Genomic DNA, 144,179 nt, shown 5'->3' with positions numbered 1-144,179 from the left:
AACTCAATCGATACCCTGTTCTGGCACCCTGCCGGACGGGGGAACCCTCACCGGTGGCCATCTTCATCATCCCGGCACTCTCCATGACGAGGAGGGAGTAGTTCACCCTCGGGGCTGAGGGTATGTACCAGTAGCTATGTGTTTGATCTCTCTCTCTCTCTCGTGTTCTTGATTTGGCACGATCTTGATGTATCGTGAGCTTTGCTATTATAGTTGGATCTTATGATGCTTCTCCCCCTCTACTCTCTTGTAATGGATTGAGTTTCCCCTTTGAAGTTATCTTATCGGATTGAGTCTTTAAAGATTTGAGAACACTTGATGTATGTCTTGCCGTGCGTATCTGTGGTGACAATGGGATATCACGTGATTCACTTGATGTATGTTTTGGTGATCAACTTGCGGGTTCCGCCCATGAACCTATGCATAGGGGTTGGCACACGTTTTCGTCGTGATTCTCCGGTAGAAACTTTGGGGCACTCTTTGAGGTTCTATGTGTTGGTTGAATAGATGAATCTGAGATTTTGTGATGCATATCGTATAATCATACCCACGGATACTTGAGGTGACATTGGAGTATCTAGGTGATATTAGGGTTTTGGTTGATTTGTATCTTAAGGTGTTATTCTAGTACGAACTCTAGGGCTGTTTGTGACACTTATAGGAATAGCCCAATGGATTGATTGGAAAGAATAACTTTGAGGTGGTTTCGTACCCTACCACGGTCTCTTCGTTTGTTCTCCGCTATTAGTGACTTTGGAGTGACTCTTTATTGCATGTTGAGGGATAGTTATATGATCCAATTATGTTATTATTATCGAGAGAACTTGCACTAGTGAAAGTATGAACCATGGGCCTTGTTTCCTAGCATTGCAATACCGTTTATGCTCACTTTTATCGCTTGCTACCTTGCTGTTTTTATATTTTCAGATTACAAAAACCTATATCTACCATCATATTGCACTTGTATCACCATCTCTTCACCGAACTAGTGCACCTATACAATTTACCATTTTATTGGGTGTGTTGGGGACACAAGAGACTCTTTGTTATTTGGTTGCAGGGTTGTTGGAGAGAGGCCATCTTCATCCTACGCCTCCCATCGATTGATAAACCTTAGGTCATCCACTTGAGGGAAACTTGCTACTGTCCTACGAACCTCTGCACTTGGAGGCCCAACAACGTCTACAAGAAGAAGGTTGTATAGTAGACATCAAGCTCTTTTCTGGCGCCGTTGCCGGGGAGGTGAGTGCTTGAAGGTATATCTTTAGATCTTTTAATCGAATCTTTTTGTTTCTTGTTTTAGCACTAGTTTATTTTATAAAAGAAAACTACAAAAAATGGAATTGAGTTTACCTCATACACTTCATCTTTTTAATATCTTTCGTGAGTATGATGGAAAGGAAAATTGTGTCAAAGTGTTATAAGAAGAATGCATTAAAATGTTTGGCACTAAATCTTTGAATTATGAGCATGATTGCAATGTTGTTAGTATGAACTCCTTGAATATCCATGGTACTAATGATGATTGCACTAGTTATGATGAAAATGTCTCCTATAAACATGTCAATTTTTGTGGAGTGCATTGAGTTTGCAAGTACACACCAAATAGGAAAGATAGATATTGCAAGAGGCATGAGTACTTAGAAACTAAATTGTTGCAAGAGAGTCTAGATGATTGCGCTGAAAGATTCAGTATTTATCGTGCCCCTTGTGAACTTTGTAATGAACATGGTCATTTAAAGCTCCAATGCTATTTGTTTCATGATCAAGCCGTGTCCAAAAATTGTGATAACTTGATTACTCTTGAGCATTATAAAGATCTTAGTCTTCTTTGGGGTTATGAAGAAATGAAACATATAACTGAGGGTATTCCAAAGTTTAATCTTGATAGATTTCTTGATTTTGATCTAGAGAAGATTTATATGCATTGTGCGGTGAATTGCATTGAAAATCCTTATATTGCCAATTACATAAAGAAAAGAAAACAAATAGAGGATGAAGATAATACTAATGAAAGGGAAGAGACTTCCCAATATCCTCCTATTATTTCTTATGATGAATCAGGTAATGAGGAGGAGCCTTCTATTCAACCAATCTCATCAATAAGGATCTCCAAAAAGAAGATTTAACCCACACATGATATGGTGAAGAAGAAGAAAAGGAAAAGGAAGAGAGGTAAAAAGGTATCTCTCCCAAATAATGTTGCTCCTATTATTGTTGTGCCTCATGAAAATGAATCAAAAATAATTGTGGAAGATGATGCACTTGATGATGATCTCGTTATGCCTATTGCTTCTTGTGATGATTATGATTGGGAAGATAATGATACTCCTTATGATCTTGAAAATCTTTTTGGCACTTGCTTGGAAGAATATGATAATTGCTATACTATTGGTGTTATCCATACTATTAATGATGAGAGTGATTATGCTTATGATATGAAAAGGCCCAAGCTTGGGGAAGCTATGTTTGATGATGATGACATATTTGAGAATATATTTGCTGAAATTAATGTTTTTCCCAAGCTTGGGGATGCTATGTTTAATAATGATAATATTTTTAGCCTCCCAAGTTTTGATATGCAAAGTTATTATGATGATAGCATGCCTTCTACCTATGATGATTATATTGATGAAAGTGGGTTTGGAAGAGTGTCAACTTTAGAAAGTAATGATCCCACTATTTTGGAGGATGTTGAATCTTATAATATTTATGAAAGTGGATTTGGAAAGGTCATGACTTTATTTAGTGATGAATCCACTATTTCGGAAGAGGTTTCAATCGATTATGATGAGAACAAAGTTGCTACTTATGATGATTATTGTGATAAAACTTATGCTATAAAGAGTAGTAATGATTATATTTATAAAACTTGTCATGATTATGAGTACCCTTTCTCTGAACATTACTCTTTTAATGTGGAAACAATTTATAGTATTCAAGTCTCTTATGATACTCCCACTATTCCGAATGAGAAGAATTTTGCTTATGTGAAGAGTAATAAAATTTCTATGCTAGTAGATCATGAAAAGAATGCTTTAGGTGCTGGTTATATTGTTGAATTCATTCATGATGCTACTGAAAATTATTATGAGGGAGGAATATATGCTTGTAGGAATTGCAATAATATCAAGTTTCCTCTCTATGTGCTCAAAATTTTGAAGTTATGCTTATTTTACCTTCCTATGCAAGTTGATTCTTGTTCCCATAAGTTGTTTTCTCACAAAATCCCTATGCATAGGAAGTGTATTAGACTTAAATGTGCTTGTCATGTGTTTCATGATGCTCTCTTTATGTTTCAATTCTTATCTTTTATGTGAGCCTCATTGAAATCATCATGCCTAGCTATGGGCGTTAAACGTTAGCGCTTGTTGGGAGGCAACCCAATATTATTTTAGTTTTTTGCTTTTTGGTTCTGCTTAGTAATAAATAATTCATCTAGCCTCTGGTTAGATGTGGTTTTATGTTTTTAACTAGTGTTTGTGCCAAGTAAGACCTATAGGATCTTCTTGGATGATAGTTATTAGATCTTGCTGAAAATTCCAGAAACTTTCTGTTCACAAAAACAATTGTTTAAAATCACCAGAACGTGATAAAATACTGATTCCAATTGCAGCATATCAATAATCAAATTATCTAGGTCGTCCTATTTTGGTAGAATTGTTTTACTTCCAGAAGTTTGCGTTAGTTACAGATTACTACAGACTGTTCTGTTTTTGACAGATTCTGTTTTTCGTGTGTTGTTTGCTTATTTTGATGACTCTGTGGCTAGTAAAATAGTTTATAAACCATAGAGAAGTTGGAATATAGTAAGTTTAACACCAATATAAATAAAGAATGATTTCATTACAGTACCTTTAAGTGGTGTTTTGTTTTCTTTCGCTAACGGAGCTTACGAGTTTTCTGTTGAGTTTTGTGTTGTGAAGTTTTCAAGTTTTGGGTAAAGATTTGATGGACTATGGAATAAGGAGTGGCAAAAGACTAAGCTTGGGGATGCCCAAGGCACCCCAAGGTAATATTCAAGGACAACCTGTTGGGGAACGTAGTAATTTCAAAAAAAATCCTACGCACACGCAAGATCATGGTGATGCATAGCAACGAGAGGGGAGAGTGTTGTCCACGTACCCTCGTAGACCGAAAGTGGAAGCGTTAGCACAACGCGGTTGATGTAGTCGTACGTCTTCACGATCCGACCGATCAAGTACCGAATGCACGGCACCTCCGAGTTCAGCACACGTTCGGCCTGATGACGTCCCTCGAACTCCGATCCAGCCGAGTGTTGAGGGAGAGTTTCGTCAGCACGATGGCGTGGTGACAATGTTGATGTTCTACCGATGCAGGGCTTCGCCTAAGCACAACTACAGTATTATTGAGGTGGACTATGGTGGAGGGAGGCACCGCACACGGCTAAAAGATCAACTTGATCAATTGTTGTATCTCTGGGGTGCCCCCCTGCCCCCATATATAAAGGAGCAAGGGGGGTGCGGCCGGCCATAGGAGGAGGCACGCCGGAGGAGTCCTACTCCCATCGGGAGTAGGACTCCCCCCCCTTTCCTAGTTGGATTAGGACTTGGGAGGGGGGAAGGAGTGGAGGAGAAGGAAGGAAGGGGGGCGCCGCTCCACTCTCCTTGTCCTATTCGGACTAGGGGGGAGGGGCGCACGGCCAGCCCTTGCCTCCTCTCCTCTCTTCCACCTAGGCCCACTAAGGCCCATTAAGTTCCCGGGGGGTTCCGGTAACCTCCCGGTACTCCGGTAAAATCCCGATTTCACCCGGAACACTTCCGATATCCAAACATAGGCTTCCAATATATCAATCTTCATGTCTCGACCATTTCGAGACTCCTCGTCATGTCCGTGATCGCATCCGGGACTCCGAACAACCTTCGGTACATCAAAACATATAAACTCATAATATAACTGTCATCGAAACGTTAAGCGTGCGGACCCTACGGGTTCGAGAACTATGTAGACATGACCAAGACACGTCTCCGGTCAATAACCAATAGCGGAACCTGGATGCTCATATTGGCTCCTACATATTCTACGAAGATCTTTGTCGGTCAGACAGCATAACAACATACGTCGTTCCCTTTGTCATCGGTATGTTACTTGCCCGAGATTGAATCGTCGGTATCTCAATACCTAGTTCAATCTCGTTACCGACAAGTCTCTTTACTCGTTCTGTAATACATCATCCCGCAACTAACTCATTAGTTGCAATGCTTGCAAGGCTTAAGTGATGTGCATTACCGAGAGGGCCCAGAGATACCTCTCCAACAATCAGAGTGACAAATCCTAATCTCGAAATACACCAACCCAACATGTACCTTTGGAGACACCTGTAGAGCTCCTTTATAATTACCCAGTTACGTTGTGACGTTTGGTAGCACACAAAGTGTTCCTCCGGAAAATGGGAGTTGCATAATCTCATAGTCATAGGAACATGTATAAGTCATGAAGAAAGCAATAGCAACATACTAAACGATCGGGTGCTAAGCAAACGGAATGGGTCATGTCAATCACATCATTCTCCTAATGATGTGATCCCGTTAATCAAATGACAACTCATGTCTATGGCTAGGAAACATAACCATCTTTGATCAACAAGCTAGTCAAGTAGAGGCATACTAGTGACACTTTTTTTGTCTATGTATTCACACATGTATTATGTTTCCGGTTAATACAATTCTAGCATAAATAATAAACATTTATCATGATATAAGGAAATAAATAATAACTTTATTATTGCCTCTAGGGAATATTTCCTTCAGTCTCCCACTTGCACTAGAGTCAATAATCTAGATTACACAGTGATGATTCTAACACCCATGGAACCTTGGTGCTGATCATGTTTTGCTCGTGGAAGAGGCTTAGTCAACGGGTCTGCAACATTCAGATCCGTATGTATCTTGCAAATCTCTATGTCTCCCACCTGGACTAGATCCCGGATGGAATTGAAGCGTCTCTTGATGTGCTTGGTTCTCTTGTGAATCTGGATTCCTTCGCCAAGGCTATTGCTCCAGTATTGTCACAAAAGATTTTTGTTGGACCCGATGCACTAGGTATGGCACCTAGATCGGATATGAACTCCTTCATCCAGACTCCTTCATTTGCTGCTTCCGAAGCAGCTATGTAGTCCGCTTCACACGTAGATCCCGCCACGACGCTTTGTTTAGAACTGCACCAACTGACAGCTCCACCGTTTAATGTAAACACGTATCCGGTTTGCGATTTAGAATCGCCCGGATCAGTGTCAAAGCTTGCATCAACGTAACCATTTACGATGAGCTCTTTGTCACCTCCATATACGAGAAACATATCCTTAGTCCTTTTCAGGTATTTCAGGATGTTCTTGACCGATGTCCAGTGATCCACTCCTGGATTACTTTGGTACCTCCCTGCTAGACTTATAGCAAGACACACATCAGGTCTGGTACACAGCATTGCATACATGATAGAGCCTATGGCTGAAGCATAGGGAACATCTTTCATTTTCTCTCTATCTTCTGCAGTGGTCGGGCATTGAGTCTTACTCAACTTCACACCTTGTAACACAGGCAAGAATCCTTTCTTAGCCTGATCCATTTTGAACTTTTTCAAAACTTTGTCAAGGTATGTGCTTTGTGAAAGTCCAATTAAGCGTCTTGATCTATCTCTATAGATCTTAATGCCCAATATGTAAGCAGCTTCACCGAGATCTTTCATTGAAAAACTATTACTCAAGTATCCCTTTATGCTATCCAGAAATTCTATATCATTTCCGATTAGTAATATGTCATCCACATATAATATCAGAAATGCTACAGAGCTCCCACTCACTTTCTTCTAAATACAGGCTTCTCCAAAAATCTGTACAAACCCAAATGCTTTGATCACACTATCAAAGCGTTTATTCCAACTCCGGGAGGCTTGCACCAGTCCATAAATGGATCGCTGGAGCTTGCACACTTTGTTAGCTCCCTTTGGATCGACAAAACCTTCCGGTTTCATCATATACAACTCTTCTTCCAGAAATCCATTCAGGAATGCAGTTTTGACATCCATTTGCCAAATTTCATAATCATAAAATGCGGCAATTGCTAACATGATTCGGACAGACTTAAGCATCGCTACGGGTGAGAAGGTCTCATCGTAGTCAATCCCTTGAACTTGTCGAAAACCTTTCGCAACAAGTCGAGCTTTGTAGACATTAACATTACCGTCAGCGTCAGTCTTCTTCTTGAAGATCCATTTATTCTCAATTGCTTGCTGATCAACGGGCAAGTCAACCAAAGTCCATACTTTGTTCTCATACATGGATCCCATCTCAGATTTCATGGCATCAAGCCATTTTGCGGAATCTGGGCTCACCATCGCTTCTTCATAGTTTGTAGGTTCATCATGATCTAGTAGCATGACTTCTAGAACAGGATTACTGTACCACTCTGGTGCGGATCTTACTCTGGTTGATCTACGAGGCTCAATAGTAACTTGATCTGAAGTTTCATGATCATCATCATTAACTTCCTCACTGATTGGTGTAGGTGTCACAGAAACCGGTTTCTGTGATGAACTACTTTCCAATAAGGGAGCAGGTACAGTTACCTCATCAAGTTCTACTTTCCTCCCACTCACTTATTTCGAGAGAAACTCCTTCTCTAGAAAGTTTCCAAATTTAGCAACAAAAGTCTTGCCTTCGGATCTGTGATAGAAGGTGTACCCAATAGTCTCCTTTGGGTATCCTATGAAGACACGTTTCTCCGATTTGGGTTCGAGCTTATCAGGTTGAAGCTTTTTCACATAAGCATCGCAGCCCCAAACTTTCAGAAACGACAACTTTCGTTTCTTGCCAAACCACAGTTCATAAGGCGTCGTCTCAACGGATTTCGATGGTGCCCTATTTAACGTGAATGCGGCCGTCTCTAAAGCATAACCCCAAAATGATAGCGGTAAATCAGTAAGAGACATCATAGATCGCACCATATCTAGTAAAGTACGATTACGACGTTTGGACACACCATTACGTTGTGGTGTTCCGGGTGGCGTGAGTTGCGAAACTATTCCGCATTGTTTCAAATGTACACCAAACTCGTAACTCAAATATTCTCCTCCACGATCAGATCGTAGAAAATTTATTTTCTTGTTACGATGATTTTCAGCTTCACTCTAAAATTCTTTGAACTTTTCAAATGTTTCAGACGTATGTTTCATTAAGTAGATATACCCATATCTGCTTAAGTCATCTGTGAAGGTGAGAAAACAACGATATCCGCCACGAGCCTCAACATTCATTGGACCACATACATCTGTATGTATGATTTCCAACAAATCTGTTGCTCTCTCCATAGTACTGGAGAACGGCGTTTTAGTCATCTTGCCCATGAGGCATGGTTCGCAAGTACCAAGTGATTCATAATCAAGTGGTTCCAAAAGTCCATTAGTATGGAGTTTCTTCATGCGCTTTACACCGATATGACCTAAATGGCAGTGCCACAAATAAGTTGCACTATCATTATCAACTCTGCATCTTTTGGCTTCAACATTATGAATATGTGTGTCACTACTATCAAGATTCAATAAGAATAGACCACTCTTCAAGGGTGCATGACCATAACAGATATTACTCATATAAATAGAACAAACATTATTCTCTGATTTAAATGAATAACCATCTCGCATCAAACAAGATCCAGATATAATGTTCATGCTTAACGCTGGCACCAAATAACAATTATTTAGGTATAATACTAATCCCGAAGGTAGATGTAGAGGTAGCGTGCCGACCGCGATCACATCAACTTTGGAACCATTTCCCACGCGCATCGTCACCTCGTGCTTAGCCAATCTTCGCTTAATCCGTAGCCCCTGTTTCGAGTTGCAAATATTAGCAACAGAACCAGTATCAAATACCCAGGTGCTACTGCAAGCATTAGTAAGGTACACATCAATAACATGTATATCACATATACCTTTGTTCACCTTGCCATCCTTCTTATCCGCCAAATACTTGGGGCAATTCCGCTTCCAGTGACCAGTTTGCTTGCAGTAGAAGCACTCAATTTCAGGCTTAGGTCCAGACTTGGGTTTCTTCTCTTGAGCAGCAACTTGCTTGCTGTTCTTCTTGAAGTTCCCCTTCTTCTTCCCTTTGCCCTTTTTCTTGAAACTAGTGGTCTTGTTGACCATCAACACTTGATGCTCCTTCTTGATTTCTACCTCCGCAGCCTTTAGCATTGCGAAGAGCTCGGGAATTGTCTTATCCATCCCTTGCATGTTATAGTTCATCACGAAGCTCTTGTAGCTTGGTGGCAGTGATTGGAGAATCCTGTCAATGACACTATCATCCGGAATATTAACTCCCAGTTGAATCAAGTGATTATTATACCCAGACATCTTGAGTATATGCTCACTGACAGAACTATTCTCCTCCATCTTGCAGCTATAGAACTTATTGGAGACTTCATATCTCTCAATCCGGGCATTTGCTTGAAATATTAACTTCAACTCCTGGAACATCTCATATGCTCCATGACGTTCAAAACGTCGTTGAAGACCCGGTTCTAAGCCGTAAAGCATGGCACACTGAACTATCGAGTAGTCATCAGCTTTGCTCTGCCAGACGTTCATAACATCTGGTGTTGCTCCTGCAGCAGGCCTGGCACCCAGCGGTGCTTCCAGGACGCAATTCTTCTGTGCAGCAATGAGGATAATCCTCAAGTTACGGACCCAGTCCGTGTAATTGCTACCATCATCTTTCAACTTTGCTTTCTCAAGGAACGCATTAAAATTTAACGGAACAACATCACGGGCCATCTATCTACAATCAACATAGACAAGCAAGATACTATCAGGTACTAAGTTCATGATAAATTTAAGTTAAATTAATCATATTACTTAAGAACTCCCACTTAGATAGACATCCCTCTAATCCTCTAAGTGATCACGTGATCCAAATCAACTAAACCATGTCCGATCATCACGTGAGATGGAGTAGTTTCAATGGTGAACATCACTATGTTGATCATATCTACTATATGATTCACGCTCGACCTTTCGGTCTCCGTGTTCCGAGGCCATATCTGTTATATGCTAGGCTCGTCAAGTTTAACCTGAGTATTCCGCGTGTGCAACTGTTTTGCACCCGTTGTATTTGAATGTAGAGCCTATCACACCCGATCATCACGTGGTGTCTCAGCATGAAGAACTTTCGCAGCGGTGCATACTCAGGGAGAACACTTATACTTTGATAATTTAGTGAGGGATCATCTTATAATGCTACCGTCAATCAAAGCAATATAAGATGCATAAAAGATAAACATCACATGCAATCAATATAAGTGATATGATATGGCCATCATCATCTTGTGCTTGTGATCTCCATCTCCGAAGCACCTCCATGATCACCATCGTCACCGGCGCGACACCTTGATCTCCATCGTAGCATCGTTGTCGTCTCGTCAATCTTATGCTTCTACGACTATCGCTACCGCTTAGTGATAAAGTAAAGCATTACAAGGCGATTGCATTGCATACAATAAAGCGACAACCATATGGCTCCTGCCAGTTGCCGATAACTCGGTTACAAAACATGATCATCTCATACAATAAAATTTAGCATCATGTCTTGACCATATCACAACACAACATGCCCTGCAAAAACAAGTTAGATGTCTTCTACTTTGTTGTTGCAAGTTTTACGTGGCTGCTACGGGCTTAGCAAGAACCATTCTTACCTACGCTTCAAAAACCACAACGATAGTTTGTCAAGTTGGTGCTGTTTTAACCTTCGCAAGGACCGGGCGTAGCCACACTCGGTTCAACTAAACTTGGAGAAACTGACACCCGCCACCCACCTGTGTGCAAAGCACGTCGGTAGAACCAGTCTCGCGTAAGCGCATGCGTAATGTCGGTCCGGGCCGCTTCATCCAACAATACCGCCGAACCAAAGTATGACATGCTGCTAAGCAGTATGACTTATATCGCCCACAACTGACTTGTGTTCTACTCGTGCATATGACATCTACGCATAAAACCTGGCTCGGATGCCACTGTTGGGGAACGTAGTAATTTCAAAAGATTTCCTATGCACACACAAGATCATGGTGATGCATAGCAACGAGAGGGGAGAGTTTTGTCCACGTACCCTCGTACACCGAAAGCGGAAGCGTTAGCACAGCGCGATTGATGTAGTCGTATGTCTTCACGATCCGACCGATCAAGTACCGAACGCACGGCACCTCCGACTTCAGCACACGTTCAGCCCGATGACGTCCCTCGAACTCCGATCCAGCCGAGTGTTGAGGGAGAGTTTCGTCAGCGACGGCGTGGTGACAATGTTGATGTTCTACCGACGCAGGGCTTCGCCTAAGCACCGCTACAGTATTATCAAGGTGGACTATGGTGGAGGGGGGCACCGCACACGGCTAAAAGATCAACTTGATCAATTGTTGTATCTCGGGGGTGCCCCCTGCCCCCGTATATAAAGGAGCAAGGGGGTGCGGCCGGCCATAGGAGGAGGCGCGCCGGAGGAGTCCTACTCCCACCAGGAGTAGGACTCCCCCCTCCCCCCCCCCCCCCCGCCGCCCTTTCCTAGTTGGATTAGGACTAGGGAGGGAGAAGGAGTGGAGGAGAAGGAAGGAAGGGGGGCGCCGCCCCCCTCTCCTTGTCCTATTCGGACTAGGGGGAGGGGCGCGCGGCCAGCCCTTGCCTCCTCTCCTATCTTCCACCTAGGCCCACTAAGGCCCATTAAGTTCCCGGGGGGGTTCCGGTAACCTCCCGGTACTCCGGTAAAATCTCGATTTCACCCGGAACACTTCCGATATCCAAACATAGGCTTCCAATATATCAATCTTCATGTCTCGACCATTTCGAGACTCCTCGTCATGTCCGTGATCACATCCGGGACTCCGAACAACCTTCGGTACATCAAAAGATATAAACTCATAATATAACTGTCATCGAAACGTTAAGCGTGCGGACCCTACGGGTTCGAGAACTATGTAGACATGACCGAGACACGTCTCCGGTCAATAACCAATAGCGGAACCTGGATGCTCATATTGGCTCCTACATATTCTACGAAGATCTTTATCGGTCAGACCGCATAACAACATACGTCATTCCCTTTGTCATCGGTATGTTACTTGCCCGAGATTCGATCGTCGGTATCTCAATACCTAGTTCAATCTCGTTACCGGCAAGTCTCTTTACTCATCCGTAATACATCATCCCGCAACTTACTCATTAGTTGCAATGCTTAAGTGATGTGCATTACCGAGAGGGCCCAGAGATACCTCTCCGACAATCGGAGTGACAAATCCTAATCTCGAAATACGCCAACCCAACATGTACCTTTGGAGACACCTATAGATCTCCTTTGTAATCACCCAGTTACGTTGTGACGTTTGGTAGCACACAAAGTGTTCCTCCAGCAAACAGGAGTTGCATAATCTCATAGTCATAGGAACATGTATAAGTCATGAAGAAAGCAATAGCAACATACTAAACGATCGGGTGCTAAGCTAACGGAATGGGTCATGTCAATCACATCATTCTCCTAATGATGTGATCCCGTTAATCAAATGATAACTCATGTCTATGACTAGGAAACATAACCATCTTTGATCAATAAGCTAGTCAAGTAGAGGCATACTAGTGACACTTTGTTTGTCTATGTATTCACACATGTATTATGTTTCCGGTTAATACAATTCTAGCATAAATAATGAACATTTATCATGATATAAGGAAATAGATAATAACTTTATTATTGCCTCTAGGGCATATTTCCCTCACAACCAAGAGCCTAAGCTTGGGGATGCCCCGGATGGCATCCCCTCTTTCGTCTTCGTTCATCGGTAACTTTACTTGAAGCTATATTTTTATTCACCACATGATATGTGTTTTGCTTGGAGCGTCATTTTATTTTCTTTAGCTTTGCTTGCTGTTTGAATCAAATACCAAGATCTGAAATTATTAAATGGGAGAGTCTTCACTTAGTTGTATAATTATTTAACTACTCATTGATCTTCACTCATATCTTTTTGGAGTAGTTTGTCGTTTGACCTAGTGCTTCACTTATATCTTTTAGAGCACAATGGTGGTTTTATTTTGAAGAAATAGATGAACTCTCATGCTTAACTTATATTATTTTGAGTCTTAAATAGCATGGTGATTTGCTTAATCCTAATATGCTAGGTATTCAAGATTAGTAAAAACTTTCTTATGAGTGTGTTGAATACTAAGAGAAGTTTGATGATTGATGATTGTTTTGAGATATGAAGATGGTGATATTAGAGTCATGCTAGTTGAGTAGTTGTGAATTTGAGAAATACTTGTGTTAAAGTTTGTGATTCCCATAGCATGCACGTATGGTGAACCATTATGTCATGAAGTCGGAGCATGATTTATTTATTGATTGTCTTCCTTATGAGTGGCGGTCGGGGACGAGCGATGGTCTTTTCCTACCAATCTATCCCCCTAGGAGCATGCGCGTAATACTTTGCTTTGATAAATTGTATATTTTCACAATAAGTATATGAGTTCTTTATGACTAATGTTGAGTCCATGGATTATACGCACTTTCTTCCTTCCACCATTGCTAGCCTCTCTAATACCGCGCACTTTTCGCCGGTATCATACACCCACCATATCCTTCCTCAAAACAGCCACCATACCTACCTATCATGGCATTTCCATAGCCATTCCGAGATATATTGCCATGCAATTTTCCACCATTCCGTTTATTATGACACGCTCCATCATTGTCATATTGCTTTGCATGATCGTGTAGTTGACATTGTATTTGTGGCAAAGCCACCGTTCATAATTCTTTCATACATGTCACTCTTGATTCATTGCACATCCCGGTACACCGCCGGAGGCATTCATATAGAGTCATATTTTGTTCTAAGAATTGAGTTGTAATCCATGAGTTGTAAGTAAATAAAAGTGTGATGATCTTCATTTTTAGAGCATTGTCCCAGTGAGGAAAGGATGATGGAGACTATGATTCCCCCACAAGTCGGGATGAGACTCCGGACTAAAAAAAGAGGCCATAAAAAAAGAGAAAAGGCCCAAATAAAAAAATAAAAAATAATGAAAAAAATGAGAGAAGGGACAATGCTATTATCCTTTTACCACACTTGTGCTTCAAAGTAGCACCGTGATCTTCATAATAGAGAGTCTCTCATTTTGTCACTTTCATATACTAATGGAAATTTTTCATTATAGAACTTGGCTTGTATATTCTAATGATGTGCTTCCTCAAATGCCCTAGGTCTTCGTGAGCAAGCAAGTTGGATGCACACCCGCTTAGTTTCTTTTGTTGAGCTTTCATATACTTATAGCTCTAAGTGCATCTGTTGCATGGCAATCCCTACTCACTCACATTGATATCTATTGATGGGCATTTCCATAACCCGTTCATACGCCTTGTTGATGTGAGACTATCTTCCCCTCTTTTTGTCTTCTCCACAACCACCATTCTATTCCACATATAGTGCTATATCCATGGCTCACGCTCATGTATTGCGTGAAGATTGAAAAAGTTTTGAAAATGTCAAAAGTATGAAACAATTGCTTGGCTTGTCATCGGGGTTGTGCATGATTTAAATACTTTGTGTGGTGAAAATAGAGCATAGTCAGACTATATGATTTTGTAGGGATAACTTTCTTTGGCCATGTTATTTTGAGAAGACATAATTGCTTTGTTAGTATGCTTGAAGTATTATTATTTTATGTCAATATGAACTTTTGTCTTGAATCTTTCAGATCTGAATATTCATACCACAGTTAAGAAGAATTACATTGAAATTATGCCAACTAGCATTCCACATCAAAAATTCTTTCTTTTATAATTTACCTACTCGAGGACGAGCAGGAATTAAGCTTGGGGATGCTGATACATCTCCAACGTATCTATAATTTTTGATTGTTCCATGTTATTATATTATATGTTTTGGATGTTTATGGGCTTTATTTTACACTTTTATATTACTTTTGGGACTAACCTATTGACCCAGAGCCCAGTGCCAGTTCCTGTTTTTCCCTTGTTTCAGTGTTTCGAAGAAAAGGAATACCAAACGGAGTCAGAATGGAATGAAACCAACTGGAGAAGTTATTTTGGAAGGAAAGCTACAGGAAAAACTTGGAGTGCACGTCAGGAAAGAAACGAGGGAGCCACGAGGCAGGGGGCGCGCCCTCCACCCTCGTGGGCCCCTCGTGGATCCCCTGACGTACTTCTTTCACCTATATATACCCATATACCCTAAAATGATCGGGGAACAGAATAGATCGGGAGTTCCGCCGCCGCAAGCCTCTGTAGCCACCAAAACTCAATCGGGACCCTGTTCCGGCACCCTGCCGGAGGGGGGAACCCTCACCGGTGGCCATCTTCATCATCCCTGCGCTCTCCGTGACGAGGAGGGAGTAGTTCACCCTCGGGGCTGAGGGTATGTACCAGTAGCTGTGTGTTTGATCTCTCTCTCTCTCTCCCGTGTTCTTGATTTGGCATGATCTTGATGTACCGCGAGCTTTGCTATTATAGTTGGATCTTATGATGCTTCTCCCCCTCTACTCTCTTGTAATAGATTGAGTTTCCCCTTTGAAGTTATCTTATCGGATTGAGTCTTTAAAGATTTGAGAACACTTGATGTATGTCTTGCCGTGCGTATCTGTGATGACAATGGGATATCACGTGATCCACTTGATGTATGTTTTGGTGATCAACTTGCGGGTTCCGCCCATGAACCTATGAATAGGGGTTGGCACACGTTTTCGTCGTGATTCTCCGATAGAAACTTTGGGGCACTCTTTGAGGTTCTATGTGTTGGTTGAATAGATGAATCTGAGATTTTGTGGTGCATATCGTATAATCATACCCACGGATACTTGAGGTGACATTAGAGTATCTAGGTGACATTAGGGTTTTGGTTGATTTGTATCTTAAGGTGTTATTCTAGTACGAACTCTAGGGCTGTTTGTGACACTTATAGGAATTGCCCAATGGATTGATTGGAAAGAATAACTTTGAGGTGGTTTCGTACCCTACCATAGTCTCTTCGTTTGTTCTCCGCTATTAGTGACATTGGAGTGACTCTTTGTTGCATGTTGAGGGATAGTTATATGATCCAATTATGTTATTATTGTCGAGAGAACTTGCACTAGTGAAAGTATGAACCCTGGGCCTTGTTTCCTAGCACTGAATACCGTTTACGCTCACTTTTATCGCTTGCTACCTTGCTGTTTTATATTTTCAGATTACAAAAACCTATATCTACCATCCATATTGCACTTGTATCACCATCTCTTCGCCAAACTAGTGCACCTATACAATTTACCATTGTATTGGGTGTGTTGGGGACACAAGAGACTCTTTGTTATTTGGTTGCAGGGTTGTTTGAGAGAGACCATCTTCATCCTACGCCTCCCACGGATTGATAAACCTTAGGTCATCCACTTGAGGGAAACTTGCTACTGTCCTACGAACCACTGCACTTGGAGGCCCAACAACGTCTACAAGAAGAAGGTTGTGTAGTAGACATCAGTAGGACAACAACAATCATACCATAGGCTAGCTTCTAGGGTTTAGACTCTACGATCTCGTGGTAGATCAACTCTTGTAATACTCATATCATCAAGATCAATCAAGCAGGAAGTAGGGTATTACCTCCATCGAGAGGGCCCGAACCTGGGTAAACATCGTGTCCCCCACCTCCTATTACCATCCGCCTTAGACGCATAGTTCGGGACCCCCTACCCGAGATCCGCCGGTTTTGACACCGATAAAGGGTACGTGGACACACTCTCCCCTCTCGTTGCTATGCATCACCATGATCCTGTGTGTGCGTAGGAAAATTTTGAAATTACTACGTTCCCCAACAGTGGCATCCGAGCCAGGTTTTATGAGTAGATGTTATATGCACGAGTAGAACACAAGTGAGTTGTGGGCGATACAAGTCATACTACTTACCAGCATGTCATACTTTGGTTCGGCGGTATTGTTGGATGAAGCGGCCCGGACCGACATTACGCGTACGCTTATGCGAGACTGGTTCTACCGACGTGCTTTGCACACAGGTGGTTGGCGGGTGTCATTTTCTCCAACTTTAGTTGAACCGAGTGTGGCTACGCCCAGTCCTTGAGAATGTTAAAACAACACTAACTTGACGAACTATCGTTGTGGTTTTGATGCGTAGGTAAGAACGGTTCTTGCTCAGCCCGTAGCAGCCACGTAAAACTTACAACAACAAAGTAGAGGACGTCTAACTTGTTTTTGCAGGGCATGTTGTGATGTGATATGGTCAAGGCATGATGCTATATTTTATTGTATGAGATGACCATGTTTTGTAACCGAGTTATCGGCAACTGGCAGGAGCCATATGGTTGTCGCTTTATTGTATGCAATGCAATCGCCCTGTAATTGCTTTACTTTATCACTAAGCGGTAGCGATAGTCGTAGAAGCAATAGTTGGTGAGACGACAATGATGCTACGATGGAGATCAAGGTGTCGCGCCGGTGACGATGGTGATCATGACGGTGCTTCGGAGATGGAGATCACAAGCACAAGATGATGATGGCCATATCATATCACTTATATTGATTGCATGTGATGTTTATCCTTTATGCATCTTATTTTGCTTTGATTGACAGTAGCATTATAAGATGATCTCTCACTAAATTTCAAGATAAAAAGTGTTCTCCTTGAGTATGCACCGTTGCCAAAGTTCGTCGTGCTGAGACACCACGTGATGATCGGGTGTGATAAGCTCTACGTTCATCTACAACGGATGCAAGCCAGTTTTGCACACGCAGAATACTCGGGTTAAACTTGACGAGCCTAGCATATGCAGATATGGCCTCGGAACACTGGAGACCGAAAGGTCGAGTGTGAATCATATAGTAGATATGATCAACATAGTGATGTTCACCATTGAAAACTACTCCATCTCATGTGATGATTGAACATGGTTTAGTTGATATGGTTCACGTGATCACTTAGATGATTAGAGGGATGTCTATCTAAGTGGGAATTCTTAAGTAATATGATTAATTGAACTTTAAATTTATCATGAACTTAGTCCTGGTAGTATTAGCATATCTATGTTGTAGATCAATGGCTCGCGTTTAGCTCCCCTATTTTATTTTTGATATGTTCCTAGAGAAAACTAAGTTGAAAGATGTTAGTAGCAATGATGCGGATTGGATCCGTGATCTGAGGATTATCCTCATTGCTGCACAGAAGAATTATATCCTTGATGCACCGCTAGGTGACGAACCTATTGCAGGAGCAGATGCAGACGTTATGAACGTTTGGCAAAGCTCGGTATGATGACTACTTGATAGTTTAGTGCACCATGCTTTACGGCTTAGAACCGGGACTTCAAAAATGTTTTGAACGTCACGGAGCATATAAGATGTTCCAAGAGTTGAAATTGGTATTTCATACTCATGCCCGTGTCGAGAGGTATGAGACCTCTGACATTACTTTTCCTACAAGATGGAGGAGAATAGCACAACCAGTGAGCATGTGCTCAGATTGTCTGAGTACTACAATCACTTGAATCAAGTGGGAGTTAATCTTCCAGATAAGATAGTGATTGACAGAGTTCTCTAGTCACTATCACCAAGTTACTAGAACTTCGTGATGAACTATAATATGCAAGGGATAATGGAAACAATTCCCAAGCTCTTCGTGATGCTGAAATCGACGAAGGTAGAAATCAAGAAAAGCATCAAGTGTTGATGGTTGACAAGACCACTAGTTTCAAGAAAAGGGCAAAGGGAAGAAGGGGAACTTCAAGAAGAACAGCAAGCAAGTTCCTGCTCAGGTGAAGAAGCCCAAGTTGGACCTAAGCCTGAGACTAAGTGCTTCTACTGCAAAGGGACTGGTCACTGGAAGCGGAATTGCCCCAAGTATTTGGCGGATAAGAAGGATGGCAAAGTGAACAAAAGTATATTTGATATACATGTTATTGATGTGTACTTTACTAGTGTTTATAGCAACCCCTCGGTATTTGATACTGGTTCAGTTGCTAAGAGTAGTAACTCAAAACGGGAGTTCTAGGATGAACAGAAACTAGTTAAGAGTGAGGTGACGATGTGTGTTGGAAGTAGTTCCAAGATTGATATGATCATCATCGCACACTCCCTATACTTTCGGGATTAGTGTTGAACCTAAATAAGTGTTATTTGGTGTTTGCGTTAAGCATGAATATGATTTGATCATGTTTATTGCAATACGGTTATTCATTTAAGTTAGAGAATAATTGTTGTTCTGTTTACATGAATAAAACCTTATATGGTCATACACCCAATGAAAATGGTTTGTTGGATCTCGATCGTGGTGATACACATTTTCATAATATTGAAGCCAAAAGATGCAAAATTAATAATGATAGTGCAAATTATTTGTGGCACTGCCGTTTAGATCATATTGGTGTAAAGCGCATGAAGAAACTCCATGCTAATGGAATTTTGGAATCACTTGATGCTTGCGAACCATGCCTCATGGGCAAGATGACTAAGACTCCGTTCTCCGGAACAATGGAGCAAGCAACAGATTTGTTGGAAATCATACATATTGATGTATGTGGTCCGATGAATATTGAGGCTCGCGGCGGGTATCATTATTTTCTGATCTTCACAAATGATTTGCGTAGATATGGGTATATCTACTTGATGAAACACAAGTCTGAAACATTTGAAAAGTTCAAAGAATTTCAGAGTGAAGTGGAGAATCATCGTAACAAAAATAAAAGTTTCTACAATATGATCGCAGAGGTAAAATATTTGAGTTACGAGTTTGGCCTTCAGTTAAAACAATGTGAAATAGTTTCACTACTCACGCCACCTGGAACACCACAGTGTAATGGTGTGTCCGAATGTCGTAATCGTACTTTATTAGATATGGTGCGATCTATGATGTCTCTTACTGATTTACCGCTATCGTTTTGGGGTTATGCACTAGAGACAGCTGCATTCACGTTAAATAGGGCACCATCTAAATCCGTTGAGACAACACCATATGAACTATGGTTTGGCAAGAAACCAAAGTTGTCGTTTCTTAAAAGTTTGGGGTTGTGATGCTTAGGTGAAAAAGCTTCATCCTGATAAGCTCAAACCCAAATCGGAGAAATGTATCTTCATAGGGTACCCAAAGGAGACAGTTGGGTACACCTTCTATCACAGATCCGAAGGCAAGACATTCCTTGCTAAAGATGGATCCTTTCTAGAGAAGGAGTTTCTCTCGAAAGAAGTGAGTGGGAGGAAAGTAGAACTTGATGAGGTAACTATACCTGCTCCCTTATTGGAAAGTAGTTCATCACAGAAATCTGTTCATGTGACTCCTACACCAATTAGTGAGGAAGCTAATGATGATGATCATGTAACTTTATATCAAGTTACTACCGAACCTCGTAGGTCAACCAGAGTGAGATCCGCACCAGAGTGGTACGGTAATCCTATTCTAGAGGTCATGTTACTTGACCATGACAAACCCACGAACTATGAGGAAGCGATGATGAGCCCAGATTCCGCGAAATGGCTTGAGGCCATGAAATCTGAGATGGGATCCATGTATGAGAACAAAGTGTGGACTTTGGTTGACTTGCCCGATGATCGGCAAGCCATAGAAAATAAATGGATCTTCAAGAGGAAGACAGACGATGATAGTAGTGTTGCTATCTACAAAGCTAGACTTGTCGAAAAAGGTTTTTGACAAAGCTCAAGGGGTTGACTACGATGAGATCTTCTCACTCGTAGCAATGCTTAAGTCTGTCTGAATCATGTTAGCAAATTGCAACATTTTATGAAACCTAGCAAATGGATGTAAAGACTACATTCCTGAATGGATTTCTAGAAGAAGAGTTGTATATGATGCAACCTGAAGGTTTTATCGATCCAAAGGATGCTAACAAAGTGTGCAAGCTCCAGTGATCCATCTATGGACTGGTGCAAGCATCTCGGAGTTGGAATATACGCTTTGATAAGTTGATCAAAACATATAGTTTTATACAGACTTGCGGTGAAGCCTGTATTTACAAGAAAGTGAGTGGGAGCACTACAGCATTTCTGATAAATATATGTGAATGACATATTGTTGATCAGAAATAATGTAGAATTTTCTGGAAAGCATACAGGAGTATTTAAAAGGAGATTTTCAAAGAAAGACCTCGGTGAAGCTGCTTACATATTGAGCATCAAGATCTATAGAGATAGATCAAGCCGCTTGATAAGTTTTTTCAATGAGTACATACCTTGACAAGATTTTGAAGTAGTTCAAAATGGAACAGTCAAAGAAAGAGTTCTTGCCTGTGTTACAAGGTGTGAAATTGAGTAAGACTCAAAGCCCGTCCACGACAGAAGATATAAAGAGAATGAAAGTCATTCCCTATGCCTCAGCCATAGGTTCTATAAAGTATGTCATGCTGTGTACCAGATCTATTGTATACCCTACACTGATTTTGGCAAGGGAGTACAATAGTGATCTAGGAGTAGATCACTGGACAGCGGTCAAAATTATCCTTAGTGGAATAAGGAAATATTTCTCGGTTATAGAGGTGATAAAGAGTTCATCGTAAAGAGTTACGTTGATACAAGCTTTGACACCGATCTGGATGACTCTAAGTCTCGATCTAGATACATATTGAAAGTGGGAGCCATTAGCTATAGTAGCTCCATGCAGAGCATTGTAGACATAGAAATTTGCAAAATACTTACGGATCTGAATGTGATAGACCCGTTGACTAAAATCATCTCACAAGCAAGACATGATCACACCTTAGTACTCTTTGGGTGTTAATCACATAGCGATGTGAACTAGATTACTGATTCTAGTAAACCCTTTGGGTGTTGGTCACATGTCGATGTGAACTATGGGTGTTAACCACATAAAGATGTGAACTATTGATGTTAAATCACATGGCGATGTGAACTAGATTATTGACTCTAGTGCAAGTGGGAGACTGAAGGAAATAAGTCCTAGAGGCAATAATAAAGTTATTATTTATTTCCTTATTTCATGATAAATGTTTATTATTCATGCTAGAATTGTATTAACCGGAAACTTGATACATGTGTGAATACATAGACAAAACAATGTGTCCCTAGTATGCCTCTACTTGACTAGCTTATTCATCAAAGATGGTTATGTTTCCTAGCCATAGACATGTGTTGTCATTTGATGAACGGGATCACATCATTAGGAGAATGATGTGATGGACGAGACCCATTTCGTTAGCTTAGCACTTGATCGTTTAGTTTACTGCTATTGCTTTCTCCATGACTTATACATGTTCCCATGACTATGAGATTATGCAACTCCCGAATACCGGAGGAACACTTTGTGTGCTACCAAACGTCACAACGTAACTGGGTGATTATAAAGGTGCTCTACAGGTGTCTCCGATGGTGTTCGTTGAGTTGGCATAGATCGAGAATAGGATTTGTCACTCCGATTGTCGGAGAGGTATCTCTGGGCCCTCTCGGTAATGCACATCATTATAAGCCTTGCAAGCAATGTGACTAATGAGTTAGTTACGGGATGATGCACTACAGAACGAGTAAAGAGACTTGCCGGTAACGAGATTGAGCTAGGTATTGAGATACCGACGATCGAATCTCGGGCAAGTAACATACCGATGACAAAGGGATCAACGTATGTTGTTATGCGGTTTGACCGATAAAGATCTTCGTAGAATATGTGGGAGCCAATATGAGCATCCAGGTTCCGCTATTGGTTATTGACCGGAGACGTGTCTCGGTCATGTCTACATAGTTCTCGAACCCGTAGGGTCCGCACGCTTAACGTTGGGTGACGATTTGTATTATGAGTTTATGTGTTTTGATGCACCGAAGGCAGTTCGGAGACCCAGATGAGATCGGGGACATGACGAGGAGTCTCGAAATGGCCGAGACGTAAAGATCGATATATTGGACGACTATATTCGGACATCGGAAAGGTTCCGAGTGGTTCGGGTATTTTTCGGAGTACAGGAGAGTTACGGGAATTCGCCGGGGAGTATATGGGCCTTATTGGGCTTTAGGGGAAAGAGAGAGGAGAGGCTGCGCCCCCCCCCCAAGGCTTAGTCCGAATTGGACTAGGGAGAGGGGCGGCGCCCCCTCCTTCCTTCTCTTCTCTTTTCCCTTTCCTTCTCTCCTACTCCTATAAGGGCTCCTAGTTCTACTAGGAAAAGGGGAATCCTACTCCCGGTGGGAGGGAGTAGGACTCCCCTAGGACGCGCCATAGAGAGGGCCGGCCCTCCCCCTCCTCCACTCCTTTATATACGGGGAGGGGGGCACCCCTTGGACACACAACAATTGATCTCTTGATCTCTTAGCCGTGTGCGGTGCTCCCCTCCACCATAATCCACCTCGATCATATCGTAGCGGTGCTTAGGGGAAGCCCTGCGTCGGTAGCAACATCATCACCGTCATCACGCTGTCGTGCTGACGGAACTCTCCCGTGAAGCTCTGCTGGATCGGAGTTCGCGGGACGTCATCGAGCTGAACGTGTGCTGAACTCGGAGGTGCCGTACGTTCGGTACTTGGATCGGTCGGATCGTGAAGACGCACGACTACATCAACCGCGTTGTGCTAACGCTTCCGCTTTCGGTCTACGAGGGTACGTGGACACACTCTCCCCTCTCGTTGCTATGCATCACCATGATCCTGTGTGTGCGTAGGAAAATTTTAAAATTACTACGTTCCCCAACATCGTTATGCATAGTATGTACTTAATTATTTGACTATCTTTCACTGTAGATACATCTTAGATGCAAGAGAGCTCCCTGTCATGTCAGTGTGGGACAAAATTAGATCACAATTAATGCACAGGCTTTATTCAAAGAGAAAGCTATACAAAAATGGTCGGGAAAGATAGCTCCTAAAGCTAGAGAAAAATTGAGGAAAAACACTGAATTTGCTGCCAACTGTCAAGTTGAAACATCAGGCATGGGTGTTTTTGGAGTACTTTCCAATGAGAGGAATTATGTGGTGGAGCTAAACCTTAGAGCATGTACTTGCAGAAGACGGCAGCTCATAGGTATCCTATGTAGCCATGCAATAGCTTGTTGCAGAAGTGAAAGGATTCCACCCGAGAGCTTGGTCTCGAGCTGCTACTCACTTGAAACATATATGGAAGCATACGGAGGTCCAATCTTTCCTTTGAGAGATAAAGATGATTGGACCTATGTAGATGCAACTCCAATTATACCACCTCTGTATGAAAAAGTTGCTGGAAGAAGGAAGAAGAATTGAAGGAAGCAACCAGAGGAGAGTGCAGATGGCACTAGACTGAGTAAACATGGAGCTATAATGCATTGTGGGTATTGCAGAGTAGCAGGGCATAACAGAGGTGGTTGTGCTCAGCTGAAAGCAGCTATACTTAGTGAAAATGGAGTGGCAAGGGAGCATGGTGCAGACTGCAGAGCATCATGCAACACAGCAGCATGAAGCAGAAGAAGCAGCAGAGCAACATGTAGGAGAGGAGGATGCGGCAGTAGAGGAGCATGGTGCAGAGCAACATGCAGCAGAGCACCATATAGGAGAGGAGCATGCAGCAGCAAAGGAACATGCAGTAGCACAAAAAGGTCAGCTGAAAAATATTGTAGATAAATGAAGTTCACTTTATATAACTGAAATTCACTGTATTTATAACTGAATTTCACTGCATATAGCTGAATATCACTATATATAACTGAATATTTATGAATATTTTTAAGGCAAAAGCTTCAGGGGGAGGAAAATAAAACCTAGCACCAAAGTAAAGGAGCAGGTTGAGCAGCTTATGGAGATGGCCAAAAGGAAAAAAAAATCAAAGAGTGTGATTGATGAAAACGGTGATGTTGATTACCCTGTTATACTCACTGTAAGTTCACTCAAATGTGCTATAAATAAATATAATTTATTTGATTAGTTCTCTGACATGCCATTTGTTCACTATGTAGCACATTTAGAACAGACTAATTAGGCCACAACTAGACCCTGAAAATCAGAAGGATTGCCTGGTTCACATTCTCCATAGAGAGGTACAACTTGGAGGTCATACTTTCCTGCATTTTCTTGAGCACATTGAGTTTTCCTACAATTAAAATGTTCTTATGTTACATAGGGGCCAGCAAGGGGTATTCCTGTGACGGTGCATCCAATTCCAGAAAAAAATGCCTTTGTTGCACGGCATAGAGCAACCATGCCTGCACCAAGGTGTCTAGTTGTCAAACACAGCATGGAGAGCTCTAGGCAGAGGAGGTTGTTGTCTGGCGTCATGGTGACGTCGATGGCTGAGTGGCCAGACAAGGTAGAAGCCTCAATATGACCTGAAGACGGACTTGTGGAAGATGGCGGCGACGACACACGAGTGTGTCTGACCGGATTGTGTCCCAGACCCGGTATGTGGCTCGGCTGGGGCTTCCGAATATGTTTCGGCTTCCGGCTTTTGATGTTAGGCTTAGGTGAGTGGTTTGGGTAGTGGCCCAGCTAGCACCCCTTCATCATTTTGAATAGGAGTAGCGGCATGTGTTGCCAAGATGGTGGATTCAGGCACATTGTTGTAATACATTGTAAGATCCTCGAGAATAATTAATAAAGTGGCCGTATGCATCTCCCAGATGCAGAGGCCGGGGGTCATCCTCCTTTTCTAAAAAAATTAAAAAAAAAGGCAGAGGTGGGGCAGCTAGGGGGAGAGGAAGACGTGGAGCAGCAACGAGAACCAGGGCAGCAACGAGAACACAGCAGCCTGTCATCCAGTTGCGACTCCTGGTTGCATTGCCTACGAGGTATGAGAAATTAATCACAATTTATGCTTACCAGCAGTTAAACAAGTCATGCCACCAAGATACCTGAACTTTGGGTCTTTGTTGTTGCAGATGAAAACGGCGGCACAGGGTCATGGAACTGCTTGTGCCTCTCCGACAAGGCCCTTCAGGAAGAAGAACATGCTGTGGTGCACAGCGGGAGTTGCTTCACTTCCTGTAACTGCACATCTGGTACATAGAATTCTTTTCTATTGATTCAGACATACATACTATGGATACTGAAATGTGTTGTGGTTATGTCTGACTGTCTGACTGTCTGAATTCTGCCTGCTTCAACCTTGCAGGAAGTTCTGAACAAGGGAGGAAGCATTTCTCCAGCAAAACAGTCATTGCAACTGTCCTGGTATGTGTGGTTCTCACCACTGTTGCTTTCGTCGGCACCCCAAAGACGCTCTCTCGCAGCGTTTCCGGATGCACTCTTTCGACAAGTACGCCAGCTGGAGCAGCAGATCGAACCTCGTCTTCCCCAACTGAAACCCAAACCAGGCTCAGTGTCATCAAAGGCAAGGAGAACATCTTGTATCATTTGTCTGAATTGCTTCAGAATTGTATTCAGGAAGGAGACCTGGTTCTTGTTTCAACTCTGATTTTATTTTGTCACGGCGCAGGGTTTTTGTGCAGCTGCCCACTCATCTGCCGGAGCGAAGACTCGTCCTACGCATAGTTGGAACAAGCGACCGGAAAATTCTCCAACGAACAACTCATTGGCGTCGGCGGGACGAGCAAGGTTTACCGAGACCAGCTCATGGACAGCAAAGTCATCGCCGTGAAGAAGCTTCGGGCCCTCGGAAGTGCGGAAGAAGACTATGAGTTCCTGTCAGAGGTATCGCAAATCATGCTCTGTTTTACTCTGTCAAGTCTGAACTCTGAACTTTTGCAAAAATAAAAAGTCCGAACTCTGAAAAAGAGAACATCCATGCTCCATGACCATTGATTTCAGTTGCTGTTGCGGCTGAACCACTGCCACGTGGTGCCGCTGCTGTGGTACTGCTCGGAGCGGCAGGGACGGGCGGACGGCAGCTGGTGTTCGAGTGCATGACCAACGGCAATAGGAAGCCCATGGACCGGGCGAGGGGCCTCAAGTACCTTCACCGAGACATCAAGTCCACCAACATCACGGACCGGTTCAGGGCCAGGATCACGGACCTTGGCATGGCCAAGTGCCTGATGAACGACGGCGTGACGAGCTGCTCCAAGTCCGACGTGTTCAGCTTCGGCGTGGTGGTCCTGGAGCTCATCACGGGCCGGCAGCCGGTGCACAAGAGGGGCGGCTCCGGCGCCGGCGGCGTGGGCGCGGACGAGAGCCTGGTGATGTGGGCGACGTCGCGGCTGCGGGACAGCAGACTGCTGGTGGCGGAGCTGCCGGAGCCGGCGCTGAAGGGCGTGTTCCCGCCCGAGGAGATGCAGATCATGGCGCACCTGGCAAGGGAGTGCCTGCAGTGGGACCCCGAGGCCAAGCCCACCATGACCGAGGTCGTCCGCCGCCGCCTCAGCTGGCTTCGTCCCGGGGTTCCGTGCCGAGAGGCCACAGGAATGCTCGGTGTGGCAGGGCGGCGACCACCTGCACGGAGGGGGCGCCTTCGTATCGGGCGAGGTCGCGGTCAACATCGGCATGCCGGTGACGATGGGACGGAGCTGGCGGTCGGCGGAGCCGCGGCTGGAGACGTCCACGCAGCCGACGACGGCGACGAGCCTCTACAGGTGAAAGGTGGTAGAAGAGTTAGAGGCCAAGCAGGTGACCGAGCCCATGGGAGCGCCCTGGCCGACCCGTGCTCGCGGCGGTGCGCCGTGGAGGTGCGACCCGTGCTCATGCACGCCGCCGGCAAGGCTCCGGTGCAGCTGTCATGCATGCACGCTAGGTACTCTGACATAATGCGTGAGAGAGACTAGTGAGAGGGAGAGAAAGACTAGTCAACCTGTACACGTGGCTTGCTTTCTTCGCCAAGTCAGCCTGACAGGTGGGTCCCACCCATTAGTTTAGCTGTTAGACACAGCCCAACTTCGAAGCAGTGTGATTTGTCACACACTTGCCGTGGAAGCGATGGTTTTTTATGATTTTCGGCAAAAGAGGTGATTTTGGAGTACCCTATCCATAAATAAATGTGGTGATTTTCAGCAATTTGCTCTACGGCTTATCCCATGGAACATGGGAGCCAGTGTTGAAGAAAAAAAAGTTCTCATCTACCCAAGACGATTGGCTATACGGAGACAATCCCCTCTTGGTATCAAAAACCATTTATAACGGGCGAAACCATGACACCCAACTGGTTCTCAGAATCATACGTTGGACTGTCTATTCCTTTTTTCTATGATGACACCAATAAAAGATGTGTGCGTAGACTGAATCATGGCCTTCCCTTAAAAGGAAGCGCTTGGTTCGGTGATGCCAAGACTTGACTAAGCCAATGAAGAGTTTATTAATTCATGTTTAATACGTTTGCAAGCCGAGGATCGAGATGTGTTAGTGTAGCGCAACCACCATCCGAGAACCACAGCCCTTCTCACAAATTGGCGTAATGGATGGGCTGCAAGGGAATGAGGTGTCATAAGCACATGAATAACAACCTAGCAATATGGGGCATAAATGAAAATATGCAGCAACGAATCCAAAAAGGCATACAAAAAACATATGGCTTATTCATGTCGGCAAACGATGGAAGTTGTGGCTTGCGTTGAGCTCTAGTTTTCTCCAGGAACAAGTGTGGTTGTCTCACGGAACGGATTCACGGGAAGGATCTTCTTTGAATGGAAGAGCTATATGAAGAAGAATGACATGGTGCCCTTTTTCAGGACGTGGAATTATTATGAAGGTGAGAGCATTGGAAGGGGCTCTTCGAATGAAGATCGTGGGCTTTGGAATCACGTGGATCGGAGTTGTGAGCAAATAGTTATAGAGGTTTTCGTTGACGGTTTTTTTTTGTCCACAAAAAGAATAAAATGATTCGCGTGCAGGGCCGTATTGGTTTTTTTTTTTTTGAGGTGAAGCCGTATTGGTAGGAAAGCGGCGAGGCGCAGGCGCTGCTGGGCCGCGAGTGCTGGGACGGCCCAACTGCGCTGCAGGCGACCGACGAAGGCGAACCCCCTTGAGTACGCTTTCCCTCGGGGAAGGCGAACCCACGGGAGGTACGTTTTCCCGCGGGTTTGAGCAAGGCGTCGTCTGCCTCGCGCCGGACGGCGGAGGCGACGCCGACGACGATTGCCGACGATTGCAGGCACCAAAAGGGACGACCAGAACACCGGCGTGTTCAGGGGAGACATCCGCGTCAGATGGGTGTGGATTTGGTCCTCAGAGAGCTCGAGATCGAGCGGAGCTTCGGCGGCGACGGCGATGATGGATATGGCGGCACGCCTGTGGTTTGGAGGTCTTCTCCTCCTCCTGCAGCTCCTCCTCCTCCTGCAGCCGCCTGTGGTTTGGAGGTCTTCTCCTCCTCCTCCTGCAGCTCCTCCTTGTGATCCTCCTCCGAGGACGGCGATGAGTCCATGGACGTCCCACGGCTTCTTGTTCCAGCTGACAGAGGTGGACTACTGCTGCTGTCCTGCTCCTTCTGCTCCAGCTTCTTGGCTACGGCCTCCAATCCTATCTCTGCGGCTTGCAAGCCGAGGTCAGCTACCCTGTCCCCGACGGTGCCCGCTGCGCGCCGCCGAGCACGCCCTGGAAAGTTAAGGTCGTTAGCATCATAAACAACATAAATTGTACATCATAAACAACTATTGCAGAAGTGTCATTACTGTCTTTGCGGCGCTTCCGGACCCACACGAGAGCATCAGCCACCGCTGCGGAGGACACGAAAACAACAGCCTCAAGTGGGCCATGAGACAGAACCCACCGCAGAACCGACCAAACGATCTGCACATACGCCGGCAGCTCATTCTTCAGAGCAGGAGCAGGCGGCGAAGGTGACAATGGCGCTGGAGGCGGGAGAGAACCAGCAGCAGAGGGCAGCACAAAGGCTCCATCATCCTACCCCTGGGGTTCTGAATTCAACAGTGTATCACATGGTTATATTCTGAATTCAAGGCTGCTGGGAACCTAAGTTGAAGACAGTGCGAGCAGAGCTGCAAATAAAGGAGTTTGATGCTTACATACCGTCTCTATGTGAGAAGCACCTGGGCAGAGGGTGGAGTCCTCCACACCTCCTGTGAAGGAGGTGTGCGTCCTTCCTCGAGATCGGGGAAAGTTCGACCTTAAGTTCCTGCAGGAAGCTGCAGAAGCACCTGCGGCTCTCTGCAGCGGCTAGGAATGGAGTACAGCACGACGGCGTCACCTTGACTTCCTCACCGTCCAAAGAATTGACACAGTTGACAGCGACATCCCACGCGAGCTTGCTCGCATCACAGGATCCTAATATTTCATATGGTAAGTAACGTTTTTTCGTTCATGTGAAACTCTGAAATCAAATCGCAATAAAGGCAGTGCGTTGATCAAAGTACCAGCAACTTCTTTCTGGATGCGGCGATGAGATGCGGAGCCAGCTTGGGGGATGGTGGTCTGGGTAATGTGTGCTTCCTGGCCTGCAAACATCATTTTGAAAGATAAACAACATCTCAATTAGCCATCTACGATAATGTGGTTGTACTAATGTTGTTACAAGTGTATCCTGGAAGCAGAACTTGTGCACTATTGCAAATTCAGAAATCTGCATGCACATCACAAACAAGGGACAGGCATGACATCCCATCCTTGCGCTCCTGTTTGGATGGGATGTGTGGCATCGCAATTGCAAACGGGCGTGTGGCCAGAACAGAGGCATTAATTCAACCCCCGTCGTCGGAATCTATCTACCGAAACAGCCTTTGCTGCAATATACCAATAAATTAGCAGAGTACGTCTGGGCATTCAGAAACTACTGTGAAATGCGCTTCAGATGAACAACACAACTACACAAGCATCAATTACGATCAAACACGCGGGGCTCATCGAGGAACTAACAATATGCATCGGTACAGAACGGCGGCCAATTGAAGAACCATCAATTACAATCAAACACGCGACCCTCAGTGAATTAATAATATGCACACCTGACTGAATTCGACCATTCGAACAGGTCGTCGGCCGCGGGATGGGATGGGACTCACAGAGGGCGTGCAGGTCGTCGGCCGCGGGAAGCTGGCCGCCGCAGTCGCGTACAGCTGCAGCAGTCCCCCTCCATGTAGCCTGCGCGCTGGAGGTCGGGGTCGTGCACCGCCGCGCACAGGCAGGGCAGCGCGTCGTCCCGCGGGACGGATCCCAGCAGTGCGTTGCAGCAGCCTGCCGTCGGAAGCAAGGGATCGCAGGAGAGAAGCACATGCGCTGCGACGAACGATGCCGGGCAGCTGGGCTCGAGCGCGAGCCCCCACGCTGCAGCGGCAGGGAGCGGCGGGGGTGGGGAGGCGACGGCGGTCCCGGAGAGCGGAGCTCCTACTGCGGAGGGGGCGCGGGGAGCGTCTACGGCGAGGGGCGCAAGGGCGGTGGCGAGGAGGAGAGCCATGGCGTCGCCATTTGCTGGTGGTGGTGGGGTGGGCGCGGCTGGAGAGGGGAGGGGAGGGGATTTGGGGAAATTTCTGGATTTGGGTGGGGGTCGGGGGTGGGGGAGGGGAGTGATTTGAGTTTGAATATTACGCGGACCAAGAGCGGTGGGATAAAACCCCCACGACCCTTTTGGGCATCCTCATCTCTCTCTCTCCCTCTCTCTGTCGATTCCTTCTTGATTTGCACGATTTTCGTCCGAATAGCCACTAAATACCATATAACCGAGCCCTAGGCGGTAATAGCATTCAAATTCGGTCATGTGATAGACTAAATCCTACCACATCGCGGCTTCGAGTGGAGATGCCTTCCGGCCTGCCGTTGACGGTCGTCGTTTCCCCAAATTTCAGGTGGAGGAGGGGCGGAGTGAGCAACTGGTGTAAGAAAGGGAGGATCGGGCGTGAGGCGGCAATGCTATGACATGCCATGTTCATTGGGGCAAGCTCCATTCCACGACCATAGAAGACGGCGGATCGAAGCCGGTAACACACGCATCAACTCTTCGGCCAACCTCGGGCGAAGATCATCTCTTTGGTTTTCTCTCTATTCTTCCCCCCTCTGTCGATTCCTCCCTAATTTGCGCGACTTCAGGCTGAATAGCCACCAAATACCACATATCCAACCTAGGAGGCAATAACATCCAGACCCGACCATATGATGACTAAATCCTACCGCATCGCAGCTTGGAGTGGAGGCGCCTTCCGGCCTGCTATTGACGGTCATTGGAGGTTGGTTTTCCTATATTTTGTTGAATGAGGTAGTGGAAGGAAGGGAGACTAGGGCGTGGGGTGGCGTACAACTTGCTACGGTGGGCCATGGACTTCGTTCGTCGGGGCAAGCTTCATTCTGCAAGCATAGAAGACAGCGGATCGAAGCCCGCAACGCATGCATCAAGGGTATACCGTTACCTCTTTTAAAATATCTATTGATTAGGGTTTAGTCCATATTATTAGTAGTTAGGGTTTGATTAGCATGTGTCACCAGTTAGTAGTTAGGCTTTGAGTCGTGTAGTTATGGTCTGATTAGTTTATATATTGGTCACCAGTTCAGTTAAGTGTGCGGTATGCAGTAGATGCAACAAATGCAGCAGTGATAGATAAATTGGAGTGTAGAGTACTTAAATTATTGGTTCAGTGTGATCGATGGCAATGTGGAATTGTTTGGCATGTGAAAAGTTTGCGATGATTTTGATTGTGTACTATGGCCCTGGTAATGTCCGATACAATGAGTTGGGGGTTGATCAGAGTTAGATAAATGTTGCCAGTTGAGACTACCAAAGCTAGAAAGAGTGGACATTAGGCAGTTGTAATACTGGTTGACAACAAGTTTTGGGTTGGATCCTAATGAGTCCTCTGTCAGTATTTAGTGGGCCAGACGATGTAAAAATGAGGAGAATATGGTTGGCCTGCTTAAGGAATTGCAGAGAATGGATGATTCACACCTATGCATTAGTTATTCTTGTCGTGAAGGAGGAGAATATGCTAGAAGGCAACAAGGGTATGAATCCGGCCATGGCAGTCAACCGACTAATGAGATTGATCCATTTGAGTCACAACCAGTGGATATTAGTCATTCCGAGGAAGAATCAGATTACATGTCACATATTTTTAGTGTTCATGAAGCAGGGCAGATCGGTTGACAATATTTGTTGGTAGTGGTTTGACTGACAGGGATGAGGAGGGGGAGGAGATGGAGAGGTTGATGAAAGAGGGGGCGAGGATGGATTAGCGGATGATCTAAATTCAGATAATTTTGAGGAAGATGAAGGTGAATCTGAGGACGACGTGGAGGTGTTGATTCCTTCTTCATGGAATGAGAACATATCCAACGGCCTGACATTGAACGATGGCCATGATTTGCATGGCAGTATTATCAGAACCAAGTCTAGATAGGGGCTATGTATGCTAGAAAGAGGAAGAAAAATTGAAAAATATGGTGACGCAGTGAACTATATCCATTGATGAGTGACATTTTTACACTCATTCACCCATGTTTAAACTGAGATATTTCATTTAAAAAGAAATATTTGCTCCGATATTGCTACTAATGACTAATGAATGCAAAGGATTCCACAAATTCTCTTTTTTTTTAGGGAATTGATAGTAGGAGAGAACTATACAAGGTTACAAACTCAAGGGAAACCACCCACTGGCCTCACCACCAGAGGGGGTGTGAAAACTCAACACCTACTCAAATTTTTTGGGATGATGTGTTCACGTAGAACCGTGTTTACAAGAGGGGAGACTATAGTAAGCAAAGCCAAAACCCGCGTGGTCAGATCAAAATGTGGCCCAGTATGTGAGGAAGGCCACCCTATGAGCAGCTTTGATCCTATGTTGTAGTAGTCCCAAATCCTCTTTGAAGCGTGCGCGCCAGGACCCAAAAGTGGGATTGATCCCTCTAAAGTGCTTGTTGTTTCTTTATTTCCACAAACTCCATGCAGCCGTCAAGAAAACTTCAATGAAGAAAGGGTTAGGCCAGGTTGTTCGTGCATTTTGTAGAGCATTCAATCTGTCATCAAAGCCCGGCCACTGAATATGCAGTGTGTCCCAACATCTCTTGCTGAACTGGCACGTAAACACCATGTGATCCACAGTTTCAATGTTCTGTCCGCAGAGGAGACAAGTGAAGTCATTATCGATGTTGTAGTGCCTTCTACGGAGCATGTTACGTGTGTTGAGCCTGTCATGGAACAGCAACCATCCGAAAACTTTGATGTTCATAGTACAGCTGGATTTCCAGAGATGCCGAAAAGCAGGGTGTGTGTTTGCATCACGGAAATAGTTGGTGTAGTAATCTTTAGGTCGGAACTCAGCCGCACCCCAGATGTACTGCCATATATCAGTGAGAGACGCGGAGGGGGGAAGCCTGGCTGATTCCTCCTGTATATCTCGTATCTCTTGAAGAGCCTGAGGGGAAACTAGGAGTTGAAAGGTTTCATGCAGAGCTGTGGAGGCCCAGCAGTCAGCGACAGTCATATCTTCATGTGTGGCAAAGGAGAAGGCACGAGGATGCGAGGTTTCCAGTACATCATGGGACCAGAGATCTTTCCAGAGCAGCACAGTCGAGCCGTCCACAAGTTGCACCTTCGAGATCCCTCTATAGATTGGTGTAAGCTTGAGAATGTCTCTCCACCAGAAGGAGCCCACCGAATCCGCAGCATGTGGCACTTGATCAGTATAGTGAGTATCCCAGGTCATGTTAACCCAAGGCACGTCTCGTTTGTTGAAAAAATTATGCAGAAACTTCATGAGAAGGGTCTCATTATGAATTTTGATATTAATCACCCCGAGACCACCCTTGTTTTTTGGTCGACACACCAAATCCCAAGCTGCCATGGAATTACACTTGTCTCCTTGCTCGGTTTTCTTCGTCCAAAGGCAATGACGTCTTATTCTATCCAGGATCTCAATAAGTTTCGGAGGGAACTTTAGGGTGCACATGGAAAATATCAGAAGAGAGGTGACAGATGCATTAAGCCACGAAAGCCTACCCCCGTAAGACATCATGGCGATGGTGGAGGAGAGACGACGCTCCAATCTGTAGACCAAGGGCATGAATTCCTAGATAGTTGGTCGAGAAGTGCCAAGGGGGAGACCGAGATAAGTGAACAGAATCGATCCAACAGTACAACCAAAAATGCTGGCTAACATTGCAGTGGCATTGGCATCAAGATTAATGGGAATAAGGGTGGACTTATGAAAATTGATCTTGAGGCCGATGGAAGCGGCATAATCAGAGAGGATCTGTTTAACCCTAGCAGCTTGAATAGGGCAGGCCGGCAAAACAAGGAGGGTATCGTCCGCATATTGAATAACTGGATAATCAGTTTGCCCATTGCAAGGAAAAGGTAAGAGCAACTCCCCTTGTCTGAATGTTGCATTAACTGCTGCTTGAAGAAGCTCGGCAGCAAGAACGAAAATGAGTGGGGACAGGGGGTCCCCTTGTCGCACCCCACACAGGCACTGAAATTGTCGGCCGGGTACGCCGTTGAGAAGCATTGAGGATCGACCAGGGGAAAAGAGGCATCGGATCCAAGAGATCCATCTGTCAGGGAACCCCATATGTTGCATGATGTTTATCATTGGTTCGTGCGCTATGGTATCAAATGCCTTGGCGAAGTCAAGTTTGAGGAGGATGATCTCTCTGCCCGAACTCTGGCAATGATGAAGGTATTGATATGTCCAAGCAAGACAGTCCTGTATGGTCCGGCCTTTTATGAACCCATATTGGTTGCGATGGACTAAGTTCAGAATGGTACCTTGTAACCGATCGGCCAATAACTTGGTGAGCAGTTTCAGACAGCAGTTTAGCAAAGTAATGGGTCTGTAATCATTGACCGACTCTGGGGCATTAATTTTTGGTATGAGTGTAATCAGCCCATCATTGATGCTGGTGATATCCAGTGTACCTTCATAAAACTGTGAGCAAAGAGCATAGAAGTCATGACGAATAATAGGCCGACAAGCTTTTAGAAAATCCCCACTAAAGCCGTCAGGACCAGGAGCACGATCAGACGGCATGTCTTTGACTACACGATCAATTTCATCATGAGTGAAAGGGGCAGTCAGATGCTCAAGGTTGGTGGATTGTGGGATAAGAGCTGCTAAGTCAAATTTCATGTCAGAAGGAGAAACTGTCCCTAGGCGGGTCTTGTAAGTGTGGAATAGAAGGGCCTCTTTAGCAGGGTGATCCTCAACTAACATGCCATCTTCAGAACGGAAGGAAGCAATATTATTCTTGTGGTATCTTTCTATGGCCACAGCTTGGAAAAACTTGGTGTTTTCATCACCGAACTTAATCCTACGGATAGTACAGCGCTTTTTCCAATATAGTTTCTGATATTTGAGAAGTCGTTTCAGGTGTAGTTAATCGTCGTTTATTTTCAAGCTCATCCAGTTTGCTTCAGGTGTAGTTAATCGTCGTTTATTTTCAAGCTCATCCAGTTTAGCTAGAACCGCGTTGCAGTTGGTGATAGCGATAGAAAGGGGTGAGATATGTTTACTCCAGGATTTGAGAGCATGCCTAAGAGCTTTAAACTTGCGGCAAAGGATGGTGGCTGCATTGGTAGATTGGATTGGCCGATCCCAAACTTGCTGCACTACATCTGCGAAACCTGGGTGAAGGATCCAATATGGTTCAAAATGGAAGAGTTTGCTCTTTGGAATTTTTGTCTCAATTGAGACAACACAGGGGATGTGGTCAGAGACTGGCTTGCCAAGCGGTTTAACAAGAGTTTTGGGGTATATATTGGTCCAATGGAGTGAAGTAAAAAACCAGTCAATCTGTTCAAGTAGAGGATCAAGCTGCATGTTACTCCAGGTGTATGTTCTACCTTGCACAGGGATCTCAATGAGTTGTTGTTTATGAATGATATCGTTGAACGTAAGCATGTCCTGTATGTTACCCCCTGGCTTATTACGATTATCAGGGGCGCGCATGTAGTTAAAATCCCCGAGAAGAAGCCAGTCGTGCCCGCTGGAAATGTTAACATCATAAAGCCATTGCGTGAACACCTGTCGATCATCCCCAGCACACGGCCCATAAATATTTGCTAGCGTCCATTTTTGAGAGGATTGCGTGCTGACGAAGTTAATAACTAGCGCAAAGGGATCAGACGAGACAATGGTGCCCGAGAAAACATCGCTTTTCCAAATCGTGAGCAACCCACCCGAGGAACCACGCAAAGGGACAAAAGCAAAGCGATCGAATTGTCTAGGGCAACAAGTTTTAATAAACGCAAAAGAGACCTCCGACATTTTAGTCTCCTGAAGACAAACGACAGCACAACCACTAGTTTTAATCGCATTATTAAGAGCCAGCTGCTTCTTCTCTGAATTGAGTCCTCAGGTGTTCCATGAAAGCACATTCCAGCAGCTTAGGTGCGGCATGACGATTAGGCCGCGTCTTGAGGGAGGGCATCACCCTGATTCTCCATGGAGGGATCAATAACAGGAGATGCAGGCAGGACAGTAGGTTCAGCAGACAGAGCTTCAGTAGAGACCTCAGAAGAAGGTATGGCACACCTGTTGATCCCAATTGACTGCAGAGTAGTAATAGGAGTTGGGGGCGGAATGTCACCTGTGGAAGGAGCTGCAGCACTAGTGGATCCAACAGAGGGAAAAATCCAAGGCTTCACTTTGGATTTAGTCTTGCGAGTATCAGTGGGGAGGGGGACTTTGAATCCATCATATTTGTTTGAACGGAGACTGCGACGAACTTCATTGTGGAGACAGGAGCAGCAGATCTAGTCCGTTTGGTGCGAGTCCCATTAGTGACAGTAGGAGCCACGGTCCCAGTCAGAGAAGATCTAGAGGCAGTGTTGTCTGTAAGGATCATAGACACATGCAGAGCATTCCCAGGTACAGTGTTAACATTAGGAGGCACATCTACAGACAGAACATTCCCAGGATCAGTGTTGACAGTAGGAGTCACAACTTCAGTCAGAACATGTCCCGGATCAGCATTGACAGTGGGGGCCACAGGTACAAGTAGAGCAGCCTCAGGTTTAGGTTCAGGTTCAGAAGTGTCGCCCTGAGTAGCATCATCAGAAATCTCCTCTATTATCACTGAAGATGGTGCCGACTGGGAGTGAATGCTTGACTGGTGAGAGAAGTTGAAACCAGCAGAGTCATGCGTGACCAAAACTGAGAGATGCACAGAATTGCTACGCAGGCCCAATCCATCTCTCCAAGGTCCAAACGAAGCAAGAAGCGGGATGACAGCTTGGAAGATGTACATGTTCAGGTTCTGCCTGGGGATTGGGTCATGCAGTAGTCTGGACAAAACTTCATTACCTTGAGCAGATAGGCCAAATCTAATACCTTGGTCATGCACCTCCAGAGAGATCGCCAAAGCTTCGGAGCTCATAGAGGTGTCAATCACAGCCATCTTTAGGTCAGGAAGAGAGTGATGATCAGACTGAGTGGAGCTTGAACTGTCAGATGCAGTGATTGAGTCGTTCCAGGCCTGAAATGCATTGTCAGTGATGTTATCTTCAGGAACCAAACCATGTTGCATGGTCAAACCTTGAGCAGCCAACCAGGCTTGATAATTGATAAGGTGTGGTGGCATCTGCGGAAGGGGAGGGACAGCAGGTGCAGGCCATGCTCCCCAAGCCGCATTGGCATTGCCCAAATGTTCAGGAGCTCCATTAGCTGCATCTCCATTGTTGCCAGCGACCGGGGCACCATTCTGAACCAGCTAGTTGTGCACTTGTTGCTGATAGAGCTGCTCAGCTGTAAGTTCAGGGCCAAATTGGGGTGAGGGTTACCATCAGGAGGCGGCCGCTCCTCGCAGGACGCAGGAACCTTAGGGAGTAATCCGTTCCAATCATTGCTGCGGAGAATGGTGATCTGAACTGTCCAGTAGTCACGGGCGCCTCCCAATTGCCAAACAACGAAACTCTTGGGGATTAAACGGAGACGGATAACTCTGGCTTTGAGGAGAATAAAACGACGATCTTGACGCGGATTGTACCAAGAAACTAAAGAACCATACCCAACCAGAGCTAAAAAGGGAAGAAATGGAAAGGGAGGAGAATGTAGGAAGAAGGAATCAATAGGAGGCGTTTCTACGAAAAAAAGCAAACGACGGCATTCTTTACGGGCGTACGCGCCTGTATGAGTGCCCTGGAAACCGAGGTAGATCGTCCACCTGAACAACTTTTATAAAGGAACCCCCTCGAAATGTCAACAGAGGAGGCCAGAACAAAACGTCGACAGCAGCCACATCATCATCTTCATCCACAAACCCTAGCCGCCACCATTTTTTCATCTCCATAGCCACCATCACCACCATAGTGCTTCCTCATATAGTTCATACTTGTAATCATGCATCACACAACGCATCCATTGTAAGACATATTTGCAATCAATCAATTTTCGAGATGTGTTCTTCAATGTTTTCTTATCGCGATCTGATCTCCATGTGTGAGTAGTTCGGTAAGGTATGGGTTAAGGCATGATACATGCAACCCTCTATATTTGTTGTGGGGATCAATGGAAGGGCTTTGAATTGACGTCCCGTATGTGTGAAATAAAATTGCTCTGTAGATGTCTCTTGTCCTGTCCGGGATCTTCATCCCTGCAGGTACCCAGGATCATGGAGATCGAGCACCGGTGAGGCTAGGATCAAGGAGACCGTGAAGTGTTATACCGAACACCGGTGATAGTAAGGTTCAGTGGGGTAACATGGATCATATCCTTGGGGATACATGAGGTGTAGTCATTAAACGCCCAAAGCTCTTGTCTGATTCCATTATCTAAATTATCGAGGCAACCCCGCACGCCGGATAGGCCCTGCGGTAGGACAACTGATTCTTGATGCACGACTCATGCCGGTCAAGATGTTATTTGGACACGTCCCTGAAGGAAATATGCCCTAGAGGCAATAATAAAATTGTTATTTATATTTCCTTATATCATGAGAAATGTTTATTATTCATGCTAGAATTGTATTAACCGGAAACTTGATACATGTGTGAATACATAGACAACACAGAATGTCCCTAGTATGCCTCTACTTGACTAGCTCGTTAATCAAAGATGGTTAAGTTTCCTAACCATGCACATGTGTTGTCATTTGATGAATGGGATCACATCATTAGGAGAATGATGTGATGGACAAGACCCATCCGTTAGCTTAGCATAATGACCGTTAAGTTTTATTGCTATTGCTTTCTTCATGACTTATACATATTTGTCTGACTATGAGATTATGCAACTCCCGAATACCAGAGGAACACCTTGTGTGCTATCAAATGTCACAACGTAACTGGGTGATTATAAAGATGCTCTACAGGTGTCTCCGAAGGTGTTTGTTGGGTTGGCATAGATCGAGATTAGGATTTGTCACTCCGAGTTTCGGAGAGGTATCTCTGGGCCCTCTCGGTAATACACATCACTATAAGCCTTGCAAGCAATGTGACTAATGATACGTCTCCAACGTATCTATAATTTTTGATTGTTTCATGCTGTTATATTATCAATCTTGGATGTTTTATAATCATTTTATAGTCATTTTATATCATTTTTTGGTACTAACCTATTGACATAGTGCCAACTGCCAGTTGCTGTTTTCTGCATGTTTTTTACATCGCAGGAAATCAATATCAGATGGAGTCCAAATGCAACGAAACTTCACGGAGATTTTTTGGACCAGAAGACACATATTGGGCCCTGGCTGCGCCTGGGGGTGCTCCGAGGAGAGCACAACCCACCAGGGCGTGCCAGGAGGCCCAGGCGCGCCCTGGTGGGTTGTGCCCACCTCGGGTGCCCCCCGGACCGCCTCTTTCCTCTATAAATACCCCAATATTCCCAAAACCCTAGGGGAGTCGACGAAATATTGATCCAGCCGCCGCAGAGTCCAGAACCACCAGATCCAATCTAGACACCATCACGGATGGGGTTCACCACCTCCATTGGTGCCCCTTCGATGATGCGTGAGTAGTTCTTTGTAGACCTTTGGGTCCGTAGTTAGTAGTTAGATGGCTTCCTCTCTCTCGTTTAATTCTCAATACAATGGTTGAGAGAGTCCTGGATTATGTGTTCCCCGGGCATGCGGGCTATGTAACATGGGTCGGATTGATGGGCCATGAAGATACGAGGTAGAAGGCCTTCCCCTGTGTCCGGATGGGACCCTCCTTTGCATGGATGGCAAGATTGGCATCCGGACGTGTAGTTTCCTTCCTCTGTAAACCGACTTCGTACAACCCTAGCCCCCTCCGGTGTCTATATAAACCGAAGGGTTTAGTCCGTAGAGGCTATCACAAATCATATAGACTAGACATCTAGGGTTTAGTCTTTACGATCTCGAGGTAGATCAACTCTTGTAACCCCCTATACTCATCAAAGTCAATCATGACCAAACTATATGATTTTGTAGGGATGAACTTTCTTTGGCCATGTTATTTTGAGAAGACATAATTGCTTAGTTAGTATGCTTGAAGTATTATTACTTTTATGTCAATATTAAGCTTTTATCTTGAATCTTTCGGATCTGAATATTCATACCACAAATAAAAGAATTACATTGAAAATTATGCCAAGTAGCATCCCACATCAAAAATTCTGTTTTTATCATTTACCTACTCGAGGACGAGCAGGAATTAAGCTTGGGGATGCTTGATACGCCTCCAACATATCTATAATTTTTTATTGTTCCATGCTATTATATATTCTGTTTTGGATGTTTAATGGGCTTCTTTATACACTTTTATATTATTTTTGGGACTAACCTATTAAGCGGAGGCCCAGCCCAAATTGCTGTTTTTTTGCCTATTTCAGTGTTTCGCAAAAAAGGATATCAAACGGAGTCCAAACGGAATGAAACCTTCGGGAACATGATTTTCGGAACAAACGTGATCCAGAGGACTTGGAGTGGACGTCAAGTGATGACCCAAAAGTATAGGGGATCTATCATAGTCCTTTCGATAAGTAAGAGTGTCGAACCCAACGAGGAGCAAAAGGAAATGATAAGCGGTTTTCAGCAAGGTATTCTCTTCAAGCACTGAAATTATTGGTAACAGATAGTTTTGTGATAAGGTAATTTGTAACGAGCAACAAGTAACAAAAGTAAATAAACTGCAGCAAGATGGACCAGTCCTTTTTGTAGCAAAGGACAAGCCTGGACAAACTCTTATATAGAGAAAAGCGCTCCCGAGGACACATGGGAATTATCGTCAAGCTAGTTTTCATCACGTTCATATGATTCGCGTTCGGTACTTTGATAATTTGATATGTGGGTGGACCGGTGCTTGGGTGTTGTCCTTACTTGGACAAGCATGCCACTTATGATTAACCCCTATTGCAAGCATCCGCAAATACAAAAGAAGTATTGAGGTAAACCTAACCATAGCATGAAACATATGGATCCAAATCAGCCCCTTACGAAGCAACTCATAAACTAGGGTTTAAGCTTCTGTCACTCTAGCAACCCATCATCTACTTATTACTTCCCAATGGCTTCCTCTAGGCCCAAATGATGGTGAAGTGTCATGTAGTCGACGTTCACATAACACCACTAGAGGAGAGACAACATACATATCATCGAAATATCGAACGAATACCAAATTCACATGACTACTAATAGCAAGACTTCTCTCATGTCCTCAGGAACAAACGTAACTACTCACAAAGCATATTCATGTTCATAATCAGAGGGGTATTAATATGCATAATGGATCTGAACATATGATCTTCCACCAAATAAACCAACTAGCATCAACTAAAAGGAGTAATCAACACTACTAGCAACCTACAGGTACCAATCTCAGACTTAGAGACAAGAATTGGATACAAGAGATGAACTAGGGTTTGAGTGGAGATGGTGCTGGTGAAGATGTTGATGGAGATTGGCCCCCTTCCGATGAGAGGAGCATTGGTGACGATGATGGCGATGATTTCCCCCTCTCGGAGGGAAGTGTCCCCAACAGAACAGCTCCGCCAGAGCCCTAGATTGGTTCCGCCACGTGGCGGCGGAGTCTCGTCCCGAAAGCTTGCTTATGATTTTTTTTTCTTGGACGAAAGACTTCATATAGCAGAAGATGGGCACCGGAGGGCCACCAGGGGGCCCACGAGGCAGGGGCGCACCCAGGGGGGTAGGGAGCGCCCCCCACCCCCGTTCCCAGGGTGTGGGTCCCCTCTGGTATTTTCTTCGCTCAGTATTTTTTATTATTTCCAAAAATAACTTCCGTGGAGTTTCAGGACTTTTGGAGTTGTGCAGAATAGGTCTCTAATATTTGCTCCTTTTCCAGCCTAGAATTCCAGCTGCCGGCATTCTCCCCCTTTATGTAAACCTTGTAAAATAAGAGAGAATAGGCATAAGTATTGTGACATAATGTGTAATAACAGCCCATAATGCAATAAATATCGACATAAAAGCATGATGCAAAATGGACGTATCAACTCCCCCAAGCTTAGACCTCGCTTGTCCTCAAGCGGAAGCCGATAACGATAAATATGTCCACATGTTTAGAGGTAGAGGTGTCGATAAAATAAAATACGGACATGAGAGCATCATGATTATTCTTATAACAGCAACATATATGGATATTTTCATATGATTTCTTATGCTCAAGTAATAATCTATTCACAATGTCAAGTATGAATCAGAAACTTCATTGAGAACCAACAAACTATAATCTCAGTCATGCAAATCACGGTACCCACATTATCAAAAGATAGCATACGCGGTCTTCATGGCATCCCGGAAATTACGACACTACTTTCAAGAGTGTTCAATTACGGTGGCCTCTGAAGTACCACTCAACGACATAATAAATAACCGCGATGCTACGGGTCGGATTGCTAAATGGGCTATTGAGCTCCTCCCGTTCGACATAACATACAAACCACGGAGAGCCATTAAGTCACAAATACTAGCTGATTTCGTCGCCGAATGGACAGAAGCCGAACTCCCTAAAGAGTACGGCGTGTACTCCAATTGGATCATGCACTTTGACGGCTCTAAAATGCTGGCTGGTCTGGGGGCAGGCGTCGTCCTGACATTCCCCACCGGAGATACAGTCCAATACGTACTCCAAATATTATACACAGACTCCAACAACGTAGCAGAATATGAGGGCCTGTTACATGGTCTCCGGATGGCAGTCTCCATGGGCATTCAACGCCTAGAGGTGTGTGGGGATTCGAACCTCGCAATATCTCAAATAAATGGAGACTTCGACGCCAAGGATCCGAAAATGGTGGCTTACCGCAACGCCGTCCTTGATGAGCCACAAGTATAGGGGATCTATCGTAGTCCTTTCAATAAGTAAGAGTGTCGAACCCAACGAGGAGCAGAAGGAAATGATAAGCGGTTTTCAGCAAGGTATTCTCTGCAAGTACTGAAATAAGTGGTAACAGATAGTTTTGTGATAAGATAATTTGTAACGAGCAACAAGTAACAAAAGTAAATAAAGTGCAGCAAGGTGGCCCAATCCTTTTGTAGCAAAGGACAAGCTTGGACAAACTCTTATATGGAGAAAAGCGCTCCCGAGGACACATGGGAATATCGTCAAGCTAGTTTTCATCATGTTCATCTGATTCGCGTTCGGTACTTTGATAATTTGATATGTGGGTGGACCGGTGCTTGGGTGTTGTTCTTACTTGAACAAGCATCCCACTTATGATTAACCTCTATTGCAAGCATCCGCAACTACAACAAAAGTATTAATGTAGACCTAACCATAGCATGAAACATATGGATCCAAATCAGCCCCTTACGAAGCAACGCATAAACTAGGGTTTAAGCTTCTGTCACTCTAGCAACCCATCATCTACTTATTACTTCCCAATGCCTTCCTCTAGGCCCAAATAATGGTGAAGTGTTATGTAGTCGACATTCACATAACACCACTAGAGGCTAAACAACATACATCTCATCAAAATATCAAACGAATACCAAATTCACATGACTACTAATAGCAAGACTTCTCCCATGTCCTCAGGAACAAACGTAACTACTCACAAAGCATATTCATGTTCATAATCAGAGGGGTATTAATATGCATAAAGGATCTGAACATATGATCTTCCACCAAATAAACCAACTAGCATCAACTACAAGGAGTAATCAACACTACTAGCAGCCTACCAGTACCAATCCCGGACTTGGAGACAAGAATTGGATACAAGAGATGAACTAGGGTTTCGAGAGGAGATGGTGCTGGTGAAGATGTTGATGGAGATTGTTGTAACGCCCCGGATATAACTTTCCCAATTTGTACTCCAACTCTTGCCGTTTCCGGCGTTAAGTTATATTTATTTCTCGGGTTCGGGTCTTTGTCTCCATGTGTTGTTTTCGTTGTCATGCATCTCATATCATGTCATCATGTGCATTGCATTCGCATACGTGTTCATCTCATGCATTTCAGCATTTTCCCCGTTGTCCGTTTTGCATTCCGGCGCTTCGTTCTCCTCCAGTGGTCATTTTTAGCTTTCTTTCGTGTGTGGATATTAAACATTTCCGGATTGGACCGAGACTTGCCATGCGGCCTTGGTTTACTACCGGTAGACCGCCTATCAAGTTTCGTGTCATTTGGACTCCGTTTGATACTCCAACGGTTAACCGAGGGACCGAAAAGGCCTCGTGTGTGTTGCAGCCCAACACCCCTCCAATTTGGCCCAAAACCCACCAAACTCTGCTCCATCACCTAGAGCGTTCGATCACGATCGTGTGGCCGAAAACCGCACCACATTTGGACTCTCCTAGCTCCACTTATGTCTATAAATAGACCCCTCCATGTTCGGATCTCTCTCCCCCTCTCAAAACCCTAATTCTCCAGATCCGCCGCACCTCCCGCCGACGGACACGTCCGATTCGGGCCGGACGTGTCCGCCCCGCCGCCTCCAGCCTCCCACGCCCCGCCACGTGGCAGCCGGCCACCGCCGCCGCCGCGGCCCGCCCAGGCCCGAGGCGGGCCCTCGCCCGAGCCGCCACCGGGGCACTCCGCCGCCGCCCGCCGCCTGTCTCTTCCCCGACGCCGGTGCCGGATCCGCCTCCGCCGCCCGCCGTCCACCTCGCCGGTCGCCGCCGCGTCATCGGGCGACCTCGTCGCCGACCGCCGCCCGAGCCGGCCCCGCTCTCCCCGCCGCCTCCGCCGGAGCCGGGCTCCGCCCCGGCCTCTCCCTCCTCGTCTCCGAGCTCCGGCGAGCCGCCGGCCTCCTAGCCCGTCGATTTCGGCGAACTGCTACAGTAACTACGGCGTGCTCCGAAATCCGTGCAGATCTGGATCTGAGATCCGCGGTTGACTTTTATCCCCGAAACCCTAATTTTTGTGCATACTTTGACCTGTCATATCTCCGCATCCGTAGCTCCGTTTTGGACATATAGTATATCAAAATGTTCGCCTCGACGAGTACATCATTTCATTCCATTGCATCATTTTCATTTGAGTTTATCTTGATGCCCGAAATGCTGCTAGAAGGAGGCTTCATGAGTTATTTGTCAGATCTGCTAGTTCATCTTAGACTTTTGTCATTTTTGCCATGATTGTTGTGTGCATGATATGCCTGTGAGTCCTTCATATGTTTTGTTAAGCATCTTGTTATCTTTCCAGAGGTGCAACCCATGCATTTTTAGGATGTGTTTGGTGACTTGTGCAAGCTTGCAAAGTGAGGCACCCGGTAACTCTGTTTTCAGGGACTTAGTAGTTTTCACTAAGTCTGGGATTGTTTAGTTCATGATGCCATATGTTCATGCTGTTTCCTAGTGATCTGTGCCTCTTTTGAGGATGATCAGTAAAGGAGTTTTGTTAATCTTGTTATGCTCTATCCATCCATGCCTTTGTTTGCAATTATGGAGCACCCTATCTTGAGTCAATCGAGCTCTACTTTTGCTTCGTTGTGAATCTGGGCAGATCGTCAACTTGTTTGCGATTTTGCCGATGCTATTATAGTTGATCCGTGCATGCTATGCCTTTGTTCTTGCCATGTCTAGCTAGCATTTTGTGCCTTCTTAATGGATGTATGCTTGCCTTGCCATGACTTGCACCGTAGTGAGTGCATCGAGCTCGTTTACATGCCTTCGTGAGTTATATTTCAGCATGTCTCAGTTTTCACTAAGTCTGAAAACTGATTGTGTTTTAGCTATGTTCGTGTGCTTGTTAGTGTATTTTTTCATCCATTTTGGCCCCAGGTCACTTAGGGTCTTTTGTTAAGCTTGTTGAGTAGCTCCATGCCATGTTCTTATTTATCTTAATCAGGTCCTGTAGCATGTTGTTTTCTTACTCCGAAGAGGGCTTCATGATCTGAAATTTCAGACAAGTGTTAGTTTCACTAAGTCTGAAATCTGTTTTGCATTTGCGTTTTTGCCATGCTTGTTTGAACCTCATAATGGATGAATTGGCCGTGGCTCAGTGCTAGTATTTTGTTAAGCATCTTGAATGCTTCCCTGCCATGTATTTTGTTGTCATGTTTGAGTGTTGTAGCATGTTCATTTCATTGCATTTAAAGGCCTACTTGCTGTAAATCGTAGACCGGTGTCATTCTTAAATCGCTTGCCATTTCCAAACCGTAACTCCGATTCCGGCGTTCTTTATATCGTTTTCAAGCGATTTCATCCCATCTTTCCAGTGGCACACTTGGTTTTCCAAGTTGAGGCCAGGTCCATGCATTTCCTGTCATATCTTGCATTTTGCATCCCGCATCGCATCCCGCATAGCATACCATCATCGCATCTTATTGTTTGAGCTTGCACGTGGTTGATTGTATCCTTGTTGCTTGTTTGTCTTGTTTGGGTAGAGCCGGGAGACGAGTTCGCTAACGAGGAGCCCGTTGAGTTTGCTTTTGAGGATCCATTCAACTCTGACAGCTTTGCAGGCAAGATGATCATACCCTCGAAATCACTACTATCTTTGCTATGCTAGTTTGCTCGCTCTTTTGCTATGCCAATGCTACGATGCCTACCTTTTGCTTGTCAGCCTCCCAATTGCCATGTTGAACCTCTAACCCACCATGTCCTAGCAAACCGTTGATTGGCTATGTTACCGCTTTGCTCAGCCCCTCTTATAGCGTTGCTAGTTGCAGGTGAAGATTGGAGGCGTTCCTTGTTGGAACATTTATTTACTTGTTGGGATATCATTATATTGCTATGTTATCTTAATGCACCTATATACTTGGTAAAGGGTGGAAGGCTCGGCCTCTCGCCTAGTGTTTTGTTCCACTCTTGCCGCCCTAGTTTCCGTCATATCGGTGTTATGTTCCCGGATTTTGTGTTCCTCACGCGGTTGGGTTATAATGGGAACCCCTTGATAGTTCGCCTTGATTAAAGCTTTTCCAGCAATGCCCAACCTTGGTTTTACCATTTGCCACCTAGCCTTTTTCTTCCCTTGGGTTCTGCAGACTCAAGGGTCATCATTATTTAACCCCCCCGGGCCAGTGCTCCTCTGAGTGTTGGTCCAAACTGTCAGCCGCCGGTGGCTACCAGGGGCAACTCTGGGCTGGCCTACCGGAAGTTTAGACAATCTGAGTGTGCCCTGAGAAAGAGATATGTGCAGCTCCTATCAGGATTTGTCGGCACATTCGGGCGGTGTTGCTGGTCTTGTTTTATCCTGTCGAAGTGTCTTGTTGTACCGGGATACCGAGTCTGATCGGAATGTCTCGGGTGGAGGTATATTCCTTCGTTGACCGTGAGAGCTTGTCATGGGCTAAGTTGGGACTCCCCTGCAGGGATTGAACTTTCGAAAGCCGTGCCCGTGGTTATGGGCAGATGGGAATTTGTTAATGTCCGGTTGTAGATAACTTGAACATAAACTTAATTAAAATGAATCAACCGTGTGTGTTACCGTGATGGCCCCTTCTCGGCGGAGTCCGGGAAGTGGACACGGTGTTGGAGTAATGCTTGCGCAGGTTGTTCCTCTAGATTCTCGCTCGCGCTTTGCCTCCTCTTCTCGCTCTCTTTTGCGAATAAGTTAGCCACCATATATGCTAGTCGCTTGCTGCAGCTCCACATATATTTGCCTTACCCCTTCCTATAAGCTTAAATAGTCTTGATCGCGAGGGTGCGAAATTGCTGAGTCCCTGTGGCTCACAGATTCCTACTATACCAGATGCAGGTCCAGGTGATTCCGCTCCAGGTGACGCCTACGAGCTCAAGTGGGAGTTCGACGAGGACTCTCAGCGTTACTATGTGTCTTTTCCTGATGATCAGTAGTGGTGCCCAGTTGGGGTTTGATCGGGACCGTGTCGCATGTCGGATTTTCTTCTATTTTGGCGCCGTAGTCGCGCCATGAGTGTTTGGATGATGTATGTTATTTATGTACTTTGATGTGACGTGGCGAGTGTAAGCCAACTATGTACCTCCCCTTTTATTTTGTATATTACATGGGATGTTGTGATGATTGCCTAACTTGCGACATTGCTTTCAATGCGGTTATGTCTCTAAGTCGTGCCTCGACACGTGGGAGCTATAGCCGCATCAAGGGTGTTACAATTACCCTCTCCCGATGAGAGGAGCGTTGGTGATGATGATGGCGATGATTTCCCCCTCCCGGAGGGAAGTGTCCCCGGCAGAACAGCTCTGCCGGAGCCCTAGATTGGTTCCGCCAAGGTTCCGCCTCGTGGCGGCGGAGTTTCGTCCTGAAAGGTTGCCTATGATTTTTTCCTCGACGAAAGACCTCATATAGCAGAAGATGGCCATCGGAGAGCCAACAGGGGGCCCACAAGGCAGTGGGGTGCGCCCTGGGGGGTAGGGCGCGCCCCCCACCCTCGTGGACAGGTGGGTCCCCCTCTGACGTACTTCTTCCGCTCAATATTTTTTATTATTTCCAAAAATGACTTTCGTGGAGTTTCGGGACTTTTGGAGTGGTTATCGAAGGTTGTTCGGAGTCCCGGATGAGATCCCGGACGTGACGAGGAACTCCGGAGTGGTCCGGAGGTGAAGATCGATATATTGGACGAAGGGTATTGGAGTCCGGAATTGTTCTAGGAGTACCAGGTGATGACCAGCGTGACCGAAAGGTGTTTCGGAGGCCCCGACAAGCGTTGGGGGGCCTTATGGGCCAAGGGGAGGGGGCACACCCGCCCACTAAGGGGCTGTGTGCCCCTCCCAACCCCTCTCATATAACCTGGAGAGGTGGGGGCGCCGCCCCTCCCGGCTTGGGGGGCAAGTTTCCTAGGGGTGGGGCGCCCAAACCCATCTAGGGTTTCCCCTGTGGCCGCCGCCCCTCCCCTAGGGAACCCTAGGGCGCCTCCTCCACCCCCTTCCCCCTATATATAGTGAGGGAGAGAGAGGGCAGTTGCACCCCTTCTCCTAGCGCAGCCCCTCCCTCCTCCAACTCTTCCTTCTCCTCCGTAGAGCTTGGCGAAGCCCTGCAGGAATACCACAAGCTCCACCACCACGCCGTCGTGCTGCCGGAGTCCTCCCTCAACTTCTCCTCTCCCCTTGCTGGATCAAGAAGGAGGAGACGTCCCCGGGCTGTACGTGTGTTGAATGCGGAGGCGCCGTCCGTTCGGCGCTAGATCGGATCTTCCGCGATTTGAATCGCCGCGAGTACGACTCCATCAACCGCGTTCTTGTAACGCTTCCGCTTAGCGATCTTCAAGGGTATGAAGATGCACTCCTTCTCTCTCGTTGCTAGCATCTCCTAGATTGATCTTGGTGACACGTAGGAAATTTTTGATTTATTACTACGTTCCCCAACAGAGGAGATCCTCACCGCTCTTGGCCACCTGCCGGAGTACCCAACATGCTCTAAGGCTATGTGTTGGCATGGTATCCATTGTACTGTGAATTTTGCATGGCCCATTAAGCCATCCCTCCATTACGGTTCCACGCCCTGTAGTGGGCTTTTGCTTCTTTGTAATTGCGTCGGGTGACTTACGAGAGTACACCCTTTTAGTTCGGACGGGGGGTTTTGTGAGAGCCGGAGGATCCCAAAATTTTGTTTGGGTTTTCCAGGCGCTTTCCATCGCACAATACTTCCGTACTATGGACGTCAAGTCAGCGAAGTGTGCTATGTCACGGCGACTTATGGCGTTGAGGATTCCCATGTCCGTGCAATTTTTGCAAAAGAATGAAATTGCGTCTTCCTCGCGACAGTCCTTAACCTTGCTCATTACAAGGAGGAATCTGGCCCAATAGTGGTGTACTGTCTCTTGGAGCTCTTGTCTAATGTGTGAAAGATCACTTATATCTGGGTGGGTGGGTAGATTTAGGTCCGAATCCTGACCCGATCTGAGACCCGAGCGCGGAGGAGTTTCCGATCTTGGAAGTTCGGGCTCTGGGATGTTGCCCGCTAGGTCTGGCCTGCTGTCTGATTCTAGGTTCAAGGCTTGGGCCATGTCCTCCCGTAGACGGGTATCCGGCTCAGAGAGCTCAGGGATCTGGACATAGTTCGTCCTCAAGATAGAGGAAGAATCGCTGAGTTGCTCCTCCACCACCGCTATCTGATGGGTGACCGGCGGAGAGTTAATCTCCCTTTGGTCGGGTTTAAGCCCAATCCGATCATAGTCCGTAGTGACTCCCAAAGCGGCAATGCGATCCAAGAGCTCGTTCAAGGAGGAGAGCTCCATTGGATCCATCTGCTCGGCGAATCCCGAGCCGACGTGGAGGCGGTTTTTGATGAACAGAGAGGTCATCGTCGGCGCAGAGGCCGAACGGGCGGTCATGATGAAGTCGCCTAGTCGGAGAGTTTGGCCTACAGCCAGGGCTCCCCAGGAGGTGATGTTGTCCTTGACAACGAGACGAGCCATCAAGCCTTATGGTGACGACACAGTGGAACTCTCAATGAAAGCACCAATGTCGGTGTCAAAACCGGCGAATCTCGGGTAGGGGGTCCCGAACTGTGCGTCTAAGGTGGATGGTAACAGGAGGCGGGGGACACGATGTTTACCTAGGTTCGGGCCCTCTCGATGGAGGTAATACCCTACTTCCTGCTTGATTGATCTTGATCATATGAGTATTACAAAAGTTGCTCTACCACGAGATCGTAGAGGCTAAACCCTAGAAGCTAGCCTATGGTATGATTGTTGTTGTCCTACGGACTAAACCCTCCGGTTTATATAGACACCGGAGGGGGCTAGGGTTACACAGAGTCGGTTACAAGGGAGGAGATCTACATATCCATATTGCCAAGCTTGCCTTCCACGCCAAGGAGAGTCCCATCCGGACACGGGACGAAGTCTTCAATCTTGTATCTTCATAGTCCAACAGTCCGGCTAAAGTATATAGTTCGGCTGTCTGAGGACCCCTAATCCAGGACTCCCTCATGAGGGAAAACCTAGATAGTAAAAAGAACATTGGGGACAGTGATACCGATGTTGAGGATGATATCTTGCTTACCAATGGGCTAGGAAAATCTGTTCCTGTTAATCTGACTTGGCTTGACCAAGATGAAACTGTCTATGACCAAAAATCCTCTGGTAAACAGAAGAAAAAAAGATCTAAAAAGAAATCTGCGGTTAAGCTCTCGAGGCCTGTGACTAGGAGCCAGAAAAAAGGCAGTGTCTCAGGATTTGTGTTGTAGTCCTGCATTGCGTCCTGGCAGGACTACTTGATCTCATTTTCACAAAAAACGTTCCAAATGAGAGGGCTCATTTGGAACTGTAGAGAGGTAGGCAAGAAAGGAATGGCCACCTGCCTCTCAGACATGATTAGTGATCATTCCCTTGATTTCATTGGTTTGCAAGAAACTATGAAGAAAAACTTTACTCCTAAATGCATTAGAAGAATTGACCCTTTTGGTTTATTCCATTGGGAATGGATACCATCTGTTGGAAAATCTGGTGGCATCCTTGGGGGTGTGAGGCAGGATACAATAGAGATCACTTCCTGTACCAAGAGGAAATATGCTTTACAGCTAACCCTGCATGACAAGAAGAAAAATGTTGACTGGGGCCTGCTGGTGGTCTATGGGGCAGCCCATGAGGAGTTTAAGGAGGAGTTTCTGGTAGAGCTCGCTGCTAGTTGTAGTAGCATGACTATTCCCTACATTATAGGGGGTGATTTTAATATCCTGTGGCGTGGTGATGAGAAAAATAAAAAGATGCAGAATAATAGAGCAACTGATATCTTCAATTCCATCATCAATGCTTTGGCCCTTAGAGAAATCTATATTAGTGGGGGGAAATACACTTGGACTAACAACCAAGCTCATCCTACCCTAGAAAAATTGGATCGTATCTTGATGTCTGAAGGGTGGGAGGAACTTTTTCCTATGGTCTCAGTCAGGAAATTGGTTCGGGAAATTTCAGATCACAACCCTTTGCTTCTCTCTGGTGGGGAAGAGGGGTGTGAAGCTCCTAAACCTCGAGAGTTTCGCTTCAATTTGGCCTGGATTAAGGATAAAGATTTCCTTCCTACTGTTAGTAGGATCTGGTCGAGGAAGGTGCATTTCTTGGACCCTATTGATATCCTAAATATAAAATTTAAAAGGTTTAAGAACTATTTTAAAGGGTGGGGGTCAAATAGATATGGCCATGACAAAAGAAGGAAAGAAGAGCTCGGATTGGAGCTAGGTATGCTGGAGGAAATAGAATAGAGTGGTCCCCTGTCCCCTGAGATGTATAGCATCAAAGTCGATATTAGTGCGGAGTTGCATGAACTTTTGGTGAACGAAGAGATATTTTGGTTGCAGGAATCTCATGAAAGATGGCTGCTAAAAGGAGATCTTAATACTAATTACTATCATAAGATTGCGAACGGGCGCAAGAGGAAAAATACGATTCATTCCCTGAAAGTTGGTGATGTGGAAATAGAAGGGACTGATAATCTGATTACCCATGCGACAGAATTCTACAAAACCCTTTTCGGTCCTACGCCTGGTAATGAGTTCCATATGGATCCCGATACTTGGGCCACAAATGAAAAACTAGATGAAAAAGATAATGCGGATCTGTGTCGGGCTTTTACGGAGGTAGAAGTCAAAGAAGCCCTGTTCGCTATGGCACATAATAGAGCGCCTGGACCAGACAACATTCCTGTAGAATTCTATCAGGTGTGCTGGGATATCGTGAAGGATGATATTATGCTCCTATTTAAACACTTTCATAAAGGGGATCTAGATGTCCAGCGCCTGAATTATGGTGTGATTACCCTCCTTCCAAAAATTGCGGGTGCAAACAAGATACAGCAGTTCCGACCAATTTGCCTCTTGAGGTGTCCGTACAAGCTTATTACTAAGGTCCTAGATAGGCGAGTTGAAAAATATGCTGATAAGCTCATTAGTAGGGCCCAAAATGCTTTCGTGAAAGGGAGGAACATCATGGACGGTGTGATGTCTCTGCATGAGATTCTTAACTACACTCATGTAAAAAAGAGGGTGGGTGTAGTTCTGAAACTCGATTTCGAGAATGCTTATGATAAAGTAAATTGGGATTTTATTCTAGATTGCCATAAACTGCGAGGCTTTAATGATACATGGTGCGGGTGGATTAGGAATATCCTGCATAATGGGACTGTGAGCATCAAATTGAATAATCAAGTAGGCCCCTACTTCCAAAGTGCGAAGGGGGTTCGCCAAGGCGATCCCCATTCCCCATTCCTTTTCAATCTAGCTGTGGATTGTTTGGCTAAAATGATTACAAATGCCCAAAAAGTGGTCTGTTAGTGGGTCTTGCTTTTGACCTGATACCTAATGGGGTGTCAGTTCTTCAATACGCTAACGATACTATTATCTGCCTAGAACATGACATTGACAAAGCAGTCAACTTGAAGATGCTTCTTTACATGTTTGAATTGATGTCGGGGCTTAAGGTGAATTTTCAAAAAAGTGAGATTCTTACTGTGGGGGTGATGGAAATGTGGTGAATATGTATGCAGACCTATTTAACTATGAGGTGGGCAGGTTCCCTATTAAGTACTTGAGGATGCCTATTAGCTACACCAATCTCAGAAACTCAGACTGGGAATTTATCATTATCAAGTATCTGAAAAGATTTGAAGCGTGGATCGGTAGTGCAGCCTCGATGGGGGGGAGGCTGACCTTGCGAGATTCGGTAGTCACCCAAATATCCTTGTACCATATGTCTATGTGGCTTATGAACAAAACTTTCATTGAGCGCCTCGACAAACATAGACGAAAGTTCTTTTGGCAAGGGTGAAATAAGAAGAGGAGGTATCATCTTGTTAGATGGAACAGGATCTGCAGATCCAGAGATAAAGGTGGTTTGGGGGTTAAGGACCTCCACAAACAGAATGTTAGTTTGATGGTCAAGTGGTGGTGGAAACTAGAGACCCAAACGGGGATGTGGCAAGATATTGTTCGTGCACGCTACCTGACAAACAAATTTGTGGCCTTGGTTAAGCCCAGGTTTTCCGATTCCCCCTGTTGGAAAGCCTTACTAAAAGTAAAAGATATTTACTTAGTTGGCAGGAAGATCCATCTAGAATCTGGTGACCTCGTCAGAATCTACAAACATTCCATAAAGGGGTTGAGTCCTTTTCAGACTCTATATCCATTGCTCTTTGAGATATGTAATGATCAGAATTGCACCGTTGATAGGTTCAGTTCTGTGGACGTCCATACCTTTTTCAGGAGGAGGCTCGCGCCTGAGTTATCCTGTCAATGGGAAGAAATGAGTAATACGATCAATAGCATTCGGCTGAGTCAGGGTGAGGACCGGGTCTACTGGGGGCTTAATAGTAATGGTAAATTCTCTACTAAATCTGTGTATAAGTGGCTAGAGAGCCCTCTTAGTGGATGCCATTATAGATGGATTTGGAAAGCTAAAATCCCACTCAAAATCAAGATTTTTCTGTGGCAGTTGTCCCAGGATGCAGTGCTCACTAGGCAAGTCATGAGAACGAGGAAATGGCCTGGGAATCCCACATGCTCTTTTTGTAATGAGTTGGAAACCTCCCAACATCTGTTCTTCACCTGTCCTGTGGCCAGGGTGGTCTGGAGATGCGTTGGGTGGTGCTGGGTACTGAAATGTGCCCGAATAACTACTGGCAATATTTTGCTTGGTGTCATGCTTTTTTCCCTGATGGACAAAAGTACTATACTGTGGGCCTGGCTGCTGCTTGCTGGGCCATTTGGCTAGCTCGGAATCGAGCTACTTTCAAAAAGAAGCTAATCAAAACGCCCTTTGAAATAGTTTTCTCCATGTGTTTTTTTCTATTGTATTGGGCAGGGCTGCAGCAGGAGGAAGGCGCCAAGGAGCTGCGAAGCGGTGCCGAGATGATCAGGTCGAGCACGATGCGCTTGATGGGGATGTGCAACGCTGCGAGTGTGCCGATCAGGGGAGAATAAATATGCAAGACGTCCGGTGACTGGAGCTGGGTGATCCTGTGATCCTGTGATGGTGTTCTGGTTCTTTTGTGGGTGTCTCATGTCCTTGTCTGTAGTAGTTCAGATGTATGCTATGATATTTTGGTGCTGCCCAGGTTTTCGCCCCATGGCATTCGTTTCGATGGCGGGCGAATGCAGTGGGTTTCCTGGCAGTGCCCGGACTCGCTCTACCTCTTTCCCTCTTCTCCTGACTTGTTTCCGAACCTTTTGTATTTCCGTTCATTTGCAATGGAAAGGGGTATAGCCCGGTTCAAAAAAAAACGTAGGGTGGTGACCGGTGACTGAGGTCTCGGAACGGAATGGTATGGGATAGACAAGGCCCACCATGAACTTGTTTAGAATAATTTAATAATTAAAATAATAGACAAAAAAAGTTTAAAGGTTTTTCTAGAACAAACTTGACATTCTTTTGCACTAGTATATAAATTTTCACGAATGAAATCCAGCATTGACTTAGGGGGAAAACAAAATTTACTTGCTATTATAGATCACTATTCACATTATTTTGGCCGAAAATTTGTTTTTTTTCTATAATAAGTCAACGGAAGGTCAGGTTTATTTCAAAAAAATCAGATTTTTTTTATTTAGTTACTAAATTTGTTTTTCATATAGGGTATATATATACAACTAGGGCTGCAAACGAGTCGAGCTCGAGCGAGTTGAAGTTGGCTCAGCTCAACTCATATGAAAATTCGAGCAAGCTCAAACTGAGTGAAGCTGATGATCGACCTGTAGAACATGACTCGTGCTCAGCTTGTAACGATCTCTAGTTGATCTCGAGCTAGTTTCGAGCTAAATAAGATGGTAAAAATTATAAAACTATGAATGAAAAACAAAAAAAATTAAGGAGAATATACTGGGAACCTTTGCCAAAAATATAGGATAGTTAACACATAGTCGACCACGTGCCATAATTAGGCCTAAATCTTCTCTGCACTTAATTAAGTTTCCATATTCATTGGTAAATAAAATGGAGAAAAATTATGGACAGCATATATGGTAACAAATTATCTTATTTCCATTTAATATATGGCATGATCATTTAACATAATGATATTCTGTCGAGCTATCGAGCTAAAATTGAGCGAACCAACATTGGCTCAAGATCGGCTCGTTTCTCGGTCGATCTACACAAAGTGTTTAAACTCAACTCGTTTCTTTTAGAGTTGATCTCGAGTCGAGTCAAAAAACGAGTCAATCTCGAGCGGCTCACGAGCTTCGAGCTTTTCTTGCAGCCCTATATACAACCCATAGACCAAAAGTTCCCCTCCTACTTGTAATGTCCTAAAAAGTCATCGGATGAAGCCATCGAGGAACAAGTATCAGATGGAGCCATCGAGGAACAAGAGTTTGAACGAACTTGTGTCAACTGTTTGAAAGTCTTGTTAAATATACCACTCTGGTACCAAAGCCATAGACAAATTTACTCAGTATGCAACGGTTCATGTAATATCAAAATAAATTATTACGGAGTCACCGTCGGGGGGATGATGAGGGTTTCTTGCGCACGGACGACTCATGGTGGACGGCATGGTTCGTTCCCGATCTCCTAGCGGCGAGCTTGCTCGTCTACCGGCGGGCAACGACGCACAACGGGGTCCACCTAGATGAGGTGGGCCACGTCGTTGACACTCGAACGTGTCACGCTGAGGAGAATTTTGTACCATGTGTTGCATTACATTTCCCATGCCATGTCGCATGGCTCGACGAGGAGATTGGGTGCAGCGCGAAGGTCTCCTCGATCCATGAGCATGGCTAGGGGCGGGGGATTGACGCCACACTTAATCCTCAGCTGTTGCTAGGTGTGTGTGCCCTTCCGCATTCTCATTGAGAGTTCTCCACACCTACTCCCCATCGAGATCCACTTTTCCCTAAATCTGTCGGTGAGCTTATCAACGATCGGTGAGGGAGGAGTGGCTACTGATGTTCGTGGGAGGCGATGTGTGCAAGCTGGCAACCATAAACAAGATCCAATCCCGGTACAAGACCAAAAGCGATATGAAGCAGGAGTCTATGGCGGTGCTAGAGGAGGTGAACGCGGAGGAGGAGACGTGTCTGTTCGCTGGGGCAGAGGAGAGGCACATGTTGGAGGTGGCTTTTCTCATGTTCGATTATTAGGCTTTGCTCAGGAGTGGAGAGATAGGAAAAATGATCCAACCCAACAGGAGAGGAAGGCTAAATCATCATCGGCTACACAAAAATGCACAACAATGATGATACCGATGACGATGTTGATGAAGTCAAAATTCCTAACCCCAATGCCACTCTAATCATAACTGCAAAGAGGCCACTTAACAGAAGAATGGAGGAGACGCAGTTGTGTTTAAGACAAAGAGATCATAGCACACAAAACTAAGAGAATGTCTTGAAGTGGCATGAGGTCAGGGCAATGAAAGTGGCATGTGAGGAGTGCAAGGCGGCAATCAAAGAAGAGAATTGTAAGTCCTTGCAGAGGAAGAACAAACGAATAAAATGGAACAAGAATACATAGTCATGTTCACGAGCCCTGTACAACTTGATGGCTCGCGGAATGCCAACGAGGATGATGACCACAACTATCAACTTACAACGACTCTAGTCCAGGATATCACCACATAGAGGAAGGGTGTCCCCAAGCCCATCTCGTCGGATGGTACTTCGCTTGTTTTGATGTGCCAGGGTGCCGGTTGTCCCAAGCCTACCTCTTCGGATGGTACTTCGCTTGGTAACAACGTCGCACATCCTACGAGCAACGAACTACTTGCAGATCATGGACAGAGGCCGAGGCAAGGTAATAGGCCGAGCGGGGATCCATTTGCCCGATGTGTGGTCGTATTCTCTTTCTCGAAGCTCAAACACAAGAACTCGGGTCCTACATGATAAAGTAGCTTCAATGAAACAACTCACCATATACTCCTACATGCAGTGGCGAAGCTATGTGTAAGCTGTTGGGTCAGCCGACCCCACAGCTTTTTTGAAAAACAACCTATAATCATTGTTCATTACTGTTCATCATGAAGAAAAAATTCACAAAAAATACAGTTGACCCCATAGATTATTTTGGTTGGCATCGCCGCTGCCTACATGGCCTCTCATCTCTGCCTTTAGCCCAAATTATCTTTTCACTAACATGTTCACAACCACTTTCGATTCATCGCCCCGGTGGACCGATACTGCACAATTCTAAGCATACCAAGCATGACAAGGATGTAGGGCCATGACATGGTTTCAAGCACTTCTAATCATGCTAGCATTGTGTAAGCTTTTATTGTGACAAAGATAGGTCATGCAAAGGAATGGATTCAACTAACGAAAACAGTAACAGTTGAATCGTTTCATCCTAATGCGTTGAAATGAGAGCAAGGCAAGAGAGTAGGATTGTATCGACATGATCAAGGAGGTTTTGCTTGCATGACACTTCTGGAAGGTTTTGCTTGCATGACACTTCTGGTACTGCTCTTCATCAGTGTCATTGATCAGTACGTCGAAAACGTCTTCTACCAAGAAGCAAAACACCGACAAACAGAAAATGAGCAACATTCATTGCACAACCAAATGAATGATATGTCATTAAGTTATTGGATTTACCTAATGCAACTATTATCCAATTTAATTGAAGTGGAACTAGAGCAAATATAGCCTTTCTGACTCCAAATGACTTTAAATAAAATGCCATTTAGTCGTTTCATCCTAATCAGTAAGGTTAACTTGTTCAAACATGCATGAACATGGCATAAACAGATTCTTTAGATTTTTCTGATAATTTTTCATACATAATTTACTCTCATCTATTATGGTTGAATATGTTGAAATTTTGAAGTTTGCAAGTATTTTCTGTAATTCCAAAATCATTTCTGAAATACCCAATTACAGCAAATACTTTTCTTACTAGAGGTCCTAGCCAGTCACTGAATGGTGGGACCAGACCATGATGACGTGCCAGTGGTCAAACCTGACACATGGGGCTACTGGGTTTAAGTTAAATCTAACCTAAAATAAACTTGGGGTTAAATAAACAGTGGGGTCCCAGATGTCATTGATATTCGCTGTTGGATCATTAAATTATGGTTTTGACATGATGCTCATTATGTGTGTCAACAACATTTGAAATATTATGTATTAGTCATGCAATGCAGATGCTCTAAGGTCAGACTCTCAAAATTTCAAGTTTTTCAGCCAAACTTCACAACAGGAAGATTGTTAAGAACTGTGCGATGTTTCTACTGTACTTTTTGTTTCAAAATGCAGTGTTCGTGCCTTTTGTTCTACTGCACTAAAATTTTGTTTATCAAATCGCAAGCAGTCAGCCTCCTCCAAATTTCACCAAGATTGGAAAGCAGATCGCACACACAAGAGAAAAAAGGAGGAAGAGAACTGATCAAGTACTCGTAACATTCAGACAAATTTGGTCTTAGATTCAGAGATCAATTTCCAAACCCATGCAACAAAACATATCAGATCCATACTCAATTCTATAGCAACAATAGTTCAGGCAGGGTACAATCCAAGCAAAAAGTCTTTAAATTCTAGCTTCACAGGATTCCTGATGGGGCAAAATCCAGACCTAGTTGGCCGCGGCCCTGTTCCTGGGGGCAGCCTCGGTACCTGAGTTAACAAGCAACAGAAAGAAGATGCATAAGAATCGGTTCAGTTATAAAAGGATGTTCCCAGTGTTAATAACTTCGGATACAGATGGCAATGTACCTTCTCTGAAGTTGCTCTTGAACCTGCGAGGCACATGGCGCATGTACCTCATCCTTCCAGTGCCGGTGGTCTTGCGCCTGATGGCCTTCACACTCCAGTTGTCTGAAGATATGAATAGATCACTAAGTTAGCACTGAGCCAATCAAAAACACCCAAAGTGGCAAAAGAACAAATAATAAATCACATGACAACAGATGACCAGTAATACTAGACTGTGCAGAGTGCTATCCAATCAGAACAAAGAACACAAATTTTACTAAATATACTGAAGAACAGCAAACACCATACAGTAAGTTTTCTGTTTGTTAAATTGCCCAAGCTTCATTGATGGTAATAGATAACAGTCATGACCAGGTAGCAGCAATGATCATGATCAAAAGACTGATCGTTGGTAGTTAAGACCGCGCATTAAAAAGTATAGCCTCTGTTTCTAAATGTACGAAATTTTGGAAGTTAAAATTGAACAGACAAAACGTCTTACATTTAGAAACAGAGGGTGTAGTAGTCAATATTCACAGCTAAGCATGGTAGAAGTCAGAGAAAACAAGTAAATACGATGGCATGTTAGAAGACAAAAGGGAAATAAAGGATGGAGAAATCATCAGACAGAAGTACTCCCTCCGTTCCTAAATATTTGTCTTTCTAAAGATTTCAACAAGAGACTACATACGAAGCAAAATGAGTGAACCTACACTCTAAAATATGTCTACATACATCCGTACGTTGTAACCATTTGAAATGTCTAGAAAGACAAATATTTGGGAATGGAGGGAGTACAAATTATGGTCCTGTCATATTTATTGCAACTTCAAGAAAACAATATCATGAACAGAATAGCATTTCAAAAGACAAAGGTAAATAGAAGATGAAGCATGGAGAAATCATCAGACTTAAAACTACGAATCACGGGAGAGAAACTCCTGTCATATTGTTGCAGTTTCTCATCATCACTTGAACCACAAATGATACCAGGCAAGGCAGAACAATGAAACAACACATCGTAACAGTTAGAAATCATTGGAGTTAAACTTATCAACATTGTTGAATTTACAAACTCATTGGAGTGAAATTATATTTGTTTGAAGATAGCAGGACTTCCTTCAGTATGTTGATAGAAAGGCACAAAGACATCAGGGTGTTGAGGTATCATCAGAGACTTAAATACTAAGAATCAGAGGAGCACAGCTCCATCATATTGTTGCAGTTTATTCCTCATCACTTGACCCTCACCCTCAAACATATAAGCATGCATGGACACCAAGAAAACAGGCTATAACAATTTACAGTTGGGCAACTACCGATAAGAAATGCAGACATTGTTGCTCAGAACATGAAATATATTCTCATCAATGCCAAATGGCATCTCCGAAGTCTGACATGCGTTGTAGATTTCATGATTCAGCATTTTGCAAACCGGGGAAACAGACCGGAGAAACCAGATGCAGACGAGAATCTCGCGAACACAGACATCATCATTCACTAATAATTCCCACTGGGAGATCAAACTATGCATCCATCAAACTACAGCAACAGGGCATGCCGAAAAATCATGAACCGAGATGACGAATCAGCTGCTACCATCTCAATTAAGAACGACCACGTCGGGATGAACCGCATCCTAATGCGGCGAATCAAATCTACGTGCAGGAGCAGCGCCCCACGTGCCAACCACATGAGGACGCACAACATCAAGAACGTGGCGGATGACAGTAACAGACCGGGAGATCTAGAACGGAGGGGCGAGGGGGAGGGGGGAAGCTTACACTTGCGGATGCGGGCGGCGGGGTAGCCGCACGAGGAGCAGGTGCTCTTCTGGAGGTGGAAGCTGCGGCGGCCGCAGCGGATGCAGAGCGTGTGGGTCTTGTTCCGGCGCTTGCCGAAACTGCCGGTACCCTTCGTCTGCAAAAACAAAACCACGGCGAGAAGAGAGGGTCAGCGACAGGCGACGACGGAGCGGCGGCGGCGCCGGCGGGGAGGGGGGCTAGGGTTCGGAGGCGGAGACGTACCATTGCTTAGGGTTGGAGGAGGCGAGCGAATGGGAGTGGCGGCGGTGGAGGCGGAGTGGCGTAAACCCTACCGCGCATTATAAGGGGCGGAGAGCCGCCGGGGTGCCGTGGTGGGCTTTGTTTGTCTGTTGGACTGTTGGGCCGTGAGAAGGAGGATTTGAGCCATCTCGCTTCGACACAAGCCCAATTGCCCAGGTGCTCGCGTGAAGAAAAGAAATCGTGCACTTGTAAAAAAACACTAGATTACACTCTCATGCTGCCCGACGAACCAACCTGTGTGTGATTGGATGGTTGGAGGGACAATGGTATTCTCAGCCCACCAGGTTAAGTCCTGGTGTTCGCATTATTCCTGAATTTATTGTAGGGGTGAGTGTATGCGTGTGTGTTAGCACTGATGTTCAAAAAAAAAAACGCCCGTTCCCACAAAGCTTACAATCTACCATATCTCATCCCGTCCCCGCTCGGTTGGTTGCCGACCGCGTGCGCGTGCGCTTGCCAGACTTGGCCGTGCAGCAGCTTGGCCGGCACCGGAGCCCCCATCGGGGTCGGCTGGACCTGCGTCGCTTGGCTGGCCGCGGGCCATGTGCACTTGCCGGACCTAGCCGTGCCACAGCTTGGCCAGAACCGGTGCCTAAATCGACGTCGGGCGGATGACAGACCATCGTCGCCACCCAGTGACGCGGAGGTTGGCGAGCCAGCACGGGACAACTACACAAGAGGGCGGTGCCTCGGGCTTGTGGAGGAGCTTGGAGGAGGGATCGAGGGAGCGAGATGAAGGACGTCGGGGACCGCAGCTAGAGCGCCATGGATTTGATATGCCCTTGGAGAGGAAGAAGGGGGACGGGGATGCTTGGAGGGGGAGAGAGACTACAATCTTTGGCTCCAGCTCGGGTCGTCACTTCCGTCCTCAAGAAAGCCGTCGAGCTGCAGTTCGTGGACTCAACATCACCTACACAGGACACAGGTAAATCTCGTTTTCTTCTTGTGTTGCTCACATCTAATGCAAATTGAATTGGGATAAAGCTGAGAGCAAATCCATTATGTTTAAATAAAATTATTTTCATGCAATTGTCAATCTTGTGCTCACAATGCTCATTACTAAACTCAGAGTCTTGGACCAATTGATCTGTTGTCTGCTTGCTCTATGCCTCTAGGTTTGACATTTGGATAGATGGTTATGTCTGCATTTTTGTCAATAGAATTAAAATTGATTCCTAGCATCCCTATCATCATACGTAAACTGAAGGATAGCTGACAGGTTAGATGAGCATGATGCATGCAGACATTGTGCATAGATAATTCTGTGAACGAGTATATTTGACTGGGGAGATGGAGTAGCATTCAAAAAAAACTGGCACATACAAGTTCGAATAAAAATCACTTGTAGCTTGGAAGTCTAACACACATGCGATAAAATTGTTCCTTTTACAGAATAGATTAGGTTGGCTTCGGTTGATTGAGAAAGAATTGATTTTGTCCTGTCATCAAACTAGAGTCAGAGGTCCCAATGCTCCCTTGCGGTGAGGGATTCAGCGTGGAATGATGCCGTTGTAAATATGTATACATGTGATTTCTTGGATGCCCATGTGCAAAATATTAGAGAAGTTTAGTTTCATTGAAGTTCTGAAACTATACTGTTAGTGCATCTAGTGCCCCTTAGTGATTTTGGTGTATTGAAGACTTATATGTTAGGGGACTAATGTGTTTATGAGTGTGCACAGGTCTATAAGTCTATGAGGAGTTTGATATTTACAGAGAAAGTCAACCCCTAAAAATGAATGTCTTCAACTGAAGACTTTGGCCTTCTGAAGACTTTGAAAGTGAAGAAATTGGTGTGACCGTGAAGACTCGATATTTGTGCGAGGAATATGAAGCGTGAAGACTTTGTTTTTGTAGTTTTATTTTCTCTTTCTTGAGTCATAGGAAACACCGTACTGTTAAAGGGGTCGAGGTAAAACTAAGGAAAAGTTTTCAAGTGATGCTCATCTCAAAATCCTACACCTACCAATCCCTTCGAGTGAAGCCATTGGAAATCTCATACAGGTCAGTCAATTTCTTCAGTGACAGAGACGAAGTTCTTCTGTTCTCTGAGGAATTTGTTCTCACTGAGGAGTTAGGAATTTGCCAGTGTGGATTGCCTACAAGTGAGGAACATGATAGCCCTGAGGAATTTGAGAGTCAAATTTCCGACCGTTGTTGTGCTACGCGCAAGCTATCTCAAAATATCTACCCACCTAACGGTCACATCATTGAAGGGCATTTATTTCTTATCATGTCGGGCTGTTCCCTAGGCTATAAATAGCCGCCCCCCTCAACCACTAGCTGGTTGGCTGCTCCGAGAGAAACCGACACTTGTCATTGAGAGCATCTCATCCTCCGTGGACTTTGACCGAAAATCATCAAGTGAGGAAAAACCCCAAATCCAAACACCTACAAACCCAAAGTGATTGAGCATCACTGAAGAGATTATTCCTGTGTGGAACCGACGCTTGTTACCTTTGAAGACTGTGCATCTTCCAGACGGTTAGGCGTCATGGTCTAGAGCATCTAAGAGGAAACTGTGGATCACCGAGTGACCGAGTTTGTGAAGGTTTGGAAGTCACCTGAAGACTTACCACGAGTGATTGGGCGAGGTCTGTGTGACCTTAGCTCAAGGAGACAACGGTGAGGACTGTGTGTCTGGGACTGTGTGTCCTCAGGTTTAAATACCTAGCCACTCCAACCAGACGTACGACTGTCACAATAGTTGGAATTGGTCTACCAAATCATTGACTTCACCGAGCTAACTGGTTCTATTTCCTCAACCCTTTAATTTCCTCATTACTGTGTTGTGTTCTTAATCGCTACTGTTTGAAGACTTTGACTGAAGACTTTCTCAATTTCCTCAGTTCAATTTCTTCAGTCAGTCTTGTCTTCAGCCTGCTTATCATGTGTTTACACTTTCTGTACTCTGTGCTTGTTTATCATTTCATCATGATGACTGTGCTACTACTCTGTTATGCTTATTTCTGAGTACTTATTCCGCTGCTAATAGTTCGTGACGTAGGAATCTCCTCACCGTGAAATTCCTTAGTGACGAATTTGTAAAAATCGCCTATTCACCCCCCTCTAGTCGACTTAACGCACTTTCAATTGGTATCAAGCAAGGTACTCCCTTGTTCTGTGTGATTTTGATTTAACCACCTGGAGTTTTAGTCATGTCGACTGCAGGCATGATCAAGGTCTCTGCTGGGTGTCCTACCTTCGATGGGATGGACTACCCCTACTGGAAGAATAAGATGCGAATGCATCTTGAGGCAATTGACAACGATCTCTCGTACGTTGTGGAAAATGGTGTTCCCTCCGTCACCCCTTCCTTGAATGATGCTGATGTGAAGAGATTCATGAAGGAAATATGCCCTAGAGGCAATAATAAAGTTATTATTTATTTCCTTATATCATGATAAATGTTTATTATTCATGCTAGAATTGTATTAACCGGAAACATAATACATGTGTGAATACATAGACAAACTTAGTGTCACTAGTATGCCTCTACTTGACTAGCTCGTTAATCAAAGATGGTTATGTTTCCTAACCATGAACAAAGAGTTGTTATTTGATTAACGGGATCACATCATTAGGTGAATGATCTGATTGACATGACCCATTCCATTAGCTTAGCACCCGATCGTTTAGTATGTTGCTATTGCTTTCTTCATGACTTATACATGTTCCTATGACTATGAGATTATGCAACTCCCATTTGCCGGAGGAACACTTTGTGTGCTACCAAACGTCACAACGTAACTGGGTGATTATAAAGGAGCTCTACAGGTGTCTCCAAAGGTAGATGTTGGGTTGGCGTATTTCGAGAATAGGATTTGTCACTCCGATTGTCGGAGAGGTATCTCTAGGCCCTCTCGGTAATGCACATCACATAAGCCTTGCAAGCATTGCAACTAATGAGTCAGTTGCGAGATGATGTATTACGGAACGAGTAAAGAGACTTGCCGGTAACGAGATTGAACTAGGTATTGGATACCGACGATCGAATCTCGGGCAAGTAACATACCGATGACAAAGGGAACAACGTATGTTGTTATGCGGTCTGACCGATAAAGATCTTCGTAGAATATGTAGGAGCCAATATGGGCATCCAGGTCCCACTATTGGTTATTGACCGGAGATTTGTCTCAGTCATGTCTGCATTGTTCTCGAACCGTAGGGTCCGCACGCTTAACGTTACGATGACAGTTATTATGAGTTTATGCATTTTGATGTACCGAAGTTAGTTCGGAGTCCCGGATGTGATCACGGACATGACGAGGAGTCTCGAAATGGTCGAGACATAAAGATTGATATATTGGATGACTATATTCGGACACCGAAAGCGTTCCGGAGAAGTATCGGATAAAACCGGAGCACCGGGGGGTTACCGGAACCCCCCGAGGGGTTAATGGGCCTCATGGGCCTAAAGTGGAGAAGAGGAAGGGGCTGCCAGGGCAGGCCGTGCGCCCCCTCTCCCCCTAGTCCGAATTGGACAAGGAGGGAGGGGCGGCGCCCCCCCTTTCCTATTCTCCCTCCACCTCTCCTAGTTGGACAAGGAAACGGGAGGGGAGTCCTACTCCCGGTAGGAGTAGGACTCCTCCTGCGCACCTCCATAGGGCCGGCCGCACCCCCCCTTGGATCCTTTATATACGGGGGCAGGGGGGCACCCTAGAACACACAAGTTGATCCACGTGATCGTTCCTTAGCCGTGTGCGGTGCCCCTGCCACCATACTCCACCTCGATCATATCGTTGTAGTGCTTAGGCGAAGCCCTGCGTCGGTAGAACATCATCATCGTCACCACGCCGTTGTGCTGACGGAACTCTTCCCCGAAGCTTTGCTGGATCGGAGCCCGGGGAACGTCATCTAGCTGTACGTGTGCCAAGAACTCGGAGGTGCCAGAGTAATGGTGCTTGGATCGGTCGGATCGGGAAGACGTACGACTACTTCCTCTACGTTGCGTCAACGCTTCCGTTGCGGTCTACGAGGGTACATAGACAACACTCTCCCCTCTTGTTGCTATGCATCACCATGATCTTGCGTGTGCGTAGGAAATTTTTTGAAATTACTGCGTTCCCCAACAATTCAAGCAACTCGACTCTCAAGCGAAGAACATCATATGTGGTCATCTGAGCAAAGGGCAGTATGGTGGAGTGAGTGCTTTGGAGATAGCGAAGCTTATCTGGGATAGGCTATCCAAGGTCAACGAAGGAGTCTCAACACAGCGTGACTCTCGGGTTGACGTTCTTTGAAATCTCTTCAACCGCTTGAAAAGACTCGATAATGAAAATGTTCAACAAACCTTCGATCGCCTCACTGACATTTCAAATGAGCTCCACGCACTTGGTGCCACTGACATCATCGACCATGAGGTGGTGAAGAAATTGCTGAGATCGCTTGATTCCTCATTTCACACTCTGGCACTGATGATACAAGAACATGGAGACTACAAGTCACTTGATCCCACTGATATCCTCGAGAGGCTAAATACTCATGAGTTCCAGCTTGATGAGAAGAGAGATCTCTATAGACCGGGCTATGGCAGATCACGCGCTCTAAAGGCCAAGGCAGTATCTGAATCTGAAGGTGAGGATTCTAGTAGCAGCCTTGGTGATCCTGAAGAACTGAGCCAGGAGCTAGCAATGCTCGTGAGGAAATTTCATAAGTTCTCAAGATGTGGTCGCTTTGGTAAATCCTCAAGAAATGATGACGTGAGATCAGATTCCTCATCCCATGACAACAAGAAGAGACTATGCCACAAATGCAAGAAACCCGGTCACTACATTCAAGATTATCCTCAATGGGAAAATGAAAAAAAGTACAAGGATTACAGTTCTGATGACTCAAAGAAGAAGAAGAAATCTTCAAAGTCCTCATCATCAAAATCCTCAAAGTCTTCATCTCACAAGAAGAGCAGCTCCAAGAAGGCTCGGGCATTCATTGGCAAGAAACTGGACTCTGAGGCTGAATCTGAAGAAAATGAGGAAGAGGAGGCATCGGAGGAGTCAGAATCTGGTGTGGCGAGCCTAGCCCTCGCTACTTCTTTCGTCAGCAAGTCCATCTTCAACTCTGAGGAGAATAACTTCTCCAACTCGGCTGATGACTACGATGATGACTACACTCCCACCTATTGCTTCATGGCAAAAGGTGCCAAGGTACTCAAATACCCCTCCTCTAAATCAAGTGAGGATGAATCTGATGAAAACCTCAAACCTAGCTATTCTAAACTCGCTAAGATTGCTGTAAAGCAACAAAAGGCTCTTGAAAAGGTTCAAAATATGCTAGACAAGAGCGATGATATGTTGGGTGAAGAAAGGGATTGCACCAAAACTTTGACTGAAAATCTTCAGAGACTTCAGTCCAAGTTTGACAACCTTCAAAGTCATCATAACACTCTCTTATCTGATCATGAGAAGCTTTCTTATGAATTTCTTCAAAGAAAGCAAGATCTTGAGAAGCTAAGGGAGAGTTATGAAGACCTTCAGAAGGATCGTGATTCATTACTTGCTCAACAGATCAGTTCCGCTCAGGTTGAATTCATTCCACCATGTTTGAAATGCATTGAACATGAATCTGCTAATTCTTCACCTGAAAGTTCAAATGCTTCTATTGCTGCAAGTTCTTCACCTGTCTCTGCTATCACCAATTCCTCATCTGAGGATGCTGTTAGTATCACTGACAATGCAGGGCTGAAGGAATTGTATGTGACAGGCATGTACAAAAGCCTCAAAGGGCATCAGGCACTTTGTGATGTGCTTAAAAAGCAGATCCTTAACAGGAACCCTAGGAAAGAGGGTATTGCCTTTGAGAGGAAACTCAATGATGATGGGACCTACTGGAAACCTGAGTGAAGGAAATATGCCCTAGAGGCAATAATAAAGTTGTTATTTATATTTCCTTATATCATGATAAATGTTTATTATTCATGCTAGAAATGTATTAACCGCAAACTTAGTACATGTGTGAATATATAGACAAACAGAGTGTCACTAGTATGCCTCTACTTGACTAGCTCGTTTATCAAAGATGGTTAAGTTTCCTAGCCATGGACAAAGAGTTGTCATTTTATGAACGAGATCACATCATTAGAGAATGATGTGATTGACTTGACCCATCCGTTAGCTTAGCACGATGATCGTTTAGTTTGTTGCTATTGCTTTCTTAATAACTTATACATGTTCCTATGACTATGAGATTATGCAACTCCCGAATACCAGAGGAACACTTAGTGTGCTATCAAACGTCACAACGTAACTGGGTGACTATAAAGATGCTCTACAGGTGTCCGATGGTGTTTGCTGAGTTGGCATAGATCGAGATTAGGATTTGTCACTCCGATTGTTGGAGAGGTATCTCTGGGCCCTCTCGGTAATGCACATCACTATAAGCCTTGTAAGCAATGTGACTAATGAGTTATTTATGGGAAGATGCATTACAGAACGAGTAAAGAGACTTGCCGGTAACGAGATTGAACTAGGTATTGAGATACCGACGATCGAATCTCGGGAAAGTAACATACCGATGACAAAGGGAACAACGTATATTGTTATGCGGTTTGACCGATAAAGATCTTCGTAGAATATGTAGGAACCAATATGAGCATCTAGGTTCTGCTATTGGTTATTGACCATATATGAGTCTCGGTCATGTCTACATAGTTCTCAAACCCGTAGGGTCCGCACGCTTAACGTTCGGTGACGATTGGTATTATCTGTTTATGTGTTTTGATGTACCGAAGGTTGTTCGGAGTCCCGGATATGATCACGGACATGACGAGGAGACATAAATATCGATATATTGGATGACTATGTTTGGACATCAAAATGGTTCCGGGTGAGTTCGGGCATTTACGGAGTACCGGGGGGTTACCGGAACTCTCCGGGGAGTATATGGGCCCTATTGGGCTTTAGTGGAGAGAGAGAGGGGCGGCCAGGGCAGGCCGCGCGCCCCCTCCCCCTCTGGTCCGAATTGGACTAGGAAGGGGGGCGGCGCCCCCCTTTCCTTCTCCCTCTCTCTCCTTCCTTCCTCTCCTACTCCTACTTGGAAGGGGGGGAATCCTACTCCCGGTGGGAGTAGGACTCCCCTAGGGCACGCCATAGTGAGGACCGGCCCTCCCCTCCTCCACTCCTTTATATACGGGGGAGGGGGGCACCCCAAAGACACGCAAGTTGATCATTGTCTTAGCCGTGTGCAGTGCCCTCCTCCACCATAATCCACCTCGGTCATATCGTCTTAGTGCTTAGGCGAAGCCCTGCGCCAGTAGCTTCATCATCACCGTCATCATGTCGTCGTGCTGACGAAGCTCTCCCTCAACACTCTGCTGGATCAAGAGTTCGTGGGACGTCACCGAGCCGAACGTGTGCAGATCGCGAAGGTGCCGTACTTTCGGTACTAGGATCGGTCGGATCGTAAAGACGTTCGACTACATCAACCACGTTGTCATAACGCTTCCGCTTACGGTCTACGAGGGTACGTGGACTACACTCTCCCCTCTTGTTGCTATGCATCACCACGATAGATCTTGCGTGTGCATAGGATTTTTTTTTGAAATTACTGCGTTCCCCAAGGTGGCATCCGAGCCAGGTCTATGCGTAGATGTTATATGCACGAGTAGAACACAAAGAGTTGTGGGCGATAATAGTCATACTGCTTACCAGCATGTCATACTTTGATTCGGCGGTATTGTTGGATGAAGCGTCTCAGACCGACATTACGCGTACGCTTACACGAGACTGGTTCTACCGACGTCACTATAAAAAAAAGACACATCCGTGACATTTTGGGCTGAACGAAATTTTTTTCTGTCATACATATGACACTTCTATGACGATAATTGTGACAAAACCCGGTATCATCATAGATGTGGTGGGCTCCTACTTCTATGACAAAAAATCATGACAGAAAATGGGCTTTTCGTCCTGGGCGGGCCGGAGACGCAGCTGCATGACATTCTTTGGGCCGTCCATGACGGAAAAAACCGTGGTAGAAGTGAGGGGGAGGAAAATTTCGGGGAGTTCCCGGTTACGGTGGGAGGTCGGGGGCCGAGCGATGCGCGTTTCTCTCGTACACGTACGCGCGTGTGTGCGGGGCGTTGGCTCTAACTGAACCCGAGCGAGGCGTTGGGCTCTAACTGAACCCGAGCGATTGCACTGCAGGCTACGCGTTACTGAACCCGAGCGATCGATTGATGGTTGTTAACTGAACCCGATCGAGCGATTCCTTGGCTACTGCTGCTAACTGAAGCCGATCGATGGGATGAACAGTGAGCGTTGCGGGGGGGGGGGGGGGGGTTGGATGAACAGTGAGCGGTGGCGTTGCCTCTGGATGAACAGGACCCCATGGTGTGGTGGAGGGCTGGATGAACAGTAGACGGTGGAGGGGTGCCCGTGCAGGGGTGGATGAACAGGACCCCGTGGTGTGGAGGGCAGGATGAACAGTAGACGGTGGAGGGGTGCCCGTGGAGGGGTGGTTGAAGAAGACCCCGTGGTGTGGAGGGCTGGATGAACAGTAGACGGTGGAGGGTGAAGGAAATATGCCCTAGAGGCAATAATAAAGTTATTATTTATTTCCTTATTTCATGATAAATGTTTATTATTCATGCTAGAATTGTATTAACCGGAAACATAATACATGTGTGAATACATAGACAAACAGAGTGTCACTAGTATGCCTCTACTTGACTAGCTCGTTAATCAAAGATGGTTATGTTTCCTAACCATGAACAAAGAGTTGTTATTTGATTAACGGGATCACATCATTAGGTGAATGATCTGATTGACATGACCCATTCCATTAGCTTAGCACCCGATCATTTAGTATGTTGCTATTGCTTTCTTCATGACTTATACATGTTCCTATGACTATGAGATTATGCAACTCCCGTTTGCCAGAGGAACACTTTGTGTGCTACCAAACGTCACAACATAACTGGGTGATTATAAAGGAGCTCTACAGGTGTCTCCAAAGGTAAATGTTGGGTTGGCGTATTTCGAGATTAGGATTTGTCACTCCGATTGTCAGAGAGGTATCTCTGGGCCCTCTCGGTAATGCACATCACATAAGCCTTGCAAGCATTGCAACTAATGAGTCAGTTGCGAGATGATGTATTACGGAACGAGTAAAGAGACTTGCCGGTAACGAGATTGAACTAGGTAATGGATACCGACGATCGAATCTCGGGCAAGTAACATACCGATGACAAAGGGAACAACGTATGTTGTTATGCGGTCTGACCGATAAAGATCTTCGTAGAATATGTAGGAGCCAATATGGGCATCCAGGTCCCGCTATTGGTTATTGACCGGAGACGTGTCTCGGTCATGTCTACATTGTTCTCGAACCCGTAGGGTCCGCACGCTTAAGGTTTCGATGACAGTTATATTATGAGTTTATGAGTTTTGATGTACCGAAGGAGTTCGGAGTCCCGTATGAGATCGGGGACATGACGAGGAGTCTCGAAATGGTCAAGACGTAAAGATCGATATATTGGACGACTATATTCGGACATCGGAAAGGTTCCGAGTGATTCGGGTATTTTTCGGAGTACCGGGTAGTTACGGGAGAAGCAATGGGCCTTGATGGGCTTTAGTGGGAAGAGGAGAAAAAGGCCAAGGGGCTGCTGCGCCCCCCCTCCCCTCTGGTCCGAATTGGACTAGGGAAAAGGGGGCCGGCCACCTTTCCTTCTCCTCCACTTCCTTCTCCCTTCCTCCCCTCTTGGTGGACTCCTACTAGGACTTGGAATCCTAGTAGGACTCCACATCCTGGCCGCACCAAGCCTTGGCCGGCCTCCTCCTCCATCCTTTATATACAGGGGCAGGGGGCACCCCATAGACACACAAGTTGATCTTCGTGATCGTTCCTTAGCCGTGTGCGGTGCCCCCTTCCACCATAGTCCACCTCGATCATATTGTAGCGATGCTTAGGCGAAGCCCTGCGGCGGTAGAACATCAAGATCGTCACCACGCCGTCGTGCTGACAGAACTCCTCCCCGACGCTTGCTGGATCGGAGCCCGGGGATCGTCATCGAGCTGAACATGTGCTAGAACTCGGAGGTGCCGTAGTTTCGGTGCTTGATCGGTCGGGCCGTGGAGACGTACGACTACATCAACCAAACGCTTCCGTTGTCGATCTACAAGGGTACGTAGATCACACTCTCCCCTCTCGTTGCTATGCATCACCATGATCTTGCATGTGCGTAGGAATTTTTTTGAAATTACTACGTTCCCCAACAGTGGCATCCGAGCCTAGGTTTTATATGTTGATGTTATATGCACGAGTAGAACACAAGTGAGTTGTGGGCGATATAAGTCATACTGCTTACCAGCATGTCATACTTTGGTTCGGCGGTATTGTTGGACGAAGCGGCCCGGACCAACATTACGCGTACGCTTACGCGAGACCGGTTCTCCCGACGTGCTTTGCACAGAGGTGGCTTGCGGGTGACAGTTTCTCCAACTTTAGTTGAACCGAGTGTGGCTACGCCCGGTCCTTGCGAAGGTTAAAACAGCACCAACTTGACAAACTATCGTTGTGGTTTTGATGCATAGGTAAGATTGGTTCTTGCTTAAGCCCGTAGCAGCCACGTAAAACTTGCAACAACAAAGTTCTAACTTGTTTTTGCAGGGCATGTTGTGATGTGATATGGTCAAGACATGATGCTAAATTTTATTGTATGAGATGATCATGTTTTGTAACCGAGTTATCGGCAACTGGCAAGAGCCATATGGTTGTCGCTTTATTGTATGCAATGCAATCGCGCTGTAATGCTTTACTTTATCACTAAGCGGTAGCGATAGTCATGGAAGCATAAGATTGGCGAGACGACAACGATGCTACGATGGAGATCAAGGTGTCGCGCCGGTGACGATGGTGATCATGACGGTGCTTCGGAGATGGAGATCACAGGCACAAGATGATGATGGCCATATCATATCACTTATATTGATTGCATGTGATGTTTATCTTTTATGCATCTTATCTTGCTTTGATTGACGGTAGCATTATAAGATGATCTCTCACTAAATTATCAAGAAGTGTTCTCCCTGAGTATGCACCATTGCGATAGTTCTTCGTGCTGAGACACCACGTGATGATCGGGTGTGATAGGCTCTACGTTCAAATACAACGGGTGCAAAACAGTTGCACACGCGGAATACTCAGGTTATACTTGACGAGCCAAGCATATACAGATATGGCCTCGGAACACGGAGACCGAAAGGTCGAGCATGAATCATATAGTAGATATGATCAACATAGTGATGTTCACCAATGAAACTACTCCATCTCACGTGATGATCGGACATGGTTTAGTTGATTTGGATCACGTGATCACTTAGAGGATTAGAGGGATGTCTATCTAAGTGGGAGTTCTTAAGTAATATGGTTAAATTGAACTTAAATTTATCATGATCTTAGTCTTGGTAGTATTTTGCAAATTATGTTGTAGATCAATAGCTCGCGTTGTTGCTTCCCTGTGTTTATTTTGATATGTTCCTAGATAAAATTGTGTTGAAAGATGTTAGTAGCAATGATGCGGATTGGATCCGTGATCTGAGGTTTATCCTCATTGCTGCACAGAAAAATTATGTCTTTGATGCACCGCTAGGTGACAGACCTATTGCAGGAGCAGATGCAGACGTTATGAACGTTTGGCTAGCTCAATATGATGACTACTTGATAGTTTAGTGCACCATGCTTAATGGCTTAGAATCGGGACTTCAAAGACATTTTGAACGTCATGGACCATATGAGATGTTCCAGGAGTTGAAGTTAATATTTCAAGCAAATACCCGAGTTGAGAGATATGAAGTCTCCAACAAGTTCTATAGCTAAAAGATGAAGGAGAATCGCTCAACTAGTGAGCATGTGCTCAGATTGTCTGGGTACTACAATCGCTTGAATCAAGTGGGAGTTAATCTTCCAGATAAGATAGTGATTGACAGAATTCTCTAGTCACCATCACCAAGTTAGTAGAACTTCGTGATGAACTATAATATGCAAGGGATAACGGAAACAACTCCCAAGCTCTTCGTGATGCTGAAATCAACGAAGGTAGAAATCAAGAAAAACATCAAGTGTTGATGGTTGACAAGACCACTAGTTTCAAGAAAAGGGCAAAGGGAAGAAGGGGAACTTCAAGAAGAACGGCAAGCAAGTTGCTACTCAAGTGAAGAAGCCCAAGTCTTATCCTAAGCCTGAGACTAAGTGCTTCTACTGCAAAGGGACTGGTCACTAGGAAGCAGAACTACCCCAAGTGATTGGCGGATAAAAAGGATGGCAAAGTGAACATAAGTATATTTGATATACATGTTATTGATGTGTACTTTACTAGTGTTTATAGCAACCCCTCAGTATTTGATACTAGTTCAGTTGCTAAGATTAGTAACTCGAAACGGGAGTTGCAGAATAAACAGAGACTAGTTAAGGGTGAAGTGACGATGTGTGTTGGAAGTGGTTCCAAGATTGATATGATCATCATCGCACACTCCCTATAATTTCGGGATTGGTGTGGAACCTAAATAAGTGTTATTTGGTGTTTGCGTTCAGCATGAATATGATTTGATCATGTTTATTGTAATACGGTTATTCATTTAAGTAAGAGAATAAATTGTTGTTCTGTTTACATGAATAAAACCTTGTATGGTTACACACCCAATGAAAATAGTTCGTTGGATCTCGATCGTAGTGATACACATTGAAACCAAAAGATGCAAAGTTAATAATGATAGTGCAACTTATTTGTGGCAAGGCCGTTTAGGTCATATTGGTGTAAAGCGCATGAAGAAACTCCATGCTGATGGGCTTTTGGAATCACTTGATTATGAATCAGTTGATGCTTGCGAACCATGCCTCATGGGCAAGATGACTAACACTCCGTTCTTCGGAACAATGGAGCGAGCAACAGATTTGCTGGAAATCATACATACTGATGTATGTGGTCCGATGAATATTGAGGCTCGCGACAGGTATCATTATTTTCTGATCTTCACAGATGATTTGAGCAGATATGAGTATATCTACTTGATGAAACATAAGTCTGAAACATTTGAAAAATTCAAAGAATTTTAGAGTGAAGTGAAAAATCATCGTAACAAGAAAATAAAGTTTCTACGATCTGATCGTAGAGAAGAGTATTTGAGTTACGAGTTTGGCCTTCAGTTAAAAACAATGTGAAATAGTTTCACTACTCACGCCACCTGGAAAACCACAATGTAATGGTGTGTCCGAACGTCATAACCGTACTTTATTAGATATGGTACGATCTATGATGTCTCTTACCGATCTACCACTATTGTTTTGGGGTTATGCATTAGAGACAGCTGCATTCACGTTAAATAGGGCACCATCTAAATCCGTTGAGACGACACCGTATGAACTATGGTTTGTCAAGAAACCTAAGCTGTCGTTTCTTAAAGTTTGGGATTGTGATGCTTATATGAAAAGCTTCAACCTGATAAGCTCAAATCCAAATCGGAGAAATGTGTCTTCATAGGATATCCAAAGGAAACTATTGGATACACCTTCTATCACAGATCCGAAGGCAAGACTTTTGTTGCTAAATTCGGAAACTTTTTGGAGAAGAAGTTTCTCTCGAAAGAAGTGAGTGGGAGGAAAGTAGAACTTGACAAGGTAACTGTACCTGCTCCCTTATTGGAAAGTAGTGCATCACAGAAAACTGTTTCAGTGACACCTACACCAGTTAGTGAGGAAGCTAATGATGATGATCATGAAAACTTCAGAACAAGATACTACTAAACCTCGTAGATCAACCAGAGAGAGATCCGCGCCAGAGTGGTACGGTAATCCTGTTCTGGAAGTCATGCTACTAGATCATGATGAACCTACAAACTATGAAGAAGCGATGGTGAGCCCAGATTCCGCAAAATGGCTTGAAGCCATGAAATCTGAGATATGATCCATGTATGAGAACAAATTATGGACTTTGGTTGACTTGCCCGATGATCGGCAAGCAATTGAGAATAAATGGATCTTCAAGAGGAAGACGGACGCTGATAGTAGTGTTACTATCTACAAAGCTAGAATTGTTGCAAAAGGTTTTCGACAAGTTCAAGCTGTTGACTACGATGAAAGTTTCTCACTCGTATCTATGCTTGAGTCTGTCCGAATCATGTTAGTAATTGCCGCATTTTATGAAATCTGGCAAATGGATAAACAAAACTGCATTCCTTAATGGATCTATTAAAGAAGAGTTGTATATGATGCAACCAGAAAGTTTTGTCAATCCGAAAGGTGCTAACAAAATGTGCAAACTCCAGCGATCCATCTGTGGACTGGTGCAAGCATCTCGGAGTTGGAATATACGCTTTGATGAGTTGATCAAAGCATATAGTTTTATACAGACTTGCGGTGAAGCCTGTATTTACAAGAAAGTGAGTGGGAGCACTACAACATTTCTGATAAGTATATGTGAATGACATATTGTTGATCGGAAATAATGTAGAATTATTCTGTAAAGCATAAAGGAGTGTTTGAAAGGAGTTTTTCAAAGAAAGACTTCGGTGAAGCTGCTTACATATTGAGCTTCAAGATCTATAGAGATAGATCAAGACGCTTGATAAGTTTTTTCAATGAGTACATACCTTGACAAGATTTTGAAGTAGTTCAAAATAGAGCAGTCAAAGAAAGAGTTCTTGCCTGTATTACAAGGTGTGAAGTTGAGTAAGACTCAAAGCCCGACCACGGCAGAAGATAGAAAGAGAATGAAAGTCATTCCCTATGCCTTGGACATAGGTTCTATAAAGTATGTCATGCTGTATACCAGATCTATTGTATACCCTGCACTGATTTGGCAAGGGAGTACAATAGTGATCTAGGAGTAGATCACTGGACAGCGGTCAGAATTATCCTTAGTGAAATAAGGATATGTTTCTCGATTATGGACATGACGAAAAGGTTCGTCATAAAGGGTTACGTCGATGCAAGTTTTTAACACTGATCCAGATGATTCTAAGTCTCAATCTGGATACATATTAGTGGGAGCAATTAGCTAGAGTAGCTCCGTGCAGAGCATTGTAGACACAGAATTTTGCAAAATACATACGGATCTGAATTTGGCAGGTCTGTTGACTAAATTTCTCTCACAAGCCAAACATGATCACTCTTTGGGTGTTAATCACATAGAGATGTGAACTAGATTATTGAATCTAGTAAACCCTTTGGGTGTTAGTCACATGGAGATGTGAACCAATCACATAAAGATGTGAACTATTGGTGTTAATCACATAGCGATGTGAACTAGATTATTGACTCTAGTGCAAGTGGGAGACTGAAGAAAATATTCCCAAGAGGCAATAATAAAGTTATTATTTATTTCCTTATTTCATGATAAATGTTTATTATTCATGCTAGAATTGTATTAACCGGAAACATAATACATGTGTGAATACATAGACAAACAGAGTGTCACTAGTATGCCTCTACTTGACTAGCTCGTTAATCAAAGATGGTTATGTTTCCTAACCATGAACAAAGAGTTGTTATTTGATTAACGGGATCACATCATTAGGTGAATGATCTGATTGACATGACCCATTCCATTAGCTTAGCACCCGATCGTTTAGTATGTTGCTATTGCTTTCTTCATGACTTATACATGTTCCTATGACTATGAGATTATGCAACTCCCGTTTGCCGGAGGAACACTTTGTGTGCTACCAAATGTCACAACGTAACTGGGTGATTATAAAGGAGCTCTACAGGTGTCTCCAAAGGTAAATGTTGGGTTGGCGTATTTCGAGATTAGGATTTGTCACTTCGACTGTCGGAGAGGTATCTCTGGGCCCTCTCGGTAATGCACATCACATAAGGCTTGCAAGCATTGCAACTAATGAGTTAGTTGCGAGATGATGTATTACAAAACGAGTAAAGAGACTTGCCGGTAACGAGATTGAACTAGGTAATGGATACCGACGATCGAATCTCGGGCAAGTAACATACCGATGACAAAGGGAACAACGTATGTTGTTATGCGGTCTGACCGATAAAGATCTTCGTAGAATATGTAGGAGCCAATATGGGCATCCAGGTCCCGCTATTGGTTATTGACCGGAGACGTGTCTCGGTCATGTCTACATTGTTCTCGAACCCGTAGGGTCCGCACACTTAAGGTTTCGATGACAGTTATATTATGAGTTTATGAGTTTTGATGTACCGAAGGAGTTCAGAGTCCCGGATGAGATCGGGGACATGACGAGGAGTCTCGAAATGGTCGAGACGTAAAGATCGATATATTGGACGACTATATTCGGACATCGGAAAGGTTCCGAGTGATTCGGGTATTTTTCGGAGTACCGGGTAGTTACGGGAGAAGCAATGGGCCTGGATGGGCTTTAGTGGGAAGAGGAGAAAAAAGGCCAAGGGGCTGCTGCGCCCCCCTCCCCTCTGGTCCGAATTGGACTAGGGAAAAGGGGGCCGGCCACCTTTCCTTCTCCTCCACTTCCTTCTCCCTTCCTCCCCTCTTGGTGGACTCCTACTAGGACTTGGAATCCTAGTAGGACTCCACATCCTGGCCGCACCAAGCCTTGGCCGGCCTCCTCCTCCTCCATCCTTTATATATAGGGGCAGGGGGCACCCCATACACACACAAGTTGATCTTCGTGATCGTTCCTTAGCCGTGTGCGGTGCCCCCTTCCACCATAGTCCACCTCGATCATATTGTAGCGGTGCTTAGGCGAAGCCCTGCGACGGTAGAACATCAAGATCGTCACCACGCCGTCGTGCTGACGGAACTCCTCCCCGACGCTTTGCTGGATCGGAGCCCGGGGATCGTCATCGAGATGAACGTGTGCTAGAACTCGGAGGTGCCGTAGTTTCGGTGCTTGATCGGTCGGGCCGTGGAGACGTACGACTACATCAACCAAACGCTTCCGTTGTCGATCTACAAGGGTACGTAGATCACACTCTCCCCTCTCGTTGCTATGCATCACCATGATCTTGCGTGTGCGTAGGAATTTTTTTGAAATTACTACGTTCCCCAACAAAGGGGTGGTTGAACAGTAGCCGGTGGAGTAGCGCGCGGTGGAGGCTGGATGAACAGGAGCCCGTGGAGGCTGGAGGAGGTCGATGGTGGATGAACAGTAGCTCGTGGAGGCTGGAGGGGGTCGACGGTGGAGATGAACAGTATCCCGTGGAGTCCCGTTTTGCGGTACGCCACACCCCTCCCGATGAACAGGACCCCCGTTTCGACCGTAGCGCTCCAACACAAGTCCGTTTCCTCTGTTTTGCGGTACGCCACACCCCTCCCGATCAACAGGACCCCCGTTTCGACCGTAGGAGGTCTGTTTCCTCCGTTTTGCGGTACGCCACACCCCTCCCGATCAACAGGACCCCCGTTTCGACCGTAGGAAGTCCGTTTCCTCCGTTGTGCGGTACGCCAGGCCTCGTTTCCATCGCCTCTTCCGTCCAAGCCCTCCCGATGAACACGACCACGCATTCCGTTCCGACCCAGCCGCGTTGCCTCCCGATGAACATGACGCATTCCGTTGCCTCCCCATGAACACGACGACGATGCTGTTTCTCCGTTCCGACCCAGCCATGTCAACGAGCCCTCACCGTACGTATGCGCGAGTAGGCGTTCGAGACCCCGCTCGTATGTACACATACGTGGCCGTATTTTCTTTCTTGCACCTTGGCCGCTGTACGTACGTGTACATGCTACGTGCACGCCTCTACTACGACACGTGCGCGCCTCTACTACGACACGTGCACGCCTCTACATCGACCAGTATATATGTACGTACACGTTCGCGACCAGAATGATAACGCTACGTACGCTTCGACCAGGTGGGTCCCGACTGTCAGGCACTTCCTTGTGTGCGAAGATGTAGCTGGTGGGTCCCAGCAGTCAGGGGCAAAGGTTTTTTTTGCGAAATACGGTGGCCCGTCCGGTGGGTCCCCGCTGTCAGGTGGAGGAATAATTATTTTGCACGTAATAAGGAGGCACTTCCTTGTTGTGGCCGTGGACCCAGCTATCAGCCTCTCCACGTACAGTCCACGTCCGATGGAAGTCGTTCCTTGACCACGTTGACCATGCCGCGCCGAGAGCACCAGGGCTGTGGACGACGGCGAGGCCTAGGAAGGGGACGACGCGGAGCCGGGGAAGACGCAGTAGTGGATGCCCACGCGTAGAGGAGTACGAGGGTTCACTGGTTCACTGCGGTGTGAGGCTGCCATCGCCGCAGAATAACAGGGGGTGTGGGTGAGTAGAGGGATGGCCTGGCCAACGGTGGGAGTAGTAGGGGGCGGTGAGGCCTCCGCCGCATCGCAGCCGGCCACGGAGGCAGGAGCACGAGGCACGACTGACGCTGGTTTGAGCGGCTGGAGCAAGAAGACCAGAGGTTGAAGAAGCACTACGGCTGTTGGATGGACATCGTACGGTCACTGGAGCTAGAATCGTGCATATTGACTAAGTTGACAAAGCCCTCCGTCCCCGTCAACTTAGTAGGCCCACAAGTCAGCCTCCCACCAAGGTGGGTCCCAGCTAGCAGGGGGTATTCATTTTTTGTGCGTAATAAGGAGGCACTTCCGGTGGGTCCGAGCTGACAGCAGGGGGAACGTTTTTTTCGCGAAATACGGTGGCCCGTCGGGTGGGTCCCAGCAGTCAGGGGCAAACATTTTTTCGCGATATACTGGTGGGCATCCGGTGGGTCCCTGCTGTCAGGTGGAGGAATAATTATTTTCTGCGTAATAAGGAGGCACTTCCTTGCGGCTGCTGTGGACCCAGCTGTCAGCCTCTCCACGTACAGTATTCTTCCGATGGAATTCGGTCGTTGACCACATTGACCACGCCGCGCCGACAGCACCACGGCGGTGGACGACGGCGAGGCCTAGGAAGGGGACGACACGGAGCCGGGGAAGACGCGGCAGTGGATGCCCACACGGAGAGGAGTACGAGGGTTCACTGGTTCGGCTGCGCTGCCGTCGCCGCAGAATAACAGGGGGTGTGGGTGAGTGGAGTGGAGGGATGGCCTGGCCAGCGGTGGGAGTAGTATGGGGGCGGTGAGGCCTCCGCGGCAGCACAACCGGCCACGGGAGGCAGGAGCAGGCGGCACGACCGGCGCTGGTTTGGGCGGCTGGAGCAAGAAGACCAGAGGTTGAAGAAGCACTACGGCCGTTGGATGGACATCGTACGGTCAGTCGAGCTAGAATCGTGCAAATTGACTAAGTTGACAAAGCCCTTCGTCCCCGTCAACTTAGTAGGCCCACTATACTGGGTCCCAGCTAGCGGGGAGAGTATTTATTTTTTTGTGCGTAATAAGGAGGCACTTCCTTGCGTGCGAAGATATAGCTGGTGGGTCCGAGCTGTCAGCGGCGGTAACGTTTTTTTTTCGCGAAATACAGGGTCCCAGATGTCAGGTGGAGGAAATCATTATTTTGTGCGTAATAAGGAGGCATTTCCTTGCGTGCGGCCGTGGACCCAGCTGTCAGCCTCTCCACGTACAGTTCACTTCAGATGCATGTCGGTCGTTGACCACGCTGACCACGCCACGCCGAGAGCACCAGGGCGGTGGACGACGGCGAGGCCTAGGAAGGGAACGACACGGAGGCAGGGAAGACTCGGCCGTTGTTTTTGTTTCCCACGCGGAGGGGAGTACGACTGTACGAGGGTTTACTGGTTCGTCTGCCGTCGCCGGATAATAACAACATGTGTGAGTGAGTAGAGGGATGGCTAGGCCAGCGATGGGAGTACGGTGGGGCGGTGAGGCCTGCGCGGCAGCACAGCCGGCCGCGGGGAGGAGGGAGCAGACAGTCCCGCCGGCGCCTGTTTGAGCGGCTGGAGCAGGAAGATCAGAGATTGAAGAAGCACAACAGCCGTTGGATGGCCATCCAACAGTCACTGCTTGTGCGTCAACCTTTTTTTAGGAAAGCCTCAAATCTGTGGAAAACAGCATAGAGCCCGTCCGCCATTATTTCTAATAATTTACAGCCCATTTGCTAATTATTAAGGTTTTTTTGAGCCCATATTCTTTTTGTTAGCATTACAGCCCATATTGTGGCCACGGTTAAAAAATTATACGAAATTTTGCATATTTCGGTGCGGTCCGAACTGTTTTTAATCCCGAAATTTCGACTCACATTCAAACTGATTTTAAAAATAAATGTGTATCAATATAAAATCCAACAAATTCTCCACGCATAAAAATTAATGTAATTTCAAATCTCAAGATGAAAAAAAGATATTTGAAACTAATTGCCGGTTTGATGTGTTTTAAAAATGTACAACCCATTTCTCATTACTGATGGGACATTTTCTCGGCCAGCCGAATGAAAGCTCTCCTCGTCTTGAAAGATTTGCAGCCCAACAGGCCTGACAAAGCGACTTACTTGGCAAATCACAAAAAACTGGGCTGTGGCCGTGGACCCAGCTGTCAGCCTCTCCACGTACAGTATTCTTCCGATGGAATGTCGTTAACCACGTTGACCATGCCGCGCCGAGAGCACCAAGGCAGTGGACGACGGCGAGGCCTAGGAAGGGGACGACGCAGAGCTGGGGAAGATGCGGCAGTGGATGCCCACGTGGAGAGGAGTACGAGGGTTCACTGGTTCGGCTGCGGTATGAGGCTGCCGTCACTGCAGAATAACAGGGGGAGTGGGTGAGTGGAGGGATGGTCTGGCCAGCGATGGGAGTAGTATGGGGACGGTGAGGCCTCCGCGGCAGCACAGCCGGCCACGGGAGGCAGGAGCATGCGACACGACCGGTGCTGCTTTGGGCGGCTGGGGCAAGAAGACCAGAGGTTGAAGAAGCACTACGACCGTTGGATGGACATCGTTGACCACGCCACGCCGAGAGCACCAGGGCAGTGGACGACGGCGAGGCCTACGAAGGGAGCAACACGGAGCCGGGGAAGACACGGCAGTGGCTGCCCACGCGGTGGAGAGTACGAGGGTTGACTGGTTCGGCTGCCGTCGCCGGAAAATAACAGGAGGTGTGGGTGAGTAGAGGGATAGACTAGCTAGGGATGCGAGTATGATGGGGCCGTGAGGCCTTCCCGGCAGCACTGCCGGCCACGGGAGGCGGGAGCAGGCGGTTCCGACGGAGCTGGTTTGGGCGGCTGGGGCAGGAGGATCGGAGACTGAAGAAGCACGATTGCCGTTAGATTGACATCTAACGGTCTGACGCTGGTAGAGTCGATTGTTGACTAAGTTTCTTTTTTGAGAAACCTTGTGTACGCATGAACTTAGTAGGCCCACAAGTCAGCCTCCAAATCTGTGGCAGACAACATAAAGCCCATTTGCTATTTTTTATAATTTGCAGCCCATTTGCTAATTCTTAAGTAATTTATTACAACCCATTTTCTGCCTAGGACCACGGTCAAAAAGTCCAACCTTATTTTGCATATTTCGGTGGAGTCCGAACTGTTGTAATCCCGAAGTGATAAACATTTTTTAAGAACTTATTGATTTGCCAAAAAATCGTTTTGTTTTTGTAAGCAAATAAGACGTGGGACAAATTTAGTTGGTTTAAGGGAAAACCAGTGGTAAAAAAATCAGCGCTGGGTGGGAAAAAAACAACAAAAATAAGGATGTAAATATGAAAAGGGAATTTTATGTGTTTTCAATATAATGATACGTGTATATGAACTAGTAAAACTATAGGTAGAGCTTAGAAAACGGATGTAGGACATGTGTTTCAAGAGGAAAATAGAACTGGGCTGTGTGTTTGATTCAGTAAAAAAACTGCCTGCGGATGTTGTAAGGCAAAATATAACTAACGCTGGCGGGCCAGAGGCCAGTAGATACCTGCTGGATCTTTGTGCCCCGTTGTCGTCATGGGCTGGGCCTGTTAAAAACAAAACAACCTTGGGCAATCTACAGCCCAGTTGAAACTTGCTCGACATGAAAAAACAATATACATGCTCAATAAACGAGAGAATTCTGCAAGTACAGACTGATAACTGGGATGCAACACGAATATTGTTTTTTTATCGTGATAATAAGTGCATGCACTTGTTTCGAAAAAATTGGAGAACTGGGAATTCGAACGGCGGGTGCTTATGCTACCCATCAAATAAAAATCAGGTGCCTGAAAATTCGTTTCGAAAAAAATGATTCAGCCTTATATCCACGTCGACCCTCGGCATGATGGTTGGAAGCAAATGCAAGTTCATACCAAAAGATCGTTAACAACAATACCAACTTGCGGACGACAAGGTAGTACAACTACCAATACCAAACTAACTTATAATCTTTTTACTCCTGGACCTAGTGTTCGTCTGGTAGAAAATCTTGCAGAGGACCAGCTCCCGCTCCTTCTCTTGCTCCAGGTCCCTGAGGTGGTACTGGTGCATCACCCAGTTGGTCCTCTGCTGGTCGAAGTTCTTGTTGGTGTGCAGCACCAGAACCTTTTTTGCTGCCCGTCTGCCGGCCGTTGACCATCACCGGCAAGGTATTGCCGGTCTTGTGCCACATCGCATGCATGCCGCACTCCGACTGTATCTTGCGACGCGTCCACGCGCCCCTTTTGAACGCCTTGAATTGCGCTGGAAGAAATGCTTCCGTCCACTCAGTGTGATACCTGCAGTATTGTGGAATACAGGTTTTAGTGTACCTAGTTGGCATTTTCATAACATCTTTGGCATGTTGCAGTCACTTGTTTCACTTTATATTAACTGTCAAATTGTAATTGCTTCACCAGGTCTGTGTGTAAAAAGAAAAATAGAGCTATAAACAAAGGAATATGTTTGTGCAAGTAGACGGCCAATCGGTGTCTTACCTGGAAGTTTCTCAGGTTGGGTGTAACATATGTCGTGCTCGCTGTCGATGGTTGGTATGAACAAATCGATGAGAGACTGAAATCTCGCGCTGTCAGCACTCACTTTGGCCTCAAGGTGCTCGATCACCTCCTGATCCGTGGGATCGAACTTGACGCCAGCCGGCAGCACGGGCCAATCCTTCTTCGACTTGCATCGGTAATTCCAATCATATGGTACTCAATGTATGATCAATCGACTGTTTTAAGTGAATGATGAAAGATTTCGACAGATAAGTGGTACTCCAAATCTGAAGTCCAGAATACCCGAACACGCCGCCGGGATTCTTGTGTCACCTCACGCGCAGCGTGTTGTCACGTCAATTCAATGTGTGGACATGATGAATAATTTGACCGACGTATACTAGTACTGCTACTGTACTACTTACTAGTCGTATTTAGTGTCACAATTTATACATAGGTTTAACTAACAAGTACGCACTTGAAGCCTAACTGATATATACTGCACAATATCTCCATCATCATTATTAGTACATCCTACGCAGGTGAGTTAGGATGCACTTGATCCCAGGAAGGTATCTATCCTTCAAACCAGAGGAGTGCTTCAAACTAACAATAGTACATAATATCCAACAAAAGAGGGTCGTGCTACAGCAGCAGAATACATGGCTCAGTCTAGATATCAGCACGAATCAAGTTGTGCATATTTGCTGTTGGCATGAACCACATCGCCGCATGTCGGGTTTGCAAAAGCCATCCATCGCATGGAAGCTTGATGCCTTTCACACACTGAAGATTATCTGGCAACAAGCTGTGTCGACGAATCTCTAGATATGGTGATTCATGAAACCCATGGTATGATGTGTAAACATAGCCCCCCTCGCGAATGGAAGTTGCATAGCACAGTAATCATCGCCAGTGATATGATCGATGATTGGTTGGATGATCGGATAATTGAGCCCGAGGAACGAGTGGTTGCCGAGGCTCTAAACCCGCCTCCAGTTGAATACGCCTGACCCAACAGAGCTGGGATCTTTCTCGAACACGAAGCAGCCATAGCCATCAATGTCACAAACGCCCCACGCATTGTACTGCATGTGGTTTGATGTAATGGTTTGGTCAATTTGGTACGTGCAAATGAGCATCAAATGACCGCCGTCAGCTGAACAAGCGATAAACCACCACCCATCGGCTGGTATGATTCCAGGTCCTGGAATCATGAAGGCCAGCGCATTTGCGTCTGCTGCAACAATTCAAATTGGAGACCAAAAGGACAAAAATAAACAATCATGTTCAGAGCATGTGTGGAATTAAGATTATTATAACAGTGACACATATTATAGACAGAGAATTGCAATGTCGTGGTCATAATCATACCCCAAGTTAAAAAAATAAGCCAATGGCTTTCATATTCTAGCAATATGTCATGGTTCAAACATCATGTAACAATGAGAGGAAAACAGCTATGACAGCGCCTACTCATATTCTACCATAGCACTTACTACTACTGTTCTCATATCAACTCTAAGCAATAACATGCGTTGTTATAAAAATCTTGTAAACGAGAGTAACATATAGCAATCATGATGTTATGCTCATAATATGTATTCTAACAATCATTAGATGCCAATTGTTCTCATATCAAATCTAACAATAACATGTGTGGTCATAAAAATCTAGGAAATGAGAGGAACATATAGCAATGATGTGGTTATAGACATGCTATGCATTCTAAATTTGTAACAAATGAACAGGCAGTCGTATTCATAAGGTAAAGATGAGATGAGATAGAACAATTACACGACGATAGATTCCACCAGTATAGGTAGCCAATCTGTGCGTCGACCGCGTAAATGATGCCATCGTGCACTATAGCATCAGACAGAAATGTTTCCTCAACAGGATTGATGATGAGCCATAACCATGTATGGCGACCGGATTCCAGATAGACTAATCCCTTGTTGAACAAGGCAATGAGCTTGTAATCCATGTAGTCTTCTGATGGTGTGGGCACTTCGCAGATTACAACTTTCTGCAAACAGAGGTCGAGCCAAAAGCTTGACGCGTCTCGTGCGTAGTAGGCAGGAGTGTCCGGTGGGCCGCGAGGCTCGATGGCGGCGGTATCCAAAGATGGAAGGGTGATCTCTCGCTGGGTGTAGATATCCACGAGACGCCATGGACTACCAGATTGGTGGATGAGGACGACCCAGTTGGCCTTCATGCCCGCCCAGTAGTGGCTGCACATGAAGGGAAGGTGGACGGGTAGTGGTAGCATGTCGAGGGGCACCACGACAACCTCCGTAGGATCGTCAAGTCGGTGTCTGGGCCACCTGCGAGGATCGGGCATCAGCAAGCAGGGTGTCTTGAAAAGAGCCGACCAGTTGCAGACGAGTAGACAATACAAAGACACCGAGCATGCGGCCAGACGGACGGTGCTGAGTAGGTCCATACGACTACAGATCTGCTCCAACAGAACATCGGGGAGGGAATTCCAATCGCGGCTCTGCGTGTCAGTCAGTTCTGCCATTGGGTTTTTCGGTGCCTGCGAGCCAGCGGGGAAGTGGATTCGAGCGGGCGAGCGAAGAAGCTTCTCCTTGTGTGGCCGAGCAATGAGCGGGGGGATATGGTACGCGCGAGCTACCAAGGAAGATGGCGCGGGCGGGCGAGCAGTGAGCGGGGGTAAATGGTGTGCGGCTGATGATGGGGAAGAGAGGAGGAAGAAGAAGAGAGGAGGAAGAAGAGTGGAAGACGGGGAAGAAAGTGCATTCAATCTCAATTCTACTAGTACTACTACCAGGATATACCGTCCTTCGGAGTGTAAATAGTTACACTGATGACATGTGGGTCTACCACAACAGGGCCCGTATGTCAGTTAATGGAGGACAGAGGTGCGTAGGAGTATTTGCGGAAGCGTGCTCTACTGGCAAACATGATGGCAGTACTGGGTAGGGCTGATTTAGTAACACCAACACGCTGGTTCAGCTTATTAATTACGTGTCCCATCTGCTGCAGCGTGTATTGTCACTTCACTGCGAAGACTAGTTGAATAGTTCTCTCTGACCGAGATGGGGAATAAATGGATCGCGAGGACTTCCTTTCTACAGTATCCCTATGCCTCTACGCTCACTTCACTCATTTTGCTTCGTACCTAGTCACTTGTTGAAATCTGTAGAAAGACAAATACTCCATATTTGAGAACAGAGGGAGGCTTTTACTCCGTACTACTCCCTCCGTTCCAAAATAGATGACTCAAGTTTGTACTATATTTGGGAACAGAGGGAGTATCACCATATGGAGGGAACAGAGGAAGCTTGAATACGAACATGTCAATGGGAGGGAGTAAGCCCCATGCATGCATGCAACATGCAACACTCACACGTACACATGGACGCACACAACACTCACGCACCCATGCGGCACACAGCACACGACGCAACACACATGCTCACGCTCAAGTGCTCAACCTACTCCCTACGTCCATGAAAGACTGTACATTTAGAGATTTACACATTGACCAGGGCATAATTAACGCCCAAAAGTAGCATACTTATGTGTGCATGCGACCATTGAGATAAGAAGATTAAATGAAGGCCGTTGCATGCTGTAATTAAGGATAGACATGTAGCCTATACCTACAGCACAAGTTGGTGCATTAGTCAATCAATATCGATTTAGTAGATTAAAGGCTAAATGCATTGGAAGTGTAGATGTACATCATGTAGTACACTCTTTGTTGGAAGACCGAGGGAGGACACGTGCATGCACTCACATACACAGCCAGGGCGGTTCGCGCGCAAGGGTTGGACTCGTGTCGCGCCTGCGTAAAGTTTTGTTTAACTGATTTTTTTGCTCTGCCAACTGACATGTGGGACCCAGAAACTAGGTGACAATTTAACCAGTCAACAAAGTGCCATGTCGACTATGTGGCCGGCCAGTAGGGTGCAATACGGTGCTCTATGATGAGCTAGTGATCGCATAATCGCCGCAAAACTATATATAGTGACCGTAAAGAGCGTACTGTTACATACGTTGACCGCCAGTGTATTTTTCTCGTTTCAAATTAAGCCATATTTATCAGAAAGGATGCAGTATGGACTACTACTACTAGTACTAGTACTGCTTTGATGTGTCCCGTCAACTCGCCGAACGAGGAGAAGCTTGCTTACTACGCCTCTCCCTCGCCCACGCGCGCGGTGGTTCGCAGGACGAGGAGAGGGTTTTGACTACAGCGCCCGCTCCCTCTCCCTCTCCCTCTCCCTTGCGGTGGACGTGCAGCAGTTCAATCGGTGTCAGATTGCCAGAAGCATATTGTACTGTAGTATCATCATTGTTGGACCTTCCGAAGAGGCGAAGAGCCAAGTGCAAGGTTCACACGAGTACGAACTGTTGAACCTCCCGAAGAGGCAAAGAGCCAAGCGCAAGGTTTTATAGGAGTTGTCATCCTAGTAGGAGTGTACTAGTACAACTATAGGGAACGATGCTACTGTATGATGCCGCCACGTGACGTATATCCAAAGCTGTGCCACCTTTTTTTCTCAAAGAGCATGTTGGAGCCCGTGCAACAACCACACAATTTGCACGTAGACATAACACATTTACTAGTAATAAATTCTAAAGTACAAATGCAAGTATGCCACACAAGTTCATCTCCAACTCATGTGATAAAGTTGTGCATGACTAGTCTACATATATTCACAGCGCTACCGTTCACAATTACCGTACTCCACTTACACGTTATAGATGGGCTACATGTCCTCCTCCAGGTTCCAGTCCCAGGTGTTCTTCATGGATGGCACAATCCATAGCGGTGGGCAACGGGAATCATTGTCGCAGCTTTCTAGTCCGGTTCCACACGATGGAGACTCATCCAAGCTGAAGCGGCATAAATCAGGGATAGCGTGTCCCAGCATGTCGTTCATCCGGCGGTGCGCACTGAAGACACAACCATGCTTCATGAACGGCAGGCCTTCCGTGTCGTGCACGGAAGGTGGCATCCGCTTCACAATGGGGTAGCTGTCCCCGATGAAAAGCGAGTACTCTCCAAGAGTGTTCCTCGGCACCCATGTAGCATCACGGGGGTCGAACTCGGCGCCGTTCATCTGGTACACGCGGCATCCCAGATCTGGACACATGGTGACGTACATAGTCAAGGTCCATGCATAATAATGGTGTGCTCAAATGTGGCGGTCAGTAATACTGTGTAGCAAATAGCACTACTCCGGTATAGAGGAAGTAAAATAACCGGCTTATTATATATAGCCACTCTTGGCTACATGGATGAGATAGTAAGACATGGAAAAACAAAAATGGTGGCAGCTAGTGGGTTCAAGTCTTCAAGGGCCTAGCTAGCTATACGCGTCCTCCAAGGTAAAAAGTACTCCTACTAGTACTACAAAGTATACAACTAGTACAACAATGAAAGAGAAGGCGAGAGGGTTAAAAAATGGAATACCTGGGTAGATGGTGACGGTCCGATCGTGGTAGATTATGTGACCATGTTGCACATCAGTGGTACCATGGGTAACGACTGCTAAGTAGTTGATCCCAATATGCCAAAGTCAGCTACAAGGTTCCAGGTTAGACCGAATCGCGGATGCAAATGCACATCCAGGATCGGCGATCTTATTTTGATCGGGGGATGACTGGTCCCTGCAAAATAATGGAGTACCGTTAGGGATGCAAATGATGGTTTGTGCATTCCGTTTGTAATCTCCCATACCGTAGGATGTCAACCAGATGAAACAAGTCCCCTGGCTTGTCACCGCGAAGATGCGGCCTAGATGGCGCACGACGTCTTCGAACGTGTAGGGGTACAAATCTGCCGCCGCCAACATGCGCCAGCCTCTGCCGTTACTGCCTCCTGCATTGATGGCAATCCTTATGTCGAACACCGCGATGAGATAGTAATCGTCGTAGCCACGTCACTTTGTCGGCGGGTCCGCAATTGCTATCTTCTTCAATCTCATGTAGGCATCATCATACGCATTCTTGCCCAGCCAGTCCAGAAGGCCGATCCCAATGGTGGAGAAGGGGTCTACCGGAACGGCCGCACTGCTGTGGATGTTGTGCAAAATCATGGTGGTATCCGGCCGGAGGTATACAAGCCAATCTTCGTTGGCACCGACCCAGACCTATATATAAGACGGTGGGCAGCGGAGAAATTATGGGATGGAAATGGAATAACTAAGTACTACATGATCAAACTCCATTACTGACCTGCTCATCGGACAAAATCCGACTACCTCTCAACGTCGTCAACTCTAGCGGAGTCAACGTGCAATCATGGCCAGGGAGCGGTGGACTGTTCGAAGAATTGTCCCATAGAAGAACCTTCTCCTCGAGGACGCATGGAAGACCAACAAGCATGGCCTTTTCCCAAGCCTGTTTAAGCAGCGTCTTGAAAAAGTTGGTGCAGGAAGAACCGAGTCTTGCGGCGGTGAGGATGTCGGAGCGGCGTGCGATTTCTCCCAGAGAATCGTCATCCAAGGTCTCCCAGCCCCGACAAGGAGGAGAACCGCCTGGCGAATCCATGGGAGCAGCAACGAACTGCCTTCTCTTTGGGGGGAGGGGAACTGGCGAGGAGGATATAAGAGCGTAGTAACCGCAGGGCCTCGTCCCTTCCAACTGTAGATCGTTCCTCAGCGAAGGGGTGAGGCTATTATTTACTACTCTAAATAATAGCACTAGTAAATAATAGCACTAGTAAGAAATTTTTGGCACTAGGTAGTAGTTTTTGGTACCATGGAGTACTAGTACTAGCATTATGGAACGTTATGGGATTGCATTATACTGTAAATAATAGCACTAGTAAGAAATTTTTGGCACTAGGTAGTAGTTTTTGGCATGGATTAAGAAATTTTGGGTATGTTTTTGCCATTTTTTGTACACGCCAACTAGTGTCAAAAAACGTCATACATTATGTGACGGAGGAGTACGTACTCGTACTGTAGCAGTACTAGTACTACTTTTCTCAACTACTCCTCAAAAAAGCACCCAATTAATGCTCTTGTTTTGCTCAAAAAAGTATGTTTACCAATGCATTAATTGCAATGCATGCATGCATAAATTACATTCATTGGTCAATTTTCTCTTAATACTTGCATGCAATGATTTAATGCACCTTGGAATCTGAACATGTGATGGGAAACAACCAAATTGAGCCTTATAAAATGGAAAAACTGAAATTTTGAGATGAGCCCTATAAACCGGAAAGGAGGAAGTACTGTACTTCTAGTCTAGTCTTGTATAGTGCACCAGTTTTGAACTCTTGAATCTCAGGGCCAAGGAGCTACAGTTGGAAGTGGAGGGTACTACTGTTCTCTAGAACCATAGCTGTACTATCAATGTAGGGGAAGTACACCTGCGTAGTGGCCTAGTGGGTACTCTCGGTGCTCTATTCAGCCGCTCATCTCACATAGCTGGCCTACTTAGCCGCTCCTCTCACGCACACACTAGCAGCCTGTTTATCAGTGATGGTTACTGTGGGGGCAGAACATTTGAGTTATTTGATACAGCGAGACTAGGCTTTTCGCTTCCATTTGTAGAGGTGTAATGGATCTCGTCGAACTTTGTTAGTAGTTCCTTCTTTATGAATGAGATGAAGCAAAGCTTTTGCCTCCGTTTAAAAAAAAAACACTTCAAGAGGAATTTCTTTTATAGTAGAGCCGATAATGGAGTGAAGTCCATGCATGCAACGCCACAAGCTACAGAGTAGTAGTAGAGCACTTTACGTACAGAGCCATATTGCATAGTTCCCAATGCCCCGCCAGGCTTTTCCGGCTCCTCGGGCTTAATTGGGAGGCGCTATTTTAAATATGCTACTAGCTGGAAGCTGCAAGCGATGTGCGGCTAGGGCGAGCACGCGAGCCACGGGATGCTGGGAAGGAAAACCCGTTCACGTGGCTAGGCTGTCCAGTGCACCCAGATTGTGGGGCCGCACGTCCGTTTGACTTCAAAACTCAAACTACCCATGTAAAATATTGGCTCGCAGCGAAGTGTAGTAGTATACTATTTTAAAAAAAGGCCGCCGTGCGTTCGGCCTGGATCGAACCCACAAAACGAGGTATACACTCCCACGACCACTAGTAGTACTCGTTGGAGTACAACGCAACCTAGAATCTCCTTTTGTCGCTAGTAGTACGTACATTGTTCCTTACAAGAAACCCCTAAGAGCATGGTTAATAGTACAGCCAGCTGCTGGCTATAAGCCAGTGCCATGTCATCTACAGCCCATCTTATAGCCAACATGTAGTAGTAGTAGTTTATTTCTTATAGCCTGCTGACTCAGCTCTATTGTACTTGCTCTAATAATGCAAGAAACCACTAAAATGCCAAGAAACTACTACCACTTGCATACGTGGCAGACTTAAGATAAGACTACCTTATCAACCATTGTACATGCTCTTACCAACAAAAATCCTCGAGTGACCTCCTACCTCCGGCCCGTCCACCTTGTCATCCTCGGCCATGGGACGCAGCTACCGCCGCCGACAGAAGGCGAGGTCAAAACCGCCGGTTAGGTTTACCTTAATACTTATCAGGATGCTTCGTAAGGGGCTGATTTGGATCCACATGTTTCATGCTATGGTTAGGTTTACCTTAATACTTTTGTTGTAGTTGCGGATGCTTGCAATAGAGGTTAATCATAAGTGGGATGCTTGTTCAAGTAAACAGCACCCAAGCACCGGTCCACCCACATATCAAATTATCAAAGTACCGAACGTGAATCATATGAATGTGATGAAAATAGCTTGACGATATTCCCATGTGTCCTCGGGAGCGCTTTTCCTATTATAAGAGTTTGTTCCGGCTTGTCCTTTGCTACAAAAAGGATTGGGCCACCTTGCTGCACTTTATTTACTTTCGTTACTTGTTGCTCGTTACAATTTACCTTATCACAAAACTATCTGTTACCACTTATTTCAGTACTTGCAGAGAATACCTTGCTGAAAACCACTTATCATTTCCTTCTGCTCCTCGTTGGGTTCGACACTCTTACTTATCGAAAGGACTATGATAGATCCCCTATACTTGTGGGTCATCAAGACTCTTTTCTAGCGCCGTTGCCGGGGAGTGTAGCGCCTTTGGTAGGTGGAATTTGGTAAGGAAAAATTTATATAGTGTGCTGAAATTTACTGTCACTTGTTACTATGGAAAGTAATTCTATGAGGGGCTTGTTCGGGGTATCTTCACCCCGTCCAGTAGAGCAAAGAGTTGCTCCTCAACCTACTGAACCTATTGAAAATGAAACTCCTTTTGAATTTCCTTCGGGTATGATGGAAAAACTGCTAGCTAATCCTTTTACAGGAGATGGAACAAAACATCCTTAGCACTTAATATATGTGGATGAAGTTTGTGGATTATTTAAGCTTGCAGGTATACCCGATGATGTTGCTAAGAAGAAGGTCTTCCCTTTATCTTTGAAGGGAGACGCATTGATATGGTATAGGCTATGTGATGATATGAGATCATGGAACTATAAAAGATTGAAATTGGAATTTCATCAAAAGTATTATCCTATGCATCTTGTTCATCGTGATCGCAATTATATATATAATTTCTGGCCTCGCGAAGGAGAAAGCATCGCTCAAGCTTGGGGGAGGCTTAAATCAATGTTATATTCATGCCCCAATCATGAGCTCTTGAGAGAAATAATTATTCAAAGTTTTTATGCTCGGCTTTCTGATAACAATCGCACCATGCTCGATAGTTCTTGTGCTGGCTCTTTTATGATGAAGACTATTGAATTTAAATGGAATTTATTGGATAGAATTAAACGCAACTCTGAAGATTGGGACCTTGACAAAGGTAAGGAGTCAGGTATGACATCTAAGTTTGATTGTGTTAAGTCTTTTATGGATACCGATATTTTCCGTAAGTTTAGCACTAAATATGGACTTGACTCTGAGATAGTAGCTTCTTTCTGTGAATCTTTTGCTGCTTATGTTGATCTCCCCAAGGAGAAGTGGTTTAAATATCATCCTCCCATAGAAGTAAAAGTAGATGCACCTATTAAAGTTGAAGAAAAGACTATCACTTATAATGATCCCATTGTTCCTACTTCTTATGTTGAGAGACCACCTTTCCCTGTTAGAATAAAGGATCATGCTAAAGCTTCAACTGTTGTTCGTAAAAGCAATATTAGAACTTATGTACCCCCTGAGCAAGTTAAAGTAGAACCTAATATTGCTATTGTTGAAGATCTCTTGTCTGATAATATTGATGGGCATGTTATTCAGTTCAACGGTGAAACTGCTAGAATTGCTAAACCTTGTGCTAAAGATAAACATAGACCTGTGGTAGGCGTGCCTGTTATTTCTGTTAAAATAGGAGATCATTGTTATCATGGCTTATGTGATATGGGTGCGAGTGCTAGTGTTATACCGCATACTTTATACGAAGAAATTAAGAATGAAATTGCACCTGCTGAGTTAGAAGGTATTGATGTCACAATTAAACTTGCCAATAGAGATACTATTTCACCAATTGGGATTGTTAGAGATGTTGAAGTCTTGTGTGGGAAAACTAAATATCCTGCTGATTTTCTTGTTCTCACTTCTCCACAAGGTAGCTTTTGTCCCATTATATTTGGTAGACCCTTCTTGAACATTGTTAATGCTAAGATAGATTGCGAAAATAATGTTGTTACTATTGGCTTGGGTGATATGGTTCATGAGTTTAATTTCTCTAAATTTAGTAAACAACATCGTGAGGAAGAATTGCCTAGTAAGGATGAAATTATTGGTCTTGCTTCTATTGCCGTACCTCCTAGTGATCCTTTAGAACACTATTTGCTAGACCATGAAAATGATATGTTCATGAATGAAAGAAGGGAAATAGATGAAGTATTCTTTAAACATGAACCTATTCTGCAACACAATTTGCCTGTTGAAATTTTAGGGGATCCTCCTCCACCCAAGGGTGATCCCGTGTTTGAGCTTAAACCTTTGCCTGATAATCTTAAATATGCTTATCTTGATGAAAAGAAGATATATCATGTTATTATTAGTGCTAACCTTTCAGAGCATGAAGAAGAAAGATTATTGAAAACTCTAAAGAAGCACCGTGCCGCTATTGGATATACTCCTGATGATCTTAAGGGCATTAGTCCCACTCTATGTCAACATTAAATAAATTTGGAAGCAGATGCCAAACCAGTCCGTGATCCTCAACGACGTCTGAATCCTAAAATGAAAGAAGTGGTAAGAAAATAAATATTAAAGCTTCTGGAGGCAGGTATAATTTATCCCATTGCTGATAGTCAGTGGGTAAGTCCTGTCCATTGTGTCCCTAAGAAGGGAGGTATTACTGTTGTTCCTAATGATAAGGATGAATTGATCCGACAAAGAATTATTACAGGTTATAGTATGGTAATTGATTTCCGCAAATTAAATAAGACTACTAAGAAAGATCATTACCCCTTACCTTTTATTGATCAAATGCTAGAAAGATTATGCAAACATACACATTATTGCTTCCTAGATGGTTATTCTGGTTTCTCTCAAATACCTGTGTCGGCTAAAGATCAATCAAAGACTACTTTTACATGCCCTTTTGGTACTTTTGCTTATAGACGTATGCCTTTTGGTTTATGTAATGCACCTGCTACCTTTCAAAGATGCATGATGGCTATATTCTCTGACTTTTGTGAAAAGATTTGTGAGGTTTTCATGGACGACTTTTCCGTCTATGGTTCCTCTTTTGATGATTGCTTGAGCAATCTTGATCGAGTTTTGCAGAGATGTGAAGAAACTAATCTTGTCTTGAATTGGGAAAAGTGCCACTTTATGGTTAATGAAGGTATTGTCTTTGGGCACAAAGTTTCTGAAAGAGGTATTGAAGTTGATAAAGCCAAGGTTGATGCTATTGAAAAGATGCCATGTCCCAAGGACATCAAAGGTATAAGAAGTTTCCTTGGTCACGCCGGATTTTATAGGAGTTTATTAAGGACTTCTCAAAAATTTCTCGGCCTCTGACTAATTTATTGCAAAAAGATATACCATTTGTCTTTGATGATGATTGTGTAGAAGCATTTGAAATACTTAAGAAAGCATTAGTCTCCGCACCTGTTGTTCAGCCACCTGATTGGAATTTACCCTTTGAAATTATGTGTGATGCTAGTGATTATGCTGTAGGTGCTGTTCTAGGGCAAAGAGTTGATAAGAAATTAAATGGTATTCATTATGCTAGTAAGACTCTAGACAATGCTCAAAGAAATTATGCTACTACTGAAAAAGAACTTTTAGCAGTTGTATTTGCTTGTGATAAGTTCAGACCTTATATTGTTGATTCTAAAGTAACTATTCACACTGATCATGCTGCTATTAAATATCTTATGGAAAAGAAAGATGCTAAACCTAGACTTATTAGATGAGTTCTCTTGCTACAAGAATTTGGTTTGCATATTGTTGATAGAAAGGGGGTTGAGAACCCCGTTGCAGACAACTTGTCTAGGCTAGAAAATGTTCATGATGACCCACTACCTATTGATGATAGCTTTCCTGATGAACAATTAAATGTTATAAGTACTTCTCGTAGTACTCCTTGGTATGTTGATTATGCCAATTATATTGTTGCTTAATTTATACCACCTAGTTTCACATACCAACAAAAGAAAAAGTTCTTCTATGATTTGAGACATTACTTTTGGGATGACCCACATCTTTATAAAGAAGGAGTAGATGGTGTTATTAGACGTTGTGTACCTGAGCATGAACAGGAACAGATCCTACACAAGTGTCATTCCGAGGCTTATGGAGGACACCACACTGGAGATAGAACTGCACATAAGGTATTGCAATCCGGTTTTTATTGGCCTACTCTCTTCAAGGATGCCCGTAAGTTTGTCTTGTCTTGTGATGAATGTCAAAGAATTGGTAATATTAGTAGACATCAAGAAATGCCTATGAATTATTCACTTGTTATTGAACCATTTGATGTTTGGGGCTTTGATTATATGGGACCTTTTCCCGCCTCTAATGGATACACTCATATTTTAGTTGCTGTTGATTACGTTACTAAGTGGGTAGAAGCTATTCCAACTAGTAGTGCTGATCATAACACTTCTATTAAGATGCTTAAGGAAGTTATTTTTCCAAGGTTTGGAGTCCCTAGATATTTATGACTGATGATGGTTCACATTTTATTCATGGTGCTTTCCGTAAAATGCTTGCTAAATATGATGTTAATCATAGAATTGCATCTCCTTATCACCCACAGTCTAGTGGTCAAGTAGAATTGAGCAATAGAGAGCTCAAATTAATTTTGCAAAAGACTGTTAATAGGTCTAGAAAGAACTGGTCCAAGAAACTTGATGATGCATTATGGGCTTATAGAACTGCATATAAAAATCCTATGGGTATGTCTCCGTATAAAATGGTTTATGGAAAAGCATGTCACTTGCCTCTCGAACTAGAACATAAGGCATATTGGGCTATTAAAGAGCTCAATTATGATTTCAAACTTGCCGGTGAGAAGAGGTTATTTGATATTAGCTCACTTGACGAATGGAGAACCCAAGCTTATGAAAATGCCAAGTTGTTTAAAGAAAAAGTTAAAAGATGGCATGACAAAAGGATACAAAAGTGTGAGTTTAATGTAGGTGATTATGTATTGCTATACAACTCTCGTTTAAGACTTTTTGTAGGAAAACTTCTCTCTAAATGGGAAGGCCCCTACGTTATCGAAGAGGTCTATCGTACTGGTGCCATAAAAATAAACAACTTCGAAGGCACAAACCCGAAGGTGGTCAACGGTCAAAGAATTAAACATTATATCTCAGGTAATCCCATAAATGTTGAAACCAATAATATTGAAATCGTAACCCCGGAGGAATACATAAGGGACACTTTCCAGAACGTTTTAGACTCCGAAAAGTAATAGGTATGTGGTACGGTAAGTAAACCGACTCCAAAACAATTTTTAAGGCAATATTTCTCCGTTTTGGAATATTTAGAAAAATAGAAAAATAAGTAGCAGTCCGAGAAGGACACGAGGGCCCCACGAGGGTGGTGGGCGCGCCCTACCTCCCTGGGCGCGCCCCCTACCTCGTGACTACCTCGTGTGCCCTCCGGACTCCGTTTTCTTGCACGATACGTATTTTGGTCGATAAAAATTCATTATATATATTCTCCCGAAGGTTTTGACTCCCGTATCACGCAAATCTCCTCTGTTTTTGTTTCAAGCTGTTTTCTGTCAGGGTTTTCGAGGCTAGGCATCATGTCGTCCCCCTCCTCCAACAATGGTGACAACAATGCTTGGCTAATGAAGATAGATCTGAAGAGGGAAGAACTCATGAAGGTCAACAAGGATGAAAGGATCAAGAAGGCCACGGAGGATCAAGCTTCGGCAGCAAAAGGCATCCTTCAAATTGATCATAACCTTCTTACCCCAACTGAGATCGAAGCTTTCAAGATGATTGAGTTAGCTCGTATACAGAACAAGTATCTCACACAAGAAAATATTTTGTTGAAGGAGCATATTGTCGCACTCAAGGGCATTATCCGCAAGCTGGAGGACCTCTTACGCTCGATCTACGATTATCCATCACCACCACCTTCTTCACCGACAAAGGAGATATAATTGTTGGGGAACGTAGCAGAAATTCAAAAAAATTTACGCATCACCAAGATCAATCTATGGAGTAATCTAGCAACGAGGGAAGGAGAGTGCATCTACATACCCTTGTAGATCGCTAAGCGGAAGCGTTCAAGAGAACGGGGTTGAAGGAGTCGTACTCGTCGTGATCCAAATCACCGGAGATCCTAGTGCCGAACGGACGGCACCTCCGTGTTCAACACACGTACAGCCCGATGACGTCTTCCATGCCTTGATCCAGCAAGGAGAGAGGGAGAGGTTGAGGAAGAATCCATCCAGCAGCAGCACGACGGCGTGGTGGTGGTGGAGGAGCGTGGTACTCCAGCAGGGCTTCGCCAAGCACCGCAAGAGACGAGGAGGGAAGAGGTAGGGCTGCGCCAGGGAGAGATCAAATCATCTGTTGCAACCCTCATAACCTCAAGTATATATAGGGGAAGGGGAGGGGCTGCGCCCCCACCTAGGGTTCCCTCCCTAGGGGTGGCGGCAGCCCCCTAGATCCCATCTAGGGGCGGCCAAGGGGAGGGGAGAGGGGGAGGCGCACCAGGGTGGGCCTTAGGGCCCATCTGCCCTAGGGTTTGCCCCCTTCCCCTCTTCCTTGAGCCTTGGGCCTTGGTGGGGGGCGCACTAGCCCTCTTGGGGCTGGTCCCCTCCCACACTTGGCCCATGCAGCCCTTCGGGGCTGGTGGCCCCACTTGGTGGACCCCCGGGACCCTCCCGGTGGTCCCGGTACGTTACCGATAAACCCAGAAACTTTTCCGGTGACCAAAACAGGACTTCCCATATATAAATCTTTACCTCCGGACCATTCCGGAACTCCTCGTGACGTCCGGGATCTCATCCGGGACTCCGAACAACATTCGGTAACCACATACAAACTTCCTTTATAACCCCAGCGTCATCGAACCTTAAGTGTGTAGACCCTACGGGTTCGGGAACCATGCAGACATGACCGAGACGTTCTCCGGTCAATAACCAACAGCGGGATCTGGATACCCATGTTGGCTCCCACATGCTCCACGATGATCTCATCGGATGAACCACGATGTCAAGGACTTAATCAATCCCGTATACAATTCCCTTTGTCTATCGGTATGATACTTGCCCGAGATTCGATCGTCGGTATCCCGATACCTTGTTCAATCTCGTTACCGGCAAGTCTCTTTACTCGTTCTGCAACACATCATCCCATGATCAACTCCTTGATCACATTGTGCACATTATGATGATGTCCTACCGAGTGGGCCCAGAGATACCTCTCCGTTTACATGGAGTGACAAATCCCAGTCTCGATTCGTGCCAACCTAACAGACACTTTCGGAGATACCTGTAGTGTACCTTTATAGCCACCCAGTTACGTTGTGACGTTTGACACACCCAAAGCACTCCTACGGTATCCGGGAGTTGCACAATCTCATGGTCTAAGGAAATGATACTTGACATTAGAAAAGCTTTAGCAAACGAACTACACGGTCTTGTGCTAGGCTTAGGATTGGGTCTTGTCCATCACATCATTCTCCTAATGATGTGATCCCGTTATCAACGACATCCAATGTCCATGGTCAGGAAACTGTAACCATCTATTGATCAACGAGCTAGTCAACTAGAGGCTTACTAGGGACATGGTGTTGTCTATGTATCCACACATGTATCTGAGTTTCCTATCAATACAATTCTAGCATGGATAATAAACGATTATCATGAACAAGGAAGTATAATAATAACTAATTTATTATTACCTCTAGGGCATATTTCCAACAGTCTCCCACTTGCACTAGAGTCAATAATCCAGTTCACATTGATATGTGATTAACACTCAAGGTCACATCCCCATGTGACTAACACCCAAAGAGTTCTGGGTTTGATCATGTTATGCTTGTGAGAGAGGTTTCAGTCAACGGGTCTGCAACAATCAGATCCGTATGTACTTCGCAAATTTCTATGTCATCTTGTAGATGCAACTACTATGCTACATTTGGAGCCATTTCAAATAACTGTTCCACTTGGAGCTATTCTAAATTGTTGCTCCATTATACGTATCCGGTATCTCTACTCAGAGCTATCCAGATAGGTGTTAAGCTTGCATCGACGTAACTCTTTACGTCGAACTCTTTATCACCTCCATAACCGAGAAACATATCCTTATTCCTCTAAGGATAATTTAGACCGCTATCTGGTGATCTACTCCTAGAGTACCTTTGTACCCTCTTGCCATATATGTGGCAAGGCACACGTCAGGTGCGGTACTTAGCATGGCATACCGTATAGAGCCTATGACAAAAGCATAGGGGACGACCTTCGTCCTTCCTCTTTCTTCTGCCGTGGTCGAGCTTTAAGTCTTAACTTCATACCTTACAACTCAGGCAAGAACTCCTTCTTTGACTGATCCGTCTTGAACACCTTCAAGATCATGTCAAGGTATGTGCTCATTTGAAAGTACCATTAAGCGTTTTGATCTATCCTTATAGATCTTGATGCTCAATGTTCAAGTAGCTTAATCTAGGCTTTCCATTGAAAAACACTTTCCAAATAACCCTATATGCTTTCCAGAAATTCTACGTCATTTCTGATCAACAATATGTCAACAACATATATTCATCAGAAATTCTATAGTGCTCCCACTCACTTCTTTGGAAATACAAGTTTCTCATAAACTTTGTATACACCCAAAATCTTTGATCATCTCATCAAAGCATGCATTCCAACTCTGAGATGCTTACTCCAGTCCTTAGAAGGATTGCTGGAGCTTTGCATACTTGTTAGCATCTTTCAGGATTGACAAAACCTTCCGGTTGTATCACATACAACCTTTCTTCAAAAATCATCGAGGAAACAATGTTTTGACATCCTATCTGCAATATTTCATAAATAATGCAGTAATTACTAATATAATTCCAACAGACTCTTAGCATCGCTACGAGTGAGAAAGTCTCATCGTAGTCAACTACTTGAACTTGTCGGAAAACATCTTAACGACAAGTCGAGCTTTCTTAATGGTGATACTTACCATCATTGTTCGTCTTCCTTTTAAAATCCATATGTACCTAACAGCCTTACGACCATCAAGTAGTTCCTCCAAAGTCTACACTTTGTTTTCAAATATGGATCCTCTCTCGGATTATATGGCCTCGAGCCATTTTGGAATCCAGGCCCACCATCGCTTCTCCATAGCTCGTAGGTTCATTGTTGTCTAGCCACATGACCTCCAAGACAGGATTACGTACCACTCTGAAGTAGTACGCATCCTTGTCATCCCACGAGGTTTGGTAGTGACTTGCTCTGAAGTTTCATGATCACTATCATAAGCTTCCACTTCAATTGGTGTAGGTGCCACAGGAACAACTCCCTGTGCCCTGCCACACACTAGTTGAAGAGACGGTTCAATAACCTCATCAAGTCTCCACCATCCTCCCACTCAATTCTTTCGAGAGAAACTTTTCCTCGAGAAAGGACCCGATTCTAGAAACAATCCCTTATTGCTTTCGAATCTGAGACAGGAGGTATACCCAACTGTTTTGGGTGTCCTATGAAGATGCATTTATCCATTTTGGGTTCGAGCTTATCAGCCTGAAACTTTTTCACATAAGCGTCGCAGCCCCAAACTTTTAAGAAATGACAGCTTAGGTTTCTCTAAACCATAGTTCATATGGTGTCATCTCATCGGAATTACGTGGTGCCCTTTTTAAAGTGAATGTGGTTATCTCTAATGCCTAACCCATAAACTATCATGGTAATTCGATAAGAGACATCATGGTATGCATCATATCCAATAGGGTGCAGTTATGATGTACGGACACACCATCACACCATGGTGTTCCTGGCTGTATTGGTTGTGAAACAGTTTCCACAATGTCTTAATTCTGTGCCAAACTCGTAATTCAGATATTCATCTCTACGATCATATCATAGACATTTTATCCTCTTGTCACGACGATGTTCAACTTCACTCTGAAATTACTTGAACCTTTCAATAATTCAGACTTATGTTTTATCAAGTAAATATACTCAGTATCTACTCAAATCATCTGTGAAGTAAGAACATAACAATATCCACTACATGCCTCAGCACTCATTGGACTGCACACATCAAAACGTATTACTTCCAACAAGTTGCTTTCTAGTTCCATTTTACTGAAAACGAGGCTTTCAGTCATCTTGCCCATGTGGTATGATTTGCATGTCTCAAGTGATTCAAAATCAAGTGAGTCCAAACGGTCCATTTGCCTGGAGTTTCTTCATGCATATACACCAATAGACATGGTTCGCATGTCTCAAACTTTTCAAAAATGAGTGAGCCCAAAGATCCATCAACATGGAGCTTCTTCATGCGTTTTATACCGATATGACTTACGTGGCAGTGCCAAAAGTAGGTGGTACTATGTTATATCTTTTGACATGAACATGTGTATCACTACGATCGAGATTCAATAAACCATTCATTTTAGGTGCAAGACCATTGAAGGTATTATTCAAATAAACAGAGTAACCATTATTCTCCTTAAATGAATAACCGTATTGTGATAGACGTAATCCAATCATGTATATGCTCAACGCAAACACCAAATAACAATTATTTAGGTTTTAATACCAATCTCGATGGTAGAGGGAGCGTACGATATTTGATCAACCTTGGAAATACTTCCAACACATATCGTCATCTCACCTTTTAGCTAGTCTCCGTTTATTCCGTAGCCTTTTATTTCGAGTTTACGAACACTTCGCAACCGAACCGGTATCTAATACCATGGTGCTACTAGGAGTACTAGTAAAGTACACATTAACACAATGTATATCCAATATACTTCTATCGACCTTGCCAGCCTTCTCATCTACCAAGTATCTAGGGTAATTCTGCTCTAGTGGCTGTTCCCCTTATTACAGAAGCACTTAGTCTCGGGTTTGGGTTCAACCTTGGGTTTCTTCACTAGAGCAGCAGCTGATTTGCCGTTTCATGAAGTATCCCTTCTTGCCCTTGCCCTTCTTGAAACTAGTGGTTTCACCAACCATCAACAATTGATGCTCCTTCTTGATTTCTACTTTTGTGGTGTCAAACATCGCGAATATCTCAAGGATCATCATATATGTCCCTGATATATCATAGTTCATCACGAAGCTCTAGCAGCTTGGTGGTAATGACTTCGGAGAAACATCACTATCTCATCTGGAAGATCAACTCCCACTCGATTCAAATGATTGTTGTACTCAGACAATCTGAGCACAAGCTCAACAATTGAGCTTTTCTCCCTTAGTTTGCAGGCTAAGAAAATCGTCGGCGGTCTTATACCTCTTGACGTGGGCACGAGCCTGAAATCCCAATTTCAGCCCTCGAAACATCTCATATGTTTCGCGACGTTTCAAAACGTCTTCGGTGCCTCAACTCTAAACCGTTTAACTAAACTATCACGTAGTTATCAAAATGTGTATGTCAGATGTTCGCAACATCCACAGACAACGTTCGGGGTTCAGCGCACTGAGCGGTGCATTAAGGACATAAGCCTTCTATGAAGCAATGAGGACAATCCTCAGTTTACGGACCTAGTCCGCATAATTGCTACTATCAACTTTCAACTAAATTTTCTCTAGGAACATATCTAAACAGTAGAACTGAAGCGCGATCTATGACATAATTTGCAAAATCCTTTTGACTATGTTCAGGATAAACAAGTTCATCTTATGAACTCCCACTCAGATAGACATCCCTCTAGTCATCTAAGTGATTACATGATCCGAGTCAACTAGGCCGTGTCCGATCATCACGTGAGACGGACTAGTCAATATCGGTGAACATCTTCATGTTGATCGTATCTACCATACGACTCATGCTCGACCTTTCGGTCTTCTGTGTTCCGAGGCCATGTCTGTACATGCTAGGCTCGTCAAGTCAACCTAAGTGTTTCGCATGTGTAAATCTGTCTTACACCCATTGTATGTGAACATTAGAATCTATCACACCCGATCATCACGTGGTGCTTCGAAACGACGAACTTTCGCAACGGTGCACAGTTAGGGGGAACACTTTCTTGAAATTTTAATGAGGGATCATCTTATTTACTACCGTCGTTCTAAGCAAATAAGATGCATAAACATGATAAACATCACATGCAATCAAATAATAGTGACATGATATGGCCAATATCATATAGCTCCTTTGATCTCCATCTTGGGGCTCCATGATCATCTTGTCACCGGCATGACACCATGATCTCCATCATCATGATCTCCATCATCGTGTCTTCATGAAGTTGTCTCGCCAACTATTACTTCTACTACTATAGCTAACGGTTAGCAATAAAGTAAAGTAATTACATGACGTTTGTGTTGACACGCAGGTCATAAATAAATTAAGACAACTCCTATGGCTCCTGCCGGTTGTCATACTCATCGACATGCAAGTCGTGATTCCTATTACAAGAACATGATCAATCTCATACATCACATATCATTCATCACATTCTTCTTGGCCATATCACATCACATAGCATACCCTGCAAAAACAAGTTAGACGTCCTCTAATTGTTGTTTGCATGTTTTACGTGGCTGCTATGGGTTTCTAGCAAGAACGTTTCTTACCTACGCAAAAACCACAACGTGATATGCCAATTGCTATTTACCCTTCATAAGGACCATTTTCATCAAATCCGATTTGACTAAAGTGGGAGAGACAGACACCCGCCAGCCACCTTATGCAACTAGTGCATGTCAGTCGGTGGAACCGGTCTCACGTAAGCGTACGTGTAAGGTTGGTCCGGGCCGCTTCATCCCACAATGCCGCCGAATCAAGATAAGACTAGTAACGGCAAGTAAATTGACAAAATCGACGCCCACAACTACTTTGTGTTCTACTCGTGCATAGAAACTACGCATAGACCTAGCTCATGATGCCACTATTGGGGAACGTAGCAGAAATTCAAAATTTTCTACGCATCACCAAGATCAATCTATGGAGTAATCTAGCAACGAGGGAAGGAGAGTGCATCTACATACCCTTGTAGATCGCTAAGCGGAAGCGTTCAAGAGAACGGGGTTGAAGGAGTCGTACTCGTCGTGATCCAAATCACCGGAGATCCTAGTGCCGAACGGACGGCACCTCCGCATTCAACACACGTACAGCCCGATGACGTCTCCCATGCCTTGATCCAGCAAGGTGAGAGGGAGAGGTTGAGGAAGACTCCATCCAGCAGCAGCACGATGGCATGGTGGTGGTAGAGGAGCGTGGTACTCCAGCAGGGCTTCGCCAAGCACCGCAAGAGACGAGGAGGGAAGAGGTAGGGCTGCGCCAGGGAGAGATCAAATCATCTGTTGCAACCCTCATAACCTCAAGTATATATAGGGGAAGGGGAGGGGCTGCGCCCCCACCTAGGGTTCCCTCCCTAGGGGTGGCGGCAGCCCCCTAGATCCCATCTAGGGGCGGCCAAGGGGAGGGGAGAGGGGGAGGCGCACCAGGGTGGGCCTTAGGGCCCATCTGCCCTAGGGTTTGCCCCCTTCCCCTCTTCCTTGAGCCTTGGGCCTTGGTGGGGGGCGCACCAGCCCTCTTGGGGCTGGTCCCCTCCCACACTTGGCCCATGCAGCCCTTCGGGGCTGGTGGCCCCACTTGGTGGACCCCCGGGACCCTCCCGGTGGTCCCGGTACGTTACCGATAAACCCAGAAACTTTTCCGGTGACCAAAACAGGACTTCCCATATATAAATCTTTACCTCCGGACCATTCCGGAACTCCTCGTGACGTCCGGGATCTCATCCGGGACTCCGAACAACATTCGGTAACCACATACAAACTTCCTTTATAACCCCAGCGTCATCGAACCTTAAGTGTGTAGACCCTACGGGTTCGGGAACCATGCAGACATGACCGAGACATTCTCCGGTCAATAACCAACAGCGGGATCTGGATACCCATGTTGGCTCCCACATGCTCCACGATGATCTCATCGGATGAACCACGATGTCAAGGACTTAATCAATCCCGTATACAATTCCCTTTGTCTATCGGTATGATACTTGCCCGAGATTCGATCGTTAGTATCCCGATACCTTGTTCAATCTCGTTACCGGCAAGTCTCTTTACTCGTTCTGCAACACATCATCCCATGATCAACTCCTTGATCACATTGTGCACATTATGATGATGTCCTACCGAGTGGGCCCAGAGATACCTCTCTGTTTACACGGAGTGACAAATCCTAGTCTCGATTCGTGCCAACCCAACAGACACTTTCGGAGATACCTGTAGTGTACCTTTATAGCCACCCAGTTACGTTGTGACGTTTGACACACCCAAAGCACTCCTACGGTATCCGGGAGTTGCATAATCTCATGGTCTAAGGAAATGATACTTGACATTAGAAAAGCTTTAGCAAACGAACTACACGGTCTTGTGCTAGGCTTAGGATTGGGTCTTGTCCATCACATCATTCTCCTAATGATGTGATCCCGTTATCAACGACATCCAATGTCCATGGTCAGGAAACTATAACCATCTATTGATCAACGAGCTAGTCAACTAGAGGCTTACTAGGGACATGGTGTTGTCTATGTATCCACACATGTATCTGAGTTTCCTATCAATACAATTCTAGCATGGATAATAAACGATTATCATGAACAAGGAAGTATAATAATAACTAATTTATTATTGCCTCTAGGGCATATTTCCAACAATAATCACATGGGTATGGGCACTCCCCTTGGCAACTGCCAAGCTTGGGGGAGGTGCCCTGGTATCATATCACAATCACAACTCCTACCTTTACCGTTTTTCTTTAGTTCGATCCTATTAGTAGTATCTTGATCTAGTAAAATAAAGTTTTTGGCATGATCTAGTTTTGAGTTTTGCTTTATGATCTCTCTTTGTAATCGAGTCCGTGAGCTATATGTATAATAAAGATTAGTGTTGAGTCAAGGGCTTGATTATTTTGCCATGATCTTGGGTGAATAAAAGAAAAGTAGAAAAAGAATAAAAAGAAACAAAGAGTTCATATTGATATTATTGAGAGTAATGACTTCACATAGAAATAGTATGATGATTAAAAGTTGTTGGGAGTTGGCAGACATAGCTTTAGTCATTGTTGCAATTAATAGGAAGTAATAAGGAAAGAGAGGTTTCACATATAGATATATTATCATTGACATCTTTTATGATTGGGAGAACTCACTAAAATAAGACATGCTAAAGGGTTGATGTTGGACAAGGAAGACAACATAATGAGTTATGTTTTCTTATATATGAGATAAAGTATGTTGTCATGGATCCTCTAACGTGTTGAGCTTGCCTTTCCCCCTCATGCTAGCCAAATTCTCAGCACCAAGTAGAGATACTACTTGTGCTTCAAAATACCTTTAAACCAGTTTTGCCATGAGAGTCCACCATATCTACCTATGGATTGAGTAAGATCCTTCAAGTAAGTTGTCATCGGTGCAAAGCAATAAAAATTGCTCTAAATATGTATGATTGATTGGTGTGGGAGAAATAAGCTTTATACGATCTTGTGATGTGGAAGTAATAAAAGCAACGGACTGCATAATAAAGGTTCATATCACAAGGGGCAATATAAAGTGACGTTCTTTCGCATTGAGATCTTATGCATCCAACCATAAAAGCGCATGGCAACCTCTGCTTCCCTCTACGAAGGGCCTATCTTTTATTATCTTCTACCTTATGCAAGAGTCACGGTGATCTTCACCTTTCCTTTTTCATTTTATCCTTTGGCAAGCCCAGCATGTTGGAAAGAACATGATATATATATCTAATTGGATGTAGGGGAGCATGAATTATTATTGTTGACATTACCCTTGAGGTAAAAGGTTGTGGGGCAAAACTAAAAGCCCCTATCTTTCTCTGTGTCCGATTAAAACTCCATAACCACAAGTATTTCGTGAGTGTTAGAAAATATGAAGGACTAGATGATAGTTGAGTATGTGGACTTGCTTTTTAGCTCTGACATAGACTCTTTCCGATGTTATGATATGACCGAGGTTATAGTTTGTTGGTGCTCAATAAGGTTTCTGATTCATACTCTTGCATTGTGAATAGATCATCACTTGAACATAAGTAATCATATGACAAAATCTATATATGTTGCTGTTATGAGAATAATCATGATGCCTTCATGTCCATATTTTATTTTTATCGACGCCTCTACCTCTAAACATGAGGGCATATTTATTGTTATCGGCTTTTCGCTTGAGGACAAGCGAGGTCTAAGCTTGGGGGAGTTGATACGTCCATTTTGCATCATGCTTTTATATCGATATTTATTGCATTATGGGCTGTTATTTCACATTATGTCACAATACTTATGGCTATTCTCTCTTATTTTACAAGGTTTACATAAGGAGGGAGAATGCCGGCAGCTGGAATTCTGGGCTGGAAAAGGCGCAAATATTAGAGACCTATTCTGCGCAACTCCAAACGTCCTGAAACTCCACGGAACATCTTAAAATAAATAAATAAAAATCCTCGCCAAAGATGAAGGCCAGGGGGCCCACACCCTGCTCACGAGGGTGGGGGCGCGCCCCCCTCCTAGGGCGCCCCCTACCTCGTGGGCCCCCTGGTGGGTCTCTGACGCCCATATTCTCCTATATGAAGTCTTTCGATGAGAAAAAAACCAAGAAGAACTTTTCGGGACGAGACTCCGCCGCCACGAGGCGAAACCTTGGCGGAACCAATCTAGAGCTCCGGCAGAGCTGTTCTGCCGGGGATACTTCCCTCCGGGAGGGGGAAATCATCACCATCGTCATCACCAACGCTCCTCTCATCGGGAGAGGGCAATCTCCATCAACATCTTCATCAGCACCATCTCATCTCCAAACCCTAGTTCATCTCTTGTATTCAATTCTTGTCCCAAAGTCCGGGATTGGTGCTAGTAGTGTTGATTACTCTTTGTAGTTGATGCTAGTTGGTTTATTTGGTGGAAGATCATATGTTCAGATCCTTTATGCATATTATTACCCCTCTGATTATGAACATGAATATGCTTTGTGAGTAATTTCGTTTGTTCCTGAGGACAAGGGAGAAGTCTTGCTATTAGTAGTCATGTGAATTTGGTATTCGTTCGATATTTTGATAAGATGTATGTTGTCTAGCCTCTAGTGGTGTTATGTGAACGTCGACTACATAACACTTCACCATTATTTGGGCCTAGAGGAAGGCATTGGGAAGTAATAAGTAGATGATGGGTTGCTAGAGTGACAGAATCTTAAACCCTAGTTTATGCGTTGCTTCGTAAGGGGCTGATTTGGATCCACATGTTTCATGCTATGGTTAGGTTTACCTTAATACTTTTGTTGTAGTTGCGGATGCTTGCAATAGAGGTTAATCATAAGTGGGATGCTTGTTCAAGTAAGAACATCACCCAAGCACCGGTCCACCCACATATCAAATTATCAAAGTATCGAACGCGAATCATATGAACGTGATGAAAACTAGCTTGACGATATTCCCATGTGTCCTTGGGAGCGCTTTTCCTATTATAAGAGTTTGTTCCGGCTTGTCCTTTGTTACAAAAAGGATTGGGCCACCTTTCTGCACTTTATTTACTTTTGTTACTTGTTGCTCGTTACAATTTACCTTATCACAAAACTATCTGTTACCACTTATTTCAGTACTTGCAGAGAATACCTTGCTGAAAACCGCTTATCATTTCCTTCTGCTCCTCGTTGGGTTCGACACTCTTACTTATCAAAAGGACTACGATAGATCCCCTATACTTGTGGGTCATCACCATGCAACGGATGCACTAGAGCTATAAATGTATGAAAGCTCAACAAAAGAAACTAAGTGGGTGTTCATCCAACTTGCTTGCTCACGAAGACCTAGGGCATTTGGGGAAGCCCATTGTTGGAATATACAAGCCAAGTTCTATAATGAAATGTTCCCACTAGTATATGAAAGTGACAAAACAAGAGACTCTCTATCATGAAGATTATGGTGCTACTTTGACGCACAAGTGTGGTAAAAAGGATAGTAACATTGTCCCTTCTCTCTTTTTCTCTTTTTTTGGGGCCTTTTTTTGGCCTTTCTTTTTTTTCTTTTTTTCTCACTTGGGACAATGCTCTAGAAAATGATGATCATCACACTTCTATTTATTTACAACTCAATGATTACAACTTGATACTAGAACAAAGTATGACTCTATATGAATGCCTCCGGCGGTGTACCGGGATATGCAATGAATCAAGAGTGACATGTATGAAAGAATTATGAACGGTGGCTTTGCCACAAATACGATGTCAACTACATGATCATGCAAAGCAATATGACAATGATGGAGCGTGTCATAATAAACGGAACGGTGGAAAGTTGCATGGCAATATATCTTGGAATGGCTATGGAAATGCCATAATAGGTAGGTATGGTGGTTGTTTTGAGGAAGATATAAGGAGGTTTATGTGTGAAAGAGCGTATCATATCACGGGGTTTGGATGCACCGGCGAAGTTTGCACCAACTCTCAATGTGAGAAAGGGCAATGCACGGTACCGAGGAGGCTAGCAATGATGGAAAGGTGAGAGTGCGTATAATCCATGGACTCAACATTAGTCATAAAGAACTCACATACTTATTGCAAAAATCTACAAGTCATAAAAAACCAAGCACTATGCGCATGCTCCTAGGGGGATAGATTGTTAGGAAAAGACCATCGCTCGTCCCTGACCGCCACTCATAAGGAAGACAATCAAAGAACACCTCATGTTTCAAATTTGTTACATAAGTTTACCATACGTGCATGCTACGGGACTTGCAAACGTCAATACAAGTATTTCTCAATTTCACAACTACTCAACTAGCACAACTTTAATATCACCACCTCCATATCTCAAAACAATCATCAAGCATCAAACGTCTCTTAGTATTCAACACACTCATAAGAGAGTTTTTTACTAGTCTTGAATACCTAACATATTAGGATTAATTTCCCAATTTAAGCAAATTACCATGTTGTTTAAGAGTCTCAAAATAATATAAGTGAAGCATGAGAGTTTATTAATTTCTAAAAAGTAAATCCACCGCCGTGCTCTAAAAGATATAAGTGAAGCACTAGAGCAATAACAAACTACTCCGAAAGATATAAGTGAAGGTTAATGAGTAGTCGAATAATTATGTAACTATTGTTGGAAATATGCCCTAGAGGCAATAATAAAAGCATTATTATTATATTTCCTTGTTCATGATAATTGTCTTTATTCATGCTATAATTGTGTTATTCGGAAACCGTAATACATGTGTGAATAATAGACACCAACATGTCCCTAGTAAGCCTCTAGTTGACTAGCTCGTTGATCAACAGATAGTCATGGTTTCCTGACTATGGACATTGGATGTCATTGATAACGATATCACATCATTAGGAGAATGATGTGATGGACAAGACCCAATCCTAAACATAGCACAAGATCGTATACTTCGTTTGCTAGAGTTTTTCCAATGTCAAGTATCTTTTCCTTAGACCATGAGATCGTGTAACTCCCGGACACCGTAGGAGTGCTTTGGGTGTACCAAACGTCACAACGTAACTGGGTGACTATAAAGGTATACTACGGGTATCTCCGAAAGTGTCTATTGGGTTGACACGGATCAAGACTGGGATTTGTCACTCCGTATGACAGAGAGGTATCACTGGGCCCACTCGGTAATGCATCATCATTATGAGCTCAAAGTGACCAAGTGTCTGGTCACGGGATCATGCATTACGGTACGAGTAAAGTGACTTGCCGGTAACGAGATTGAACGAGGTATTGGGATACCGACGATCGAATCTCGGGCAAGTAACATACCGATTGACAAAGGGAATTGTATACGGGGTTGCTTGAATCCTCGGCATCGTGGTTCATCCGATGAGATCATCGAGGAGCATGTGGGAGCCAACATGGGTATCCAGATCCCGCTGTTGGTTATTGACCGGAGAGCAATCTCGGTCATGTCTACATGTCTCCCGAACCCGTAGGGTCTACACACTTAAGGTTTGGTGACGCTAGGGTTGTAGGGATATGTATATGCAGTAACCCGAATGTTGTTCGGAGTCCCGGATGAGATCCCGGACGTCACGAGGAGTTTCGGATTAGTCCGGAGGTAAAAAATTATATATAGGAAGTGCTATTTCGGCCATCGGGACAAGTTTCGGGGTCACCGGTATTGTACTGGGGCCACCGGAAGGGTCCCGGGGGTCCACCGGGTGGGGCCACCTATCCCGGAGGGCCCCATGGGCTGAAGTGGGAAGGGATCCAGCCCAAAGTGGGCTGGGCGCCACTTCCCCCTAGGGCCCATGCGCCTAGGGTTGGGGGAAACCCTAAAGGGGGGCGCCCCCTTGCTTGGGGGGCAAGCCCCCCACCCCTTGGCTGCCGCCCCCCTAGGAGATTGCATCTCCTAGGGCTGGCGCCCCCCCTAGGCCCCCTATATATAGTGGGGGGGGATGGAGGACTTCTCAGCTTTGCCTTTGGTGCCTCCCTCTCCCTCTCCAACACCTCCTCCTCCTCCATAGAGCTTGGCGAAGCCCTGCCGGAGTACTGCAGCTCCATCACCACCACGCCGTCGTGCTGCTGCTGGAGCCATCTTCCTCAACCTCTCCTTCCCCCTTGCTGGATCAAGAAGAAGGAGACGTTACGCTGACCGTATGTGTGTTGAACGCGGAAGTGCCGTCCGTTCAGCGCTAGGATCTCCGGCGATTTGGATCACGTCGTGTACGACTTCCTCATTCCCGTTCTTTGAACGCTTCCGCGCGTGATCTACAAAGGTATGTAGATGCAATCCAATCACTCGTTGCTAGATGAACTCATAGATGGATCTTGGTGAAACCGTAGGAATTTTTTTTGTTTTCTGCAACGTTCCCATTCAACTATGTGAAGACTCTCTAACATTTAAGAATTTCAAATCTTGGTACTTTATTCAAACAGCTAGCAAAACAAAATAAAATAAATTGACGCTTCAAGTAAAACACATATCATGTGGTGAATAAAAATATAGCTCCAAGTAAAGTTAACGATGAACGAAGACGAAAGAGGGGATGCCTTCTGGGGCATCCCCAAGCTTAGACACTTGGTTATCCTTGAATATTACCTTAGGGTGCCTTGGGCATCCCCAAGCTTAGGCTCTTGCCACTCCTTATTCCATAGTCCATCGAATCTTTACCCAAAACTTGAAAACTTCACAACACAAAACTTAACAGAAAACTCGTCTCCTACCGCTAGCCAGGCCCTGCAGCGCCGGTAGCCTCACACCATAGCCGAACCAGTGAACCCTCGTACTCCTCTCCGCGTGGGCATCCACTGCCGCATCTTCCCCGGCTCCGCGTCGTCCCCTTCCTAGGCCCCGCCGTCGTCCACCACCTTGGATGCGCTCGGCGTGGAGTGGTCAACATGGTCAACGAACGACACCATCGGAAGTAGACTGTGCGTGGAGAGGCTGATAGCTGGGTCCACGGCCGCACACAAGGAAATGCCTCCACCTGACAGCTGGGACCCACCGGAAGGGCCTCTGTATTTCGCGAAAAACGTTCCCATCGCTGATAGCTCGGACCCACCAGCTATATCTTCGCATGCAAGGAAGTGCCTCCTTATTACGCACAAAAAATGAATACCCCCTGCTAGCTGGGACCCACAATAGTGGGAGGCTGACTTGTGGGCCAACTAAGTTGACGGGGATGGAGGGCTTTGTCAACTTAGTCAATATGAATGATTCTAGCTCCAGTGACCGTACGATGTCCAGCCAACGGCCGTAGTGCTTCTTCAACCTCTGGTCTTCTTGCTCCAGCCGCCCAAACCAGCACCGGTCGTGCCTCGTGCTCCTCCCTCCCGTGGCCGGCTCCGATGCCGTGGGGCCTCACCGCCCCTTACTACTCCCACCGCTGTCTAGGCCATCCCTCTACTCACCCACACCTCCTGTTATTCTGCGGCGACGGCATCCTCACACCGCAGTCGAAACAGTGAACCCTCGTACTCCTCTCCGCGTGGGCATCCACTGTCGCGTCTTCCCCGGCTCCGCGTCGTCCGCTTCCTAGGCCTCGCCGTCTTCCACCGCCTTGGTGCTCTCAGCGCGGCGTGGTTAATGTGGTCAACGACCGACTTCCATCGGAAGAGTACTGTACGTTGAGAGGCTGACAGCTGGGTCCACGGCCGCAGCTAGGTCCATGGCTACAGCCCATTTTTTTTTGTGATTTGCCAAGTAAGTCGCTTTGTCAGGCCTGTTGGGCTGCAAATTTTTCAAGACGAGGAGAGCTTCATTCGGCTGGTTGGGAAAATGGCCTACCAGTAATGAGAAATAGGCTGTACATTTTTAAAAGGGTTAATTGGATATATGCCACTACAACTTTCGTCGATTGGAAAAAGGCCATTACAATTTTACACTTTGGAAATATACCACTACAATTCTTCTACACTTCTTCATATGCCATTATAGACATTTTGAGACCAAAACGCCCCCGTCGTCTCCCTTCTCCTTGCTCCGCGCTATGCATCGAGGCAGACGAGGACAGAGCTGACACACCACGCCACCGTGTGAAGCGCCTGCTACGCACAGGTGTTGGTCGCTGCATGCGTCGCCACGCTTGCAAAACCGTCGTCGTGCTGCTGTGTGGCTTCACTTGCAACTCCGCTTGCCGAGCACGACGAGTGCACGGGCGGCCTCCATCGGTTCGAGCCTTCGAGGGCCCCGGGAACTTGAGCTCGGCAAAGTTGACGGCAAGCCCAACGTGTACGTGTGCCGTCGCCGACACACGCTAGACACGCACTGAACAAACCTTGCGTTGCACACTCACGCAGCCTAGCCAGAACATACACAGACGCTGCACACACTCAACGTACTTGCTGCCCGGCCGGAGCACGCACGGAGCGGCTGCTCATGCGCGCCCAGCAGGCCGGAGCACATGCGCACGGTTTCCTGGCTCTCTGCTAGACAGAGAGGACGGGGAGCTGTGGGCGAGGCTTGTGACGGCTGCACGTACGCGGCGGCGGCCAGCCAGCACGGCTGCATGCCAACCAGCACGCCCGCGGCTGCGGCGGCCAGCCTGCACGAGGCTACAGCGGGATAGGCAGCTGCCTGGCCAGTCCGTCAGCACGCAAGCCATCGGCTGCGGCGGCCAGCACGCACACCCGCACACGGCTGCGGCGGCCAGCACACACGAGAAAAATTGGAGGGAGATGACGGGATGGCAATTTCATTGAGAATAGAATTAAGTCATATGGGCACTTTGGTCCTTTCACCGTGTATAATGGCATATGAAGAAGTGTAGAAGAATTGTAGTGGCATATTTCCAAAGTGTAAAATTGTAATGGCATTTTTCCAATTGATGAGAATTGTAGTGGCATATATCCAATTAACCCTTTTTAAAACACATCAAACCGGCAATTAGTTTCAAATTTCTTTTTTTCATTTCAAGATTTTAAATTGCATTGATTTTTATGCATAGACAATTTGTTAGATTTTATATTGATATACATTTATTTTTAAAATCAGTTTGAATGTGATTCGAAATTTCAGGATTAAAAACAGTTCAGACCGCAACGAAATATGCAAAATTTCGTATAATTTTTTAACCGTGGCCACAATATGGGCTGTAATGCTAACAACAATAATATGGGCTCCAAAAAAAACCCTTAAGAGTTAGCAAATGGGCTGTAAATTATTAGAAATAATGGCAGATGGGTTGTATGCTGTTTTCCACAGATTTGAGGTTTTCCTTAAAAAAAGATTGACGCACAAGCAATGATTGTTGGATGCCCATCCAACGGCCGCCGTGCTTCTTCAATCTCTGCTCTTCCTGCTCTAGCCGCTCAAACAAGCGCCGATGGACTGCCTGCTCCCTCCTCCTTGCGGCCAGCTGTGCTGCCTCGCAGGCCTCACCGCCCCACCGTACTCCCATTGTTAGCCTAGCCATCCCTCTACTCACCCGCACCTGCTATTATTCTCCGACGACGGCAGACGAACCAGTAAACCCTCGTACAGTCGTACTCCCCTCCGCGTGGGAAACAACTGCCGAGTCTTCCCTGGCTCCGTGTCGTTCCCTTCCTAGGCCTCGCCGTCGTCCACCGCCCTGGTGCTCTCGGCGCGGCCTAGTCAACGTGGTCAACGACCGACATGCATCTGAAGTGGACTGTACGTGGAGAGGCTGACAGCTAGGTCCACGACCGCACGCAAGGAAATGCCTCCTTATTACGTGCAAAATAATGGTTCTCCACCTGACATCTGAGACCCACTGAAAGGGCCTCTGTATTTCGTGAAAAAAACGTTACCGCCGCTGACAGCTCGGACCCACCAACTATATCTTCGCACGCAAGGAAGTGCCTCCTTATTACGCACAAAAAAAATGAATACTCCCCCTACTAGCTGAGACCTAATATAGTGGGAGGCCGGCTTGTGGGCCTACTAAGTTGACGGGGACAGAGGGCTTTCTCAACTTAGTCAATATGCACGATTCTAGCTCTAGTGACCGTACGATGTCCATCCAACGGCCGTAGTGCTTCTTCAACCTCTGGTCTTCTTGTTCCAGCCGCCCAAACCAGCGCCGGTCGTGCCTCGTGCTCCTGCCTCCCATGGCCGCTTGCGATGCCGCGGAGGCCTCACCGCCCCCTACTACTCCCACCGCTGGCTAGGCCATCCCTATACTCACCCACACCCCCTGTTATTCTGCGGCGACGGCAGCCTCACACCGCAGCCGAACCAGTGAACCTCGTACTCCTCTTCGCGTGGGCATCCACTGCCGCGTCTTCCCCGGCTCCGCGTCGTCCCCTTCCTAGGCCTCGCCGTCGTCCACCGCTTTGGTGCTCTCAGCGCAGCGTGGTCAATGTGGTCAACGACCGACTTCCATCGAAAGAGTACTGTACGTGGAGAGGCTGATAGCTGGATCCACGGCCGCAGCTGGGTCCACGGCCACAACCTAGTATTTTTGTAATTTGCCAAGTAAGTCACTTTGTCAGGCCTGTTGGGCTGCAAATCTTTCAAGACGAGGAGAGCTTCATTCGGCTGGCCGAGAAAATGGCCTATCAGTAATGAGAAATGGGTTGTACATTTTTAAAACACATCAAACCGGCAATTAGTTTCAAATTTCTTTTTTTCATTTCGAGATTTTAAATTGCATTGATTTTTATGCATAGACAATTTGTTGGATTTTATATTGATATACATTTATTTTTAAAATCAGTTTGAATGTGACTCGAAATTTTGGGATTAAAAACAGTTCAGACCGCACCGAAATATGCAAAATTTCGTAGTGTGATTTTTTAACCGTGGCCACAATATGGGCTGTAATGCTAACAAAAAGAATATGGGCTCAAAAACAAACCTTAAGAATTAGCAAATGGGCTGTAAATTATTAAAAATAATGGCAGATGGGCTGTATGCTGTTTTCCACAGATTTGAGGCTTTCCTAAAAAAAGAATATAGCAGCAGTAGCGAAGGAATCGCTCGATCGGGTTCAGTTAACAGCCATCGATCAACCGCTCGGGTATAGTAACACGTAGCGTGCAGTGCAATCGCTCAGGTTCAGTTAGAGCCCAACGCCTTGCTCGCGTTCAGTTAGAGCCCAACACCTTGCACCCACACGCGTGCGTGTACGAGAGAAACGCGCATCACTCGGCCTCGACCACCCACCGTAACCGGGAACATCCTGATATTTTCCTCGCCCTCGCTTCTACCACGGTTTTTCCGTCATGGATGGCCCAAAGAATGTCATGCAGCTGCGTCTCCGGCCCGCCAGGACGAAAAGCCCATTTTCTGTCATGATTTTTTGTCATAAAAGTAGGAGCCCACCACGTCTATGATGATACCGGGTTTGTCACAATTATTGTCATAGAAGTGTCATAAGTATGACAGAAAAAAAATTTGTTTGGCCCAAAATGTCACGGATGTGTCTTTTTTTGTAGTGTTGATGATATTCTTCGGTGGCGTTAGTCCTCATTTTCGTCCCTTTTTGTCATTCGATGACAAAAGGGGAGAATTTTGAGTTAGCCTTCAAGCGGGTCTACTATATGGGCGTTTTTTTTGCTAAGTTACAACTCTCGTTCTTTTGAAAACTTTGTTGGATCAAGTTGTAATCTTAACTCCGATGGTGGTCTGATACCTTTGCTATGTTCTTTTGCATGCTATTTCCTTATCTATGTTAATGCACGCATGCTGAATTACATCAGCCACCATATTTCATCATGCATTTCAAATTCTTCATATCGTATGTTAAATGCGTGTATGAATTACAAGATATAGGGGGAGATCTCCATGATTCTACTCTTCAATGTGCGTTGCTTCTCAAAAGCAAATTCCTCACATATGCACATCTTTAGGGGGAGTTCTTCTATATCTTGCTATCAAATTCCTCAATATCAGTATTTACACTTCATATATTTATCTCCATTGAAAACTTAACCTATATTGTCATCAATCACCAAAAAGAGGGAGATTGTTAGTGCATCTATTGCCCCTTAGTGATTTTGGTGTATTGAAGACTTATAGGTTAAGGGACTAATGTGTTTGTGAGTGTACACAGGTCTATAAGTCTATGAGGAGTTTGATATTTACAAAGAAAGTCGACCCCTAAAAATGAATGTCTTCAACTGAAGACTTTGGCCTTCTGAAGACTTTGAAAGTGAAGAAATTGGTGTGACCGTGAAGACTTGATATTCATGCGAGGAATATGAAGCGTGAAGACTTTGTTTTCGTAGTTTCATTTTCTCTTTCTTGAGTCATCGGAAAGACCGTACTGTTAAAGGGGGTCGAGGTAAAACTAAGGAAAAGTTTCCAAGTGATGCTCATCACAAAATCCTACACCTACCAATCCCTTCGAGTGAAGCCATTGGAAATCTCATACAGTTCAGTCAATTTCTTCAGTGACAGAGACGGAGTTCTTCTGTTCTCTGAGGAATTTGTTCTGACTAAGGAGTTAGGAATTCGCCAGTGCGGATTGCCTACAAGTGAGGAACATGATAGCCCTGAGGAATTTGAGAGTCAAATTTCCGACTGTTCCTGTGCTACGCGCAAGCTGTCTGAAAATATCTACCCACCTAACGGTCATATCATTGAAGGGCATTTATGTCTTATCATGTCGGGCTGCTCCCTAGGCTATAAATAGCCTCCCCCCTCAACGACTAGCTGGTTGGCTACTCCGAGAGAAACTGACACTTGTCATTGAGAGCATCCCATCCTCCAAGGACTTTGAGTGAAAATCATCAAGTGAGGAAAAACCCCAAACCCAAACACCTACAAACCAAAGTGATTGAGCATCACTGAAAAGATTGTTCCTGTGTGGAACCGACGCTTGTTACCTTTGAAGACTGTGCATCTTCCAGACGGTTAGGCGTCATGGTCTAGAGCATCCAAGAGGAAATTATGGATCGCCGAGTGACCGAGTTTGTGAAGGTTTGGAAGTCACCTGAAGACTTACCCATAGTGATTGGGCGAGGTCTGTGTGACCTTAGCTCAAGGAGAATATGGTGAGGACTGTGTGTCCGGGACTATGTGTCCTTGGGTTTAAATACCTAGCCACTCCAACCAGACGTACGACTGTCACAACAGTTGGAACTGGTCTACCAAATCATTGTCTTCACCGAGCTAACTGGTTCTATTTCCTCAATCCTTTCTCATTACTGTGTTGTGTTCTTAATCGCTACTATTTGAAGACTTTGATTGAAGACTTTCTCAATTTCCTCAGTTCAATTTCTTCAGTCAGTCTTGTCTTCAGCCTGCTTATCCTGTGTTTACGCTTTCTGTACTCTGTGCTTGTTTTCATTTCATCATGATGACTGTGCTACTACTCTGTTATGCTTATTTCTGAGTACTTATTCCGTTGCTAATAGTTCGTGACTTAGGAATCTCCTCACCTTGAAATTCCTCAGTGACAAATTTGTAAAAATTTCCTATTCACCCCCCTCTAGTCGACTTAACGCACTTTCAAGCGTGGAATGTTGTCATTGTAAATATGTATATATGTGATCTGTTGGATGACCCTGTGCAAAAAATTAGAGAAGTTTAGTTTCATTGAAGTTCTGACACTATACGTGAAATGAAAGTGTGGACTGCTTATACCACTGGAGTATTGTGATGTCTACTACACAACCTTCTTCTTGTAGACGTTGTTGGGCCTCCAAGTGCAGAGAGATTTGTAGGACAGCAACAAGTTTCACCTAAGGTTTATCAATCCGTGGGAGGCGTAGGATGAAGATGGTCTCTCTCAAACAACCCTGCAACCAAATAACAAAGAGTCTCTTGTGTCCCCAACACACCCAATACAATGGTAATTGTATAGGTGCACTAGTTCGGCGAAGAGATGGTGATACAAGTGCAATATGGATGGTAGATATAGGTTTTTGTAATCTGAAAAAAAAACAGCAAGGTAACTAATGATAAAAGTGAGCACAAACGGTATTGCAATGCGTTGAAACAAGGCCTAGGGTTCATACTTTCACTAGTGCAAGTTCTCTCAACAATAATAACATAATTGGATCATATAACTATCCCTCAACATGCAACAAAGAGTCACTCCAAAGTCACTAATAGCGGAGGTCAAACAAAGAGATTATGGTAGGGTATGAAACCACCTCAAAGTTATCCTTTCTGATTGATCTATTCAAGAGTCCGTAGTAAAGTAACACGAAGATATTCTTTCCATTCGATCTATCCTAGAGTTCGTACTAGAATAACACCTTAAGACACAAATCAACCAAAACCCTAATGTCACCTAGATACCCCAATGTCACCTCAAGTATCCGTGGGTTTGATTATGCATCACACAATCTCAGATTCATCTATTCAACCAACACAAAGAACTTCAAAGAGTGCCCAAAAGTTTTATCGGAGAGTCAAGACGAAAACGTGTGCCAACCCCTATGCATAAGTTCACAAGGTCACTGAACCCGCAGGTTGATCACCAAAACATACATCAAGTGAATCACGTGATATCCCATTGTCACCACAGATAAGCACATGCAAGACATACATCAAGTGTTCTCAAATCCCTAAAGACTCAATCCGATAAGATAACTTCAAAGGGAAAACTCAATCCATTAGAAGAGAGTAGAGGGGGAGAAACATCATAAGATCCAACTATAATAGCAAAGCTCGCGATACATCAAGATCGTGCCAAATCAAGAACACGAGAGAGAGAGAGAGATCAAACACATAGCTACTGGTACATACCCTCAGCCCCGAGGGTGAACTACTCCCTCCTCATCATGGAGAGCACCGAGATGATGAAGATGGCCACCGGTGAGGGATCCCCGGCCCCCTCCGGCAGGGTGCCGGAACAGGGTCCCGATTTTTTTTTGGTGGCTACAGAGGCTTGCGGCGGCGGAACTCCCGATCTAGGTTATGTTCTGGATGTTTGGGTATATATAAGAGGTTTTGGCGTCGGGAACAAGCCAGGGGGTCCCCGAGGCGACCACGAGGTAGGGGGGCCCACCCAGGGGGGTAGGGCGTGCCCCCCACCCTCGTGGTGGCCTCGGGACTCTTCTGGCCCATCTCCGATGCTCCGTGGGCTTCTTCTGGTCCAAAAACAATCTCCATAAATTTTCAGGTCAATTGGACTCCGTTTGATATTCCTTTTCTGCAATACTCAAAAACAAGGAAAAAACAGAAACTGGCACTGGGCTCTAGGTGTTGGGGAACGTAGTAATTACAAAAGTTTCCTACGCACACGCAAGATCATGGTGATGCATAGCAACGAGAGGGGAGAGTGTTGTCCACGTACCCTCGTAGACCGTAAGCGGAAGCGTTATGACAACGCGGTTGATGTAGTCGTACGTCTTCACGATCGACCGATCCTCAGTACCGAACGTACAGCACCTCCGCGTTCAGCACACGTTCAGCTCGTTGACGTCCCATGAACTCACGATCCAGTAGAGCTTCGGGGAGGAGCTTCGTCAGCACGATGGCGTGGTCACGGTGTTGATGAAGTTACCGACGCAGGGCTTCGCCTAAGCACCGCTACGATATGACAGAGGTGGATTATGGTGGAGGGGGGCACCGCACACGGCTAAGAGAGATTAATGATCAACTTCTGTGTCCATGGGGTGCCCCCTTCACCCGTATATAAAGGAGTGGAGGAGGGGAGGGGCCGGCCCTCTCTATATGGCGCACCCTGGGGAGTCCTACTGAGTAGGATTCCTCCCCTTCCATGTAATAGGAGTAGGAGAGAAGGAAAGGGAAAAGAGAAGAGAACGAAGGAGGGGGCGCCGCCCCTCCCCCTAGTCCAATTCGGACTAGGCCTTGGGGGGGGGCGCAGCCTCCCCTCCCTCTTTCTCCTAAAGCCCAATAAGGCCCATATGCTCCCCGGCGAATTCCGTAACTCTCCGGTACTTCGATAAATACCCGAACCACTCAGAACCTTTCCGATGTCTGAATATAGTCGTCCAATATATCGATCTTTACGTCTCGACCATTTCGAGACTCCCCGTCATGTCCCCGATCTCATCCGGGACTCCGAACTACCTTCGGTACATCAAAACACATAAACTCATAATACCGATCGTCACAGAACTTTAAGCGTGCGGACCCTACGGGTTTGAGAACTATGTAGACATGACCAAGACACGTCTCCGGTCAATAACCAATAGTGGAGCCTGGATGCTCATATTGGCTCCTACATATTCTACGAAGATCTTTATCGGTCAAACCGCATAACAACATACGTTGTTCCCTTTGTCATCGGTATGTTACTTGCCCGAGATTCGATCGTTGGTATCCCAATACCTAGTTCAATATCGTTACCGGCAAGTCTCTTTACTCGTCCCGTAATACATCATCCCGCAACTAACTCATTAGTTGCATTGCTTGCAAGGCTTATAGTGATGTGTATTACTGAGAGGGCCCAGAGATACCTTGCCGGCAATCGGAGTGACAAATCCTAATCTCGATCTATGCCAACTCAACAAGTACCATCGGAGACACCTGTAGAGCACCTTTATAATCACCCAGTTATGTTGTGACGTTTGATAGCACACAAAGTGTTCCTCCGGTATTCGGAAGTTACACAATCTCATAGTCATAGGAACATGTATAAGTCATGAAGAAAGCAATAGCAATCTAACATATAAAGCCTCCTAGACTCCTAGGCAGAACCGATGGCTCCAACACACCGCACCACCCGAGGGGAAAAAAGCACCGCACTTCGCGTGGGAGCGAGGGCGCACCTCACCACACGACCGGAAAAAACACCGCACCGCGCGAGGGACGAAAACGGCATCGAACCCTAGCCCCAATCCACAGCCCCACGCCCCTCACTCCTCCCTCCCTCATCCGCCGCCGCTCCCTCCCACCTCCTCCTCCTCCTCCTTCTGCGCCGTAGGAGCCCCGCCGCCGCCTGCTACTCCTCCACCGCTTCGCCTCTTCCTCCTCCCCGCCTTCCCATCGCTCGCGTGCAGGCCATCGTGGCCACGCGCTTCGCGGGCGAACCCGATCTCCAACGCCTGCTCCGGGTTCGCGCGGGACGGGCTCCCCTGCATCCTCCTCCTCGCGGCCGAGGACGACGCCTCCGGAGTGAGCTGCGGCGCTCGATTCGATCTGCGTGAGAGAGAGAAGATGAGAGGGAGAAGATGGAAGGAGAGGAGAGAGAGAGAGAGAGAGAGAGAGAGAGAGAGAGAGAGAGAGGAAAGAGGAGAAGGAGGCGCGGCGTCGGATGGGAGAGGGTCACCACCGGCCGACCGGGAGGACGGAGACGCCCCTCATCCCCGCAGTGCTGCCATCTTCTTGCGCCAGTCATGGCCTGGACGAACTCACCCGCACCAGTCGAGGTAGGCCTCCACCATATTCTCTCTTTCATGGTCCAGGCGACCGAGGCAGCCAGCCCGCTCGAGCTGTCCGAGATGAAACTACTTGAGGTTTCAGTGCACATTCTTAGATTTCTGCTTCCACAATGGCTTGATGTAGGAGGTGGCATGACGTGTGTGTGAGGTAGTGGTGGATCATTGGGGGTGAAGCAGGTCTCCTCGATGGGTGCTACATCTGAGGTGAGTTGTTTTGGTGATTCTCAGTCTACTCTGTCATTTCCTGAATAAATTTTCTGCAAAGTATTTGAGGATTTCTTCTGCGTCCCATCTGACGGGCCTTGGTCGCCGCCATTGCCATCTTTTTTCAGGTTCCACTGTGAGAGGAGTTCTCCGACAGCCATGAGCACCCAGGTCCAGTTCCTCTGGTCTTGTGTTTGCGACCAGCGGAGCGGGAATTGCCATTCTTGCTGACTCAAATGCTGGGTCTGGTTGCGGTCAGGCGGTTGGCGGCGACGGTGGTGGGGATGTCCCCAAGCTTACCAGCCCGCCTCCTTCATGTGTGGTTGCGTGCAGCCTCGGATCTCTGATGCGGATCTAAATTTGCATAGGTTGCCTGCCCAATATGTAGAATTGATTGAAGATGAATCCTGAAGTTGACAAAAAAGGTATGGTTCGCTCTGTGCTTATACTCAGTAATAAAATACTGAAAAGCCTGAAATATTTGTAGCGATATGACGCTGCAGTACAAGCGACTCTGCCCTTTACTTAATGCGTAGCTTAACAGATATAATGTTGAACTGCTGGATTAGTTTAGTGGAGTTTGATTATGAATTATGACTTCGATGGTCGATCCTACATGAGAGTCTGAATGTGACTTAAATGTTTAACTTACAGGCTCGGGGTAGGGTGTGCACCACCAGACCGGAAGCCGTGTGCTGGTTGGGTTAGTGCATTGGAGGAAACCTAGCAATACGCTAATAATCCTACTGAAATATGGTGAAGCCAGCTCACAAAGGAGCGAGAGTGCAAGAGCATGCTGAAGACATACATGCGACAAGCAGTCCAATGCACACTTTCTCGAGGCAGTACACGAGACTTCAATTTGACCGTTAGTCGGACAACAACTATGAGAAGGAAATGACAAGGATTCTAAGTGTTTTTTGGTTTTAATTTGTTTGGTCATAAAACTGAAAATGGTAGACTAATTACTAATGTGAATGTGTGTCTTATTAACAGAGTGGAGCGGTGCCATAGAGCGGCACGCAGGCAAGGGTGGGGGTCGGGTCAAGGCTGCTGTTGGCGGCCTGGATGCAAGCGATGGTGGCGGCCGGCGGGGGTCTGGCGGGCGAGGGAAGGAGCAGCATGGCTGGTGATGGGCCAAGCGCCACCAGAGGAGGGTGAAGGGGCGACTTCGTGCTTCGCAACAACAGTTCGTGTCCATGGTCCTCTTCCTTCCGCTTCTTTCCTTTCTTACTGATCAGCTCATTGTTCTTGTTCATACCTGTAGGCCATACATGCTCATTTTTCTTCTCTGTATTTTTTCTTGTTTATACCTACAGAAAAATTTGCGGTGGTGATGATTGATCTAAGTATCAGATTGGTTATATGGAAATGGGGCTTTAGTTCTGGAGATGTTCCCAATGAAGGAGCTTCGAGGCGAGCACTGCAATGATGTAGTTTTGTATATGGCATAATCTGTAGGAACCCTCTCTTAGTTTCTTTTTGTTCTTCGTTTCGCTCCTGTTGATTAATGCCAATTAATCTAGCTATTTTTGTTGTACCCAATGCCAATTAATCTAGCTATTTATCATGTGTTTTGTTTCAAAGGTAATATGCCCTAAATCATTTACTGATCTTTCAGTTCTTTTTTGGAACTAGGCGAGTATAAACAATTTGTTATCTTCCATCCTAAATTGTTTCCCATGCCATCCATGTAAGTTTTAGTACCTTTCCATGTAGGTAGTGGGAGATCAAGTGTGTGCATTTCATGACATAAATTTACTTTGTTTTGTTTCAAAGGTAATATGCCCTAAATCATGTACTGAACTTTCAGTTCTTTTTCGGAACTAGGTGAGTAAAAACAATTTGTTATTTGCCATCCTGAATTATTTGCCATGCCATCCATGTAATTTTTAGTACATTATACTTAGTTTGGAGTATGAGAGTAGTTTGTAACTGAAGGAAGATTGACGCCATGGCTGCAACTGGTTCAGTGACTAAGATTATTTCAGGAATAGTGTACATTTGGTGCTCCCTGCACTTAATTTTGGACGTTGAATACTACTCTTGCTTTGACAGATTTTATTAGGAAACCTTATCTGTTAATACTTTCTTGTCAAACTCACAACAAGTTATAATAATCAAACTATATAGTGATGTTGAGGGATTAACCAGGACAAATGCAAGCCAACGTCCCAGTGAGTCCCAGGCTCCTTGAGTAGCTGGCTCCACTGGGTACATAGTCGATTACCTTATGTGTGGTTTCTTTAATCACCGATCGGTTATTGGGAATCCGAATCTGCGATTAGTATGCAGTAGTAAAGAGTTTTCTGTTTGCAAAAGAAAGCAAGTTTATGTACTTTGTCGCCACTGCCAGCATAGAAAAATTGTTTATGTTGTATTGCTGGGATAAATGTGTCTTATACATTGTTTTGTTCTTATAGTCATAACCGAGATATTTGTGGTGCTTGATTTCTTCCTATGTATTTGTTTTCTTTTTCGTGATTTCCTATATATTTGTTGTATAAACTGAACCTAATTAACGTGTGTAATGATGAAGCACGTGGGGTGCAGATGAGGATGAAATGAGCCAGGGAGAAATATTGCTGGTAGAAAAACAGGCCTCCCAGGCCATCCTGACCAAAAATGTATTCCCCGATTTGGTTAAATAGTCCTGTATTGGCCCCTGGCTGCCTCAACTGGTGGATGCCGCCGGCTGCCCAATGACCATCAACACATACGAGCTCGGTTTAATCAGAGGTGAGGCCTTGCTTCTTCCGCAGTTTTCTTCTCTTCTTTTGTGTGGATTTGCATCTAGCAAAATTGAAATTTCATGGTGGGTCAGTTTGGAGGCTTCATATTTCACAATTATTATTGTGTGGTTCACCCTAGAATTTGATTTTAATGCGTGCTTGCGCATATTTGGTTAGGATTATCATGCTTGTTTTTATATGTAATTGCTATGTTTCGAGGCTACTTATTTTATTTAACCCATTATTTGCCATTTGAAAATAATGTTGGCATTGACAGTTGCTAATTACAAATGCTTATCATTGGTTACCGCGTAATTCTTGCTTGGTTTTTGGTGTGATTTCATCTTAGTTTATACTTGTGTATGGACCACCCACGTTTTGTGAAACAATAGTACACCCAAAAGGAGAAGTTGTTGAGATGATAGTCATGACAGCCTATAACACAGGCGCGGTGCTTGAAGCTCATGAGTAAGAAGACAAGAAAAAACCATGCTAAAGCTGGAGGGATTCACAGAAAATGCATAGCAAAAAAATCACTAGGAAATCTACCTTCACTACATTTTGGAGTGTAGAACATGGACCATATGGGTCCAAGTAGAGAACATAAATATCCACTGTTATTTCTATTTTCATCAGTTAATTTTGATATTGTTTCGGACAATAGATAACCTAGGCTTCGTAGCTGGTAATATTTATCAGAGTTTTAGTCTAATGTACTTTTCTGTAGGGGTGTTGCCACGAAGTTCAGTCTACAAACCTCTGTTGTGTAAACATAGTGCTGATCTGCTGAACTAAAATTATGGCCCTGCTTACCTGTGGTGCTGCACTTTACAACAATTCTACTTGTTCTTTCATAGCCCACCTTATGTGTGCCATCTTCTACTCCTCCCTCCGTCTCAAAATAAGTGACTCAAGTTTATACTAACTTTAGTACGAAGTTAGTACAAACTTGAGTCACTTATTATTGTTCCATTTTTTTTAGTTATTGATCATGCCATTTTTCTTTCTGCCTTTGTAGCTGAAAGATTAGTGAGACTGACTAAATTCTGAACATGTTCCATGTGAGAGAAATAGCATGTTGATTTCATCTTGAAATAATCATAGCTGAGGGACGAGGTCCGTAACTGAGGGTCATGTGCAGAGATGGAGGAAGAAGTTGCGAGGCTTGGAACTCTTACAGCAGTGAGGACAATGCCTCTTTAGTTGTAATTGTGATACTCCTGATGTGCAAGTAAACACTCATGTGACACTCCTTATGCTAAAATGTTGGTTGTTAGTATAGAGGTGGTAACATTATTTGGTTCTCTTGTATTGATTTCATAATACATGATGTAATACAATCCACATTGCATTATATTTCCACTTATATCTCCTACTTACTCACTACTAACATTCTTTCTAATTCGCTTCTTGCGCCATTGGCGCAATCGGGTCATCTAGTATACTAAACGATCAAATGCTTAGCGAACGGAATGGGTCAAGTCAATCACATCATTCTCTAATGATGTGATCCCGTTAATAAATGACAACTCATGTCTATGGCTAGGAAACTTAACCATCTTTGATTCAACGAGCTAGTCAAGTAGAGGCATACTAGTGACACTTAGTTTGTCTAAGTATTCACACATGTACTAAGTTTCCGGTTAATACAATTCTAGCATGAATAATAAACATTTATCATGATATAAGAAATATAAATAACAACTTTATTATTGCCTCTAGGGCATATTTCCTTCACTAGGTTAATAGGTTAGTCCCAAAAATCATATAAAGTAGCATATAAATGCATATAAAACATCCAAGATTGATAATATAATAGCATGGAACAATAAAAAATTATAGATACGTTGGAGACGTATCATATTGCCGTGTTCTTGGATCTGCGGTGGCATTGGGATGGTATGACCACTTGATTGCAGCATTGAAGCATTTAGGATAGATGTTGGATTCGGTTGATGGAGGAAGTCTTGATTTTTTCCTGTCATCAAACCAGAGTTAGAGGCCCCAATGGTACCCTGCAGCGGGGTGTACATGTTATTTGTTGGATGACCCTGTAGAGAAAGCAAAGTTCAGTTGCACTGAAGTTTAAAAAATAGGAAAAATGAAAGTGTGGACTGCTTCTACCATTGCTGTATTGTATGGTTGGAATCCAGCCAACATTTGTTGGGTCCGTGGTGGCATAGGGATGGCATTACCAATTGATGGTTGCATTGAAGCACTTAGCATAGCATTATAGTGTAATTGATATGCAGCCATTTGATTCGTGAAAAATTCCAAAGGAGCCTATAGAAAATGATAGAGAAAGGTCAGTACAGTTGAGGTTTTATAAGAAACAAGCAACATTGTATTATTACCGTTGGCAATCAAATCTGGATCAACACTAACCAAATCTTGATTAGGGTTAACCAAATCTGGATCAGCGCGAACCAAATCTGGATCAACATGAACCAAATGTGGATCGGCGCTAACCAAATCTGGACCAGCTCTAATCTTCAAGCATTTCTCCACATCTTGTGCTAATTGCTCTACACACTTAGCAGCCTTATAGTATGATTCTTTTGACTCATCGGCATGAGTAGCTAGTTTCACAAATATTCTACGTAGTTCCTTGTAGCGGTTAGACATTCTTGCTTTTAGGTTATCATGCGGGTTGCATTTGCTTGTTATATCTAGAACTTTGGCATCAATTGTCCATCTTTTCAAGATATAATCCCCAGGGATATGCTTGATATTGTTAATATCAAGTACCTTTAAGCAATGAGAGCAAATAATTCCAGCAAACTCAAACCTTTTGCAACTGCAGCTAACCTTTTCTTCTTTCGGAATGAATCTAACAACATGTTCACGTTGTGTGCCATAAAATTTTACTACATAAATCTTCACCTCTGTGTCACTTTCATCACAAAGCATCGTGTCATAGTTCAGAGTCCGAAGCACTTGATCTTGAACCATCTTGAATATTGCTGGAGTATATGTAGCTACAGCTTGTTTTAACATATAGCTAGATTCAGCCTTCAACACGGGAGTAGTCTGTGTTGCTTTAAAGTCATACTTCACCTCTTCACATCTTTTATCCGAAACTAGCCGTTCAAAATGCTCAACGAAAGTAAGCATGTCATATTTAATACTAATGTATCTCTTCAATTCATTGTTCATGCTTTCACTTCTTTGGGTAGTGCTCATGTGGGCAGAGAACATATTTTTACCGTACACTAATGCCCAATGTTCCTTTTTCTCAAATAGCCTTTGCAGCCATTCATTGTCACATAGTCCATACTTGTCAATCATTTTATCCCATGCACCTACAAATTCATCCTCCTCTTCTATATCATATATACAGTGCTGAAAATCAACATTGAACTTCTTATATTCGTCAACAACTCCGGCGAGGTGCTTGCAAGCATTTTGATTCATATGCCACACACAAAGTCTATGGTGAGAATGAGGGAAGACTTCACGAATTGCCTTCGCCATTGTTGCATCTTCATCGGTGAGAATTGTACATGGATGTTTTCCTGACATAACTTTTAGGAAACTTCTGAAAAGCCAAGCAAAACTAGCAGCGGTTTCATCATAGAGAAGTGCAGCACCAAAGACAATAGTTTTCTTATGTTTATTCACCCCAACAATCAAACCAAATGGACGTCCATCATCTAGTTTTTTGTATGTGGTGTCAAAGCATATAACATCGCCGAACATTGCATAGTCTGAAATCATTTTGGAGTCGGCCCAAAAAATATTAGTTATCAACTCATCCTCATCCACTTGAATTGAATAGAAGAAGTTGACATCTTCTGAGACCTTTTTCTCCATGTATTCTAATACCCCCCCTGTGTCACCTACCTTTGCTCTTATTGTTCTCTTTGAGTACAAACAATTTTTCATATCTTGAGGTGTAAAGCCAAGGTTTTCACTTCCACCTGCTTCTTTAGCCATCAAATCGATTGTTGCTTTATTTGAAATGCCAACTGACTTTGCGACCTCTGCGTTTGCTATCTATGCTTTTGTCACTTTTCTCTGGGATCTCAAGTATTGGGCCATGACTCCATTAGCAAGAGTGTGGTTATGTGACGCCTCAAATTCATACACATAACAAAATCCATCTCTAAGGCTAATTTTCATACGGGCATCACAACCACATCGTGTTTCAGGCCTACTGTAAGTGAATGTCTCCTCTCTTTTATCTTCCCGGCGATGGCCTATAAGTTGTTGTAATTATCTTAGAGCATAAAGAAGTGATTATAATTTAAAAAATGAAAATAACCCATACCTTGACGAGAGCATGTAAATGTCCGTTGCTGCATTGTAGAAGAGTTCATAACTTTATGACCACTGCTTCTTCTGATGCTAAAACCGATGGTTTTAGCATACTTATATAAAATAAATAAGCTTCCTCTTTAGATAAAAATTTCATGCCAAGCTTTGGTACCCTTTCATCGGTGTGATCTACTGCAGTTTCTTGATCCTATATCAGTTAGGATTCAATTTAGTTAATACACACATATAGAAATCATATTTGCCTATCATGAGTTTTTATGAACTGCACCATAAATCAGATTTATATCTCTTGCAATCGTATTTGTCTTAAGAAACATGGAGTGCATTGAGACATCAGGAGTCTTAAGTTTTAGAGGAGAAATCATGATGCACTCTAGAATCCTTGTTCTGTTTATATTTCATATCAGTACACGGTTTGTGCAAGTATATTCAACTATCTCTTATGTTTGTCCATGAACTATATGTATTGTAAAAAGAATAGAAAAAACTGTAGTGCATGTTTTCCAAAAACTGAAATCAAAGATGGTACAGGAACGTTTGAAATTGGCTACTGTACATGACACTGCTTTGTTTTTCTAAATTAAAAAAAAACTAACTTTCCGTTGTTGTTTGGCTTTTGCAGAATGCGGTCACAGATTTCTGTAGAAGTTCTACAAGGGTGCAACACACTGCTTTTTCCCGGCCAACACTTTGGATCGTGTCACAGTTGATGGAAAGTGGATCTTTTAGGCAAACATATTTGTGTGCACTGCTGGATGTGAAGTCTCCCGCAATGGTTCAAAACAAAGAAATTAGAGAATTTGCCGCCGATTCATCGTCAGAACCGAGTGAGATTTCTTACTTTTGGTGCATGAGATTGTTCATCAGTGTCCTTGTTCCCTAGAACACTCCTCGGAGAAGTCGTCAGGGATGCAAGACTCGGAGAAGCCATCAGGGACGCGGATTCCTTTGCTGCTCAATTGAAGAGAAGAATTTCCTGATTTCTGGTTAAGCCGCTATTGATAATTGTGCGCTTTAAGGCTGTAGGTCACTTCCGCGTCCCTGATGTCTTTTTTGCTGAGAGCTGCTCAGATATCCAAATGAGTTAAAATTTGGAGCGGACCTCACGCATAAAATTATCTACCACACAAAAAAATTGGAATTTTTGGATTTTTCTAGTATTTGTTTTGATTTTTTTCTGAGCGGGAGCATCTGAGGCAGGGCTCAGATAAGGAATTTCGCATTTTGGCGCCCTTTTGGCTAATTTTTTTAAATAATACATTTTTTTTATTATTTTTCATAAATATTACGCTGGGTAATTTTTTTTTTAAAATAATATAGTCGGCCATTGGATTCCAGTCGGCCTACAGCTGGCCGACTGGCCCCTGTCGGCCCACTGTGGGCTGATTGGGTCCTGTCGGCCCACTGTGGGCCGACTGGAGCTAATTGGCTCGATGTGGGCTAATTGTTTTTGCAAAAAAAGTAGGCATAAAAATATATGTTTAAAAAATGTTAATCATGTAATTAAAAAATGTTAAACGTGTATAAAAAATGTTCCTGATGTATACAAAAAGTGTACAATATATATGCAAAAAATTTGACTAAAAATATGTTTTAAAAAGTGTTAATCATGTATTTAAAAATTGTTAAATGTGTGTATAAAAAATGTTCCTTATCTATACAAAAAATATAGAATGTGTATGAAAAAAAGTTGACACCAAAAAAATATGTTTGAAAAAAATGTTAATCATATATTTGAAAAAATGTTCCTTATCTATGCAAAAAATATAGAATGTGTATGAAAAAAAGTTACACCAAAAAAATATGTTTGAAAAAAATGTTAATCATGTATTTGAAAAAATGTTCAACGAGTAGACAAAAATGTTTCATGTATTGGAATGAAAGGTTAATGTAACGCCCGGGTAATTAAGCTACAGTGAACCTCTGCTAATGATGCCACGTCACCTCGATTACTGTTCCTAGTCTCGTGCTAGTTCGAAACTGATTCAAATTCAAATTCAAAATCAACCAGGGGATAAAAACTTTTCAAAATTTAAAACAAAAATGTTCGGGGTGTGCAAATAAATGCCTAGGAATTTATGGTGTGGAATCCATGCCTTTATAAAAGACCTAAATACTTAAAATGAATTAAAACAGAAAAGAAAATAAATAAAGAAAAGAAAATACAAAAAAAACAGAAAACAAACAAACAAAAAGGACCCTCCCACTGGGCCAGACGGCCCAGCCGGCCAGGCCACCCACCAGCCCAACTGGGCAAAGGCCCAACTGGCCGGCCCACCCCACTCCCTTAACCCCCTCACGCCGAAACCCTAACCCATCCCGTTGCCCCACTTCCCCCCCACTCCCCACGTCTCCCTCTCGTTCCCCCCCTCTCTCGTGGATCTGGATCGGGGGCAACCGACGCCCCGATCCCGTCGCCCCCGACCCCGGCACGCCCGAACCCGCCGCCTCGTCCCTGCGCCCCGTCTACGCCGTCGTCTCGCCTCCTCACGTCCTCCTCGTCCCGAGCCGAGGCCGCCATTCCGGCGCCGCGCCCTCGACCCCGTCGCCCCGCCGCACTCGTCGCCGGCGACCCGAACGCCGTCCCCTTCCTCGTCCTCCTCCTCGAGCTCGAGACCGCTGCCCCGTTCCCTGCACCTTCCGTGAGCACCCCCCCTCTCTCCCCGTCCCCGTTGCCCGTTCCGGCCACCGCGCCGCCAAGCCCCGCCCCTGTGCGCTGCCGGCGTCGACTGCGCACGCAAGGCCGCACCCGCCTGCTCGACCCGCTCCTCACGCCCGGCCGTGCCCTATGCATGTGCACACTGGCCGCTGCCCCGTGCTGAAGCTCCGCGTGCGCCGTGCTCGCCCACCGGTCGCCCGCGCCGTCCGCGGCTTGCGCGTGTCCGCCCCCTTGCTCGCGATGCTCCCCTCGCCCCGATCGCTGTTGCGTCCGCCGCCGCTCGCCGTCCCGCCATTTGCCCGCGCCGCGCCTTCGTTCCCTGCCCCGGCGCCACCCCGACGTGGCCTCGCCGCTGCCGCTGTCGTCCCAGGCGGCCGGGCTTGCCGTGCCCGTGGCCGGCGCCCCCTGCCCATCTGGGCATTTGCCAATCGGGCTGGGTGCCTGCGCCCGTAACCCGCGCGCCCGAATCGCTGTGGCCCTTTGGGCCACTGACATGTGGGGCCCGGCCCCAGAACGTTAAAAAAAAGAGAGAGCAAAAAAAAGGAATTAAAAAAATTAATAATTAATTAATTAATTAATTAGTGAATTAATTAACTCAATTAATCTTGTTTAGTTAACCTAATTAAGTATTGTGAGTTAATTAAACTGTGATTAGATTAGTTAGATCCTAATTAGAGTAAACAGTGTATGACATGCGGGACCCACACGTCAGATTGACCCAGTCAACACCCTGTTGACTGCTGACGTCATGCTGACGTCATGATGACGTCAGCAGACACTATTCTGGATAATGTTGGTTAAATTAATTAAATAAATCCTAAAATTGATTTAAATCTTTTAAAATTAATATAAAATAAACCGTAGCTCGGATCGGAAAACTTTGTACATGAAAGTTGCTCAGAACGGCGAGACGATTTCGGATACGCAACCCGTTCGTCCACCACACCTCCCTAACCTATCGAACTCGCAACTTTCCCCCTCTTTTTCATCTGTCCGAAAACGCGAAACACCGGGGATACTTTCCCGGATGTTTCCCCCCTTCACCAGTATCACCTCATACCGCGATAGGGCACCCCTAGCACCGATACTTGTCATGTCATACATCGCTATGCATCTGTTTGCTTAAATATTTATTGTTTCTTCCCCCTCTTCTCTCGCTAGACACCGAGACCGACGCCGCTGCTACCCAGTACGACTACGGTGTTGACGACCCCTCTCTCTTGCCAGAGCAACCAGGCAAGCCCCCCCCCCTTGATCACCAGATATCGCCTGCTCTCCTCTATACTGCTTGCATTAGAGTAGTGTAGCATGTTACTGCTTTCCGTTATTCCTATCCTGATGCATAGCCTGTCCTTGCTACTACTGTTGTTACCATTACCTGCTATCCTACTGCTTAGTATAGGATGCTAGTTTATCATCAGTGGCTCTACATCCTTGTCCGTCTGCCATGCTATACTATCGGGCCGTGATCACTCGGGAGTTGATCACAGGTATATACTATATACTTTGTACATGATACATGTGGTGATTAAAGACGGGTCGGCTCGTAGGAGCACCCGCGAGTGGATCTTTGAGGTGGAGCGACAGGGCAGGTTCCGACCACCTAGGAGAGAGGTGGGCCTGGCCCTGGTCGGCGTTCGCGGATACTTAACACGCTTAACGAGATCTGGGTATTTGATCTGAGTCTGGCCATTTGGTCTATACGCACTAACCATCTACGCGGGAGTAGTTATGGGTATCCCGGCGTCGTGGTATCAGCCGAAGCCTTCTTGACGTCAGCGACGGAGCGGCGCGCGCTGGATTGGACTGGAACGCCACTAGGCTAGGTCTGCTTCCGGCCGCCCACGCAACGTGCAGGTGTGCTAAGGGCGATGGGCCCAGACCCCTGGGCGCTTAGGTTTAGACCGGCGTGCTGACCTCTCTGTTGGTCTAGGTGGGGCTGCGACGTGTTGATCTTCCGAGGCCGGGCATGACCCAGGAAAGTGTGTCCGGCCAAATGGGATCGAGCGTGTTGGGGTATGTGGTGCACCCCTGCAGGGAAGTTAATCTATTCGAATAGCCGTGATCTTCGGTAACAGGACGATTTGGAGTTGTACCTTGACCTTATGACAACTAGAACCGGATACTTAATAAAACACACCCTTCCAAGTGCCAGATACAACCGATGATCGCTCTCTCACAGGGCGACGAGGGGAGGATCATCGGTTAGGGTTATGCTATGCGATGCTACTTGGAGGTCTTCAGTCTGCTCTCTTCTACATGCTGCAAGACGGAGGCTGCCAGAAGCGTAGTCTTCGAAAGGACTAGCTATCCCCCTCTTATTCCGGCTTTCTGCAGTCCAGTCCACATATAATAGCCTTATTCCAGTTGATACCAATGCATACGCATGTAGTGTAGCTCCTTGCTTGCGAGTACTTTGGATGAGTACTCACGGTTGCTTTCTCCTTCTTTTCCCTCTATCCCTTCTACCTGGTTGTCGCAACCAGATGTTGGAGCCCAGGAGCCAGACGCCACCGTCGACGACGACTCCTACTACACCGGAGGTGCCTACTACTACGTGGTGCCCGCTGACGACGACCAGGAGTAGTTAGGAGGATCCCAGGCAGGAGGTCTGCGCCTCTTTCGATCTGTATCCCAGTTTGTGCTAGCCTTCTTAAGGCAAACTTGTTTAACTTATGTCTGTACTCAGATTTGTTGCTTCCGCTGATTCGTCTATGATCGAGCTCTTGTTTTCAAGCCCTCGAGGCCCCTGGCTTGTAATATGATGCTTGTATGACTTATTTTTATTTGTAGAGTTGTGTTGTGATATCTTCCCGTGAGTCCCTGATCTTGATCGTACACGTTTGCGTGTATGATTAGTGTACGGTCGAATCGGGGGCGTCACAAGTTGGTATCAGAGCCGACTGCCTGTAGGAATCCCCTTTCCAACTCCTTGGCCGAAGTTGAGTCTAGTCGATGAAAACTGTTTTTCTAACAGGGCTGTGTGCCTTACGGGCCCACGTCGCCATCGGGTGGTACTAGGATCTTTTACTCCTCGACCTTTACTCTGGGACTCTGAACTCTCTTCTACTCGGGTTAAACGAATTTACTAACTCTGACACTAGGATCCCGTTACGACATTCACCCCAAAGTTGGATAAGCCCTAGTTATTCTTTAGAATTGTATTTGAACATTATCCACATTGTCATTTGACTCCTGTGAAAACATCTGTGTTTTCAGATGGAACCCACGAGGCAGGTCGTGCGCCACACGACGGCCATTGGTGCCTCAGGATCACCTGCTGTGTTGGCTGAGATGATGACCTATCTGGGTTATCGCTGGCACCCTGAGTACACCGTCTATGAGGAGTATCAGGACTTCAACCAGGAGCAGTACCGTGCCATCGTCCACCTCTACTCTCGAGAGTATGACTCCACTACCGTGCTGCACACTGCTCATGGTGTTGGAGTGACTATCGATATGGTGGTCCACGATGCTGCTTATGCTGCTCTGACACGTCTCCGTGGCGAGTATCAGGAGTTGGACACCTCCCCCTTCAGGCACACTGCTATCGCATCCGATGTTGGTGCGGAGGGATACTACACTGCTGCCTACTCCACTGTCACCCGAGAGCCATTCTACCATCAGAACCTGGTTCTGCATGCTGATGGGCTGGATAGAGCTAACCGAGCTCTTCGCCACGAGTTGTACACCACCCGTCAGCACCTGTATCGTGCTCTGACGCTGTTGCACCCCTCTGTCCGCTCTGGTGATCTGTCGCGTTCTGCGATCTACCCTGCCCGGACCGTGATGCCCCAGGGCGTCGGCTGGCCAGATGTGGGAGGCTACTCTCCTGCATTGGGCCCTCTCCTGCCACCTGCGCATCGGGTTCCGCACCAGAGTATCCGCGGACCCCAGGCTACTCGCGTGGAGGTCTTCCCTTCGCGTCACTACCAGCTGTCGGGCTACACCTACCTCCGCAGTACCGCATGGGACTGACGTAGACTTGCTTATTAGTGTTAGATGCATTCGCCGCGAGCCTGTGTGCCGCCTATGATGTCTTAGCCTATGTACCGAACTCTGTGTAACGAACTCTATGCTGATCTCTTTTGTAAGATATGCCGACTACTATGTAGTATCTATCGTGCTACGTCCATGGTGCATGTTTCATCATGAATGATTCTTGTTTTTTTTGCAATTACTCAATGCTGAACTACCCCTGTTAAATATTAGCAGGATGGTTAGACCAGGTGGTCGTGGTCGTGGTGGCAACGCCCCACCACCGCCTGAGTACATGGCTGGTATGATCCAACAGCTTGAGATGAATCGCCAGTTCATGAAGAATATGATGGCTCAGTTTCCTCGCCCCAATATGAACCAGCAGCCAACCCCAGTGACTCTGCAGGATTTCATGCGCCTGAACCCAACTGTGTACCGCAGCTCAACTCAGCCTCTGGATGCTGATGACTGGCTCCGTGACATCACCTATGAGATGGAGTCTGCTGATGTAGCCCCTGCCAGCTATGTCACCTTTGCTTCCTTCTTCCTGAAGGGACCCGCGGCTCAATGGTGGGACAGCCACAGGCGTACTCTGCCAGCTGGAACAATCATCACCTGGCCAGACTTCCAAGCTGCCTTCCGTGCTCGCTTCATTCCTCAGGGAGTTATGGACCGGAAGAAGCGTGAGTTCCGCAACCTCACCCAAGGCAACAGAACTGTGGAAGCTTATCAGCGGGAGTTTCTGGACTTGTCCCGCTATGCTGAAGAGGACATTGCAACTGATGCACGCAGACAGGAGAAGTTCCGGGATGGCCTTCAAGCTGACATCAAGCTCGCACTTCTAGTGCATGACTTTGCTGATTTCGCCACTCTAGTGAACAAAGCCATCAATGTCGAAACTGGTCTGCAGGAATACCAGAGCTCTCACAAGCGCAGCCGTGACACGGGCTCATCTTCGGGCCCGTCCTTACAGAAGCGCAAGATATGGATTCCCAACAGCATGTACCAGCCGAATGCACCTGCCCCAAGGCAGTCCTATGCTGCACCTCGTCCGCCTACGGCTCCAACTAGGCAGCCAAGGCTTCCAGCTCCACCACCCCAAGCTCCTGTTCCTACTCCCGAGAATGGTTTGTGCTTCAGGTGTGGACAACCAGGGCACCGTGCTAGGGAATGCAACCAGAAACAGAATCAACTGGCCCTTCCAGCAATTGGCCGTGGAAGCAACCAGCCTCGCAACAACAGTGCCAAGTCTTATGGTCGTGTTCATGCCAACCACGTTGACCTGAGCGAAGCTCAAGACCAGCCTGCTACTGTGATGGGTACCCTCCTCGTAAATTCAGTACCAGCATTCGTTTTATTTGATACAGGTGCATCACATTCATTCATGTCAGAAGGTTTTGCATGCTTGCACGACATTAAATGTGAGAACATGGATGCTTCACTATTAGTACACACCCCTGCGGGCCAATGTCGAACCTCCATGATTTGCAACGACGTCCCTGTAGAAATCGAAGGACTGTAATTCCTTGTCTCTCCCATCGTACTGAAGTCCTGTAGCATTGATCTCATTCTGGGAATGAATTGGTTAAAAGCGCATACTGCTTCTATAGTTTGCGCCACTAAGGTCGTCCATCTGCTACACCCTTCTGATGAAATAATAGCTTACCAAGCTCATCTAGTTCAGAACGCCGAGGCACGACTTTATGCCTTGAATGCGTTGAACGCTGCACCACTCGAGGGCATTGAAAACATTCCCGTCGTTCGTGAATTCCAAGATGTCTTCCCAGAAGAACTTCCAGGGATTCCCCCTGCTAGAGCTGTCGAGTTCATCATCGACTTGAAACCTGGCACTAGCCCTATAGCTAAACGACCCTACAAGATGCCGCCGCATGAACTCATTGAGCTTAAGGAGGAAATCGACAAATCTCTTACCAAAGGTTTCATTCGCCCAAGTTGCTCTCCTTGGGGAGCACCTTCTCTCTTTGTTAGGAAGAAGGATGGGACAAACCGATTGGTCCAAGACTACCGTCCTATAAACCAAGCTACCATCCAGAATAAATACCCTCTTCCTCGGATCAATGATCTTTACGATCAACTGGCTGGTTCATCAGTGTTCTCCAAACTTGACTTAAGATTGGGTTACCACCAGATCCGTGTTCGTGAGGAGGACATCCCAAAAACCGCCTTCGTGACTCGGTATGGATCATATGAGTACACCGTCATGTCATTCGGCTTAACGAATGCTCCCGCCACCTTCTCTCGTCTGATGAATTATATATTCATGGATTACCTCAACAAGTTCGTCGTGGTTTATCTGGACGATATCCTTGTATTTTCCAAGAACGAGGAAGAACATGCTGGACATCTGCGTCTTGTGCTAGAGAAGCTTCGAGAACATCAACTGTATGCTAAGTATTCCAAGTGTGAATTCTGGCTCCCCGAAGTAACCTATCTTGGGCATGTCATCTCCAAGGATGGTATTGCCGTCAATCCTGAACGAGTTTAGGCTATTCTCGATTGGACTCCTCCGAAGAACGTCAAGCAAGTCCGAAGTTTCCTCGGTCTCGCCAGCTACTGCCGTCGATTCGTCGAGAACTTCTCCAAGATTGCCAGGCCCCTGACTAATCTGTTGCATAAGGGTGTCAAGTTTGACTGGACAGACAAGTGTCAGGAAAGTTTCCAGGCGCTCAAAGACAAGTTGACTTCTGCCCCCGTACTTGCTCCACCTGATACTAAGAAGGACTTCGTCATTTACTGCGACGCTTCCCATCAAGGATTAGGCTGTGTCCTAATGCAAGAGCGCAGAGTGATTGCTTATGCCTCTCGTCAACTGCGCCCTCACGAAGAAAACTACCCGGTTCACGACCTCGAGCTTGCTGCTGTCATTCATGCACTGAAGCAGTGGCGACATTACCTTCTCGGTAATCGTTGCGAGATCTTCACCGACCATCAAAGTCTGAAGTATCTGTTTACTCAGCCAGATTTGAACCTACGTCAGCAAAGATGGATGGAGACTGTTGCAGACTTTGACGTGGGTATATCCTATACCCCCGGCAAGGCTAATGTAATGGCTGATGCCTTGAGCCGCAAGTCTTACTGCAACCACCTCCAGGTCCACAAAGTTCAGCCCTCGCTTACCGAAGAATTTAGAAGTCTGAACCTCCATATTGTTCCCCCGGGATCACTCGCTCCCCCTCCCGAAGGTTTCCCCAAACAGAACCTCCATGTTGTTTCCAAGGGTTCTCTCAATACCCTGGTTGCGAAACCAGATCTTGTGGACACCATCAAATGGATACAGAAATGTGACGATGAAGTCCTCAAGATTAAGCGCGACCTCAAAAAAAGAAAGCCCTCATTCTTCACTGTTGCTGACGATGGCGCCTTGTATTTCAAAGGCCGCCTAGTGGTACCATGTTCGAAGAAAAACCTGGATAAGACTAAGAGGGTTATGCAAGAAGCTCATGATACGCCTCTGTCCATCCATCCTGGTAGTACAAAGATGTACCAGGATATTCGTCAAAGATTCTGGTGGTCTAATATGAAGCA

General features: G+C 45.3%; 3 protein-coding genes, 1 long non-coding RNA gene, 2 other non-coding genes and 3 pseudogenes across 12 annotated transcripts; 3 read left to right on the top strand and 6 right to left on the bottom strand.

The window, feature by feature from the left end:
• The first annotated feature begins 23,771 nt into the window (after positions 1-23,771).
• Positions 23,772-25,292, top strand: LOC147963414 (uncharacterized; annotated as a pseudogene).
• Positions 25,293-25,367: 75 nt separating this feature from the next.
• LOC147963413 (receptor-like serine/threonine-protein kinase NCRK) lies at positions 25,368-27,496 on the top strand (annotated as a pseudogene).
• Positions 27,497-29,305: 1,809 nt separating this feature from the next.
• On the bottom strand, positions 29,306-31,328 carry LOC125553414 (uncharacterized). 2 transcript variants are annotated; one of them, XM_087529452.1, is made up of 5 exons: positions 30,811-31,328; positions 30,223-30,303; positions 29,879-30,133; positions 29,521-29,766; positions 29,306-29,443 (listed from the first exon to the last, which is right to left on the bottom strand). In XM_087529452.1, the coding sequence occupies exons 1-4, from the start codon at positions 31,076-31,078 to the stop codon at positions 29,753-29,755; spliced, it is 618 nt and encodes a 205-aa protein (XP_087385578.1). In that variant the 5' UTR covers positions 31,079-31,328; the 3' UTR covers positions 29,306-29,443; positions 29,521-29,752. The 2 variants fall into 2 exon arrangements, with proteins under 2 accessions (XP_087385578.1, XP_048573155.2); XM_048717198.2 differs by having other exon boundaries at positions 30,868-31,328.
• A 29,056-nt stretch (positions 31,329-60,384) lies between these two features.
• On the bottom strand, positions 60,385-62,843 carry LOC125532354 (large ribosomal subunit protein eL37y). The gene is made up of 4 exons (XM_087528315.1): positions 62,720-62,843; positions 62,477-62,612; positions 60,714-60,815; positions 60,385-60,614 (listed from the first exon to the last, which is right to left on the bottom strand). Exons 1-4 carry the CDS (start codon positions 62,720-62,722, stop codon positions 60,574-60,576), a joined length of 282 nt encoding a protein of 93 aa, XP_087384441.1. The 5' UTR covers positions 62,723-62,843; the 3' UTR covers positions 60,385-60,573.
• LOC125532356 (small nucleolar RNA Z199) lies at positions 61,593-61,671 on the bottom strand (annotated as a pseudogene).
• LOC125532355 (small nucleolar RNA Z199) lies at positions 61,856-61,939 on the bottom strand. The gene has a single exon (XR_007294036.1). It is a non-coding gene; the product is annotated as a small nucleolar RNA Z199 (small nucleolar RNA).
• Positions 62,032-62,126, bottom strand: LOC125532357 (small nucleolar RNA R64/Z200 family). The gene has a single exon (XR_007294037.2). It is a non-coding gene; the product is annotated as a small nucleolar RNA R64/Z200 family (small nucleolar RNA).
• A 1,313-nt stretch (positions 62,844-64,156) lies between the features above and the next one.
• LOC147963412 (protein FAR1-RELATED SEQUENCE 9-like) lies at positions 64,157-133,551 on the bottom strand. The gene is made up of 4 exons (XM_087529562.1): positions 132,104-133,551; positions 131,843-132,001; positions 131,583-131,769; positions 64,157-64,305 (listed from the first exon to the last, which is right to left on the bottom strand). The coding sequence occupies exons 1-4, from the start codon at positions 133,529-133,531 to the stop codon at positions 64,157-64,159; spliced, it is 1,923 nt and encodes a 640-aa protein (XP_087385688.1). The 5' UTR covers positions 133,532-133,551.
• Positions 126,110-131,074, top strand: LOC125531559 (uncharacterized). Of its 6 annotated transcripts, none has more exons than XR_015608471.1 (6): positions 126,110-126,770; positions 126,907-126,986; positions 127,115-127,411; positions 127,641-128,188; positions 128,306-129,725; positions 130,793-131,074. It is a non-coding gene; the product is annotated as an uncharacterized LOC125531559 (long non-coding RNA). The 6 variants fall into 6 exon arrangements; XR_015608468.1 differs by having other exon boundaries at positions 130,446-131,074; XR_015608469.1 differs by having other exon boundaries at positions 126,111-126,770; positions 130,737-131,074.
• Positions 133,552-144,179: the final 10,628 nt, after the last annotated feature.

The sequence above is a fragment of the Triticum urartu genome, chromosome 6A (assembly GCF_056163025.1).
Source record: "Triticum urartu cultivar PI428250 chromosome 6A, HENAU_Tu73, whole genome shotgun sequence".
Classification (NCBI taxonomy): Eukaryota; Viridiplantae; Streptophyta; class Magnoliopsida; order Poales; family Poaceae; genus Triticum; species Triticum urartu.
Note: the sequence above shows the minus strand (reverse complement) of the source record. Positions and strands in the feature narration are given on the sequence as shown.

Excerpts from the sequence above, each read along its gene's own strand:
- LOC125553414 (XM_087529452.1), bottom strand. The coding sequence starts at position 31,078 with ATGTGCTTCTCTCCTGCGATCCCTTGCTTCCGACGGCAGGCTGCTGCA. Across the intron at positions 30,304-30,810 it reads GAATGGTCGAATTCAGTCAG|GCCAGGAAGCACACATTACC; the intron begins GTGTGCATATTA and ends TGATGTTTGCAG. Across the intron at positions 30,134-30,222 it reads CATCCAGAAAGAAGTTGCTG|GATCCTGTGATGCGAGCAAG; the intron begins GTACTTTGATCA and ends ATGAAATATTAG.
- LOC125532354 (XM_087528315.1), bottom strand. Across the intron at positions 60,816-62,476 it reads CGCCGCCCGCATCCGCAAGT|ACAACTGGAGTGTGAAGGCC; the intron begins GTAAGCTTCCCC and ends TCATATCTTCAG. Across the intron at positions 60,615-60,713 it reads CAAGAGCAACTTCAGAGAAG|GTACCGAGGCTGCCCCCAGG; the intron begins GTACATTGCCAT and ends TTGTTAACTCAG.
- LOC147963412 (XM_087529562.1), bottom strand. The coding sequence starts at position 133,531 with ATGGAGAAAAAGGTCTCAGAAGATGTCAACTTCTTCTATTCAATTCAA. Across the intron at positions 132,002-132,103 it reads TTAACCCTAATCAAGATTTG|GCTCCTTTGGAATTTTTCAC; the intron begins GTTAGTGTTGAT and ends CATTTTCTATAG. Across the intron at positions 64,306-131,582 it reads GCAGATCCAAGAACACGGCA|ATGGGCATCCAAGAAATCAC; the intron begins ATATGATACGTC and ends AATATTTTGCAC.